The sequence below is a fragment of the Protopterus annectens genome, chromosome 10.part0 (assembly GCF_019279795.1).
Source record: "Protopterus annectens isolate FY-2018-M chromosome 10.part0, PAN1.0, whole genome shotgun sequence".
Classification (NCBI taxonomy): Eukaryota; Metazoa; Chordata; order Ceratodontiformes; family Protopteridae; genus Protopterus; species Protopterus annectens.
In genome coordinates, this window is record NC_056744.1 from 1,096,081,154 (window position 1) to 1,096,225,332 (window position 144,179).

At 38.6% G+C, this 144,179-nt stretch overlaps 1 pseudogene; it reads left to right on the top strand.

Moving 5' to 3' along the window:
- The first annotated feature begins 125,913 nt into the window (after window positions 1–125,913).
- LOC122814632 lies at window positions 125,914–126,038 on the top strand (annotated as a pseudogene).
- The last annotated feature ends 18,141 nt before the right edge of the window (window positions 126,039–144,179 follow it).

Genomic DNA, 144,179 nt, shown 5'->3' on the forward strand with positions numbered 1-144,179 from the left:
GCTGTAGATGTCTTCAAAAGTTGGTATTGTGTTTGTATTCCATCTTCTTGTTATACACTTCCTTGAAATTACAAGTATAGTCCATACTAGATACATGTTTGACCTATTCAAATGAGGACCTTCGTTCACATTTAATAATACAAGAGCTTTAGTTAAAATGATTCATTAAATAAAGCTTGTAGAAAGTTATTAATACCATTCCAACATGGCTTAATTTTAACACAATCAAAGAAAATGTGGTTCCAATCTGCATTGTGTACTTGCTCACATCTCCAACGTATTCCTTTTATGGAAGAACTAATTTTACTGATTCTATCTGGGTTTAAGAATGCTCTGTGCAAGCATTTCCAATTAAAAACTTTCAAGTATTGTGTAAAGGATTTATATTTTATTGATAATAAGATATTTGTTTTAATATCTTCAGTTAACTGTATTGAGTGTCCTTTTGTTATATATTTCCAATATGAGGTTTTGGGTGTTGTTTTATAGCTTATCAATATTTTGTAAAATTTTGAAATACTGCTTCCCATGTCAATGTCATTATATATGATTTCACATATGTACTTCGTAAATGTAGGTATTGTTTTAAATAAAGAATTGTTAATTATTCTACTTAAATCTTGCAAATATGACAGAATAATCTATAAAGTTAGCCAGTCCTGTTGTGGAATTTTGAATCTTGTTTTTATTACTTGCATATCTAAAACTTTTAGTTCTTTGATACATTGGAGCCAACAAACAAATCCTTTCTGTTCCCAGGAATTACTAATTTCTCTATATATTTTATGTGGAAAGTTCTTTGTGACTATAAATGGTGTTAAAAGATCAAACCAGATTTTTAAATCTATATTTGGATTAATAATTTTCCTAAATGAGTCAATGTAATAATTAATCATACGAGTTTTAGTAAGTTTAGTTATGTTATATTGGATACTAATACATAATATGCCATGGCAAATTGTTTTTATCTGTAATTTGAAATTAGTTTTGTAAATCAAATTCACTTATTCATATAACAGTAATTTTTTCCAGTTTGCAGAGTAATTTGGACTTATCCAATCTGGAATTGATTTAGATATTGATGCTTTTATACATGTTTCTATATCAGGAAAGTTTAATCCTCCCTATTTCCATGGGCTGATATGATGTATTAAAGCTATTCTGTTTCTTTAAGGAAACCATAAAAATTTTATTAGGCATGAATTTATTTCTTTAAGTATATTACTTTCTGGTAACAGTTGTATTGACAAGGCTCTTGGGCAGTAAAACCATTTTTATTAACTGTAGTCTATCTTCAAATGTTAATATTATTTTGTTCCATTTTCCCACAGAGACTTTAATTGTATTGATGATATTATTGCAGTTTTTTAGACTAATTCATTATTATCCATGCATAACTCAATTCCTAGATATTTTAAGGTGGATTCTTGTTTCCCTATGATGTGATCCCCCTTGGTCTGCAGTTCTTTTTTATTTAAAAATAAAAATTTTGATTTTGATTTATTGAAATGGAGTCCTGAAGTCATGTGAAATTTGTCAATTAATATAGCTAATTCTTTTAATGTCTCTTTTGAATTAGTTAATGTTAGCAATATGTCATCAGCAAATAGCATTACTTTAGAATTGTATTGTTCATAAACATCTATTCCTTTGATTTTTATATTGTTATGAATTGAATCTGCCAATATTTCAATAGCCAGAGAAAATAGAATCAGTGACATGGGACATCCTTGTTTAGTGCCTTTTGTTATATGTATAGATTCAGATGTAAAAGGACCTAACTTGACATATGCTAAATTATTTGTATGTATATATATATATATATATATATATATATATATATATATATATATATATATATATATGTGTGTGTGTGTGTGTGTGTGTGTGTGTGTGTGTTCTTTAGGAGATGAACAAAGGATGCAGGAAATTCAAATAGCATTAGGATTTTGAATAAATAGTCCCAATTTAGGGAATCAAAGGCTTTCTCTATATCTAAGCCAATTATGAGTATTTCTATTCTTTATTAACATAATCTATAATAGAAATTATCCTTTTAATATTGTCATGTGTGTCTATGATATATAAATCCAGTTTGATTATTATTTATTGTTTTGGATAGTGGTATTTTCATTCTGTTAATATTGTCAAATATCTTATAGTCATTATTTAATAATGATATAGGTCTATATGAAGTAAAGCGGGTTGAGGATTTGTTTTCCTTAGGATTGGTATGATTAAGGAATATCTCCAACAGGGTGGTATTAAAGCTTGTGACTGAATTTCTAATAGAGTTTTATGGAAGAGGGATAGTGTCTTTGAAGGAAAAAGTTTATATATTTCCATAATTAGGCCATCTATAACTGGAGTTTTATTATTTTTACCCTCTTTTATTGTATCTGTAATTTTTTTGTAGGATATGGGTGCTTGCAGATCTAGTTTTAAATTTTCTGGTATTTTTTATATTAGAACATTTTTTATCTACATTTAATTGATCAATATGTATATTTTTGGAAATGTTCTATATAGTGATTTCTATGGGCATCAAGAATGTCACCTATATCCGAGACATTTTTTCTTACTTTTCATGGAAGACACTTTTAATGTTATTAGCTTTTGATTGTATTTTGATTCTTGTGGATAAATTATGTAGATTTTTGGGAGAAGTGGCCAAGGTATTAATTTTTAGTTTTTCTAAAGCTAAACTAGTTTTATGCGTTAGAATTTCATTGTATTTATTGTTTAATACCTCTACTTTCTTTTTCATCTTCAAATGATTTTGATTTTTTTCAGCTTTTACTGACAAAAGTTTGGATTGTAGATCTAATAATTCAGAATCCCATTCTCTGATTTTTTTTATACCAGGTTAGGGTTTTACCATATATGTAAGCTTTTAATTGAGTCCCATATCATTATTTTATTTATCTCTGTGGTGTAATTAATATCTAAGAAGAACTGTAATTCAAATAATAACCGGAGTTTGAACTCTTTAATTATAGTTATATATGCTGGAATTCTGGAGTTAAAGATTAATGGTTTGTACCCATTTTGAAGTTTTAGTATCAATGAATTGTGGTCTGAAAAGGGGCAGGGAGTGGTTGAGAAATTACTGATTTTAGAGTGTAAGTCATGGGCAACAAATATTTTATCTATTCTAGTTTGGGTACCAAATCTGTGAACTTAATGGGAAAACAACAAAGATTCATCTTCTTTAAATTTGAAAGTATCTACAAGATGAAATGATTCTGCCCACTTGTTTAAAGCTTTTGATACAGCAGATGTACGCAGCAGTCTTTTATTTGTAGTTTCAAAAATATCAAATATACAGTTAAAATCTCCTCCTAATATTAAGTTGCCTTTATAATTATTGGAAATGAAATCCAAGTATTTTTTAACAGTTCTGGTTCCAATGCCTAGGAACCAGTATAGCTTGGCTAGGGTCCATATTCTGTTATTATATTTAACTATTACTAATGCAATAAGACTTTCTTTATCTTCATACTTTTAAATGATTTCTGGGTTAATCACAGTTATTTTCCATAAATGTTTTACCCCTTTTGCTTTTCTCTTATAAGTGGATTCTGCCAATATCATATATTCCTTAAGATTCCATTTGTAATTGGCATTTGTTTTGAAATTAGTTTCTTGAAGGAAGACAATTTGTGCTTTGTTCACTTTTAAATATTTCAGTAGATTTGATCTCTTGCTAGGATTGTTTAAGCCATTGGTATTTAAAGATAATAAAGTTAATCCATCTTAGGTTATTTAGACTATGTATGTTTTGTTTTATTGTGACTATTAAACATTTTCCTCTGATAACTATAAAGTGTATGTTTGAGCTTTTAAAGGAAATTATCAGTTTTATACTTTGAGTGTTTACCAATAAAGTAATGTTTTGGTCAGGCATGCTAAAAATGTTTTTGTGAAATAACAAATTTAAATTAATAAATGTTAACAAAACTAAGATCCGCCCTAGCCATGGAATGAAAATCATTCCTAATCTGATGGATAAACCTAAGTCCATCAGATTATCACTCATACCTTGACAATCCAGAACATGTGAGCTCCATAAATTGAATTATCATATGGAGAATATTTTGAACATATATAGTACTATTGTAGATTAGACAGAATTCTAATACAATATAAATGTGTACTTATTGTATAAGCAATTAATATTTACATGAAAGATAGATGACAATCAATTCAGTCATAGTAACGTCAGATGTAGCATATATAAAACCTCAATAAAAGATTATAGCACACAGTTATTTAACATATTTACCCTTATTGAAAAAGTCTTTCAAAACATATTACTTAATATAAATAGATGGTAATAATATTTATACCTAATGTTTATAATACAACATATTTTACTGGATATATCAGAAGTTATATTTCATTGTTTGCCAACATTTAAGTAATCACTTTCTTGCTAACTTACTTAAAAAGTCAAGTTTGTTTTATGTGAACATTGATGAATGTTAGTACATTTTAGTTATCAGTGCATCCCTCTTCTCCCCATTTCCTACACATAAGGATTTTCATATATGTTATTTCTTATTATAAAATGAGTGAAATTATAGGTTAAAAACAACAAATTCACTTATTGTGATTAATGATTACAAGTTCCCTTTCCATATTCATAAATTGCCATTTTATGGCATATACTGAAAATTTTAAATTTAAATGGCAACATCTAATTTTGTATAATCAACAAAGGTTAAACTGAGTGATTATTGTCAATTTAATACTATTTGTTCAGAATGTGATTGTTAATTTCTGTGACATTTCTAGTTCAGGCTTCTATTGTTTCCCTTGAGCAACTTTGTCAGCTTGATATCATGTATAAAACATTAGTTACCTTGGTAACAGCTTAAGTATTATGTATGATCAAGATAGGTTATGTAGCTCCCTCTGTATTTCATTATAGAAGCAATAGACTGTAGTTTTACATTACGCCATGAGGTGGAGCTGTTTTCAGGAATATAAAAGGCAATTTTGAAAGTGAAAGAGGAGACTGAGATGCTAGCTGAAAGAGGAAAGACTGAAACAGGGAGCTCAAGGGAAAAAGGGCCATGCAGCATGACTGGATTTCTTCTCTAATGATTTGGGACATGGAAGTGGAGTAGCATTGTTGTCTGTCTTTTGCTGAAATCCTTGATGATGGTATTTTGTGGAATCAGGAGAGAAGTCTGAAACCAGCAGTTCCATGCCTACATATAATTCAGCAAGAAAATGAGTTCCTTTGGGCCTAGTACAGAGAAGCCATAGCTGATTACCAGAGTTCTGGCATGTGATTTTTCTACTTTTCTCATCAGAGGAACCATGTTACCTGGTCAATAGGATATTCTCAATGGAGTGGTGAGAGGCTCTGGCTGTCATTTTATATTTTTATAACATTGTGGACCCCCCAAATGCTTTGTAGATTACAAATAACTTTGATCCATATGAGCTCCAACTTGAGTCCCATCATGCCGGCAGCAAGACTGTAAGTAGTCACTGGCCAGTGAACAGGGTATAATAGAGTGTTTTAGGGTTGGTCTATTTAAAATTGATCAAGGGGGTTGACGGTGTTAGTACTGTTCAATGACATTGCATTTTCTCATATTTGTACTGTTGCACTATAAATCTTCATTGTTCAATGACATTGCATTTTGCTCATGTTAGGACTGCTGCCTTCAAGAATTTTGCTGCTAAATGACAGTGTATTTTCTCATATATGCATTGTTGTATTATAATTCTTTTATTACCTAATGACATTGCATTTTTCCAGTGTGTGTGTATTGCTGCATTATAAAGCTTTACTGCTCATTGATATCGCCTTCTTTGTGTATGTTTGAATGCCAAGACCTTTTTCTGTTGAGTTCTGGGGAAGAGGGTGAATGTATGTTTTCATTGCATGCATATCTCACCTTGCCTTATTGCTAACTGGTACACTGTTGAAATAATTTGTTTGAGGTTGTGCTATTGCCTTTTAAACTAGATGTGTCACCTAGAATAAAATCTGCCATTCTTGCCACCTTGGTGTGTTAGGCCTATAGGGGTGTCACCAGAGTCATGTAGGAAGTAACTCATATCTACTTCAGCTACACCTGTGGATGCGCTACATTTGGGGGCTCGTCCGGGATTACCTGTACTGCCTTGGACTCCACCCTATTCCCCTGTATATGTGGAAAGCAAATTCAGCAGAAACATGAACCCAGAAGTAGCCGCTAATTGGTGCAAACAACACAATGCTCAGTCAGAACATTGCTTAGTTCTGGTGTTGCCAGGGGTCACATGGACTAATATGCAAATACATCAAGTCCCAGGATCCTTACCAGTTGTAGGGCATGGATTTTTATTAGACAGCACTATGGACCCTACCGAGCAGAGCACATTGGCCTTATTAGAATGGAAAAGTCATTTAGTGTATGAGCACATACCTTTGAGTGTACAAATTTCAGGTGAGAGTGAAGTCCGTGTGATAATCCCTGAGAAGTGCACTACCTCAACAACAGAGAAAATACCTGTAGAAGCTATCCAAGTAGGTCAGAACCCTACACCAGAACCTGCAGCTCCACTGCCCATAAATACTATAGGGCCTGAAGTTTTGAATGCTTTGGGAAGTATTGTAGAAAAATGCTTAAAGCCTACACAGCCATTCACTGGGTTTGGCTACCGCAAATTGCCTTTCTTTTCTGGCAAACAACCCACACCTCAGGGAGAGGAAGATTTTGAATCCTGGATGGATCAAGCTTCACAAGCCCTAGAGGAGTGGGATATCCCAGAATCTCAGAAGAAGCAGCAGATAGCTGAAAGTCTAAAGGGATTAGCTGCAGATACCATATGCAACCTAAGGATGGGTAAGCAAGATTGCACGGCCAAGGACTATTTAGGAGTATTGCAGGATGTGTTTGGAAGGACTGAGAGGGCTGCTGACCTACTAGTACTGCTGATCTACTGTATCACTTTGAACATACATACCAAGAAGTTGGTGAGAAACTATCTGATTATACCAAACGATTAGATAAAATGCTCCACCAGATCATCCTAAAGAAGGGGGTGGATCTGAAAGTGGCTGACCAAGTACGGATCAGACAAATTTTACAGGGTGCTCAAGCTATGGACCCCATTGTGTGGAAAAGGAGGATGAGAAATGAGGAAGAGACTCTAACTTATTCTCAGTTGGTTAAAGAGGTGAGGTAAGAGGAAGCCCTTTTGGAAGCTAAATCTCAGTGTTCAACAGAAACTAAAACAGTGAGTCAACACCAGCAGGAGCCTATAGCCATGCTCACTACTCAAACAAGAGTTGTGGCCCAGAGTGTCCGCAATGTAGAGGTGTCACAGTTGCAGATGCAGGTGTCTTCCCTGACCGACGCCATAGCTCAAGTCACCAAGACAGTTGCAGAATTGCAGAAAGCCATGGTTACTTTAGTTGAAGGGAGGAATACATCAGCTAGAACCTCCACAAAAGGACTCAGGGAAGAACTGAATCAGCCAGTGTTCAGAGTTCCTACTGGATTTTGTTTTTGCTGTGGGGATGCAGGGCATACAAAGCGACAGTGTCCTAATACAGAGAAGCTGAAAAAAGTAAACGATCTATTATTGGCTAGTGCAATGCAGGGAAACTTCAAAGGGCCTCAGTGAAGGACCCAGCTGAGTGCTCAGTTACAAAGAGCTCCATAAAATCTAACATCAAGAGACAGCATCCTGGATCTCCTTTCCACACAAACCCTTGTAATACGGGAGAGAAGCTACCTACTATGCACACTTCTAGCTCATCTGAGGTGAACAACCAAATTGGAAGGCCATCTCAGCCAAAATCTCAGCATCTGAGACCGCAAAGCATTACTAAGCAAGAGTCTTATCCATTAAAATGGCGAGGTCAACCAGTGGTACCTCAACCACATGCTGACTGCCATAAAGCTGAACAGCACTGTAAATAGAAACTACCAAATGGCCTACTGGGACTATCCCCTGTCGTGTCAGTAAAAATAGAAGGAGTGTATAGTAAAGCACTGTTGGATACAGGTGCACAAATCACCATTCTGTACAGAGACTTCTACCACAAATAATTAAAAGCATTTGCCACTTGAAAAGTTAGAAGATTGGGAGATCTGGGGGATAAGTGACAAGAAGTTCCCTTATGATGATTATGTCTCACTCAAGTTAGAATTTTCCACTTCAGTTGTTGGGTCAACAGACGTTTTTGAAACACTCGCTTTTGTGTGCCCCAGGCCAAAAGGAAAGGATTCAGCATCTATTTTAGTGGATACAAATACTGACCTCATCAGAAGAATGCTAATGCCTCAGTTGACCCAGGAACACCCAACACTACATCCTCTCTTGAGGCCAGTTTTCTGTGCCCTTCAAAGGGAGAATGATAGTAAGAAAGATGAAATTGGTCATGTGTGGACCCTGTCTGGGAAAGAGCACATAATTCATCCTGGTCAGGTCACCTGCTTGAGATCCAAAGTGAGGATGTGTGGACAAACAGTTTCCTCTCATCTCATGATGAAAATGAATCCAGAGAGTGACTTGCCACCGGGGCTGAAACTAGTCCCAGAAGTTTGGCCTGAGGACAGGTTAAAGCATCCTTATGACACTTTGCCTGTGGGGTTAAAGAATAAAGGGAGTACTCTCATTGTCCTGCATTCACAAGTGAGTTTGGGAAATGTTTATGCTGCCACTCCCTTACCTGCTTCTGTGTTGACAAGGAATGAGAGCAGGGCCAACAAGTTAAATCTACAAGATATTGATATAGGAGGTGGTCTCTTGCCCGCTGAGTGGCTAACCAGAGTTAAAGAGCTACAAATGAAAAAGCAAAATTGTTTTTCTACTAGTGAACTACAAGTGGGCTGTGCAAAAAGTGCAGAACACCGAATAAGAGAAAAAGAGGACCGGCCTTTCAGGGAATGTTCCAGAAGAGTAGCTCCAGGAGACCTGGAGGCCTTAAGAAAACATTTGGAAGAACTAAAAGCCACAGGGATAATTCAAGAGTCAAGAAGTACACATGCCTCTCCCATTGTTGTTGTCAGGGAAAAGAATGGGTTAATTTGCATGTGTGTTGACTATCGTACTCTGAATCTGCGAACCATTCCAGACCAGTACACAACTCCCGGATTGAAGATGCTCTAAATTGCCTGGTGGGCAGTGCATGGTTCAGTGTGCTAGACTTAAGGAGTGGATACTTTCAAATCCCTATGCACCCAGAAGATAAAGAGAAGACTGCCTTCATCACCCCTTTGGGATTTGTTTAGTTTGATCGCCTACCTCAAGGTTTATCAAATGCACCGGAAACTTTCTAGAGTATCATGGAAAGAGCAGTTGGGTACATGCATCCCCTGGAAGTCTTAGTCTACCTGGATGACATTATTGCCTTTGGAAGGACCCTAGAGGAGCACACAGAAAGACTGATGAAGGTATCGGACAGGACTGAGAAGGAAGGCCTGAAGTTGTCATTGGACAAATGCAAGTTCTTCCAACCTTCAGTGATCTATGTGGGACATGTAGTGTCTGCAAATGGAATATCCACAGATCCCAGCAAAGTTGAAGTGGTAACATCTTGGCCCAGACCCAAAACTATCACAGAGCTGCAATCTTTCCTGGGGTTCTGCAGTTACTATAGAAGGTTTGTGGTTGGATTTTCAAAGATTGCAAGACCCCTCAATCATTTGCTCCGAAATGATGAGAAAGCAGATGAAACAGATGAAGATATCCTTGAGAAAAAAAACCTAAGGGACCGAGAGGTTCTAAAGAACTCATCAAGAGTCGTTGGGCTCCTGAGTGTGAAGAGTCATTTGAACAGCTTAAGTATTGCTTCACACATGCCCCTGTGCTGGCATATCCTGACTCAACAAACCCATACACTTTACATATGGATGCTAGCAGGGATGGCTTAGGAGGAGTCTTTTACCAGGAGTATGACAAGAAGCTGAGTCTTGTGGCTTTTATCAGTCGGAGTTTATCCCCCACAGAAAGAAACTACCCTGCACACAAGTTGGAATTCCTTGCCTTAAAGTGGGTGGTAGTGGACAAGCTGCATGACTACCTCTATGGGGCTGAATTTGAAGTGCAGACTGACAACAATCCTCTGACATACATCCAGACCACTGCAAAGCTAGATGCTGCTGTCCACAGATGGATGGCAGCTCTATGTAACTATAATTTCAGTTTGAAATATCACCCAGGACACAAAAATGGAGATGCTGATGGTCTGTCCAGAAGACCTCAGGGAGATTTACACCCCAACAATGAATGGGTGGAAATTCCAGCACCAGTGGTGATAGCTATGTGTCAGATTGCAACCTGCTATCAACACACTGAATGTTGGGCCCAGAAGTTAGGTCTGTCTGTAGCAAGCATACCCCAAGGTTACTGTAATCTGGTCACTTTACAGGCTTCATTGCTACCAGCTTTGAGTAACAGTGACCTTAGGAGAGATCAAAGAGAAGACCCCTTAAGTCAGCAGGTGGTAGCTGCTTTAGAGAAGAAACAAGTTAATATGCTTCGCATGAATATTCATCCTCTGGCAAGACTTTTGGCTAAAGAATGGGACAGACTCCAGATATAGAATGGACTAATGTATAGGAGATCTCCAAGTGCACTCGGCAGTGAAAGATGGCAATTGTTGCTTCCTCAGAAGTATAGAGAAGTAGTACTCCAGTCATTGCATGATGAACATGGTCATCTTGGTTATGACAGAACTATGGGTCTGTACGAGACAGGTTCTACTGGCCATGCATGAAGCAAGATGTTGAGGATTATTGTCATACTTGTCTTTGTTGCATTCAGAGAAAGACTCTGCCGACCAGCGCTGCCTCATTGGGTCAAATGGAAAGTACTGGACCCATGGAACTGGTCTGTATAGATTTTCTGTTCATTGAACAGGATGTAGGCAGGATCAGTAATGTGCTGGTGGTAACAGACCACTATACCAGATATGCTCAAGCATTTCCCACTCGTGATCAGAAAGATATTACAGTGGCAAAACTACTAGTTGAGAAGTTCTTTGTACACTATGGCCTGCCAAAAAGGATACACTCTGATCAAGGACGTGATTTTGAGAGCAAGCTTTTCCATGAACTACTCACTCTGTTGGGAGTCCAAAAAAGCCACACCACTCCTTATCATCCTCAAGGGGATCCTCAGCCTGAGTGTTTCAACAGAACTTTCTGCGAAGGAGAAGAGTCAATGGAGTAGGCATGTAGCCACAGTGGTGTGTGCTTACAACAGTAATAAAAATGATGCTATAGGATTCTTGCCTTACTTCCTAATGTTTGGAAGAGAAGCTCGTCTTCCTGTTGACGTCACCTTTGGAGTCACAGCTGATGATACCCCAGTGCGATCTCATGGCAGTTATGTGGAGAGAATCAAAAAGAACCTCAGACAGGCTTATGAGCTTGCTGAAAAATCAGCAGGACAAAGATATCAGCAAAACAAGGCTCACTATGGCAAAAAAGTAAAGATGCATGATTTGCAGCCAGGGGATAGAGTTCTTTTGAGAAATTTGAGACTACAAGGAAAGCATAAACTAGTTGACCACTGGGGATCTGAGATTTACATAATTTGTTTTCAGCTACCTAATATCCCATTCTACCAAGTTTGCCCTGAGGGGAAAGAAGGACCCATTAAAACCTGGCACCGCAGCAACTTAATGCCTTTGGCAAAATCAGTGATACTCATGAATCTGGAACCCAGAATGGCTCAGCGGAAGCCTAACTCAAGATGATCCAGAAGGCTAAGGCAGAGAGGAACCATCCTCTCCAATGTTCAAGAGCCTATGCTTCCTCCTGCTGAAGGAAAGGAGGACAGTGATGATGACTGGGGTTTCAGTGGGTTTTTTTATGAGGATTTTCAAGACCCCATCGGCTATAATCTCAATGTAAATGCACCGGAATTAATTCCTTGTCATTTTGAGCAGCCCAGACCTAGCAATAGACTAAGTAATGTTTCTGTGCCTCTTACAGAACCTGATACTGATGGAGGCCCTGCTATGCAAACTTCAGAAAATAGAGCTGAGGACAGTCATACCGTTATGGAAAAAAAAGTGAAGTTATGTAAGAGGAGATCTTAGAAGTAGACAATATGCGTACTGAAGAACTGGACATTGAATGTGATGTGAGTGACATACCTTCCAAACAAAATTCCTCAGCTGTCTCTTCCGAACCAAAACTGCAGAGACTGATTCGCCCCCACAGAGACTTACATGTAACAGTTTGGGACACAGTACACAGGAACCTGTGACCACAGCTCATCGGAGAGTCTGCGCCCATAATCCCTATGCCTCCTATTCCAGTGGTGACACCCCTTCCCAAGTTACGCATAAGGCTGATTACCATTGGTGGAATGTATCTTTTGAATGCAAAAATATTGTTCAGTTGATGGTGTATTAGTGCGTGTAAATATTTTGCTGCTAATCTACCTTTGACTTGGGGGGACCCAAGATTTTCAAGTGGGGGGAGAGTGTAGCTCCCACTGTATTTCATTGTAGAAGTAATAGACTGTAGTTTTTCATTACACCACAAGGAGGAGCTGTTTTCAGGAATAGAAAAGGCAATTTCGAAAGTGAAAGAGGAGACTAAGATACTAGCTGAAGGAGGGAAGACTGAAACAGGTACCTGAAGGTAAAAAGGGCCTTGCAGCATGACTGGATTTTCTTTTATAATGATTTGGGTCAAGGAAGTGGAGTAGCAGATTGTTATCTGTCTTTTACTAAAATCCTGGATGATGGTATTTTGTGGAATCAGGAGAGAAGTCTGAAACCAGCAATTCCATGCCTGCATATGATTCAGCAAGAAAATGAGTTCCTTTAGGCCTAGTACAAAGAAGCCATAGATGATTACCAGAGTTCTGGCAGGTGATTTTTCTACTTTTCTCATCAGAGAAACCACGGTGCCTGGTCACTAAGATATTCTTGATGGAGTGGTGAGAGGCTCTGGCCGTCATTTTATATTTTTATAAGATTGTGGATCCCCCAAATGCTTTGTGGATTACAAACAACTGGGATCCATATGAGCTCCAACATGAGCCCCATCATGCCGGCAGCAAGACTGTAAGTAGTCACTGGCCAGTGAACAGGGTATACTAGAGTATTTCATAGTTGGTCTGTTTAGAATTGATCAAGGGGGTTGAGGGTGTTAGTACTGCTCAATGACATTGCATGGTCTCATATTTGTACTGTTGCACCATAAATCTTTATTGTTCAATGACATTGCATTTTGCTCGTGTTAGGACTGCTACCTTCAAGAATTTTGCTGATCAATGACAGTGCATTTTCTCATACCTGTATTGTTGTATTATAACTCTTTTATTACCTAATGACATTGCATTTTTTCCATGTGTGTATTGCTGCATTATAAAACTTTACTGCTCATTGATATTGCCTTCTTTGTGCATGTTTGAATGTCAAGACCTTTTTCTGTTGAGTTCTGCAGAAGAGGGTGACTGTATGTTTTCATTGCATGCATATCTCACCTTGCCTTATTGCTAACTGGTGCACTGTTGAAATAATTTGTTTGTGGTTGTGCTATTGCCTTTTAAACTAGATGTGTCACCTAGAATAAAATCTGTCATTCTTGATACCTTGGTGTGTTCGGCCTATAGGGTTGTCACTAGAGTCAGGTAGGAAGGAACCCATATCTACTTCAGCTACACCTGTGGGTGCGCTACAGTTAGAAAACCACAATTCAAGTTAAAGCAATTATATGACTTGTTTTGCACATTTACTTATATGAGAAAATCATCATGCTTCTCCTTGATGTTCAATATAGTATATGTCATTTATGACAAGTTAAAACGGTAGTGTTATTATACACAAGCCCATGTTAATAAACTGAGTGTCTATTGTCAATTTAATACTATTTGTTCAAAATGTGATTGTTACATTCTGTGACATTCCTAGTTCAGGCTTCTATTGTTTCCCTTGAACAACTTTGTCAGTTTGATGTCATGTATAAAACATTAGTTACCTTGGTAACTGCTTAAGTATTATACAAATAAAGTCCCGAGAATACAGGATAGTTAAATAAACTAAAAATAAAACGATCACAGCCTCAAAACACCAGCAACCACACCAAGCCTTGGAAGAAATCCGTTTATTCACCGACTAAGCGATTTCACCAATTCAATGGCTTCATCAGAGTCAGTGTTAAAAACAAACAGCACACATTTTATATTTTCAGTCAAAATGACCTCACCCAATCTTTCAATTGATTGATTAATTAAGTACAATTAAACTAAATACCATATTCACAGTTCTCATAAAATCCAACCCTTTTATACATCTCATTTTACACAAACCTAAAATTAAACTTAACTAAAATACATACGTGTATACAATATGTTTAATTTAGAACTGTTGAACTAAAAACTAAAAAATGTGCACATGTATAAATATAAATATAAATGTACATATAACAAATTGATGAATAAAAGATTTTTTCACTTCAGTGCATATCCAACAGCTTACTATATGATACTGGCCTTAAATTTCAAAACTGGTTTCAAAGAAATATAATCATTAATACCAGGGTACCTGGTGGCATTGAGTCTCAACTGCCACTTAGTTTCTAATAGGGCAACCCTGTTGCTAATGTCCCCTCCTTGCTCCAACAATACCCTATCTATAATGAAAAATAAAAATTTCTTGAAATCCTTGCAATTCATACTGTGAGTGTAAAGTGCATTGTGTGAGTCCTTGTTCTTAATTGCTCTCACATGTTCGACAATTCTTTCACGTAGTCTACGAGTGGTCATACCTATGTAGAAACCTTCGCAGGTTGAGCATAAGGCCACATAAACTAAGTTCTTGGTATTATAATTGCATTTCCCCGGGCATGGTAAAGTGTGCCCCCACCCCTTCACACACACATATGACCCTTCCGCTATATACCTGCAGTATCTACAATAACCACATTTAGACATCCTAGATACCCTGTTCTTAACCTCACACTCCATAATGTTTTTGAGGTTATCACCTTTGCTGTAAACAATCCTAGGGTAAATTCCCAGAGTCCCCATAGTGGTATCACTTAAACAGTATTCCCACATCCTACGTAACACTTTCACAATGTCTTCACTTCTCTCATTGAATTTCAAAACAAAACATGCTCCGAGTGTGTTTGTTCCTTTAGGCACCTCATGGTTCATTTCCAGTTCATTCAACCCTAACAAAATTGGTGAATACAGTGAACCTCTTTGTTTGAGTACTTCTCTTTTTAACTTTAGTAGCAATCTGAGTGGGTACCCCCTATCCATCAACATCCCAATCAACTTGAACATTTCTTGTTTAAATAAATGTTCATCACTCACCAATCTAGATAAACGCACCATCTGCCCTTTAGCTACCCCCTTCCTCTGGTGGTAAGGATGGCAACTTTTGAAGTGCAAAAGTGAGTTGGAATAACTTTCCTTTCTGTGTATAGAACTGGACAGACCTACCCCCTTCTTGGTAATAGCTATATCCAAAAAATTAATGCTATCCTTCTCCCAATGGAAGGTAAATTTGAAAAAACTAGTAGTATTATTCAAATACTCGATGAACTCCATTGCTTGGAGCTCATCACCTTTCCATATAATTAGAAGGTCGTCCAAAAATCTATTATACAAAATGATATTCCTCATGAACCTAGTTGGAAAAACATAAGTTCTTTCCCAAGTTAAAAGAACCATGTTCGCAAAGATGGGGGCACACCTAGCACCCATAGCTACACCTGCACGTTGTTGAAACGTTTCACCTTCAAACCTAATGAAATTGTTCAAAAGGACCAACTCCATTAAGTCACAAATTAAGTTGATCCTATCTTTGTCCACTTTACTACTCTTCACCAACCCCTCACGGAACATGTCCAAACCTTCCTTGTGTGGGATGGAAGAAAATAAGTTTACCACATCAATTGACAAAAAACTATATGTACTACTGTCTTCTTTGACATCTCTCAGTCTTTCAAGACAATGCCATGAATCTCTCAGTACATGAGGGACCTCGTCGAACACCGTCTTACACATACAATCCACAAAGGAGGCTAGGGGTTCAGTCTTAGAACCCCTTGCTGCTACAATAGGCCTAAACTCTAAGTTGACCACACCTTTGTGGACCTTGGGAATCCCAAAAATGTTTGGTAAGACAGGGTTCTTAACCATCAAGTAGTCGTACTCTACCTCAGAAATAGTACCTTGAAAAAGGTACTAGTAGTTTACTAGGTAGTTTATGTGGCCTTATGCTCAACCTGCGAAGCTTTCTACATAGGTATGACCACTCGTAGACTACGTGAAAGAATTGTCGAACATGTGAGAGCAATTAAGAACAAGGACTCACACAATGCACTTTACACTCACAGTATGAATTGCAAGGATTTCAAGAAATTTTTATTTTTCATTATAGATAGGGTATTGTTGGAGCAAGGAGGGGACATTAGCAACAGGGTTGCCCTATTAGAAACTAAGTGGCAGTTGAGACTCAATGCCACCAGGTACCCTGGTATTAATGATTATATTTCTTTGAAACCAGTTTTGAAATTTAAGGCCAGTATCATATAGTAAGCTGTTGGATATGCACTGAAGTGAAAAAATCTTTTATTCATCAATTTGTTATATGTACATTTATATTTATATTTATACATGTGCACATTTTTTAGTTTTTAGTTCAACAGTTCTAAATTAAACATATTGTATACACGTATGTATTTTAGTTAAGTTTAATTTTAGGTTTGTGTAAAATGAGATGTATAAAAGGGTTGGATTTTATGAGAACTGTGAATATGGTATTTAGTTTAATTGTACTTAATTAATCAATCAATTGAAAGATTGGGTGAGGTCATTTTGACTGAAAATATAAAATGTGTGCTGTTTGTTTTTAACACTGACTCTGATGAAGCCATTGAATTGGTGAAAGCGCTTAGTCGGTGAATAAACGGATTTCTTCCAAGGCTTGGTGTGGTTGCTGGTGTTTTGAGGCTGTGATCGTTTTATTTTTTGCTTAAGTATTATATATGGTCAAGATGGGTTACAAAAACTACAACTGAAGTTAAAGCAATTACATGACTTGCTATGCTTATTTACTTATATAAGAAAATCATCATGCTTCCCCTTGATGTTCAATGTAGTGTATGTCATTTATGACAAGTTAAGACAGTAGTGTTATTATACACAAGCCCATGTTATTAAATCTTGTCTTTAATGTCTAAATTCAGCAGACTGCTTCATCTTGTATGATGATTATATATTTTATGTCTCGATTTGCTAAAATCATACATTACATAACTACTGTGTGTGATTTTTTTTTTTTTGGCTGTTGCTTAGTTATTTGAGAGACCACAAGCAGCAATGCTTATTCTTATTATTAGCTCCTTCCAAGCATGTTTATATAGTCTATAGACTTTAAATTATGAGACCATTCTAGTTTTTTATTTGTTATAAGTGCATTTCCATCCTTACATACACACATATCAGTACTTCAAGCACAGGCAACAATGCCCGTCCAGTTTTGCCAGAATACCATTCAATAGTTCATGTGGTGTCTTTCCAGGCTGTTCTTAAAATATCCAAACCAATATTTGTCCTGTTCCATTTTACCAGCCTGTTCCATGTAGTGGCCATTATGCCAGTGAACCACTCAACATACCTTCCATTCCCACAGAAGGAGATTTGATGACTCTCTAGCACTTCCCGGCAACCCCAAACACCCCTAGAATCAGCTATCCCCATATGCCCAACACACCCAAGCAAGCTCGCCTCCCAGACCACTGCAAAGTGTACTGCACAAGACCAAGTGCTCTTAGTCTTTCACAATAACTCAGATTTCCACTCTTATGTAAGTTCTTAATGTGTTTGGACCAAAATACATTTTAAATATAAAATTGCGCTTGTTATTATTTTTTTATCAAGAATCACTTAATGAGCTAAACATAGTGTTGGGAATTCATCAATATGTGTACATATAGTTTAAAATTGCCCTTTTATTATATATTTTTTTAAAAACCAAAATCTTCATTGCCGAGAATCATCTTGAAGGCTCTTCAGAGCCGTTAAGCATTATCATCACTCTGTCTCCATTACCATAGCAACCTGGGAGCATCTGTTTCTGTTAGAGTGTCTGTGTACTGCATACCAGAGGCTCACGATGCTCCTGAAGCAAATCTTCACTTCACTGCAACTTCAAGCCTAAATTCCCTCCCTTTCAGTGAGGCAGCAGCCAGGAAAAGAACAGAGAGCAAACAGATAAAAAAAAAAAAAAAAAAAAAAAGACTCCCAACAAGCCGCTACAATAAGAGATAACACATTCTTCCAGCCTTCCCACCTCTCACTCCGCAGATGTATAAACAAACTGTTCTCTGCTAAAATATCCCAGATCACAGTTTTATCCACCCCTTCCCCTGGATCCAGGCTAAAACACCAAATCTCTCTTCCTAATACACAAGCATTAGTAAACCTCGATCACAAGCCACAACCCACAGCTTCCCGGAGACAAAAACGGCAACGTACAACAGCTGCCAGACACAGCTGCATCCACAGACACCAAACCAGACTTAATCAAACAGCACTCAGAGCTATGATACCTGCCATAATTGATATTAACTATGTTTAGACAGAATTATACTGACATTTGCACTAGCTGCCAGACACAGCTGCAGCCACGCACACCATATCAGGATTGATCAAACAACACTTGTAGCTATGATACCTGCCATAATTGATATTAACTATGTTTAGACAGAATAATGATGACATTTGTACTATTATTTAACCAGGATATACATGACATTTCTAAATCACAGTTTAACTGAAGAAGGCATTAGTCTCCATGACAACATTTATTTTTCAAAACACTCTACTGTTACTGCTATTATGTATGATGTTAATTTGTTACATTTGAGCCTGAACTCTGATGAATGGTATCTTGTTGAATTAGTTAATTAATTACTTAAATTATTTTAAGTAAAAACAATGTAAAATGAACAAGATAAATATTCCCTGAGTTCAAGTAGGGGAATAGAAACTTCTATGTTTGTATTATATGTTGCTTTGTTTGGCTTATATATAATGTAAATAGTAACCCATCTTAACCTACATTTGTGAAGACTTATTGGACTCTGAACATTCTGAATAAATCATTACTGTTTCTCAGTTGTTTAAGAAATCCTCCTTTTTTAAAATAAAAAACAGATGACAAGTGATGTACCATATCAGTTGATACTTTGAGAGATGTAGCTGCAAGAGTTATTTTTTTGGGACAGCTATCTTGGAATCAGTTTTTTGTTTCTTTTTTCTAGCAACAGTCTAAGGATTTGTTTCTTTTATTCTTTTAAGAGTAGGGGCCATCCATTCCATTTCTTCTGGGACAGATACTATGTTGTTGTTTTTGATGAATATAGTAGCTTCTTCTAAGTCATTAAAGGTTCTCATCTCATTGGCAAAAAGTATTTTTATCTTGGCTGGAAAGGCCAGCTTTGCTTTAATGTTGTTTTGTTTCAACAGTTTTATTATTGGCCAGACTTTTGTTCTTTGTTCTAGTATTCTGGAAGAATAATCATTGTCAAACCTTATCAGGCTTTGATTGTATTTTAAGGTTGATTTTCTCCAAGCAGATTTTAATATTAGTTTCTTGTCCAGAAATGAAAGAAATTTTATAACTATGGATATAGGTGGAGTATTTGTTGAGTTCGAACCAGGTTTCCTTAGTGCTGTATGCGCCCTTTCAATTCTAAATGAAAGTCCCTCTTTCATGTCTAAAAATTCAAGAATCCAGGGTAAGAATGAAATAATGTCTTCTTCTTCAGTGTTTTCAGGCAGACCAAAGATCCTTATGTTATTTCTCCTTTCCCTGTTTTCTAAGTCATCTGTTTTGTTAAGCAGCCATGTATTCTGTTTAAGCAGAAATTCTTTTTGGAATTCTTCCTCTTTGAGTCTCCCTTCAATGTTATGTAGAAAAGTCTCTATATTTGTTATTTTTGTATGGTGTTGCTGTAATAGCACCTTAAAAGTATCAGTCTGTTTTTGAGAATTTAATTTGAGGTTTTCTAAGTCATTTTAAAGCCATCCATCTTCAAAGATAGTTCCTGTAAGGTAGATGGCATCAATTGCAGTTCTTTTTTCAAAGCAGCATCTGGATGAGAATTCCTTGAGTTTTTCATATTCAGTGACTCAATATATCTCCAAGTTACTTGACAGATACATTTTTGTATATCTCCACCACAGCTGATATTTATGTAGTTTAGTAATTTATCTATAGATTTATGATGTTTTAAATTTGAAAATAATAAGATGTCCCTATATTATTATACTAGATTATGGAGCTCTCAAAATTCACTGCTCTCAGTTGGCCATCTAGGCTCTGCCCCCCCCATTCCTTTACAATTTGATAGCTTTTTTGTAATACCGAGAATGATGTGAGTTCCAGAGTATATTCCCCCAACTGATGAGCATCAGGCAGAAAACCTTTCCTAGATGGGCATTTGTTCATTGCAGGATTCACACACCCTCTTACTTGCATGTAGATGTTTGCATATAGTGTGAGTGAATCACCAATCCATCTACCTGAATGCTTTTTGGGATGTAAGATGATAATAGAACATTGACATAAACCCATGTGTAAACTAGGAAATAAAGGAAATTCAGAGGGTGTGAGTGAAGTCTGGTATCCCATTTGTGACCCAGAGGGTGACAGTACTAACAAGAAACAGAGTGCAAAGGATTATCCAGATAAAATCACTTTAGCTAGCAGATCTAGGAGTCTGTATGTCTGCTAATCTATCTGTGGAAGGAATAGAGACACCTTGATGAAGTTTTCAGTAGTTTATTTAGTCAAATAGGTCAGCATTTGTAATTTGGCAAAAGTTTTACACCTGATGCCCTTCCTTACATAACCCTCCCCATTTATCCAGGCTTGGGACTGGCATGAAGAAATGCACTGGCTTATGGATGACGTTATGATATGTAGTGAGAATAGGGAACACGTTGAGGAGACCTTGGAGAGGTGGAGATATGCTCTAGAGAGGAGAGGAATGAAGGTCAGCAGGACTAAGACAGAATATATGTGTGTGAATGAGAGGGAGGATAGAGGAATGGTGAGGATGCAGAGAGTAGAGATGGAAAAGGTGGATGAGTTTAAATACTTAGGATCAACAGTTCAGAGTAATGGTGTGTGTGAAAGAGAGGTGAAAAAGAGAGTACAGGTAGGGATTACTGGGTGGGGAAGAGTGTCTGGAGAGACTTGTTACAGATGGGTACCAACAAAAGTGAAAGGGAAGGTCTACAAGAGGAAAGTGAGGCCAGCTATGTGATATAATGGTTGGAGATGGTGGCATTGACAAAAAGGCAGGAGTCAGAGCTGGACGTGGCAGAGTTAAAGATGTTAAGATTTGCATTGAGTGTGACGAGGATGAAGAGGATTAGGAATTAGTATATTAGAGGGTCAGTTCAGGTTGGACGGTTTGGAGACAAAGCCAGAGAGGTGAGATTGCATTGGTTTGAACATGTGCTGACGAGGGATGCTAGGTATATTGGGAAAAGGATGCTAAGGATGGAGCTGCCAGGTAAGAGGAAAGAGGAAGGCCTAAGATAAGGTTTATGGATGTGGTGAGAGAGGACATGCAGGTGGTTGGTGTGACAGAGCAAGATGCAGAGGACAGGAAGAAATGGAAACAGATGATCCACTGTGGTGACTCCTAATGGAAACAGCCAAAAGAATAAGAAGATTGTCAAGTAGGTAGCTGGACCATTAGAAAAAGAACACTCATCTGTCTGTCTACTTAACTGAATAAACTATTAGAAACATCAACAAGGTGTCTTTGTTTATTCCTCCTAAAACTAAGTTATTGGGGAGACAGACTCCTAGATCTGTTAGCTACAGTGATTTTATCACATATACACTAGTAAAACATGCACACTCTGCACCAGAAACAACCTGAATGGAAAATAAACCAAAGAACTAAAATTTGTGGTGCAGTAATACTAACTGCTGCATGAGTGTGCCACCCAAATGATAGAGCTAACCTGTTATTCTGCAGTGCAGTTTAGCTGTTACATATGGTAGTTCAATAAAATCTGTCCCTGGTGCACATAATCACCTGCAAGGGACAGGGGTAGGGATTAATCTAAAGCAGGCTCTCCCAAAACAAGAGCTCCACAATCATCAGTAAATGTAATACAAAACTTACTGAATTTTATGCAAAGACTGATGAGGCAACCTCACTCTTTGCATAATGTCCAATGTGGATTAAATACCAGTTTTACAAAATCAGAATATTTGAGAAGGATAGATGTGCTGAAACATAATTGGGTGACTGGACAGTCACAACATTGAGAAACTATCTTAAAAGATACTACCATACTTTTAGCAATGCATTTAATTACTGAGAAAAGTGTGAATTAGTCATTATTTGAACAAGCAGTGTGCATCCTGAACTCAGCATTGTTACAAAAATGTTGACATCTCATCATTGTACCATTATTGTGTCCATCTAGAACTATTTGTTTTACAACCATGCAGATAATAAAATGTAACACCTGGAAAGACACTGAACTGCCTTCTTTGCATAGTGACTGTTGCTGAAATGGCATGTTTATATGAATGCACACACACTTATGCTTTGCACATGGGCATAAGGTCATGCAACATAAGTTAATTTAACATTACTTAAATGTATTACTTTGACTAATAAATGTCTGTTACTTATACCAAAGGGCGGCCACAGTGGTGCAGCGGTTAGCGTTGTCGCCTCACAGCAAGAGGTTCTCCGGTTCAATCCTCGGCTGGGGTGCCTTCTGTGTGGAGTCTGCATGTCCTCCCTGTGGTCACTTGGGTTTCCTCCGGGTGCTCCAGTTTCCTCCTACATCCCAAAGACATGCTGTAGGTGGATTGGACACTCTAAATTGGCCCTAGGTGTGAGTGTGTGCATGTGTGTGCCTTCCGTGGAAGGTTGGGCGCCAGGATGGCAACTCGACACTCTAAAAACTCCACTGCCAATCATGAGCGGACAGGTGATCTGCTGTGGTGACCCCTAACCGGGAAAAAGCCAAAAGAAGAAGAAGACTTATACCAACCTGTAACATGAGAATTTTCAACAGATCCTGAGTAGTGAAAGTTGCTGGTAACCTAACTGAACATAAAACTGTAACTAGAGGGGTACCACAGAAATATGTCCTGGGCAATCTCATGTGCTAATGCCCATTGCTTAGTGACACATTGTACATGTATGCAATATGTGTATATTTGTGTGTGTGTGTGTGTGTGTGTGTGTGTGTGTGTGTGTGCGTGCATGTATGTCTGTGTGTGTTTGATGGTGTAACAGTGAACAATGGCGCTGAGCTGGACTAGCACCTACCCTATTTAGGGATCATCATGTGTCAGTACAATGGACTTGCTGCAACAACTGTTAGGTACCATGACCTGACATCACCCACAGCTTGGGTACCCCACATCTGTTGCAGCATTTTTTGAAGAGAGGTGGGCAAAGCACCATTGTTCACCAGTGCATTGTGTGTCTGTGTGTAAGTGCTTAGAGTGGGTGGTGTAACAGAGAATGATGTAGTATAGCAGGGCTGAGACCAACCCCATTATATGGAATGAATGTGAGGTGCCCAGAGTTGACATCACCAGTAGCTGTGATCCACCAAAGGTGTTGATAAGTGTATTGTGGAGAGATGGGCAAAGCAACACGATTCAACTGTACATTGTGGGTGTTTGAGAGTTTAGCATGGGTGGTGTAACTCAGAATGATAGAGCCTAGCTGGGCTAATGGGAATCCTATTAGGGGAGCACCTGGAGTCAGTGCAGTGTGCTTGCTCCAACTGATACTGTATTGAGGAGGTTTTCCTGGCTTCGTTTTCAAAACTTTGTACAGGATGGATATAAAAATGAAGTTTGAAATTCACCTTTAGATAGAGATTGTGGTTCCACCCCTGGAAAAGTTATCAAAAATGTGATGAGAGGGTTAAGTTGATATAATGGGAATCTATCTGATTTGTCGAACCCTCCCTATCTAAATTTTCCAGTGGTTATTTTGCTCCCTTGTCCGACTGCGTCAAGAAACATAACAAAACAAAACAAACTGTCTCAGCAATATGCCGGTAAACAGACTTTTAAAAACAATGGTGGGGAGGTTCCCGAAAAGAAAGCAGGATCTCCCCTGCAGAACAAAGGACAGTCAAAAAGGTCAGAATAAGTATGTAATGGGCCTTATGCCACGTCCCTCCATGGCATTCTCTTATCGCTTCCATAAAGTCAGATTCTCCATTTCGGTAGCATTTTGTTTCAGACAAATGGGTTCAGAGACTGATTCCATGGGAAGAGATCCCTTCTTTACAAGGTATTCCAAATCCCTCTGTTCCCTCCTGTCCTACAGCACATGCTTTATTTGGAGTGGGTAATAGAAATATTTATTTTCTCACAGTGTGGAAGAGATTTTCATTTATGAATGTTTCTGATGTCAAAAAAAATGGCTGTAGATCAGTTATGGATCTTTGTCTTAAACCACTTTCTGACAGTGTCCAAGTTGAAGATCCTTTGACAACACACTTTCCTACCCCATTTGAGATTTATTTGTTTATTTTATTTATTTGACATTTGTTGACCTGGGTAGTCTGACTGAGCTAATGCTCTTTTCCAGCGGAGGCCCGAGGAGAAAAGCTCCACAGGTTTAAATAAACTGAAATAATACCAGTTTTCAACCAGAAACTACAGTAAGGTTGGTTCCAGTTCAGCTTAGATAGACAATCAAGTCGAACAACAAAAGATTGTCTGTGTGGTATACAGGTAAGGAACATGTGTGGAATATTCCATTTTGTGGAATATTAAAGTATAGTTTGGTACTGAGCATTTCCAGAATTTGTGGGTGTGCCTTTTCCCACTTAACACATGTCAGGAAACCAGTAATTTGACAGTCAGATGGAATAACATGGTACTATGGTAAACTGCAAGATCTTCTCATGTAACAAGATGCTAATAGTGCTGCACATCTCATTCTGCTGAATTGGCTAAGTTCTCTTGGCCAGTGGAATAGAAATTACACAAGTATGGACGTAAATTTGGCTTGAGCTACTTTCTGGTGACTCTTCCATGCTTAGCTGTAACTGTTTTGTGACACATTCACCACATGAATGTTAATGAGTATCTTCAGTTTAAAACTAGTTTGCTCTGTGATACCTTTACTACCTCTTCTGAAAATGCTAAGCCATTGTCTGTGACTTAGGGTTCCCATGCATATGCATCACACCTCACTCTTTATCTTCTGTTGCTGAACAATCAGTTGAAGTTGCACTTGAGGGGTCATGATGTATGCATAATGAATTCATCTCCTCAGCATGATACCCATTAGCTCAGCTTGCCCATTCCTGTACTGAAAGCCAGATTCATTGTTATTCATCAGGCTTCACAAGTTATGCACTTGTAGATGTTAAGATTCATGAAAGGTGTCTTATCTGCATAACAGATCTGTCTTTAACTTGAGAGAAACTCTTATAATCTTTGTCTCTATGCAGTGCTGTTGCCATAGTCTGTTTCTACATTTTTAGTCTCAGTTGTACTTTGTTGTTGCAGCTCATCTGATTAAAACCAAAGCTTTGCCCTTTGCACCCTTTTCTTTTATGCATCTATAGCTTACCCCTGTGGTACATATGAGTTGATGTTTGTGTATAATCCTACTAAGTGTTGTCATCACATTTGCTTTGTTGATGTTCCTTGCTGAATGACCTTTGTATTTGTGTGTGTGTGTGTGTGTGTGTATGTATATATATATATATATATATATATATATATATATATATATATATATGTGTTCATATGTTCATAGGTAGGTACTAGGCTATCGGCCCTGGGGCCTATACAAGCCCAGCCAAAAAGGTACCCTGGATTTTGCCACCCAAGAAAATTATTTTCCTGTGCCACTGTCGAGCAGAGCCACAGAGGTGATACCCGGGGTGAATTTCCTATTTCCCATCCAATCATCAAGATTTTTCCTGAAGAGTGCTAATGAGGAGGTTCGTTTGATATAGATAGGTAGTTTATTCCAGAGTATGGGAAGTCTCTGGGACAGGAATCTATCCCTCCGCATGTTCTGTTTATTGTGGTGACAAGTTTTAGGTCCCTAGAGCATGTAGCTTGGAGGGATTGGGATTTCTTTAAGTGGAGCATGTCCAACAGCTCTGGGTTTGACATAGCTTTGTATGTTAGGCAGAGATCACCTCTGAGTAGGCAATATGCGACGGAGTAAAGCTGGAGTTTTTTGAGACGGTCTGCGTAAGGCATCTGTTTGAGACCGGTAATCCTCTTTGTGAGGTATTTCTGCGGCCTTTCCAGTTGTTGTAGATGTCTTATGAGGTACATACCAAAAGGGGCGTTGTACTCTATAATGAGTCTAATCAGTGATGAGTAGAGGGGAACAATGACCTCTTTTTTTCTGGATGAGAAACCTTTTGTGATGAGGTGTGCCATGTAGAAGGATTTCCTAACTACTGTGGCGATGTGATTATCAAAGGAGAGACTACTGTCCACCTGTGTCCCAAGGTCTCTTATCACATTTTTGGCATTAAGTAGACTACCAGCTATGTGGTAATTCATTTTGGCATTAAGCTTCAGGCCATGGCTTTGACACCTTGTAGGATGTATACTATCGCCTATGTTGTAGTTCATGGGTACAGAGTTTTTACCAAAGGGGATGACAATGCACTTTTTGGCATTGAGATTGAGGCCATGGCTTTGACGCCAGGCATCTGTCTCAGTGAGGCCCTATTGTAGGATGTCCACATCGTTAGGAGTTTCGATTATGGCTCCTAGTTTGCAGTCATCTGTGAACTTCATTAGCCAAAGACCTTCTGTGTTAGCCTGTACTTCAGAGAAGTAGATATCAAACAGGAGAGGACCCAGGACTGAACCCTGTGGTACTCCACTTGTCACTGGTCTGAAGTCAGATTTGGAGTCTGCTACTTTCACAGTGTGGGTTCTGTCAGTGAGCCAGTTGGCAACCCATCTTGTGACATAGGGATTTATACCTAGTTTAGTGAGTTTATCTATAATTCCAGAGTGGGGAATGGTGTCAAAAAGCCTTGGCAAGATCTAGATAGGCTGTGTGAACCACCTTACCCTTGTCGACGGCTTTGGTGACTGCTTCAAAGAAGTCTATCAGGTTTAGGAGACATGATCTGCCTTTTACAAACCTGAACTGGGTGGGATCCAGAGTTTAGAGATTACCAATGTCTTTGTTTATAAGTTCCATGATGATACATTCCATGGCCTTGCAGACCAGGCTCGTCAGGCTAATGGGGCGGTAGTTCCCGGGGTCCGTGGTGGCTCCCCCCTTGTGTAGTGGGATAACCGTTGCTGTGCGCCATTCAGCAGGCACAAAGCCTGAGGTGAGGCTATAATTGAACATGGTACTTAGGTGGGGTGCCAGTTCGTTCTGTAGTTCGTGTAGAACGCAGCCTGGTATGTTGTCTGGTCTCATGGATGCTGTGCTCTTGGCTTTGGAGAGTGTGGTTTTTACCTGTGCAGCCATGACTACAGGAACTTTGCATTCTTCTGGTATAGAGATGGGCTCTTTAGGGGGTGAGAGGGGGGTAAAGTTAGCACTGAACCTATCTGCTAGGATGTTGGCAATATCAGTTGGGTCTGTATATTTAGTGCCATTGTGCTGTAACTCAGAGCAGATCTGAGTGTTGCCATTGAGATTCTTGACATAGCTATACAATGCTTTGTGGTTGTCTTTAGAATCAGTGGCATCTTTGTTTTCATAACTAGCTTTGGAGGATTTTATCAGGGATCACAGCTTCTTACTGAGGCTGACCAGGGAGCTCCTCCACTCGTGGGATTTTACTCTCTTTTGCAAGAGTTTCTTCCTTCTGTTGTACAGTTTGTTTATGGCAGGGGACCACCAGATTGCCTTGCTCTTTTTGGAGGTTAGTGTCTTGGTTCTGTTTGGGATAGCACGATCCATGCACTCATGTAAGTGCTTATAAAGTGCAATTGTGTAGGATTCAGTAGTTGTAACTGTATTGTCAATCTGCATGGGTGTCATGAAGCTCACCACTTCTGTCTTAAGAAGCATGAAGTTGGCTTTGGAGACATTTTTTACCATGGTTTCCTTAATGGGGGGTGGAGGCAGGAAGTGGATATCTAGGGTAATTAGCTTATGGTTGGATCGGACCAATGAGGCGTTGACTTCAGGTGTGCAACACCGGTCACTCATATTGATAATGACTAGATCTAGGATATTGTTGCCCCTGGTGGGGGTGTGGATAAGTTGATCCAGGGCATTGGAGTTTATGAATTCCAGAAAGCGTTGAGCGAAGGAGTTGGTACATGAGTAGTTTTCCCAGTTAATGGTGGAGTAGTTGAAATCGCCCATTATTAGGGTGTTTGGTTGAACCCTAATATTTTCTAGTACATCAGGAAAAGAGGAGTGGGAATCCTGGGGCATGGTGGGTGATCTGTAGCAAGTTACAATTTGGATTGCAGTTTTGCCTAGAGTTAGTTGCACTTGGATAACCTCAGCTGCATTATGCTGAGCAACTAGCCTGGAGGTGTGGATATCCTTAATGAATATGGGCACACCTCTGCCTTTGGTGTTCTGGTCCAGGTTACATGGCCGAAAAGTGTGGTATGAGTTATAGCCTGGTAGTGCAGGGGTGCTCTCTGGAGCCTTGAACCAGGTCTCAGTCACTGCACAGATATCAATGTTCTCCATTTTAAGGAGTGCCTCGAGTGAGTGCATTTTGAGATTTAGACTTCTTGCATTGAGTAACATCACCCTCAGTTTTTGCTTGCCTGTTCCTGTTACAGTGGTGAATTTGTCATTTGAACCTTGCCTAAAAAAGCCACTATAGGGGCGGCAAGAACCTTAGCCAGTATCCCAAATCCCAGGGGTGAAAGGTGCAGGCCATCTCTGGCAAAGCATTATATATATATATATATATATATATATATATATATATATATAAATGCATATATATGTGTATATATATATATATATATATATATATATATATATATATATATATATATATATATATATATATGCATATATTTGTATGTGCATGTTGTATGTGTATATATATATATATATATATATATATATATATCTAAAATCTTGTCGATCAAATGAGCTGTCGATATAAACTATATCTATATATATATATATATATATATATATATATATATATATATATATATATATATATATATATATATATATATATGTGTGTGTGTGTGTGTGTGTGTGTGTGTGTGTGTGTGTGTGTGTGTCTGTATATGTATGCAGGTATATTTTATGTGGGTGTGTGCCCCACTTGAATAGCCGATTTACAGATGGGACCCAGGGGAAGCTACAAAAACAGAATAGGCAGGTTGTAATACATTCCAAATGAAATGTTACTATTCAATTAATAATCAGTGTGAGACTATCAATGAAGGCATATGTATTCAGTTAGTCTAAGAAAGATACAAGTAATTCAAAAGATTTTCGATATAATTGTAAAACAAGCAAATTATTATTATCATTCAGGATTATAACTGATTTTTTGAGAATTTTTTTGTTAAAAGAATAGTTGATACAACAACAGAATGATAAACGGAGGAGTGAAAATACAAAGGAAATGTATTACTGTTTTGTGTTTCAACAACATATGCATTAGTTATTAAGAACTACTATTTCTTTATGCAAAAAAGTTCATATCAAGTATTAGGAAGTAATGATTAATAGGCACATGTATAAATGTATATACACACACACACACACACACACACACACACACACACACACACACACACACACACACACACACACATTTTTATGTGCAGCTTTTTTTACGGTCAGACTCATCTGTTCTTTGTGAAGAAAGCAGTGCTCATTTATAGAATGAAAACATTACTTTTATGTGGTAAGAGTTAGTAAAGAGGGAATACTGCACATGTCAAGACTGAGACAAATGTTAACACTTCCTCTACCTATCCACAATGTTGCTTTCCAGCGAATGGCTCAGTCAATGAAAATGTTAGCTGTTGCTTAAAAGAGCTATCAAAGGTAACCCAGGCTTGGCAACTACACATCGGCTGGCTAGTAGCTTATTAACCTTTGGCTGCTGTGCTTTATGGCAGACTCACAGCCAATAGGGAGCACATACACGCTTTGTGGAGTGCATTCAAACCTTACCATAGACTTAGAAGAGGTCAGTAAAGGTTAATCATCTGTGAACTGAGGGGGTGGAGCTAGGAACTAAACCTTCTGTTTAAGGGGGTAAAATAAAACATTTCAGAGCTTTATTGGAAAGGCTCACCCAGACTCTGCTGCAGTTTGCTGTGAGGGAAATGTTAGTTTGCTTTTTATTTGTTGTATTTTGTATTATTTTATTGCTTTTTTCTATTTTGTATACTGTGATTTGTTTTCTTTACACTGTGTTTTACTTGTATTCTGCTTTCAACTGCATATTAAAACTTGAAAAGAGACCACAGCTATGGCTCTTGTGAGTCAGACAGAAATGCTTCCCACTCTCCCACCTGGTTACTGTTGTGTTCTTGGATACCACTGCCTTTCTAGTCGCCTGTCCCTTATATTAATTTGACCATATATCTCATTTCCTCTCTGGTTTTACTGACTGGTGTGAGTAAGCACAAAATTATCATTTTGTGAAATCACTCCCCTTCTAACTATTTAAATTTATTAACCATTGTACTGTATTCCATAGTACTAGAATACAAAAGTGACCACCCCTTTCAATCTATCTTGCTGTTTTAAAAACAGTGACTCTCCATTAACGCTTAACGTTTTAGACAGGTAAAACTTAAGTTACCTACTTTCACATCTAACTCCTTTAGTACACACTGCAGTGTTTACGATAACCCATTTTTTTCATCTTAACTTTAAGCATCTATTGCAAAACCACCAGTTATTGTAGAGCCCACATTCTGCCTCTCAGCAGTCATCTTGGGATTAGTGCTTCTGTTTTCTCCTGGTGAGAGAATGAGTGCAGTTACATTATTTCCTGGAGACTGCTGATCACCAGAAAGCTTAATAACTGCTTTATAGGTGACAGCTTGGAATCTGCCCTTATATTCTGATCCTGGTGAGAGTAGGAGCAGAGTGCATTGATTCCTGACTCTTTCTGGTTGCAGAGGTGAGTGTCTATGCTTAACGTACCTGATTGGTTTGGTTGCTATTTGAGGCATCTACCAGAAAAAAACTACAAGCCTGCAGACCCTTGCATCTTCTGGGACAAGATTGTGGATCATCAAACAGGCCGTGGCCTGCTTCTCTTCTTGGGATTGGTGCTAACATTTTGCTTCTGGTGAGAGAAGAAGCAAAGGAGTATTGCATCCCAACAGAGTGAAGCTGTGCTGAGACCAGCATTAGTAGTAGCCAGGCAGTAGTCATTCATGGAACTCCCCTCTTGTCATCATTCTTGACAGGCTAATTCTTTATTTTTCAGTAAGTACTGCTTGATTTCTTTCTAACTTTAGAATATCTGCCTAAATACTTCATCCTTAAATTTTCAGGGTCTCTGTATTAGTTTCCCCTCAAGTGTTTGGCAGTGCCTCTGTACAGAATCAGCCACCTTGAGTGACATTTTTCCTGTAAAAGGAATATATAAGGAAACAGCTCCAGTACTTAGTAATAATGACTACCCCTCCTGGCATGTCTAAAGGTCAGTTCCCTGTGCTTTCTCCTATTAACCTGGTGAACTTGGGCATTCCGAGGCAGTGTAGCATCTGCCTCATGTACACAGACAACCTTCACCTCCCAACACTCAAACTTGTGAGAGATGCACTTATATATATCCAAATTGGAAGCCATGCACTCTCAAGCGAAGACCGGAATGGCTGGTGAAGAGAGAAGGTCAACACCTGCACCACACCACATACAACACATGGCCCTCCAGAACATCCACCATCACAGCTCTCACATAAAAACACAAACCACACACCCACCTTCGCAGAGGCTTTCAATAGAAATCTACCCAAACAGCAGAGACCTCCAAGGCAGAAACGCACTCAACCACCACAACACAGCACAAACCACAAGACACATAGCTCACCTACACAGTGTGTCTCTCAACCTAAGCCCCTAAGGCAAAACAGCTTGCTCAATACACTAATCATAGGTGACTCGATAGTGAGGCACACTGATGTCCCACTCACTAGGTTGAATAAGGAGAAGGTAACCATCAGCTATCTATCAGGTGCCAGAATCTGACACATAACACCTTAATATCCTTAATATCCTTAACTGGCTTTCTATTAATCTCCCACATGAAACTATAATCCTAGGAGACTTTAATATCGACTGGAAGTCCTGTAGTAATGTACACCCTACCACCCATATTAACCTATATGGCTTCTCACAAACTATTAACTTTCCTACCAGAATTAATAAACCCAATAACAAAGAAAGTACCTTAGACTGGATTCTTACTAATACTCCTCATCAAACATACAAAGTAGGAACCCTCCCAGATGACTTAAGTCACCACTCACTAACTTATATTATCAGACATAAAACCAACCTAACTTACCCAAACACTTTTAGGACAATATGCACCAAAAAGCAATTTAACCCTGAACTTTTCCAGACAGAACTCAATCAAATGTAATTGGTCACCACTAAAATCCCTCCAATTAAATAAAGCAGTGGAATACTTTAATTCCACATTCGTAGCCATCTTTGACCATCACGCCCCAACTCGCTCTGTTAGAAATAAAGCTAAATCTGCCCTTTGGCTCTCAAACGCTACTAGGCAAAAAATCCTTCTTAGAAACAAATCCTGGGCAAGATGGCGCACTACTAAGAATCCTACAGATCACCAAACCTTTAGACAACTTAGAAATAATACAAAAAAAGCCATCCTGTTAGACAAAAAAAACTTTTACTTCCAACTACAGCAAACTTACCAAAAGAAACCACAAAAGTTTTGGACTAGCATTAACAAACTACTATACCTAGGTCAATCTATCACACCTAACCCACAAGGCTCTAACCCTGAGAATCCCACACATACTGCTAATGCCTTCAATTCTTTCTTCACAGATGCCATCCAAACTCTTGCTAGTCAACTATCACCAGATACCTCAAATCTGCCTACATCTACTACAAGCCCACCACCATCATTTCAGTTACAACCAGTTTCTACTTCCTTTATTTGCTCCCTTCTCCAAGAACTAAAACCTACCACCCCCTCAGCTAACCAACTTCCAGCAGAATACCTGAAAAAAGGAGCTAAAGCCATAGCCTATCCCATCTCCATTCTTGTTAACCGAACCATAAGTGAAGGAACTATCCCATCAATCTGGAAAATTTCTCATATCATCCCACTACATAAAGGTGGGAACTCTAATGACTTTTCTAACTACTGTCCTATAGCTCTACTATCTTCTCTAGCAAAAATAATGGAGAAATGCATCCATAAGCAGCTACTTAACCACCTACTCCAAAATAACTTACTTGCCAACTGTCAACATGGATTTAGAACTTTCCACACCACTACCACTGCCCTGCTATCCTTCACAGACTGCATTAACAAAAAACATTACAAAAATATTCTTTCCTCTGCAGTCTTATTGGCTTATCTAAAGCTTTCAATATGGTTAATCACCAGCTCCTTTTAAATATACTGAAATCCCTTTCACTTGAACCTCTAGCCATAAATTGGTTCAAATCTTACTTAGACAATAGACAACAGGCTGTGCTTTGGGATAATAATCTATCTAACCACCTTCCCATTTCCTGTGGTGTTCCTCAGGGCTCCATATTAGGCCCGCTCCTATTTTCCATTTTTATTAATGACCTTCACTCAGCAATTCCACATGCCACCTGTATTCAATACGCATACGACTCTACAATAATTTGTTCAGCCACTTCTCCAACTGAACTACAGTCCCTTACGCAAAAAGCATTCAGTACAGTAGAACAATTTTTTTTAAACTGCTGCCTCCTTCTAAACCCCCAAAAAACTAAACTTTTACTTTTCACTCCAACCCGAAAGTCCACCCCAATAAATTTCACACTCATACCTAATAATGGCACTCTCATATCTCCCGACCCAACCACTAAACTCTTAGGAATAACAATAGATAACAACCTTAACTCCAATACTCATATAAACAGCACAATAAAAACAGTCAAAAAAAAATTGGGGTCCTTCTATAGAATCAAACCCTTTCTTATACCAGTAGTCAGGACCGCTATAGCCAGAACTCACTTAATCTCCACTCTACTCTATGCTTCACCTATATATACTAATCTTTCTAAAAACAACCTCAACAGACTGGGAATCTCCTATAATAATATTGCTAGATTTGCCACTGGCTCTCCTTTTAGAACTCATCACTGTCTTAATCTAAAGCAACTAGGATGGCTAGAGTTTCTAAACCAGCTTCAATTTCACCAGCTTGCTATAGTCCATAAGACCCTGTATCAACCCACCAACACTCCAATACTCACTAGCCTCATTACCCCTTACAACAGTCTTAAGAATTTACGTTCCTCAAACAAACTGCTGATCAAGACTTGCAGATCCAACAACTTGGCAGGAGACTCTCTGTTCTCTAATACTGTTGGAAAGCACTGGAATCTTCTACCCACAAATTCATATCTCTGTCTTCATTAACACTTTTTAAACAGAATCTAAAACTATTTCTCAATACACATTGGTTATGCCCCTGTACTAACCCTGACTAACTTTCTTCCTTTACACTAATGAATACTCCACACCTTTAGAGACTTATCCTTAAAGAACCAAATGATCATGTTATTGCAATTTAAATATATGTATATATGTATATAGTAACATCTCTTGTACATTACCTTTTACTGTTTGTGTTATGCCCATGATAAGTATTGTATTTTTTATTAACAACAGCTGTTTTAAGCTTGGACTGTTGCAACATTCTATATTGTATTTTGTATGTGTCTTGGAGCTTTTCTCCCCGGGCCTCTACTGAAAATGGACATGTATCCAGTTAGACTAGCCCGGTCAACAAATGTAAAATAAAATAAATAAATAAATAACACATGCACTCAGGTTACTCCACAACAAGTACAAGTATGATTCTGTCACATTCCATATGGGTGTGAATGACCTGAGACACACCTCCCTGGAGTACATGAAAAGAGACATGGAAGAACTCTCAGACTATGTAGCCCAGGCAGGTATGACCCTAGCCCTGAGCAGCATCCTACAGTCACCTAGAATGATACCGCAGTGCAAGCAGAAAATGATTGACTTCAACAATTGGCTAAGCTTCTGGTGTCATTCTAAGGGGAACCAGTATCCGTCTGCTTGGGATGACATGAATGACAGACCTCGATGTTTTGGCAGAGACGGCCTGCATCTGTCACCCCTGGGTTTCCGGATACTGGCTAAGGCTCTTGCCACCCCTATAGTGCCTTTTATAGGTGATGTTCCAAAGAACAAATTTACCACCATAACAGCTATAAATAAATGCAATCTGAGGGTCATGCTGCTCAATGCTAGAAGTCTAAATCTCAAGATGCACTTGCTCGAAGCACTCCTCAAAATGGAGAACATTAACATTTGTGCTATAACAGAGACCTGGTTCAAAGCAACAGAAAGCACCCCTGTGCTAGCAGGCTATAACTCATTCCACACCTTTCAGCACCAGAACATGGACTGAAGCTCCAAAGGTGGTAGTGTCTCCATAGTCATAAAGAATATGCACACCTCCAGACTAGTAGCCCAGAATAATGCATCTGAGATACTTCAGGTACAACTAACATTGGGTAAGATGGTGATTCTGGTTGTAGCCTCGTATAGGTCCCCATCCATGTCCCAAGACTCTCACTCCACATTCCTAAGCACCCTGGAAACTATTGGGGTCCAACCCAACACTCTTCTACTAGGTGACTTCAACTACCCCTCCATCAACTGGAAAAACTAATCATGCACCAATACAATGGCCCAACGCTTCCTGGAATTCATCAATTCCAATGCCCTGGACCATCTTATTCTTACCCCCACTAGAGGAAGCAACATCCTTGACCTGGTTATTACTAACATGGGCAACCGTTGCTTTAAACCAGTAGTAAATCCCTCCCTGGTTAGATCCAACCACAAATTAATCACCATGGAAATCCACATCTCACCCACATCCCCCACAAAGGTAACCACCATGAAAAACTTCTCCAAAGCTGACTTTAGGCTCCTAAAAACAGAGGTGGCTAACTTCATGGCACCCATGTCAATGGAAAATAGATGCATGACTGCCAAATCATACACCAATGCACTGTACGAACACGTACATAAATGCTTGGAACTAGCCATAACCAACAGAACCAAGACACTCTCCTCCAAAAAAAGGAAGCCAATCTGGTGGTCCCCTGCCATTAATAAACTCTACAACAGAAGGAAGAAATTGTTGCAGAAAAAGGTGAAGTCCCAAGACTGGAAAAACTCCCTTATTAGCCTCAACAAAAAGTTGAGATCCTTCATCAAAACCTCTAAAGCCAGCTATGAAGGCAGAATTGCAGCAGACACTAAAAACAACCACAAAGCCTTCAATAGTTATATCAAAAATCTCCACAGCAATACCCAGGTATGCTCTGAGTTACTGCACAATGGTACCTCCTATACTGAGCCAACAAATATTGCCAACATACTGGCCAACAGATTCAGTTCCAACTTTACCCCTCTCCCCTCCCCCAAAGGACCAATCACAATACTGGAGGAATGCCAGACACCCAGCATTACTGCAGCACAGGTTAAAGCTGCATTGTCCAAGGCCAAGAATACAGCTTCCATGGGACCCGACAATATCCCTGGATGTGTTCTACATGAACTACAAAGTGAACTGACACTACATCTGTGTGCCCTGTTCAATCACAGCCTCACTTCAGGCTTTGTACCTACTGAATGGTGCACTGCTACAATCATCCCTCTCCATAAAGGGGGAATGACTACAGACCCTGAGAATTATCACCCCATTAGCCTGATGAGTCTGATGTGTAAGGCTATGGAGCACATCATCATGGACCTAATTAACAAGGATATAGGGAATCTCCAAACTCTAGATCCCATGCAATTTGGTTTTGCGAAAGGTAGATCATGCCTGCTCAACCTGGTTGACTTTTTTGAGTCAGTGACCAGAGATGTGGATGAGGGCAAGGCAGTTCATACAGTCTACCTCGATCTGGCCAGGGCCTTTGATACCATTCCTCACTCAGGAATTATTGATAAACTCACCAAACTAGGCATCAACCCCTATATCACTAGGTGGGTTGCAAATTGGCTCACAGATAGAGCCCACAGTGTGAAAGTAGCGGACTCCAAGTCAGACTGCTGACCAGTCATGAGTGGAGTCCCACAGGGATCGATCCTGGGTCCTGTCCTGTTTGGCATATACTTCTCAGAAGTCCAGGCCAACACGGAGGGACTCTGGCTGACCAGGTTCACAAACGACTGCAAGCTGGGAACCATTATTAACTCCCCAAGTGATGTAGACATCCTACAGAAAGGCCTCACTGAGACCAATGCCTGTTGTTGAAACCATGGCTTTAAGCTTAATGCTAAAAAATGTGTCATCATCCCCTTTGAGAAAAACTCAGTTCCCACTAATTACCATATTGATGGGAGCCCACTGAACACTGAAGGCACCACTGAACACTGAAGGCATTATAATAGATCTGGGGACACAGGTTGATAACAACTTCTCTTTTGGCTACCACATTGCCACTGTGGTGTGAAAATCCTTTTATGTGGCACATCTCATTACCAAGGGTTTTGCATCCAGGAAGAAAGAGGTCATCATCTTTCACTCCTCTTCCCTCATTAGGCCAATCATTGAGTATAACGCCCCATTTGGTATGTACCTCACTAGACACATGCAATAGCTGGAAAGGCCACAAAAGTACCTCACAAAGAGGATCCCGGGCCTTAAACACATGTCCTACATGAACACTCTCAAAAATCTCCTGCTATTCTCTGTTTCATATCATCTACTAAGAGGCAATCTCTGCTTGACTTACAAAGCCATGTCTGACCCTGCTCTGTTAGAAATCCTACATCTAAAAAAATCCTAATCCCTCCACACCACACGCTCCAGAGACCTCAACCTCATTACCACAATCAACGGAGCATGCTGGAGGGACAGGTTCATAACCCAGAGGCTGGCCATGCTCTGGAATAGACTTCCCATACATGTCAAGCAGAGTACCTCACTGGGCCTCTTCAAGAGAAATCTTGATGAGTGGATGGGAAGTAGAAAGTTCACCCTGGGGATCTCTCCAGTGGAGCTACTTGATAGAGGCACTGGGAACTAATATCGGGTGGCACAATGCCAGGGCACTTCTTTGGGCTAGGCTTGTAAAGGCTCCAGGGCCATTAGCCTAGTATATACCTATGAACCTACAATCTATGTTTTTGGAGGTGGATGAAAAGCAATAGGAGTAAACAGCAGACATCCTGCTTAACACCTTCTTATCTTTGTTTCTACAAAAAAAAAAAAAAACAAGGAAGCATGGTATTGTCATAAAAGGAAGCAGTTTCTTGAAAATATATTCTGAGTGGAGAAGACATTGAAAATGTGCAGTGAGTACTAGACACATGAGCAAGGGCCATATAATTTATCCCTAACAGTACTTGACTAATTGTCAGTAGTGATTAGAGATCCTGATGCAAGGTTGTTACACATGAATTGATGGTCCTATAGTGGTATTGCAGAAGAAAGGGTTTCCCAGGGGTGCTTTGTAGATTGCTAGTTATACATTACAGTTATCAGTATGCCCCAATACACAGCAGTGGCTTCACTTATTCTAACATGTTGCAGATAAGTCATGTCTGTCTGTCTGTGCATTCATCTCCTGGAAGATGAATTTCTCACTAAGTGTGCAAACTCTGAGCTTTGGCCAGCTAAGACCTACATGAAATCAAATCAACTGGATGTATAAGTGAATTTAAGTAAATCTTTGCACTTTTTTCAAATAATACAGCATTTAAATTTATTTATTTATGTTGCATTGAATACTATCTAGCTGTAACTTGTGACTCTGTTTTTTCAGTTAATGCTTGTTAGAATTCTTGAATAGCAAGTGATAAGTGGGGGTATCTGCACTTTTTTTCAAATGATACAGCAATTAAATTGACTTATTTGTGTTGCATTGAATACTATCTAGCTGGAAGTTGTGGCTCTGTTTTTTCAGTTAATGCTTGTTAGAATTCTTGAATAGCCAGTGATAAGTGGGGGTATCTGCACTTTTTTTCAAATAATACAGCATTTAAATTGATTTATTTGTGTTGCATTGAATACTATCTAACTGGAAGTTGTGGCTCTGTTTTTTCAGTTAGTTCCCCACCCTCTCTGCTTTTGTTTTGGTGTTAATCTCAGTGGCTTTGAAACTACCTGCCCCTCTTGTAAATTTGCATTTGGATACTCCTGGGCCCATCTCATTTGCTCACTCAAAAAAAAATTGCACTTTTTTCATTTGCTTTTACTGTATTTGTGTTTCTTTCTACTTTATTTTGCTTTTGTGTCATCTTAAAAGTACTCAATTGTATTTATTACTGCTTGATGTAACTCATTCTAAGCCTTTTGGTTTAAGCACTTGGGCTTCAGACCAGTTGTTTTACATTAAGAAGGTTTGTGGTCTGCACTGTTGTGGCAGGACAGGTAGCTTACATCCTACTAAGTTGGGAACTGCTGATTGAAGGCTCACTGTCTGTTATTCTAAAAGTGTATAAGTTCTGGTTTAAGCACTTGGGCTTCAGGCCAGTTATTTTACATTAAGAAGGTTTGTGGTCTGCACTCTTGTGGGAGGAGAGGCTGGACTCTGCCCTTCTTAGCTGGGAATTTCTGGTTAAAGGCTTATAGTGCCTGCATATTTGAACTGTTTCTTACTGAATTTGGTCTGCATTGTTTGCTGTAGCATAGGCTAAATCCAGGCCTGCTAAATCTAGCTTTGTTTGCATAACTTGAGCACTAATCCAGGCCTTCTTAAAAGTATTCAGTTGTATTTATTACTGCTTGGTAGTAACCTGATTAAAGTGTAGCTATAATTCTAAACCTTTTGGTTTAAGCACGTGGGCTTCAGACCAGCTGTTTTACATTAAGAAGGTTTGTGGTTTGCACTGTTGTAGCAGGACAGGTAGCTTACATCCTTCTAAGTTGGGAACTGCTGACTGAAAGCTCAGTGTGTGTTATTCTAAAAGTGTATTAGTTCTGGTTTACGCACTTGGGCTTCAGGCCAGTTAATTTACATTAAGAAGGTTCGTGGTCTGCACTATTGTGGGAGGAGAGGCTGGACTCTGCCCTTCTGAGCTGAGAATTTCTGGTTAAAGGCTTATAGTGCCTGCATATTTGAACTGTTTCTTACTGAAATTGGTGCACCTTGTTTGCTGTAGCATAGACTAGATCCAGGCCTGCTGAATCTATCTTTGTTTGCATAACTTGAGCACTAATCCAGGCCTTCTTAAAAGTATTCAATTGTAGTTATTACTGCTTGATATTAACCTGATTAAAGTGTTGCTATCATTCTAAGCCTTTTGGTTTAAGCACTTGGGCTTCAGACCAGTTGTTTTACATTAAGAAGGTTTGTGGTCTGCACTGTTGTGGCAGGACAGGTAGCTTACATCCTTCTATGTTGGGAACTGCTGATTGAAGGCTCAGTGTCTTTTATTCTAAAAGTGTATTAGTTCTGGTTTAAGCACTTGGGCTTCAGGCCAGTTATTTTACATTAAGAAGGTTCATGGTCTGCCCTCTTGTGAGAGGAGAGGCTGGACTCTGCCCTTCTGAGCTGAGAATTTCTGGTTAAAGGCTTATAGTGCCTGCATATTTGAACTTTTTCTTACTGAAATTGGTGCACCTTGTTTGCTGTAGCATAGACTAGATCCAGGCCTGCTGAATCTAGCTTTGTTTGTATAACTTGAGCACTAATCCAGGCCTTCTTTTTTGGAGAAGGTTCCCCTGCACCCCAGTGGCAGGAGTGTGCAGTTAGAACTTGTCTGATTGAAGACTACAGGAACAGGGCTCAGTTTTGGGATTTTTTACTGGTTTATTGGGAAATTTGTTTAAAATCATTTTCTGATTGCTTGTAGTCATCTAAAGCTGTTTTAAGTGTATTTTTTACTGTTTGTAGTCATTTAAAGCTGTTTTAGGTGTATTTTTTTTATTGTTTTTGCCTTCTCTTGTCAAAAAAAAAATGTTTTCCTGGTTTCCCACCTTTCTAAGCTAGTATAGTCCAGTTTTCAGGCTAGTGCTGAATTCAGGGCTGTGTTACAATTTTCTGAGTTGCCCATACCTTACTTGGATAGGGGGAGGTTTCTCTGTTCACCTGTGAGAGAGGGAGGGAGCTTTGAGCAGCCATCTGTCCCTGGAGGAGTGGTTCCAGCCCAGAAGTTAGTAGTTTATAGGCCATTTTGGGCTAATTTCTATCTTTCATTTCCCTGCTGTAAAAACCACGTTTGCACGGTTTTGCATGTCCAGGCAGCGCCGGTTAGCTAGGGCTAAATTTATCCCAGCTCCACCAAGTCTCCTCTTCAGTTTTCCCTTGAAAGTAATCTAACTCTCAACCTAAGTATTTAAAAAGCATTCTAGAGTCCAGCACTTGCTCAGACCTAATAGCAAGCACTAATATACCCCGACACTTGATTGCTCAGCAGGGCAAGGCTCATTATTCACCCCTCACCAACCAAGCGACTAAGCAGCTCACCCTACTATTCAGGCATGACCACAGGGCAATTTCATGTATACTCTACAGTCCAGCTGGTGAACCTGGGTATCCTGAGGCAATGTTACAACTGCCTCATGTACAGAGACAACCCTCTCCTCCTACCACAAAACATTAACATATGTGAGAAATGCAATTATATAGCTAAATTGGAGGCTAAGCTCTCTCCACCCAAGACTGGAACAAGCAGTCATGAGGATTAACACTTGCACCACACCTCCAGCCTCACATAGACATACTAAACCAGCACTGGCAAAAAATACACATAAATACACAAAATCATACTTGGAGGCTCTAAATAAAAACCTGCAAAAGCATCACAGACCTCCAAAGCAGACACCTCAAAAACCTGCACCTCCCGTCACAAACCAGACAACACATAAAACACAAAATCAGTGTGCCGCACAATCACAGCCCTTAAGGTGAAATAACATACCTAACACACTAGTAATAGGCGACTCTATAGTCAGGCACACTGACATCCCACTCACTAGGCTGGACAAGGAGAAGGTTACTGTTAGCTGCCTGTTGGGAGCCAGAATCCGCCACTTAACGCAAGCACTCAGGTCACTCCAGAACAAGTACAAATATGACTCTGTCATTGTTCATGTTGGTGTGAATGACCTGAGACGTACCTCTCTGGATTACATGAAAAGAGACATAGAAGAGCTCTCTGATCATGTAGCCCAGGCAGTCTGCACTGGAAAACAGTACTGAGAGTGAAAGTGAGCAAGAACAGTATAAACACTGTTTGGAACAGTGATAGTAGACACAGCATAGCACGAAGTAAAGAAAATATTAAGTTGCATCAAAAACAGCACACCACCAATGAACATCTGCACAAAAAAGCAGTAGTACTTACAAATATAAGGAGACATCAGTAGCATGCCTAAGGGATAACAAGGTAGACGACTGCAATGCTATGTAACACAAATATGATTAATCTTTATGATTAGAGTATTAATTTGCAGACATAGCTAAATATGTCAGTGGCCAAAATGAATTGCAATCTGTGTATGTTACAAGCATGTTTAGAGGAATACTTGGGTACCTTTATATTAAGGATTGCTAAAAGCATTTTTGTAATATGATTTACTGTGAATGTGCTATTCAGATGATAGGAGTAAGGAGAAAGAAGAGGCAACACTTTTACTGGCACACCAGCCAGACTGCAAGCAAATCTGATTGATGTGTATTGTCATGCAAAGCTGACTATTTAGCTGAACCTTGCAGGGTGGGAAATGTGATACTCTTATTGCCTGAGGATTGGAGGAGTAACCTGAGAAGGAACTGAAGGAGATCAAAGTTGACTGTATAAAAAAAGTCTGTTATCTCGGCAATGAGCTGGCAGTTCTGGAAGCTTTTCTTACAGAATGTGTAAGACATCAGCAGGAAACATATTTGTAAGAAGCACTGTGTGAAGGTATTTTAAGTGAATAGAACTGTCATGTGACCGTCCAGCTATGGGCATTGTATTGCCAGAAACAGAGGACTCACAGTGTATTATGGGGAAGATTTTTCTTTATTAGAAAACAAACTGTGAGGATGTCTGCCCCCAGGAGGGGATTCAGGGTTAAAACAGAATAAAATTAGCAGTGACTACTTCTATCTGGTACATACAAGTTTGCAATGAGCTAAACTTAAGGAAAAGTTAAACATATATATATATTTTTAGTTTTTTCCCATAGTTGTCCTTTAAGTTAAGCTGGTAGTCAAATGCAATCCCATGATACCAACAAAACTAAAGAAAATGCTGGAAATCTACCATCCAATGAATACTATCTCATGGAATGTTGTTAAACCTGATATCAAACTCCATACATTAAACATGATCACCTTTTTTATATATTCTAATTGTTTTCTAACTTTTTATACAGTCAACTTTGATCTCCTCCTCTGTTTCTGACAATACAATGCCCATAGCTGGATGGTCACATGACAGTTCTATTCACTTAAAATACCTTCACACAGTGCTTCTTACAAATATGTTTCCTGCTGATGTCTTACACATTCTGTAAGAAAAGCTTCCAGAACTGCCAGCTCATTGCTGAGATAACAGACTTTTTTTATACAGTCAACTTTGATCTCCTGCAAAGCTATGGAGCGTATCATCATGGAACTCATAAACAAAGACATTGGGAACCTCCAAACACTGGATCCTATCCAATTCGGCTTTGTTAAGGGCAGATCTTGCCTCTTGAACCTGGTTAATTTCTTTGAAACAGTCACCAAGGCCATAGACGAAGGGAAGGTAGTCCACACAGCCTACCTTGACCTTGCAAAAGCCTTCGACACAATACCCCACTCAGGCATCATAAATAAGCTCACCAGCTTAAATATCAACCCCTGTGTCACAAGATGGGTTGTAAACTGGCTTAGGGATAGAATCCACATGGTCAGAATTGCAGGTGCCATGTCAGACTCTAAACCAGTTACAAGTGACGTCACACAAGGCTCAGTCCTGGGACCTCTCTTGTTCGGTATATATTTCCCTAAGGTACAGGCTAACACAGGAGGACTATGGCTGACAAAGTTTGCAGATGACTGCAAACTGGGGGCCATAACTGACTCGCCGGCTGACACAAGCATCCTCCAAAAAGGTCTCACAGAGACGGATAACTGGTGCCAGAGCCATGGCCTAAAGCTAAATGCCAAAAAGTGCATAGTCATCCCCTTTGGGAAAAACAAAGTGCCCACAAATTACCACATAGGTGGTAATCCATTAAGTACGGAAGAAGTAATTAAGGATTTGGGGACCCAAGTAGATTGGTAATTCTCCTTGACAATCACATTGCCAAAGTGGTTATAAAGACATTCTATATAGCCCACCTTATCACGAAGGGGTTCACATCTAGATCAAGAGAGGTCATTGTGCCCCTCTACTCATCACTCATCAGGCCCATAATTGAATACAATGCCCCATTTGGGATGTACCTTACCCAACACCTGCTACAACTAGAAAGACCCCAAAAGTACCTTACCAAGAGGATCAAGGGACTCAAACAGATGCCCTACGCAGTTAGGCTAAAGAAACTCCAGCTCTACTCAGTTGCTTACCGCCTACTCAGAGGTGATCTGTGCCTGACGTATAAAGCCATGTCCAACCCAGAATTAATGGACATGCTCCACCTTAAGAAATCCAAATCCATGAGAACTACATGCTCCAGTGACTTAAACCTCAGCACAGAAATAAATAGAACATGCTGGAGGAACAGATTCATATCCCAGAGGCTCCCCTCACTCTGGAACAAAATCCCAATCCATGTCAGACAGAGCCCCTCAATGACCCTCTTCAAGAAGAATCTTGACGTTTGGATCCTGGGACCTCTTCTGTGTCACTGCTAGACAGAGGCACGGTAAACTAACCTTTAATGGGCTATCTTCTGTGACCTACTATACAGAGGCACAGTCAACTAATCTAAGAAGGGTGGCGAAAGCCAAATACACTCTGGCTAGGCTTGTAAATGCCCTAGGGCAGATAGCCTAGTATCAACCTATGAACCTATGAACCTATGAACTTCTTGAGTAACCTTTTGTATGTTTGACTATGTGGAGCTTTTCTCCCCAGGCCTCCACTGGAAATGGACATGTATCCAGTCGGACTATCCCGGTAAACAAATGTAAAACAAATAAATAAATACATTGCATTAGTTTTTTGCATTTGTCCACTGTACTTTTTTCACCATTGCAAGGTTTTTTTTTTCACGTTTGTGTGACTGTGGCTTTGGTATACATTAGTAATGTTGGGTGTGAGGGAGTGAGGAGAGGGAGGAGTCCCCCCGTGTGAGATGTAGAAAATTGTTTTTTTTTCTTTTCATTTTCACCCCTAAAGTTCAAAAGGTGTGTAGTTTGTCATCCAGGTTCCCTGTCAATAGTTTTTGTCAACTTTGAGTAGAGTTGTTAAAAAGACTTTGACTCCAGCATTAACTATGAACTGACACCTGTTAAATCAGTTCTCAGCGACGGTACAAGGTATGTTTAATAGCTAGTAGATGTGGAGACACTGCTAACAGAAAAAGTTAAATAAGCACATAGAGGTAAAATTTAAAATCTTGTTTGTTTGATTTCTGTTTACTAGGAAAGTTCAACTGGGCCAGAAGGTGCCCATTTTCAGCGGAGGCCTGAGGAGAAAATCTCCACAATCACACTCTTTCAGAAATCAAGAACAGATATTTTAAATCACAAAGTAACATTGTTATACTACAAAACATGAAGCAGAGATATTTTAAATCACAAAGTATCATGTTACACTACAAAACATATGACTGAAAGAATGTAATGAGAAAAGCATAGAACATATGTTTTGTAGTAGTAGTGCAATGAAAAACAATAATAAAAATGAGTTAGAGAAAATATGTGAGGAAAAACTCAACAGTCATATTATTTGTTACATAGATTAGTATGTGATAAATGAGATCTGAGACAGTTCTAACAAGATATTTAAAGTGGTGATATATAACTTGGCAGCAGATGCACTCAGTAACTGTTCTCAAAATTCTGCATGGTAGACTGACAAGATTAGTTTGAATTATTGACAAAACACAAAAAAAAATCAGTATTAAATGATAAATCTAGATACAATAAAGAACAAAGTAGGCCAGTCCACAGTAAGCAGACAGTTAAACTTTGAAGAGATGGAAGCAATGATCAGAAGTATTCTTGATCCATATGAAGTACGCAAGACAGCCACAGACATGTGAACAATAACAGATGGGAGGTATCCAGATATGTCATAATGAATAGTCAGTAATCACCAGTAAATATTCAAGTCATGCTTGCTTTGAAGTGGAAAAAGAATGGTGAAAATACAGCACACCAAGCAGAAGCTATGACTATGACTAGGCAGTCAGCTGGTGCAACCTCACCCTTAATATTTTGTTAGATACTCTTCTTGTAGCTTGTTATCATGGGTATTCACAGTAGTTGTCTCTGGTTACCAATGGTGAAGGATTGCTTTTAAGCAATGAGTTAGTCTTTGAAGTTCCCTCAGAGACCAGATCCTTCCCAGGTAATGCTCATTGTAGCTGAAACCTTCTGGAAGCAGAATCACTGCATACCTTTTGTGCAGACTTCCCCTTAGTTATAGTCCCATGAAGTCTCTCACATTTTTTGATGATTTTTGTTTTATGTTTGTTCATGTTTTTGCCATTTTAAAGAGATGTGGACCCATTTGCATTCTTTGGGCAAGAATGACTGTGTTTGTTATACTTTGCTTTCAATGCTTGTACTACTTATGTTCATTATGAGAAAAGTATATGTACTGAACCCACTGATGTTTTGGTTAGTCCCTTTCTTTTGTTAGTGCTGTGTGTTTGCTGGCTGGCTGTTTATGTATGTGAAATTTATTTAGGCTTCTTTCACTTTTTGAGTAGTAATTCTCCTCAAAAAAGAGTCTGCTTGCTTCTTGGACATTTGGACATTGATTTTTTTTTCTTTTTGGGATTTAGCTTCTCAGGCCCCACCATTTTGACTTGGTACTCAGATTGCAGTGTGGCATTTTGTCCAGCAAAGGGACACCAATATATACCTGCTAAGAAGATGTATGTGAATGTGCTTGCAGTTGTCTAGAACCACTTCTCCCCTCTCTCAAGTGTCTGGAAATGCTCATCACAGGTATGCACTCCAGAAATACTTCTATCACCATAGAGCCCCCTCTCATCTTGCTCTGCTCATTGCACAGTTTAGAGCAGGAGGTCCATGTGCATTCTCTTCACTGATCCCATGTCATGCAAGAAGTCCATTGTAGTTTATTTTAGAATATAAAACTGTGCCAAGCAGTTACACTGCCTGAGTTATTTCAAGTGACATGTTCTTCGTTTTGTGAATCAATTTTATTAATATATTATTCACAGACACTTTCCTGAATATGAAACGCCGGTCTCTATATTTTTTATTTAGAATAAATAAAATGCAAATGCTGGTACAAAAAATAAACCAAATCCAACTGTGGATGGTGATGGAGGGGAGCAGGAAATGAAGTAGTCCAAAATTGGTAATAATTGTACAAATCTTTCTTATTGTAAATAAAATACAATAATACAATACAGTGTTGCAGTTGATAAGCGACCCAAGAATGAGTTTATCAATCAGATTCATCAGACGTCTGGGAGAGCATAAACTTATGCTAGCTACATTTAAATTTGACACCTTTTCTTATATGTTTTTATGCTCCATTCCTATCCTTGGAACCCCAATGAGTCTTTCCAGCTAAAAGCACAACATCAATGGGGCCAGATGGTGTCCCAGGCTGCGTCTTGCATGGACTACAGAACGAACTAACCCCCCACCTAAACACACTGTTCAACCTCAGCCTCTCTACAGGCTACGTGCCCATAGAATGGCGCATAGCAACGATTATTCCACTCCACAATGGAGGGGCCACAACTGACCCTGGTAACTATCACCCCATAAGCCTGACTAGCCTGGTCTGCAAGGCTATGGAGCGCATCATCATGGGACTCATTAACAAAGACATTGGAAACCTACAAACACTTGACCTGACCCAGTTCGGCTTTGTTAAGGGCAGATCATGCTTACTAAACCTGGTTGACTTCTTTGAGACAGTCACCAAGGCCATAGATGAAGAGAAGGTAGTTCACACAGCCTACCTTGACCTCACCAAGGCTTTTGACACCATTACCCACTCGGGAATTATAGAAAAACTCACCAGCCTGAACATAAACCCCTACGTCACAAGATGGGTTGCCAACTGGCTTACAGACAGAACTCACACGGTAAGAATAGTGGGCTCCAGGTCTGACTCTAAACAGTCACAAGTGGTATCCCACAAGACTCGGTCCTGGGACCCCTACTGTTCGGCATATACTTCTCAGAAGTACAGGCAAATGCAGGAGGACTATGGCTAACCAAGTTCGCCGATGACTGCAAACTGGGAGCCATAATTGACTCTCCGGCTGACATGGACATTCTCCAAAAGGGCCTTACTGAGATGGACACCTGGTGTCAAAGTCATGGTCTCAAGCTAAATGCCAAAAAATGCATAGTCATCCCATTTGGGAAAAACAAAACACCCATGAATTACCACATAGGTGGCAGCCCCCTTAATACAGAAGAGGTAATAAGAGATCTGGGGACCCAGGTAGATAGTAATCTCTCCTTTGACAATCATATTGCCAAAGATAGCGAAGCGGTTAAGGTGTTCGTCTCCCATGCACAAGGTACAAGGTTCGATCCTGACCTCTGGCCAATGCATTATTTCTGGCCTTTGCATTATTTACTTGTGCTTCTGTGGGGGTCTTTCCCCCAAATCATGCTGAATGTTACCATCTGAAACTCACCCATTAATGGAAGACAATTAAAAGGGGAGAATGAACAAGAAAGTACTCAGCACTCAAGCACCCCAAGACAAGTAGAGGAGGTAACAGACTTAGGTGAGGAAGAATGGTAGCACCTCCAAACAGCATGTGGGATGACTGCAAAACAGATATGTGGCCAAGCAAATGATAGAAATAAGGTTCTTAAAGAAAGGTTACTGAAGAAGAAATGGAAGTCATCAAAAGAAAGGAGGAGTGCAGGATAAAGTGAGACATGGAAAAGAAAGACTAGGCCAGGAGGAATCAGGAAGGAATACTGGATGGTTTAGAAGGAAGCTAAGAATAGACTTCTACCAGCTTCTAGAAAATGACCTCAGTACTTGGCAAAAAAAAAGAAAATAGGGTGGGAGGGTGGCCTAATGGTTAAAGTGTTTGCCTTATAAACACAAGGTACAGGGTTTGAATCTCACAGGGGATAATTGCCTAGGCTTAAAATGGCTTGCAAGGGCAGTTAGCCTAGTACTAATCTATGAATCTATGAATCTATGAAGTAGTTAGGAAATCCTTCTATGTAGCCCATCTAATTACTAAAGGGTTCGCATCTAGAAATAAAGAGGTTATAGTGCCGCTCTACTCGTCACTCATCAGACCCATCATAGAGTACAATGCCCCGTTTGGGATGTACCTTACAAGACATTTCCAACAGCTGGAAAGACCACAAAAGTACCTCACCAAGAGAATTACTGGTCTCAAACAAATGTCCTATGCAGCCTGACTGGAAAAACTCCAGCTGTACTCAGTGGCATATTGCTTACTCAGAGGTGATCTCTGCCTGACTTACAAAGCCATGTCCAACTCAGACTTGATGGACATGCTCCACCTAAAGAAATCGAAGTCACTGCGAGCCACTCGCTCTAGTGAGCTAAACTTCGCCACAACAATAAATAGAACATGCTGGAGGGATAGATTCCTGTCACAGAGACTCCCCATGCTTTGGAACAAAATTCCTAACTAGATTAGGCAGAATCCCTCACTAACACTCTTCAAGAGAAACCTTGACAAGTGGATGGGTAACAGAAAATACACCCCTGGGATCACTTCATTGGCTGTTCTTGACAGAGGCTCAGTTAATTAATCAATGGGGTGGCGAAAGCTGACACACTCTGGCTAGGCTTATAAATGCCTTCGGGCAGATAGCCTAGTATGAACCTATGAACCTGTCGGATTACATTGTGTTTTAAATTATACTTGGAAGCCAGAATGATACTAATGTGTGATCTGATGCAGGGAGTGGGTATATTTTGATGACTGTATTTTAGTATGTTTCACAGTTGTATATAAATGCCATGATATGGTGTTAACCAGAGACAGTGTCACCCATGATGCCTGCCTTCCTTTGGTGATGTGCCTTTTTTGATGTGACTTGGATAAGCAGTCAGAATGGTACACATATAAATAAACCAGTAATTGATAGATGTTACAGTGGAATAGTGATTTGGAGCTACTTCCTGGTGACCTGTCTATGCTTAGATGTCACTGTTTGGTGACACAAGCACCATGTGATTATTAACGTGTTCATTCAGTTTAAAAAATGGTTTCCTAAGTGATACTGCTAATACCTCATCTGATGCTATTGTGAATATTTCTGTGAATATGCTAAGTCATTGTCTGTGACTTAGGGTTCCCATGCATATGCATCACACCTCCTTTATCTTCTGTTGCTGAACAGTCAATTGAAGTTACACTGAGGAATCGTGATGTCTGCATAATTAATTAATCTCCTCAGCATTATACCTGTTAGCTCAGCTTGCCCCTTCCTGTACTGAAAGCCAGAGTCATTGTCATTCATCAGGCTTCACACGTTATGCACTTGCAGATGCTAATATACCAAGGTTTCTTATCTACATAATTGCTCTGGATCCTAACTTTAGAGAGAGAATCTCTTTATGCAGTGTTATTGCCATGGGCTGTTTGTACATTTGCTGGCTTGCCTGTACTTTGATGTTTCAGCTTAGCTGCTAAATTTGCCCTTTGCACCCTTTTGTTTTTCTGAAGCTATAGACCATCCCTGAGATAGATATGAGTTGATGTTTGTGTATAATCCTACTATGTGTTGTCACCTCATTTGCTTTGTTGATGTTCCTGTGCAAAATGGCCTTTCCTGCTGGATCCCTGCTATAAGAACTAAATGCATGTAACTGAAATGCAATTGTGGTATAAAACATATTGTTGGAGGTAGTCTCGTTTATCTAGCTTTTTGAGGATGTGTGAGATTTTGGATATCAGTGTATAGAAAAACTTGTTGTGGCAGCCTGCACTGGAAAACAGTACTGAGATTGAAAGTGAGCAAGAACAGTATAAACACTGTTTGGAACAGTGATAGTAGGCACAGCATAGCACGAAGTAAAGAAAGTATTAAGTTGCATCAAAAACAGCACACCACCAATGAACATCTGCACACAAAAGCAGTAGTACTTACAAATATAAGGAGACATCAGTAGCATGCCTGAGGGATAACAAGGTAGACGACTGCAATGCTATGTAACACAAATATGATTAATCTTTATGATTAGAGTATTAATTTGCAGACATAGCTAAATATGTCAGTGGCCAAAATGAATTGCAATCTGTGTATGTTACAAGCATGTTTAGAGGAATACTTGGGTACCTTTATATTAAGGATTGCTAAAAGCAGTTTTGTAATATGATTTACTGTGAATGTGCTATTCAGATGAAAGGAGTAAGGAGAAAGAAGAGGCAACACTTTTACTGGCACACCAGCCAGACTGCAAGCAAATCTGATTGATGTGTATTGTCATGCAAAGCTGACTATTTAGCTGAACCTTGCAGGGTGGGAAATGTGATACTCTTGCTGCCTGAGGATTTGAATATGGGAGGAGTAACCTGAGAAGGAACTGAAGGAGATCAAAGTTGACTGTATAAAAAAAGTCTGTTATCTCAGCAATGAGCTGGCAGTTGTGTAAGCTTTTCTTACAGAATGTGTAAGACATCAGCAGGAAACATATTTGTAAGAAGCACTGTGTGAATGTATTTTAAGTGAATAGAACTGTCATGTGACCGTCCAGCTATGGGCATTGTATTGCCAGAAACAGAGGACTCACAGTGTATTATGGGGCAGATTTTTCTTTAGTAGAAAACAAACTGAGGATGTCTGCCCTCAGGAGGGGATTCAGGGTTAAAACAGAATAAAATTAGCAGTGACTACTTCTATTTGGTACATACAAGTTTGCAATGAGCTAAACTTAAGGAAAAGTTAAAAATATATATATTTTTTTAGTTTTTTCCCGTAGTTGTCCTTTAAGTTAAGCTGGTAGTCAAATGCAATCCCATGATACCAACAAAACTAAAGAAAATGCTGGAAACCTACCATCCAATGAATTCTATCTCCTGGAATGTTGTTAAACCTGATATCAAACTCCATACATTAAACATGATCATTTTTTTTTATATATTCTAATTGTTTTCTAACTTCTTGTGTAACCTTTTCTATGTTTGACTATGTGGAGCTTTTCTCCCCGGGCCTCCACTGAAAATGGACATGTATCCAGTCGGACTATCCCGGTAAACAAATGTAAAATAAATAAGTAAATAAATTGCATTAGTTTTTTGCATTTGTCCACTGTACTTTTTTCACCATTGCAAGGTGTTTTTTTTTTCACATGTTTGTGCGACTGTGGCTTTGGTATACATTAGTAATGTTGGGTGTGAGGAAGTGAGGAGGTAGAAAGAGTCCCCCGTGTGAGATGTAGAAAATTGTTTTTTTTTTTCTTTTCATTTTCACCCCTAAAGTTCAAAAGGTGTGTAGTTTGTTATCCAGGTTCTCTGTCAATAGTTTGTGTCAACTTTGAGTAGAGTTGTTAAAAAGACTTTGACTGCAGCATTAACTATGATAGTATGAACTGACACCTGTTAAATCAGTTCTCAGCGACGGTACAAGGTATGTTTAATAGCTAGTAGGTGTGGAGACACTGCTAACAGAAAAAGTTAAATAAGCACATAGAGCTAAAATTTAAAATCTTGTTTGTTTGACTTCTGTTTACTGGGAAAGTTCAACTGGGCCAGAAGGTGCCCATTTTCAGCGGAGGCCTGAGGAAAAAATCTCCACAATCACACTCTTTCAAAAATCAAGAACAGATATTTTAAATCACAAATTAACATTGTTATACTACAAAACATGAAGCAGAGATATTTTAAATCACAAAGTATCATGTTACACTACAAAACATATGACTGAAAGACTGTAATGAGAAAAGCATAGAACATATGTTTTGTAGTAGTAGTGCAATGAAAAACAATAATAAAAACATGAGTTAGAGAAAATATGTGAGGAAAAACGCAACAGTCATATTATTTGTTACATAGATTAGTATGTGATAAATGAGATCTGAGACAGTTCTAACAAGATATTTAAAGTGGTGATATATAACTTGGCAGCAGATGCACTCAGTAACTGTTCTCAAAATTCTGCATGGTAGACTGACAAGATTAGTTTGAATTATTGACAAAACACAAAAAAAATCAGTATTAAATGATAAATCTAGATACAATAATGAACAGAGTAGGCCAGTCCACAGCAAGTAGACAGTTAAACTTTGAAGACATGGAAGCAACGATCAGAAGTATTCTTGATCCATATGAAGTACGCAAGACAGCCACAGACACGTGAACAATAACAGATGGGAGGTATCCAGATATGTCATAATGAATAGTTAAGAAAAGATGAGTTGTCGTTAGGTCAGTAATCACCAGTAAATATTCAAGTCATGCTTGCTTTGAAGTACAAAAGAATGGTGAAAATACAGCACACAAAGCAGAAGCTATGACTTTGACTAGGCAGTCAGCTGGTGCAACCTCACCCTTAATATTTTGTTAATACTCTTCTTGTAGCTTGTTATCATGGGTATTCACAGTAGTTCTGTCTGGTTACCAATGGTGAAGGAGTGCTTTTAAGCAATGAGTTAGTCTTTGAAGTTCCCTCAGAGACCAGATCCTTCCCAGGTATTGCTCATTGTAGCTGGAACCTTCTGGAAGCAGAATCACTGCATACCTTTTGTGCAGTAACCAGTCTCTAGTATCTCTACTTGGGAATTCCCTGTGGAGACTTCACCCCTTAGTTATAGTCCCATGAAGTCTCCACATTTTTGAAGATGCTGTTCTTGGTTCTTGTTCATGTTATTGCCATTTTAAAGAGATGTGCTCCCCTTGTCTGATTCTCCTCTGAAGAAGGCCTGGGAGGTCTTGGTCTGGTAACCTTGTTGTGGACACAGTTTAGACCCAGTTGCATTCTTTGGGCAAGAATGACTGTGTTTGTTATACTCTTGCTTTCAATGCTTGTACTACTTATGTTCTTTGGTAATCTTTTTGTGTATTACATGCCCAGGCTGAGTCTGAAATAAGTCCTTTGCTGACTGGTGTACTACTATGGTCAACAAATTTAATTTAATAAGAAAGCAGCTGCATTCTATATTGTGCACTTTAGGACATGGGTTTTATTGTGGATTATGAGAAAAAGTATACGTATTGGATTTGCTGCTTTTGGTCCATTTTGTGGGGCCTTGGACTGAAGAGCAGTTCCCACTGATTTTTTGGTTAGTCCCTTCTTTAATATTGGGCTGTGTCATAGTGTTTGATGGCTGTTTACATATGTAGAAATTTATTTAGGCTTCCTTTCACTTTGGGTAAGTGACTTCTCCTCAAAAAGAGTCTGCTTCTAATCATTTGGAGTCAAGGACATTTTTCTTTTGACTGTGGGATTTAGCTTCTTCCTGTGTCCCCCACCATTTTGACTTGGTACTCAGATTGCAGTGTGGCATTTTGTCCAGCAAAGGGACACCAATATATACCTGCTAAGAAGATGTGGATGCTCATCTGGCTGTGGTCTTAGGCTTCACTTTCATAGCAGTCCAAATTCCTGTGCATGTGAATGTGCTTGCAGTTGTCTAGAACCACTTCTCCAGTCTTCTCTTCTCATCTGTCCCTTCAGAAGCAGTGTCTGGAAATGCTCATCACAGGTATGACACTCCAGAAATGGGACTTCTATCACCATAGAGCCCCCCTCATCTTGCTCTGCTCATTGCAACAGTTTAGAGGATTGAGGGTGGTCATTTTCCTCCGCTTCTGTAGCTCAGGAGGTCCATGTGCATTCTCTTCACTGATTCCATGTCATGCAAGAAGTTAAATTATTTATAATGGCAAAGTGACCAGACTTACAATGTACTACTGTATCCATTGTAGTTTATTTTAGAATATAAAATACTGCCAAGCAGTTACACTGCCTGAGTTATTTCAAGTCAATTATAACATAGCTAGAAAAAAAGTCTTTGCTTCTCACGAACCGTGTCGTTCCTACGATCAATGCACACTTGACCAGGATGGGTCTAAAGAAGAGTAAGCAATGTTCAGCTTATATATATATCTTTTGATAGCAGCAGATGTTATTTTGTAGTGTCTTTGCGGTTTGCATGACTGATTCTTGTTCCATGTCATCTTTGCATCAGTTGGAGTATCTGCATTTTATTTCTTTCATTTCTGCATTTGAAGGCTCACAAAAAGTCCCTGTTAAAAATATCAAATGTCGCTCTGTATAAAAAAAACAAGAAAAAGCACCAGTGGAAGTCGCAAAATAAAATGTCGAAAACAAACAAATAGCGTATTCCAAATTTATTCTCCGCTTTCGTCAGACTTCTGAAGAAGTCTGTGACGAAAGCGGAGAATAAATTTGGAATACGCTATTTGTTTGTTTTCGACATTTTATTTTGCGACTTCCACTGGTGCTTTTTCTTGTTTTTTTGACGTTTGGTTGTGCACTTCTTTTGTCTCTCTGTATACTTTAGTCAGTCATAACAGGATGTCATTTTACTGTATCAGTTTAAGCCTAAGTCCACAACCACGTCTTCACAAACAAGCTAAACTAGACATGTTCTTTGTTTTGTGAATCAATTTTAAACCACATATATTCACAGCTAAGCTAAACTAAGCATGTTTCATATTTCCTCAGAAATTTCTCTAGCCGATGTCATGGCAAACATTTCTTATTTCATAATTGCTTTGGGGAAAAATATTTTACTTTATATAATATCTGTCACAAGAGGTCAAAAATATCAGTCTTTTTCTTTGTCTGAGCTGAATAGGGATTTGGGCTATCATTTCTTCAGCAGAACAGGAAGCTTCCCCAGTTTAGTTAGTAGTGTATTCCATGATTTGGTTGGGTTTCGCTGTCCATGTTTGAGTTTCACATGGAAAAGATTTCAGCTTGACAAGTACACTTTCCTGAATATGAAACGTCAGTCTCTATATTTTATTTGTGTACTTGGAATGATTCTTTTTTTTTTTGCTTTTATATTTTTCCTGACCCACCAGTTTGTTTGCAAGGAACACAGGGGGCTGCAAAATGGTGGGAAAACTTTTGTTTTGTCTTTTTAAGTGCAAAACAAAAGGGTACCTTGTGCCTCCTTAGTTGGTCACTTACATACAATGTCCTTCTGTATCACTGTTGCAGCATTCCTTACAGTTGGGATCTCTTGCCTAGGGTAGCCCAATGTCTGTCCAGTATGCCAAAGACTTAGGTTGTAATAGGGACATCTTATGTCACATGTATACTCCCCGTACATGATGTAGGGCATACAGGTGATGTACAGACGTACCATCCTCACTTTTTCTGCCTTCAGTCCAGATGCCATCTTCAGTCATTGGTCTGAATGCTCTTTTATCTGCTGATTGCCAAACCATTATCAGATAAGTGCCCCATTGGGTTTTTTTTTCTTATCTTGCTTTTTGCTGGTTGTTGGTTTACATGTCATTCAAAAATGGGAAATGGCAGTGTGGGAGGCAGATTCCCCATAAGGACTGTTACAAGCATTGTTTGTTTTGCTTCGGCACTTCTCATGACCACACGTCTTGTTCTGTTTGTCAGGTGTTTCTCCCAAAGACTTTCCTCTTTCGCTATTTACCTGGAGAACCAACATCTAAAATTGTTGGCTCAGGGTACTATGGCAGAATTGTCCTGACCTAAAGGTCAGCCCTCTGCGAAGAAGATGACCAAGAAAGTTTGGTTGGATTCTTCTGCTGTACTGCTTTCACTGGACATCTCTGTCTCCAATCTGGTGAAAGCCTGGAGGATCACTCAGTTTTTCAGTCAGATTTCTCTGCAATGACTGCTTTGGAAACCGGAATGTACCCAGCTTCTTGCATGTCCCCAGGGGCTCTGCAGACATCCATTTTGGGTGTACAGGGGGAACCACTGCTGATTATTTCTGAAGAGCTAGGGGTGTTTTGTATATCCTTGTTAGGAAGGAGATTCCCACTGTGCCTATTGAGTGTAGACAGAGGTCATAGCCACCTAAAATAGTTACAATCGTGCCCCTTTAAAAGGAAGCAAAAGACTTAAGCATATTTCCTCATGCTCCTAAGGATCCTCAGTTTGAATGACAATATTTTACACAGGGTTTGTTCAGTGCCTTTATGGGTTTGAAGCCTTCTCAAGGGATTTCTGTTCCTGCTTCCCCTTGGTCTTCTACTCCTCTCAAGAGGCCTAGGAGTAGGTTTTGTCTGATGAGGAACCAGATTCTGATGAGGATCCTTGGCCTATTCCTCCCAGATTCCCTCTCTCTTGGATTATGGTTCAGAGGGGGAGGATTATAATAGTACAAATTCCCCTTTTGAAGAGATTTCCTTTGGCGATACTACATCATGTATAATGGAATTTTTTAACTGGGATTTTGCATACATTTCTGATGTCCAAAGGAGATATTATGAACTCCTTCAAATGGAGTTTTCCAAGCCTTCTGCTGTCCCTCTTGTTCTTTCTGCCTTGTTGGTATATTTTCTGAAGCTTCTCAGGCTCCTGATTCTCAGCCCCCTGCTCCTGAAAAAACTGATAGGTTTTATAAGATGCCTGATGATTGCAAATTTCTTTACAAATGTCCCTCAGCTGACCCTTCTGTTATTTCTGTCTCTTCTGATAAGCCCTGTAAGCTTTTGCCTACTATTCAGCTGCTCCCCTCTGACAAGGACAGTGGGACTATGGAGAGGTTGGGTAAAAAAGTGTATACTGCTGCTACTCTGGCCTTCAGGGCTGTCAATTATCAGACCCATATGTCCAGGTCATACCTCTCAACCTTGAAACATCAAAAATCTGGACAAGGCCCATGAAAAATAGGTACAAATCTGTACGCTGTTTAACATAAAAGTTGCATACATAATTATGTAGCCCCGCCCACTCCTGTGGAATTGTGGGATACCAACTTTCGTGCAAATTGAAGTACAGGCAAACAAAATATGGCACCAGAGTCACCCTGCAGCCATTCCCAGTGTCCCTTTACCTGGCTATTTTGCCCCATTTACCATAAACACTAATGTGTGCATACTGCTTTACTACAATGATTATTTGGGTTTTAATTTTTACACTTTACAGCACAATGGACAAACACCAATAGACACCTGTTAAACTGTCTCACAATGAAAACAGATTTGGCATTAAAACTTCTCTACCCTTGAAACTCACATTCATTAAAATAGCATTGAAACATGCACCACATCCAAAGAAAATACATCTGGCCAGTGGTGGATAAAGATTACCTTTTGGGTTGTTTTCAAATCACTGGCCCCTTGCACACAAAACAAGAAACATACATGGCTTTAGTAAATTATATTCTTTGTATAATACAGCACACTTGTTAGAGCACATTTTAAATTTGTTTGAACATTTTTTCAGTAGGCAATGAAACAAAATGCATGAACCAGTAATAAAAAACTGCCCAATTCAGAACATTTCCATCATAAAAGTCTATTTACACACACACACACACACACACACACACACACACACACACACACACACACACACACACACACACACACACACACACACCTGTCAATCCCTGAGCTGCAGGGGCTATAAGACAAGTATAATGAGATACTAAATAGGAATTTGTGCGCTGTTATCTGCCTAGATTAATATAATGTCTGAGCTGCATCACACACTCTTCAGTCACAATCTTTGCTAAGACAGGAATCTCATAGTATAATGAGATACCACCAAATATAACCAGTCAGTCACAGAGGAATCTATGAGCTGTTAGCTGCCAGATTGAGTGCAGATCTCCATGAGTCACTTGTGTATTACTTACTGTAACTGCCTAATACACAAGCGAATCTAAGTCCAACCAAGCTGCACCTTCAATATTAATCACGCTGCAGCAGCCAGGATTAATGAAGTACTGTTGCCTGTAACCACTCACTCTGCCTAGATTAATACAAGGTGAGACACCACATGCAAGCAAGCTATTAAATTGTAATACACAAGTGAATCTAAGACCAACCAAGCTGCACTTTCAATATTAATCACATGGAGGAATCTGCTAAGACGAAATATAACTTAACCTAACCACTCACACTGCCTACTAGATTAATACAAAGTGGGACACACCACATGATGCAAGCAAGCTACCAAGCTCGTACGTGACTACAAATGCACATTCAAATATAATTATAACAGAGTGGCCAGAATTAACGAATCACACACATACACACACATATGACCAGGAAGTAGACAGTCAGGAAGTTTAATTCTTAGGAAGAGGTTCATCCTAAGTGCAAAGAGGATCTCTGAGATGGAGATCTGGAGGGGAGCAGAACAGATTATAGTTTAAATCCTTAAATCTTTTGAAACACATAGAATATGCATATCACTTTACAGACTCCTTTTATTAAAACAAAATGCCATTTTTTTCTGGAAGTCAGATGAATAAACTGGTAAGTAAACTGTACTCTAAGCAACTAAAATCTGTTCACATGATGACCTCTTACTTGCACACTAAGACTCAGGATATAGCTAAACTAACACATCCAATACTGTCCCCGAAAAAGGCACCAGAGCCAGAAGAACTGATTCTTTAAAAACTTAAATCCAATTACTTTCAGAAAGTAGTCACAGGTCTATTGTAATAAGGAAGTCCATCATACTCTGCATATTACAGAACTTTTAGTTACCTACATCCAAATAGTCTGAGCAGGAAACCTATAAACCTGCTTTTGTCATACCAATAAAACACATTGCATTCTTTTTTGATTATATGTTTATATGTCTCACTTAAGAAAATGAGCACAGATAATGCATTGCAAATCCCCAATGTGATCCACAGAAAGACTCAAAAATACATCACATTTCATAAAAAGGACTTGTTTCATAACTATTATAAGACATTCATGTGAAGTGGTTATAGCTGATAATGTCCCTTTTCAAGTGTGTCTTTGACATTTGGCTTTAATTTTGCGTTAGCAGCAGTGGACCCGTCATAGTCGTAGCAGATGTTTTGGCCTGATTTATATTTATCATTTAAGCCCATCAATGTTGCTGTTCCAGACACAGACAGTAATCTGGACAGACTACAGTGTATAAAATAAGAACCTCTAAATTAATTCTAGAATCGACATCTGGATTCCAACTTAAGTAGTGAAAATGCAGAGCCTCTGAGTAACGCAACACAAAAAGCTTCCACTTACCCTGAGTGAGTAGTGCCGGCTAAGCTCTCCACTCTTCATGCCGCCATTAATCCCAGCTGCTCCATGCTGCTTTCATCCATTTCAAGGCTGCCAGTGCCTTCATCCCAGCTCCACTCGCCACATCCATTTACCTGCATCCATCAGCTTTGCCGTCGCCATTAATCCCTGCCCTCTGTATCAGCTTTGTCTCCGACATTAATCCCGGCCCCTGTTCACCATACTGCTGCCATCCATAAGATCAATTTACGATTTACCTGTATCTGCTTTGCGGTTAAAAGTTAACTGCCAGAAAGCCGCAAATGATGATGCGAGCTCAATTCCGACTGGCTGGTAGCCTGACGGCGCTGACGTCATTGCTCACGTGATGACATCAGCTCCAACAGCGTGAAACTTTAAAAAATGAAAAGAAAAATCGGAAATGAAGGGGTGCCACTCGGGAATCATGGCACCCCTTCATTTGGACCCCAAAACTCGGTAAAAACCGAGTAATTCAGAACGGTTGGGAGGTCTGGTCCAGGTATATTCTGTCTCTTCTCTCTCAAGCATTTCAGGTTATTTCAGCTCTTCCTGATTCTGAAGGGAAGGCTTCAGCCCTATCTTTGTTAGGGTCCTCTTTTCAAGTAGCTCGCCATTCCATTAAATGTAGTTATGACACAGCTGATGCCTTGTCTAGAGCTGCTGCTTTTGGTACTGTATTGAGGAGGTACTCCTGGCCTCGCCTTCAGCCTCTGCCTGATGATATCAAAGCAAAGCTGATGGATGTTCCTCTTGATAATAAAGCTCTCTTGTTCTGTGGCTGCTGATCATTTTAAGTCTCTTCTGGAAAAGGGTAAAGCTATGCAGTAACTGAAACATATTTTTGTTTCCCTTGTTCCCAAATTTCAGAGGAATTACTCTACTAAGTCTGCCTTTGTCCATAGGTAGTTCTTGCACCCCCTTCCAGGGGTAAAAAGTGTGGGACTTCCAAGATGGCTGCACAATGAGTAACAGCTTGTTTTTAGCTCTCCCACTATGAAAACAGAAACTCAGCAGAGAAGGCAAGTAGATTTGTGTTTATGGGTACATTTCAGTAACTGGCTAGTAAGTGGAATGTCTGGATGCCAGGAATAAAGAAATACAGAAGACCTGGAAAATATCAGCTATACAAAGTGAGGAAGAAACACTGACTGGAGAAAGTTCTGCAGCTGTTCAGCAAAAAGCATTGCAACCTTCAGATATGACTTCCAATAACCAATAGGAAGATATAAGACAACTGCATACAGATCTGGTTAAACTAAACAAAAACACTGATGGAATATATCAACGCAAACAACAAAAGGCTGTAAAGAATGGAACAACTGTTATACAGATATTCAGATGAGATGATAAAGCTGCAAAAACCAGAGGTCAAAATTAAGAAAGGGCTGGCTGAATACAAGACTGCTCAGGAACAGATGTTTCAAAAAGTAATAGAATTAGAGGATATAGCATGTAGGGAAAACCTGAGATTTTCAGCTGTACCAGAGAAGCTGGAAGGAACACAATGCATTAATTTTATGAAAGCACAAATAAGCAACTGGACTGGTATTCCACAGCAGGAGTTGTTAGTTGAAAGAGCACATCATGTGTATGCTCCAAACCTAGCTATGAGAAAGCAACCTAAACCTTTAATAGTAAAGATGCAATCCTACCAGCAGAAGCAGTTGATTCTGACAAAACTGTGGCAGAAGGACAACATATTAAGTGGAGACAGAAAAGTGTTTGTGGAGAGTGATTACTCATTTTACACCTGGCAGAAGAGGAGTAAATTCATTCCACTATTCTGGGAATGTCGAGATGCAGGTATGAGAGTGTTTGTGGAGAATGATTACTCATTGTACACCAGGCAGAAGATGAGTAAATTCATTTTACTATTCAGGGAATGTCGAGATGCAGATATGAGATTCAAAGTGCTGTATCCAGCTTTCTTTAAAGTATTTTTTCCCTGGAGAGGCAAAATCATTTTTTGATGAAGTGCATGCTGAGAAGGAAATAAAAAAAGTTTGTCCAACAAAAAGTGAGTTGTGAAACAGAAGAAAATTCTGCTTATTTGTTCTTTTGGTAAAAAAGACTACAGAGAAACTACCTTTGAAACATTTTCCACTATTTCAATGTAAAATGTTGGAGCGAATGACAGGAGCAAGAGAGTTGACTAGAAGAATTGAGACTATGTTGGAAATGAAGGAGAGACAGGATATGGGCAATGGAGAAGAACAGTAATAAAACCAGTAACTCCTTGTGAGATTACGATGCAGTAATTATATTAGTTAAATATGGCAGAACAAGAAAATCTGGAAATAGTGGGCTTTTCAAAATTTCTTAGATTTGTGAGGGACTCTAAGGTATATGCCTTACTTCATATCATTAATGTTCAGAAAAATGTGTTGGGGAGGGGAAGAGAGGGGAGAGAAAACTTAACTGTAAGCAAGAGGGATGCCAAAAGTGATAGAAGAGGGGAAAAAAGATAATAATGGAAGATATATAGTAGTAAGGGGCTACTGGCAAGGGAGAAGGATTACACTGGCATGCATTTACATTCCACCTAAAACTGCTATAATGGAGCTTAAGAAAATTCTGGGAGAAATAATCGGCTTTCAGCAAGGAATATTATTTATAGGTGGATACTAGAATTTAATTTGCAGCAGTGAAGATATGTCTGGGGGCCTAGAAGGGAAAATATAACAAAGGAGGGTAGATTTTTGAAGAAATTTATGAAAATGTTTGCCATGGAAGATGTGAATTCAGTACTAGGAGTCTGGAGTGAATTTACATATTATTCTCCAATATACAAAAACTGAGCTAGGCTAGATAGAATTTATATCTCACAGGAAGATGTGCATTTAATTGAAGGTCTTGAAACGCACCCAATAACTATTTCAGATCATGCACCGATAATAATTAAAATAAAAATGCAAGGTAATGAAATAAAAATGAGACACTGGTGCTTTCCCACCTATCGGCTGAAAATATAGGAATTTAAGGAATGAGTTTTGCGCTACTAGAGAATATAGAAATTTCTTCTGAAAATTTAGCTAGGGAGTGGGATAAAATTAAAGTGGAACTCAAAACTAGGGTGGAAAATAAAGGAAAGGAGATGTGGCTAAGAAGTAACAAGAATTATTTAGAGGGATTGACAAATGTTATTGCAAAATAGGGGGATTCTCTCAGAATGTGAAAAGGAGCAACTGTAGAATGCTAAACAGAAAATAAGGGATTACCTCGATAATATGCAGATGTTTAGAAAGATTGCTGTTAAGCAACTGTTTTTTATAATAACTCTAGAGCAGAAAAACTGTTAGCACAACTCAGGCAACAGAAAGTGGAAAGGGCTATCACCAAGCTTAGGAGCCTATAACAAGGAAGATAACAAGAGATACTGTAGAAGTATTAGAAATATTTAGAACATGTTATGAAAGTTTGTATAAAGCAGAGAAATATGGAAATTAAGAAAAGGTACAAATGGAAATGTTTATGGAAGAATTAAATATGCCAAGGTTAGAGGTAGATGAGGCTCAATTACTAACAGGATATAAGAGATGAGATAAAATGGCTAAGATTATCCAATCTACAGGAAAGTCCCCAGGAATAGATGGTATTCCTGTGGACATTTGGAAACTAGGACAGAAAAAATGATAACGATCTGGAAGGTTTTGTTTAATGGTATTTTAAGAGGAGCATCCTGGCAGAAGGCAGTGGTAATGGTAACACCTAAAAAGGACAAAGATCCATCAGATTCAGCATCATACAGGCCCATTTCAGTACTAAACTGGAAAAAGGGAAAAGCCCTGCAAGTAGGATCCAAGTGCAAGGCAAAACAAACTATCAGTAACTGAAAAAATGCCAGCAAAATACTCAGTATATATCAGCAACAAAACTACAGCAACACTAAGGTAAAACTTAAGTGTTTTAATACATATCGAACAATTCAGTAATCCAGACCGGTTTCAGCCTAACATGGGTTTCCTCAGTGGAACAAGAAAAGTACAAACAGGAAATGATGCACAAATGCAGGTTTAAATAAGGTTCATAGACCAATGAGGTGCTTCCAAAGGATTTTAGGCATGCCCATAATACTGCCTGAAAGAAAAACTGGAAGGAAAAATACAAACTAGAAAATAAAAAGTAACAAGTAAAAAATAAATGATCCAAATAGCAAATATGGTAATAAGACATAAATATGATAATACACTCAATATTGGATATATTAATTTGTTATAAATGATCATTTAAACCAGGAGAAAATAGTGCCCCTAGCTTGATAATCCAGTATTTCTCTTTTTGGTTGAGAATGGAATGCCATCCCTGTTTGTTGGATCTGTCACCCAAAATTCTATCTACAATACAAAATTGAAATCTAGCAGTATGATGTTGAGTGTAGTGCCTGAACAGAGCGTTGGTTTCTCTTTTGGTTCGAATGTCACTATGATGTTCCGACATGCGTAATCTCAACGCCCGTGATGTCTGACCCACATAAAATGAACCACATGTGCAAGTCGCAAGATATACCACCCAATCACTATTACAGTTGCCAAAAAAATTCATATTAAAAATACTGTCAGTGTTTTTACTGGAAAATTGTTTAGATGTGAATATAAATGGACAAGATGAACAATGGCTGCATTGATAATTGCCCCAAAGTTGTCACCAGTCATCGTAAGTTGTTGATGTATAATACCACCTGAACCCATCCTCTTATAATGTGAAAAAAATGAACTTAGTGTTCTCCCTCTACAGTAACCAAACTGACAAGTGTTACCAACTAAGGAGGCAATATCCTCATTGGCAGTGAGGATGTTCCAATGTTTCATCATGGTATTTCTAATCAAATTGATGTTATGCCCATAGGTAGTAATAAACCATAATCCTCCATCCTGTGCATCCCTATTTCTGTCACAATATTTGAGAAGGGAAGTTCTGGTGGAACTGGTTGCAAAGTGACATGCCAACTGAATGTCAGGCTCCTTGTATCCCCTGGTTCTGAATCTGTTGGTTAGATCTTGTTGTGATTCTTCAAAGTCATTTTCTGTGGAACAAATCCTGCGTATCCTGAGGAACTGGGATTTGGGCATATTCCGGATGATGTGGCTAGGGTGCATACTAGTTGCATGTAATAAAGTATTGTATTGCGGGTATTTACGAAATGTTTTGCTTCGTAAAGTACCATCTGGGTTCCTGATGACTGTTACATCCAAAAAGTTGATTTGATTTTGGTGATAAGTTAAAGTAAATTCAATACCCCATTTGTTATGCTTGAGGTATGACACAAATTCAGCCAAATATTCTTCATCGGAATGCCAAACTAACCAACAATCATCAAGATAACGTCGCCAAATATCCAGCTCCTCAAGGTAGATGTTATGTGTTTGATCATAAATGAGTTGTTCCTCAATGTAGCCCATGAATAAGTCTGCATATATAGGAGCAAAAGAGGCTCCCATAGCAGTACCCTTCAACTGCCAATAGCATTCACCTTGAAAATAGAAAACATTTTTATTCAAAACATGTTCTGCCATACAAATCAAAAGCATATTGAAACCAACTGGATATAATTTGGCTCTATCTAACCAAAACTTGAGGCCCTCAAGTCCAGCCCAATGTGGTATATTGGTGTATAAAGCCTTGACATCTAATGTACAAAGTAACCACTCAGGTTCTAATTGGTTATCATCAATAATGGATAAGAATTGGGTGGTGTCTTGTATCCTTGCTCGAATCAAATTTAGTAGTGGTTTCAAGTATGAAGTCAAAAACTCAGACAGTGGTTCCGTCAATGACCCCATACCAGACACAATGGGTCTGCCAGGTGGTTTGTTCAGGCACTTGTGTATCTTAGGTAGTAAATAAAGAATCTGTTGTTGTGAGTCCTGTACCATTAATTGTGATTTAACTGTGTCTGATATAATGCTCTCCGAAACTGCTAACTCAAGAAAATTGTCAATTTCTCTTTTAAAGTTCGAGGTGGGGTCAATAGGCATTTTCATGTAGTGGGATGGGTTGGCTAATTGTCCATTTCCCTCCCCCAGATAATAATCTGTATCCATGATTACTATTGCCCCACCCTTGTCATCCTGAATAATAACAATGTTTTTGTTGTCCCTGAGCTGTTGTAAAGCCTGTAGTTCAGGGGTAGAGAGATTATGTTTCAGAGGTGAAAAGTGATTTAGTTTAAAATGTACGTCCTTGAGTACAGCTTGCTGAAAGATAGCCACATTCCATTCATAGGTGGAACAAAATTGGATTTATGGAATTTGATCTCTGTGGATCTTTGAGAATCAGACCTGGGTCCAAAAAACAATTTGAGGTTGATTCTGCGACAAAAATCATTAACATCTTTGACAATATGAAATTCATCCACAAAAAAAACTTTATTTAACACTTTCTTTTGATCTTCTGTCAAGACAATTTTGGAAATATTCAAAATATTGTCATCTATCCTGTCATGAATGTTTGGATAAGTGCTTCGATTGTATCTATCTTGGTGTTTCCTATGCTTTCTCCCACCCCTCCTCCTAGTGAGTTTAAAGAATGTGTTTGGCTTTTAGTCTTTTTGGGAGTCAGAGACTCACCAATACAAATACCCTCCATATCAGTTGTCAAAGAACCATCTCCTGAGGTGCTACTATATGTGTGAGACCCCTTGAGTATGGATCTAGGTCTTTTTTTGGGGTTGGTATATCTGCCAGACCTCTGGCCAGTTTCCATGAACCTAACATTTTTGGTGGCCTCAAAGGGTCGGCCCCTCTGATAGTCAGTAATATCTCTGTTGAATTTTTTAATCTTTTTTTTCTTCAGTCTGTTTTTCAAACAAAAGCAATTCTTTTGACAGTTTATTAAGGCATATAGAAAATTGTGGGTGACCATCATATGTTTTAGCTTGTCCACACTGAGCACCAACTTCTTTAATATTAATTTCAATAGTCTGTTCATAATACAAACTTAAAATCTGAATGAAATTCATAGATGCCTGTTGTTGTGCCAAATGCCATTCTTTGCTAAGGATGTCATCTATCTTGCTCACCAAAGGTTGAATTTTGATTCTTAAGCCCCTAGGCGTAATTTGTTTGTTCATATAGGCTTTGAAAAGCCTCAAATGCCAAATGTTAGATCTCAAATTCTTCATGCCTTTGCTGAGTTTATAAAAAGCATCATTACAGCCGTCAACTGGATCCATGGGTTGAGGAAGACCATCTCCTTCGGGTATACGAAAAACCCCAATATCATTTTTGTCGGCACAAAGGCCCTGAAGTATTTGTTCAAGATCCATGACAATAAACTGATCTATATGAAATCTATTCAGATCTCCAGATAAAATAAAAGCTGATATACAATAATATGCCAATAAACTGTCAAATGGTAGTAAGCCTAAAGTTAAGCAAAAATGTGTGACCAAAATTATTCCAATTATCAGGGGGGCAATCCCAGTGCCACCAAAAAATTATAGGTGAGATGATGTACATGTACCTATACACTTGTTCACCACCACAATCCTGCCCCCATACATATGCTAGTGTCAGTGTCTAAACACACCAACACATATACGAGTACATACGTAACTGCAGTTGTTATATCTGTGTTTGAAACTAGTATATTTTTAAGGCCAAAATAAAATGTTTTTAGTCTGTATATGTATAGCTAATGTGTGAACCTGAGGAATAATATCAAGCACCCAAATACACCATTTGGGATGTTCTTTAAATAAGCCAAACAAGAACCATATATAGGAAGAAAAAAGGGGGAGGGGGGGCGGGAGAAGAAAGGAACCCTTCTTGAACCTAAGCCAAAAGCATGAACTCAATAAAGTTCCGTTTGTATAAATGTAATTATTCAGTAACAAAAATAGTGTTGGCAACCAATAAACAAAGCCCTCTGAAAATGCAAGAAGGGACAGTTGACACACATGAAAACTTGCATCAGTTAGTCAATATTCAGGGAATGACATATGATGATCAAAAAAGTATATATATGTGACCATTAAGTAACTTCAATTCCCTATAATGTGAACACCTGTAAAGCATCTATTGTAACCTAAATCAAATAAATCTACTTGATTATTAATATTAAAGAGTATTAAAGAATAAAAGCATATCCTGAGGTCGATAGATTAAATCTTACTAGGCCAGACATATGGGCCATATGGGCCTAACTCAGTTATGCCTGTACAGTCTAACAAAAATTATATTGTCCTAACAGTGTAGTGTAATGCAAACAGAAAGAATGAATTAGAGATCTAGTCCCAACCCCTATTTCTAAATGTTGATGAAGTATACAATAGATGACCAAACATACCTAAAAATAAGCCAAATAAAAGCTACAAAGCTATTAACCCTTATCAAAAAATGTTAATATAGCAAAAAACAATAGTATCAGTAGTAGTTAGAGAAAACAAACCTAAATACCATACAAAAAATGTACAAATGAGTACTACGATAAATTACAAAAATTCAAAAACTTTATCCATTGCTTGAAATGCGTTATATTCCAACTTGACAACTGCTTGGAGAATAACTCATGTTGCCAAAAAGCAAAATGAGAACAAATATAATACACCAGTCAAGATAACAAATGTAGTTCGTTTTTTGGTAAACTGTTCAAGAATACCCCAATATGTATATGTCCAAATCCAAATCCAATTATCAGTTCTCGATGAAAAAACAGTATATAAATACAGTACCTGGTTAAAGAGGCACAGTATGAGTCTCAATAAAAGGGCTTATTTTTGTTACTGAATAATTATATTAATACAAATGGAACTTTATTGAGTTCATGCTTTTGGCTTAGGTTCAAGAAGGATTCCTTTTTCTCCCACCCCCGTCCCCCTCTTTTCTTCCTATATATGGTTCTTGTTTGGCTTATTTAAAGAACATCCCAAATGGTGTATTTGGGTGCTTGATATTATTCCTCAGGTTCACACATTAGCTATACATATACAGACTAAAAACATAGATTTCATATAGATCAGCTTATTGTCATGGATCTTGAACAAATACTTCAGGGCCTTTGTGCTGACAAAAATGATATCAGGGTTTTTCGTATACCCGAAGGAGATGGTCTTCCTCAAACCATGGATCCAGTTGATGGCTGTAATGATGCTTTTTATAAACTCAGCAAAGGCATGAAGAATTTGAGATCTAACATTTGGCATTTGAGGCTTTTCAAAGCCTATATGAACAAACAAATTACGCCTAGGGGCTTAAGAATCAAAATTCAACCTTTGGTGAGCAAGATAGATGACATCCTTAGCAAAGAATGACATTTGGCACAACAACAGGCATCTATGAATTTCATTCAGATTTTAAGTTCGTATTATGAACAGCCTATTGAAATTAATATTAAAGAAGTTGGTGATCAGTGTGGACAAGCTAAAACATATGATGGTCACCCACAATTTTCTATATGCCTTAATAAACTGTCAAAGGAATTGCTTTTGTTTGAATAACAGACTAAAGAAAAAAAGATTAAAAAATTCAACAGAGATATTACTGACTATCAGAGGGGCCGACCCTTTGAGGCCACCAAAATGTTAGGTTCATGGAAACTGGCCAGAGGTCTGGCAGATATACCAACCCCAAAAAAAGACCTAGATCCATACTCAAGGGGTCTCACATATATAGTAGCACCTCAGGAGATGATTCTTTGACAACTGATACGGACGGTATTTGTACTGGTGAGTCTCCGACTCCCAAAAAGACTAAAAGCCAAACACATTCTTTAAACTCACTAGGAGGAGGGGTGGGAGAAAGCATAGGAAACACCAAGATAGATACAATCGAAGCACTTATCCAAACATTCATGACAGGATAGATGACAATATCTTGAATATTTCCAAAATTATCTTGACAGAAGATCAAAAGAAAGTGTTAAATAAAGGTTTAAACTTTGTTCCAGGGTTTTTTGTGGATGAATTTCATATTGTCAAAGATGTTAATAATTTTTGTCGCAGAATTAACCTCAAATTGTTTTTTGGACCCAGGTCTGATTCTCAAAGATCCACAGAATTCAAATTCCATAAATCCAATTTTGTTCCACCTATGAATGGAATGTGGCTATCTTTCAGCAAGCTGTACTCAAGGACATACATTTTAAACTAGATCACTTTTCACCTCTGAAACATAATCTCTCTACCCCTGAACTACAGGCTTTACAACAGCTCAGGGACAACAAAAACATTTTTATTATTCAGGCTGACAAGGATGGGGCAATAGTAATCATGGATACAGATTATTATCTGGGGGAGGGAAATGGACAATTAGCCAACCCATCCCACTACATGAAAATGCCTATTGAACCCACCTCAAACTTTAAAAGAGAAATTGACAATTTTCTTGAGTTAGCAGTTTTGGAGGGCATTATATCAGACACAGTTAAATCACAATTAATGGTACGGGACCCACAACAACAGATTCTTTATTTACTACCTAAGATACACAAGTGCCTGAACAAGCCACCTGGTAGACCCATTGTGTCTGGTATGGGGTCATTGACGGAACCACTGTCTGAGTTTTTGACTTCATACTTGAAACCACTACTAAATTTGATTCGAGCAAGGATACAAGACACCACCCAATTCTTATCCATTATTGATGATAACCAATTAGAACCTGAGTGGTTACTTTGTAATTAGATGTCAAGGCTTTATACACCAATATACTACATTGGGCTGGACTTGAGGGCCTCAAGTTTTGGTTAGATAGAGCCAAATTATATCCAGTTGGTTTCAATACGCTTTTGATTTGTATGGCGGAATATGTTTTGAATAAAAATGTTTTCTATTTTCAAGGTGAATGCTATTGGCAGTTGAAGGGTACCGCTATGGGAGCCTCTTTTGCTCCTATATATGTGGACTTATTCATGGGCTACATTGAGGAGCAACTCATTTATGATAAACTCATAACATCTATCTTGAGGAGCTGGATATTTGGCGACATTATATTGATGATTGTTAGTTAGTTTGGCGTTCCGATGAAGAATATTTGGCTGAATTTGTGTCATACCTCAACCATAACAAATGGGGTATTGAATTTACTTTAACTTATCACCAAAATCAAATTAACTTTTTGGATGTAACAGTCATCAGGAACCCAGATGGTACTTTACGAAGCAAAACATTTCGTAAATACCCACAATACAATACTTTATTATATGCAACTAGTATGCACCCTAGCCACATCATCCGGAATATACCCAAATCCCATTTCCTCAGGATACGCAGGATTTGTTCTGCAGAAAATGACAATGAAGAATCACAACAAGATCTAACCAACAGATTCAGAACCAGGGGATACAAGGAGCCTGACATTCAGTTGGCACTTCACTTTGCAACCAATTCCACCAGAACTTCCCTTCTCAAATATTGTGACAGAAATAGGGATGCACAGGATGGAGGATTATGGTTTATTACTACCTATGGGCGTAACATCAATTTGATTAGAAATACCATGATGAAACATTGGAACATCCTCACTGCCAATGAGGATGTTGCCTCCTTAGTCGGTAACACTTGTCAGTATGGTTACCGTAGAGGGAGAACACTAAGTTCATTTTTTTCACATTATAAGAGGATGGGTTCAGGTGGTATTATACATAAACAACTTACGATGACTGGTGACAAACTTTGGGGCACTTATCAATGTGGCTATTGTTCATCATGTCCATTTATATTCACATCTAAACAATTTTCCAGTAAAAACACTGACAGGATTTTTAACATGAAATGTTTTGGCAACTGTAATAGTGATTGGGTGGTATGTCTTGCGACTTGCACATGTTCATTTTATGTGGGTCAGACATCACAGGCGTTGAGTTTACGCATGTCGGAACATCGTAGTGACATTCGAACCAAAAGAGAAACCAACGCTCTGTTCAGGCACTACACTCAACATCATACTGCTAGATTTCAATTTTGTATTGCAGATAGAATTTTGGGTGACAGATCCAACAAACAGGGTTGGCATTCCATTCTCAACCAAAAAGAGAAATACTGGATTATCAAGCTAGGGGCACTATTTTCTCCTGGTTTAAATGATCATTTATAACCAATAAATATATCCAATATTGAATGTATTATCATATTTATGTTTTATTACCATATTTGCTATTTGGATCATCTATTTTTTACTTGTTATTTTTTATTTTCTGGTTTGTATTTTTCCTTCCAGTTTTTCTTTCAGGCAGTATTATGGGCATGCCTAAAATCCTTTGGAAGCACCTCATTGGTCTATGGACCTTATTTAAACCTGCATTTGTGCATCATTTCCTGTTTGTACTTTTCTTGTTCCACTGAGGAAAACCATGTTAGACTGAAACCGGTCTGGATTATTGAATTGTTCGATATGTATTAAAACACTTAAATTTTACCTTAGTGTTGCTGTAGTTTTGTTGCTGATATATACTGAGTTTTGTGTTGCCATTTCAGTACTAAACCATGATTATAAAGTATTTATGTCTATTATGGCTAAAAGAAGGGCAAAAGTGATACCAAAATTGATAGATATGGATCAGTGTGGTTTTGTGGGAGAGGAGGCAAACATTTGACAATATTAACAGAACACTGATGATACAGAGGGAAGCAGAATGTAAAAATACCACTGTTATTGTTGTGTCTTGATGCAGAGAGAGCATTTGACAGAATAGAAAGGGACTTAATGAGCAGGGCAATGGAAACATTTGCTTTCAGTGATGCAATTATAAGGTTGATTAGGAATATATATGAGGGATTAGAGGTAATAATTAAAGTGGGCGGGGTCCTCTCTGATAACTTCCGCTTGAGTAGAAGAATTAGGCAGGGCTATCTGCTTTCCCCTTTATTGTTTGTATTATATTTAGAACCATTGGCAAAGAAAATAAGGGGCTCAGAAATTCAGGGATATAATTGGTATGGTAGTCAAGAAAAACTGGCTCTATTTGCAGATGATATTATTTTATACATGACAAAACCAGAAAGGGACATTACAGTGTTGTGGAACATTTTCAGATAGTTTCAAATCTTCTCAGAATACAAAATGAATGAAGCTAAAACAAAGAAAATAGCAGTAAATTATGTACCCACACAGAAATTGCTCGAACAATATCCATATTTATGGGGACACGATAAAAATGAAGTATTTCGGAGTATGGATTAGAAATGACTGTTGTGGCAGCTAAGGAAATATGGGAAGAGACTAAACAGAAGATAATACAAAAATTGAGACACTGGAAGCTTTGTTATATAGATATGGATACTAAGATACAAACAATTAAACTGTTTTTAGTACCTTTAGTCTTATACACAAGTCAAGCATATTTTTATCAACCAGAGGAGAAGCTGTGGATAGCAATTAAAAAAAGAGTTTAAGGATTTTATCTGGGAAGGGAAGACAATGGTGAAGTGGGATAAAATGATTCTTCCAATAGAACAAGGTGGACTAGGATTACCCAATTTGAGGAGGTATTTTATAGCAACACAGCTATGGCTGTTATACATAGCACAAGCAGAAAACTATAATTCAAAGTGGAAAGGAATGATGAGATGATACAGGGGGAAGCTCAAGAAATAAGGAGAGATTGAGATTTTGAATGCAGACTCTTAAGGAGAACAACAAAAATCATACAGAGTATTATATTCATAAAATAGCAGGGAATTAAACCGGCATGAGAATGGAGAAAAGAGATTCTGCCGACAACGATGATTGTGGTTAGAGATACAGATAATAGGCCAGAGGGGGCTGGAATTTATTGGAGAAAACTGGCAAATGAACCAAGGTATTGGAAGCAAATAACTAGAAAGGGAAAGGTAATAGAATGGGAAGAGGTCAAGAACTTATTTGGACTGCAGGTTAGAGATTGCCTTCCCTATCAAGGATTGATATCAGAGTATAGACAAAGAGAAAGAAATAGGGGGGTCCTAAAAAAGACCAGCACTGGTAGAGTTTTTAATAGAATCTAGAACAGAAGCTGCTATTAAAAAAGGAATAATTAGTAGAGCATATAAAATATATAAAATATTGCATGATAACTATAAGACTCAATCAGAGGAGCTTAGAAAGCAATTCACAAAGAGACAATGGGGGATATATGTACATCTCCCAAATATGCAACAAAGTCTAGAAGATTTAGGATAACATAGGTATTTTTATACCCAAAATAGACTGCAAAGAATATTTCCTCAGGTGGATAGCAAATATTGGAGGTGTGATGGGCAAGAAAGTGGTGGCTGGAACATATTTTTTGGGAGTGTAATGAGCTGGCAGACTTTAGGGACTCCCTGTGAAACACTCTGTTGGAGATTCTGTGTGAGCAGATTGGATTGACTGGGAGATGATTTTTTGAGCCACAATCAGGATTGCCTAGACATAGTAAAGCCTTGTTGAGCCAAAAAGCAATTACTAGAAAATGGAAATCAAAGTCTAGACCAACTTTACTAGAAGTAGTTGATATAGTAACAGAGATAAAACAGCTGGAACTGGGATCTTTAGAAAATGGATGAAGCAAACTACATAGAAAAAAATGGGAATTGTGGGAACAATTTGTAAAATCCACGAATTGAAATAACTACGTAAACAAATTTACTGCAAATACACCTATAAGTGCCCAATTTTATAACGTGGTGATCCAATGCTGTAGCCAAATGAAACAAACGACCAAAATAAAACAAATCACTTGTTTTTATTGTAAAAATATGAAAGAAAATAAACAAAAAATGAACAGAGTTAAGCGCTTTCACCCAACATCACAGGGTTTCCTCAGAACTCACAAAACAATTAAACTCAGACCCTTAAATGCCTTTTTTGGCGCCAACACATTTTCAAATATTTAAAGTGACACAACTGTGTTTCCACACTATACATGACGTTAATAATACAAATAACCATGAAGAAATAAAAAATATAAAGTGAAATATAGTAATAATACAAGTAGTCTAAAACCTACATCTCAACAGCTGCCACTGGTACAGTACATAATACTTTGTGTGTGAAATATTATACTAAAAATAAAAATGATGTAATATTGACAATGTGATCATATTACTTCCTATGAATACTTATGAATAAATACATCAAAATACTGTTCTAGGTCTATCTACTATTCTATAAAGACAAATTATATAAAGCTTAATTGACAATGATAACTACATTTGTGAACAAAAAAAGAAGAAGAATATGGAAAATGAAACAAAAATATTATTGTATCGATGCAGTACATGTATACATACACAATAGATGAATAAAAATATGAAATATTACATTTAAAAATATGTGAAGTATAATAATGCTAGTATTACAAAGTAGATTTTGTCACCATGTTAAAAAATGTTAAGAATCTTATTAAACAATGTATATAAAAGTCAATATAAAATCTATATAAAATCTATATAAAATCTGAATGAAATCTACACTTTATATGAGGGCTGTGATACTGAATAATTTGTATATTAAAGCTACAATTTATTATTGATTATAGGGTATAATAGGGGTTTAATCGATATATGGTCATTTAAACCTGGGGGGGGGGGGTGGTGGCAACTAAATAAATTTGCCATCATACCTCTCTGTAGCTTAACAGACTTTTAATATCTCCTCCCTTGGGGTTAGATTTTAGTATTTCTAAAATGATAAATTTAAAATAATGGCCCTCTCCTTCATAAAAAATGTGCTTATATAATGCATTATTCATGTCTTTTGTTTTAATACTATAGGTATGGTCGTACATTTTTTTTCTAAAATGCCTCTCAGTCTTACCAACGTAAAAACTGCAGCATTTTTGACATATGCTTAAATAAATTGTCAATTTACTATTACAATTTCCTAACTTACTGTAAACACAACTTTTTAATTCATTGTTTAAATTAATTATAAGTTCATCAGACATGTATTTACATTGGTTACATGTGCCACATTTTAAACTTCTATTTGTCACATTATTTCTATCCGTCTTTACTTCTTTCTTGTATTCCACCATTTTCTTGATATTGTTCCCCATTTTAAAAATAAAATTGGGTTTCGTACCTATTACTTTTGTAGTTTGAGCATCATTAAATACTAGGTGCCATGAGTCACATATAATTTGTTTAATGAAACTAGCTGCCATGTTGTACTGAATCACGCATGATTTTTGGTAACTATTAATGGAAATCAAATCTGTTTTCCCCTTAATTGAAGCTGTATCGGTTTCTTGTCCTCCAGAGTTGTTACCTAACAATGATTGATATCTAGTGCCACGGAATTCAAAAATGTATTTTATGGTAGAGTCCATCATGTTGTTAGGGTATCCTCTTTGTAAAAACAATTTTTTAATATACTCTAACTCTACCCTTAGATCTTCGTCATTTGAAGTCATGCGTGCTGAACGAATACATTGACCCTTAAAAATATTGTTTTTTAATTTCTCAGGATGGCAGCTAGTGTAATGTAAGTAACTGTTGGAAAATGTGTCCTTTCTGTAAATGGAAGAAGATACTTGTTGTGCTTCATATTTGATTAAAGTATCTAAATAAGGTACGCCAGTGTTGTTGTAAGAGTATGTGAATTTCAGATAACCACTACTTGAGTTTAAAAAATGGATAAATGTCTCTAATAATGTCTCATCTGCTCCCCATAAAATGTAAATATCGTCTAAAAACCTTGAATAATATTTGACGTGTTTATAAAATTCACTTGTAAATAGGATGTTGTCTTCCCAATAAAGCATTACCACATTAGCATAAATTGGGGCACATGCAGCACCCATAGCAACACCTCTAATCTGTTTGAAGAGTTCTCCTTCAAAATAGATGTAATTATTGTCAAGAACTATGGACATCATTTCCTGTAATAAACATATTTTGTTCCATTCAATACCAGTGTGTTTCCTTATACTATTACTAAAAGCTTCGAGTCCATCGTCCTTCGGGATACAGGAAAACAAATCTATCACGTCGATAGTTAAAAATATTACGTTATCTAAATTAATGTCTTTTGGAAAATTCATTAAAAATATCCATGAATCTTTGACCATATGAGGCACATTTTCATAAATAAATTTCAATTTTGAATCAATGTATCTTCCTATTGGGAAAGTTTTGGAATTACTGCCTGACACAATCAGTCTAAAAGGGGGATCAGAGATGTCTTTGTGTATCTTAGGGATACCTACAAATGTAGCCAATTGTGGAAATTCAACCCTCAAAAAATCGTATTCATCTCTAGTGATCCTTGCTTCAATATAATATTCTTCTATATATGAATCTATTCTATGATAAGCTATATTGAGCTCATTGATTGAAATGGAAATGTAATTACCTGAATGATGTAAGATGTCATACATTTTCATAATATAACGAAAATTGTCATATAAAACTATACCACCCCCCTTATCAGGCTTCATCACTCTGATATTCTTGTCATTCATAATTGTATTTAATAAATTAATATCTTCTGTAGTCAAGTTACTATGTTTGGTCATTTCCTTCAATTTCCTGTGTTCATGATACATTTTCCTTATAGTGATTTTTTCATATAATTCAACTTTCGGATGAAAAGGTGGAATGAATACACTCACTTTTTTTAAAACAGAAGCTTGATTGTCATCTTGTAATCCTGTTTTGTTCTCATTGGTCTGTGTATTGTTAAAAAACATGTCTAAATTGATTTTTCTAATATATTTTTTAAAATCTATAATAGTATGTACTAAGTTGAATCTAGGGTTAAGTATGTATTTCATTCCTTTACTGAATAAGTTGAAATGTTCCTTTTCGATATCACAGTCTGTGTAATTAAAAATGTTAAAATTATCAAATGTATGTACGTTACCTTTGACTTTTATATCTTTATTCTTGTTACTATAGTCCATACTTGACACCAAGTCCTGATTGATACTTAATTCCATTGATTTCTTGTGTCTCTTGCATAACCCTGATTGCCATTTCGATACGGTTGTATCGATTGTTTCCCTCCTCTCTGAAAATCCTTTTTATTTGTGTATCCTTTGTTATATTTATACACTATATTATTTCCCCCTTGCTCAAACTCTCTATTCTCATCCCTTAATTGTGTATTGTAATACATGTGTTTGTTGTCATTTCTTCTAACTTCATTGTGTGGCCATATGTAAGCTTTATTTAAATTATAATGTTCACTGTCCCTTTTCAATTTGTTAGTTTTACATTTATTGGTGTTACTAATATATTTATTTGCTTCATTAAATTGCTTATTATATAAATTTTCCCATTGGGGGAATAATAAGTCGTTTAATATATTATTGTTCAGTGTCTCTGCTTCCAAAATACATTTACTAAGTTTTTCATCATTATATTTCATTAATAACTGCATAAATTTAAAACTACAACCATCAAAAAACTTGTTAAATTCCGTCTTTAAATTTTCAGAATAGTCCAAACCTAAAGGTAACTTAAAAAATCTCAAACCTTTGGGGACCATTTTCATATCAATATTTTTAGACAGGTAAACATTGTCCATTCTCAAATCATTAATGTTTTTCAGTTTTTTTCCCAGCTTGTAAATCAATGTCCTTAGATGATCATTTTCATAATTTTCAAATAAAATATTATTGTCATTCTCTCTAAAATCATCCATTTTGTGATTAAACAGTAAAAAATTATTAAATCTATTTTCCTTGTCAAGTCCATTTCCTGGTTCAGTGAACAATTCTGACCAAGAAACAATTTTATCAGTACCTTTGTTGTGAATAGATTGTCCAGCAGCTGTAGAGTATGTTTTTATAGGTAAAGTTCTTTTTGGTTTCGTTCCTATCCTCGTAGCCTCATCATTTATATCGTATAAAGAAAAGTCAAAAGTGAAATTGGAGAGATTGATTTTACTACGATTCTGTGAATCATTAATGTCTAATGCATTGATACTTCTCCCCATTTGTCCATTAGGTATCTCTAAGCTGTCCGATGAAACGTTGACAGCCTGTTCATCCATTCTAGATATTCCATTAGAAATAACATTACCTTTGTTGGTTAAACATTTGGAAACTGGACTGTAATTCCCAATAGGGGAATTAAAAGTGTCCAAACTGTCCATGTTAACTCGCTGTGGTCGCGATGTAGTTGCCCTGTTAACAGCGGGTTTGTCGGATGTTTGTGCTACTACACCACTTTGTAGTAGCTGTTTCACTAAGAGTGTAAGGTGTTTTAATTCACCCTTGAGTCCAGAAAGCTCATCTTGTATTTTGGTCAAATCATCAATGTTCGTAGGCTGAGTTTGTACCATTAGCTCATCATTTGTAGACAGTGCACCGGTGTGTTCCATAGCAGTCAGGATAACAACTTGTAAAATCCACGAATTGAAATAACTACATAAACAAATTTACTGCGAATACACCTATAAGTGCCCAATTTTATAACGTGGTGATCCAATGCTGTAGCCAAACGAACAAACGACCAAAATAAAACAAATCACTTGTTTTTATTGTAAAAATACAAAAGAAAATAAACAAAAAATGAACAGAGTTAAGCGCTTTCACCCAACATCACAGGGTTTCCTCAGAACTCACAAAACAATTAAACTCAGACCCTTTAATGCCTTTTTTGGTGCCAACACATTTTCGAATATTTAAAGTGACACAACTGTGTTTCCGCACTATACATGACGTTAATAATACAAATAACCATGAAGAAATAAAAAATATAAAGTGAAATATAGTAATAATACAAGTAGTCTAAAACCTACATCTCCACAGCTGCCACTGGTACAGTACATAATACTTCGTGTGTGAAATATTATACTAACAATAAAACTGATGTAATATTGACAACGTGATCATATTACTTCCTATGAATACTTATGAATAAATACATCGAAATACTGTTCTAGGTCTATCTACTATTCTATAAAGGCAAAATATATAAAGCTTAATTGACAATGATAACTACATTTATGAACAAAAAAAGAAGAAGAATATGGAAAATGAAACAAAAATATTATTGCATCGATGCAGTACATGTATACATACACAATAGATGAATAAAAATATGAAATATTACATTTAAAAATATGTGAAGTATAATAATGCTAGTATTACAAAGTAGATTTTGTCACCATGTTAAAAAATGTTAAGAATCTTATTAAATAATGTATATAAAAGTCAATATAAAATCTATGTAAAATCTATATAAAATCTATATAAAATCTGAATGAAATCTACACTTTATATGAGGGCTGTGATACTGAATAATTTGTATATTAAAGCTACAATTTATTATTGATTATAGGGTATAATAGGGGTTTAATCGATATATGGTCATTTAAACCTGGGGGGGGTGGCATCTAAATAAATTTGCCACCATACCTCTCTGTAGCTTAACAGACTTTTAATATCTCCTCCCTTGGGGTTAGATTTTAGTATTTCTAAAATGATAAATTTAAAATAATGGTCCTCTCCTTCATACAAAATGTGCTTATATAATGCATTATTCATGTCTTTTGTTTTAATACTATAGGTATGGTCATAAATTCTTTTTCTAAAATGCCTCTCAGTCTTACCAACGTAAAAACTGGAGCATTTTTGACATATGTTTAAATAAATTACCAATTTACTATTACAATTTCCTAACTTACTGTAAACACAACTTTTTAATTCATTGTTTAAATTAATTATAAGTTCATCAGACATGTATTTACATTGGTTACATGTGCCACATTTTAAACTTCTCTTTTTCACATTATTTCTATCCGTCTTTACTTCTTTCTTGTATTCCACCATTTTCTTGATATTGTTCCCCATTTTAAAAAATAAAATTGGGTTTCGTACCTATTACTTTTGTAGTTTGAGCATCATTAAATACTAGGTGCCATGAGTGACATATAATTTGTTTAATGAAACTAGCTGCCATGTTGTACTGAATCACGCATGATTGTTGGTACCTATTAATGGAAATCAAATCTGTTTTCCCCTTAATTGAAGCTGTATCGGTTTCTTGTCCTCCAGAGTTGTTACCTAACAATGATTGATATCTAGTGCCACGGAATTCAAAAATGTATTTTATGGTAGAGTCCATCATGTTGTTAGGGTATCCTCTTTGTAAAAACAATTTTTAATATACTCTAACTCTACCTTTAGATCTTCATCATTTGAAGTCATGCGTGCTAAACGAATACATTGACCCTTAAAAATATTGTTTTTTAATTTCTCAGCATGGCAGCTAGTGTAATGTAAATAACTGTTGGAAAATGTGTCCTTTCTGTAAATGGAAGAAGATACTTGTTGTGCTTCATATTTGATTAAAGTATCTAAATAAGGTACGCCAGTGTTGTTGTAAGAGTATGTGAATTTCAGATAATCACTACTTGAGTTTAAAAAATGGATAAATGTCTCTAATAATGTCTCATCTGCTCCCCATAAAATGTAAATATCATCTAAAAACCTTGAATAATATTTGACTTGTTTATAAAATTCACTTGTAAATAGGATGTTGTCTTCCCAATAAAGCATTGCCAGATTAGCGTAAATTCACATACTTTTACAAAGTATTTAGATACTTTAATCAAATATGGAGCACAACAACTATCTTCTTCCATTTACAGAAAGGACACATTTTCCAACAGTTATTTACATTACACTAGCTGCCATCCTGAGAAATTAAAAAACAATATTTTTAAGGGTCAATGTATTCGTTCAGCATGCATGACTTCAAATTATGAAGATCTAAGGGTAGAGTTAGAGTATATTAAAAAATTGTTTTTACAAAGAGGATACCCTAACAACATGATGGACTCTACCATAAAATACATTTTTGAATTCCGTGGCACTAGATATCAATCATTGTTAGGTAACAACTCTGGAGGACAAGAAACCGATACAGCTTCAATTAAGGAGAAAACAGATTTGATTTCCATTAATAGGTACCAAAAATCATGCGTGATTCAGTACAACATGGCAGCTAGTTTCATTAAACAAATTATATGTCACTCATGGCACCTAGTATTTAATGATGCTCAAACTACAAAAGTAATAGGTACGAAACCCAATTTTATTTTTAAAATGGGGAACAATATCAAGAAAATGGTGGAATATAAGAAAGAAGTAAAGACGGATAGAAATAATGTGACAAATAGAAGTTTAAAATGTGGCATATGTAACCAATGTAAATACATGTCTGATGAACTTATAACTAATTTAAACAATGAATTAAAAAGTTGTGTTTACAGTAAGTTAGGAAATTGTAATAGTAAATTGGTAATTTATTTAAGCATATGTCAAAAATGCTCCAATTTTTACGTTGGTAAGACTGAGAGGGATTTTAGAAAAATAATTTACGACCATACCTATAGTATTAAAATAAAAGACATGAATAATGCATTATATAAGCACATTTTTTATGAAGGAGAGGACCATTATTTTAAATTTATCATTTTAGAAACACTAAAATCTAACCCCAAGGGAGGAGATATTAAAAGTCTGTTAAGCTACAGAGAGGTATGGCGGCAAATTTATTTAGATGCCACCACCCCCCCAGGTTTAAATGACCATATATCGATTAAACCCCTATTATATCCTATAATCAATAATAAATTGTAGCTTTAATATACAAATTATTCAGTATCACAGCCCTCATATAAAGTGTAGATTTCATTCAGATTTTATATAGATTTTATATAGATTTTACATAGATTTTATATTGACTTTTATATACATTATTTAATAAGATTCTTAACATTTTTTAACATGGTGACAAAATCTACTTTGTAATACCAGCATTATTATACTTCACATATTTTTAAATGTAATATTTCATATTTTTATTCATCTATTGTGTATGTATACATGTACTGCATCGATGCAATAATATTTTTGTTTCATTTTCCATATTCTTCTTCTTTTTTTGTTCACAAATGTAGTTATCGTTGTCAATTAAGCTTTATATATTTTGTCTTTATAGAATAGTAGAAAGACCTAGAACAGTATTTCGATGTATTTATTCATAAGTATTCATAGGAAGTAATATGATTACGTTGTCAATATTACATCATTTTTATTTTTAGTATAATATTTCACACACAAAGTATTATGTACTGTGCCAGTGGCAGATGTTGAGATGTAGGTTTTAGACTACTTGTATTATTACTATATTTCACTTTATATTTTTTATTTCTTCATGGTTATTTGTATTATTAACGTCATGTATAGTGTGGAAACAGTTGTGTCACTTTAAATATTCGAAAATGTGTTGGCGCCAAAAAAGGCATTTAAGGGTCTGAGTTTAATTGTTTTGTGAGTTCTGAGGAAACCCTCTGATGTTGGGTGAAAACGCTTAACTTTGTTCATTTTTTGTTTATTTTCTTTCGTATTTTTACAATAAAAACAAGTGATTTGTTTTATTTTGGTCGTTTGTTTGTTTGGCTACAGCATTGGATCACCACATTATAAAATTGGGCACTTATAGGTGTATTCGCAGTAAATTTGTTTATGTAGTTATTTCAATTCATGGATTTTACAAGTTGTTATCCTGGCTGCTAAGGAAAACACCGGTGCACTGTCTACAAATAATGAGCTAATGGTACAAACTCAGCCTACGAACATTGACGATTTGACCAAAATACAAGATGAGCTTTCTGGACTCAAGGGTGAATTAAAACACCTTACACTCTTAGTGAAACAGCCACTACAAAGTGGTGTAGTAGCACAAACATACGACAAACCCGCTGTTAACAGGGCAACTACATCGCAACCACAGCGAGTTAACATGGACAGTTTGGACACTTTTAATTCCCCTATTGGGAATTACAGTCCAGTTTACAAATGTTTAACCAACAAAGGTAATGTTATTTCTAATGGAATATCTAGAATGAATGGACAAATGGGGGGAAGTATCAATGCATTAGACATTAACGATTCACAGAATCGTAGTAAAATCAATCTCTCCAATTTCACTTTTGACTTTTCTTCATACGATATAAATGATGAGGCTACGAGGATAGGAACGAAACCAAAAAGAACTTTACCTATAAAAACATACTCTACAGCTGCTGGACAATCTATTCACAGCAAAGGTACTGATAAAATTGTTTCTGGGTCAGAATTGTTGACTGAACCAGGAAATGGACTTGGCAAGGAAAATAGATTTAATACTTTTTTACTGTTTAATCACAAAATGGATGATTTTAGAGAGAATGACAATGATATTTTATTTGAAAATTATGAAAATGATAATCTAAGGACATTGATTTACAAGCTGGGAAAAAAACTGAAAAACATTAATGATTTGAGAATGGACAATGTTTACCTGTCTAAAAATATTGATATGAAAATGGTCCCCAAAGGTTTGAGATTTTTTAAGTTACCTTTAGGTTTGGACTATTCTGAAAATTTAAAGACGGAATTTAACAATTTTTTTGATGGTTGTGGTTTTAAATTTATGCAGTTATTAATGAAATATAATGATGAAAAACTTAGTAAATGTATTTTGGAAGCAGAGACACTGAACAGCAATATATTAAATGACTTATTATTCCCCCAATGGGAAAATTTATATAATAAGCAATTTAATGAAGCAAATAAACATATTAGTAACACCAATAAGCGTAAAACTAACAAATTGAAAAGGGACAGTGAACATTATAATTTAAATAAAGCTTACATATGGCCAAACAATGCAGTTAGAAGAAATGACAACAAACACATGTATTACAATACACAATTAAGGGATGAGAATAGAGAGTTTGAGCAAGGGGGAAATAATATAGTGTATAAATATAACAAAGGATACACAAATAAAAAGGATTTTTAGAGAGGAGGGAAACAATCGATACAACCGTATCGAAATGGCAATCAGGGTTATGCAAGAGACACAAGAAATCAATGGAATTAAGTATCAGTCAGGACTTGGTGTCAAGTATGGACTATAGTAACAAGAATAAAGATATAAAAGTCAAAGGTAACGTACATACATTTGATAATTTTAAGGAATGAAATACATACCTAACCCTAGATTCAACTTAGTACATACTATTATAGATTTAAAAAAATATATTAGAAAAATCAATTTAGACATGTTTTTTAACAACACACAGACCAATGAGAACAAAACAAGATTACAAGATGACAATCAAGCTTCTGTTTTTAAAAAAGTGAGTGTATTCATTCCACCTTTTCATCCGAAAGTTGAATTATATGAAAAAATCACTATAAGGAAAATTTATCATGAACACAAGAAATTGAAGGAAATGACCAAACATAGTAACTTGACTACAGAAGATATTAATTTATTAAATACAATTATGAATGACAAGAATATCAGAGTGATGAAGCCTGATAAGGGGGGTGGTATAGTTTTATATGACAATTTTCGTTATATTATGAAAATGTATGACATCTTACATCATTCAGGTAATTCCATTTCCATTTCAATCAATGAGCTCAATATAGCTTATCATAGAATAGATTCATATATAGAAGAATATTATATTGAAGCAAGGATCACTAGAGATGAATACGATTTTTTGAGGGTTGAATTTCCACAATTGGCTACATTTGTAGGTATCCCTAAGATACACAAAGTCATCTCTGATCCCCCTTTTAGACCGATTGTGTCAGGCAGTAATTCCAAAACTTTCCCAATAGGGAGATACATTGATTCAAAATTGAAATTTATTTATGAAAATATGCCTCATATGGTCAAAGATTCATGGATATTTTTAATGAATTTTCCAAAAGACATTAATTTAGATAACGTAATATTTTTAACTATCGACGTGATAGATTTGTTTTCCTGTATCCCGAAGGACGATGGACTCGAAGCTTTTAGTAATAGTATAAGGAAACACACTGGTATTGAATGGAACAAAATATGTTTATTACAGGAAATGATTTCCATAGTTCTTGACAATACTTACATCTATTTTGAAGGAGAACTCTTCAAACAGATTAGAGATGTTGCTATGGGCGCTGCATGTGCCCCAATTTACACTAATGTGGTAATGCTTTATTGGGAAGACAACATTCTATTTACAAGTGAATTTTATAAACACGTCAAATATTATTCAAGGTTTTTAGATGATATTTACATTTTATGGGGAGCAGATGAGACATTATTAGAGACATTTATTCATTTTTTAAACTCAAGTAGTGATTATCTGAAATTCACATACTCTTACAACAACACTTATTTAGATACTTTAATCAAATATGAAGCACAACAAGTATCTTCTTCCATTTACAGAAAGGACACATTTTCCAACAGTTATTTACATTAGACTAGCTGCCATCCTGAGAAATTAAAAAACAATATTTTTAAGGGTCAATGTATTCGTTCAGCACGCATGACCTCAAATGACGAAGACCTAAGGGTAGAGTTAGAGTATATTAAAAAATTGTTTTTACAAAGAGGATATCCTTGTTTTCCATACTTTCCTAACTAGTGTTCCAGAGACCAGATTTTGCTGATCCCTGGGCTTTGTCTTGGTTCCTGTGTTTCTCCATTTTCCTTGTTTGGTCAGGGGGAAGTTTCTTTACTCACCAGTGAGAGTGGGGAGTACTGAGCTGCCTGTTTGTCCTTAGAGGAGTGGTTTAAGGCAGTAACTTGTAGTCTATTGGCCATTTTGGGTCATTTCCTGTCTTTTCCAGCCCCCTACTATAAAGCGCGTTTTAGCGCGATTTAGCGCGGAGTTGCCACTGTTGCACACTAGGGCAGCGCCGGTTAAGCAGGTTTAAACTATTCGGGCTACCTAAAGTCCACTCTTCAAATTTTCCCTTAAAACTACCTTCCTTGAACTATACTACTGATCTAATCAGCGTATCCTATAACTAAAATGATTATCTCTACTTGCTCCAAGTAGACTATTCTCTATCTGTTAAACCTAGCACTTGCTCCTACAGTACTTATTACCTTGATACGGCACTCTTGTCATAGATAGTACCCCAAAAAGGCAAACCCCCATTTCTCGGTCACCAACGTCCCCCGGAATCTTTTTTAAAGCTTTTTTGTCTATTCCTTCTAGCATGTCGAGGGATCAGTTGCTAGTGTCCTCTCCTGCTCAGCTGGTGAACCTGGGAATATTGAGGCAATGTTACAATTGCCTCATGTACACAGACAACCCTCTCCTCCTCCCACAAAACACAAATACATGCGAGAGATGCAACTATACGGCCAAACTGGAGGCTGAGCTCTCTCAACATAGGACTGGCAAGACCAGTCAGGAGGAGAAGGTTACCACACGCACTATAGACCCAGTCTCACATAGTACCATCACAACCTCAAATCATACACATAAACACACAAAGACATACTCGGAGGCTCTGATCAAAAATCTACCAAAACAGCAGAGGCCACCAAAGCAGACACCCAAACAACCACCAACTCAGAACACAACACCTGCAACACATAGACCTCACAGTCAGAGTGTCAAACAGTCACAGCCCTTAAGGCCAAACACAATGCCAGACACACTAGTCATTGGTGACTCCATAGTCAGACACACTGACGTCCCACTCACCAGACTGAGTAAGGAGAAGGTCACAGTAAGCTGCCTGTCGGGCGCTAGAATCCGCCACATAACGCAAGCACTCAGGTCTCTCAACAGCAGGTACAAATACGACTCAGACATTGTCCACGCTGGTGTAAATGACCTGAGACGTACCTCCTTGGACTACATGAAAAGAGACATTGAGGAGCTCTCTGATTATGTAGCCCAGGCAGGTATGACCCTGACCTTGAGCAGTATCCTACCTTCACCAAGAATGATGCCACAATACAGAGATAAGATGATCAGCTTTAACAATTGGCTTAAACACTGGTGTCATTCAAAGGGGATCCAGTGTCTGTCTGCCTGGGATGACATACTGGACAAGCCACGCTGCTTCGCAAGGGACGGCTTGCACCTGTCACCCCTGGGATTCCGGATATTGGCAAAGGCTCTTGCCACCCCATAGTGCCTTTTTAGGCAAGGCTCAAATTCTAAACCTACCACCCTAGAACACAAAAAGGAAAAAACTAAGGGTAATGCTGCTCAATGCCAGAAGTCTAAATCTCAAAATGCACGCACTCGAGGCCCTTCTCAGTATGGAGAACATCGATGTCTGTGCTGTGACAGAAACCTGGTTCAAGGCTCCTGAGAGCACCCCAGCACTATCAGGTTTTACCTCATATCATGCGTTCCGTCCCAAAATCCGGACAATACCAAGAAAGGAGGGGGGGGTATCCATATTCATCAAGGACACCCACACCTCAAGACTGGTGGCAACGCATGATGCATCGGAGACCATCCAGGTGCAATTAACCATAGGCAAGACTGCTCTGCAAATTGTAGCATGTTACAGGCCACCCTCACAAACTCAGGAACCTCACATGGCCTTCCTGAAAACACTAGAGGAGATAAATGTATCACCAAACACCATCATACTAGGTGACTTCAACTACCCTAATATAGACTGGGAACACTACTCAAGCCCAAACACCCTAGCCCAAAAGTTCCTGGAATTCATAAACTCAAATGCCATGGAACAACTAGTCACCATCCCCACAAGAGGAGATAACATACTTGATCTCATCATCACGAACATGGGAGCACAATGTTCAACACCGGAAGTATACCCCTCACTGGTGAGATCAGATCACAAACTAATCTCGCTGGAGGTCCTCATCCCACCCCACCTGAAATAAAAAGACCACAGTAAAGAACTTCTTGAAAGCCGACTTCACACTTCTAAAGACTAGTGTGGTCTCCTTTAAGGCCCCGAGCCGGCGGAAAACAGTACTCAAGCCGCTGAATCACTTACAAATGCCTTCTACCAGCACCTGCAGGACTGCATGGATAAGGCAATCCCAAGCAAAACAAAGACTCTTTGTACCAAAGGCAAGCGTCCAGTCTGGTGGACCCCAGCCATAAACAAACTCTACAACAAAAGGAGGAAGCTACTACAAGATAGAGCAAAATCCTTAAAAGGTAAGACACCCTTGATCACTATAAGTAAAAAACTAAGAGCTCTCATAAAATCATCCAAAGCAAATTTTGAGAGAAAGATAGCTAAAGACTCAAAAGACAATCATAAGGCCTTCTTTAGCTATGTTAGAAACCTGGGAGGAAACTCCCAGATATGCTCAGAACTAGTTCAAAATGATGTGAAGATTACTGATCCTACAGACATTGCCAACATACTGGCTGACAGGTTCAGTGCAAACTTCTCCCGCCCCCAAAAGGAGAGATATCTATACCAAACGATTGCAGCCCCCCAAACATCTCCAACACCCAAGTGAGAACTGCTCTCTCCAAAGCAAAAAACACAGCATCCATGGGACCCGATGGTGTCCCCGGCTGTGTGCTCCACAAACTCAATGAGGAATTCAACCCACAGCTAGGACAGCTGTTTAATCAAAGTCTTACCTCTGGATACGTACCCAGGGAGTGGTGCACTGCAACTGTGGTCCCACTTCACAAAGGCGGTGCCTCCACCGACCCTGGAAATTACCGGCCCATTAGCTTGACAAGCCTTATTTGCAAAGCCATGGAGAGGATCATAATGCACCTCATAAATAAAGACATAGGGAATTTGCAGACTTTGGATCCAACCCAGTTTGGCTTTGTAAAAGGCAGATCATGCCTTTTAAACTTGGTTGACTTTTTCGAAACAGTCACCAAAGCCATTGATGAGGGAAAGGCAGTCCATACAGCCTACCTCGATCTGGTGAAGGCCTTCGATACAATACCCCACTCGGGTATCATTGAAAAACTCATCAGCTTAAATGTTAACCCATACATCACAAGATGGGTTGCAAACTGGCTGAGTGACAGAACCCACAGGGTCAGAGTTGCTGGCGTCATGTCAGACTCAAAGCCTGTCACAAGTGGTGTCCCACAGGGCTCAGTCCTGGGCCCACTCTTGTTTGGCATCTACTTTTCCGAAGTACAAGCAAACACAGGAGGGTTATGGCTGACAAAGTTTGCAGATGACTGCAAACTGGGCCATAGTAGAAAACACATCTGACACAGATATCCTTCAGAAGGGTCTCACAGAAATGGATAACTGGTGCCAGAGCCATGGCCTAAAGTTAAATGCCAAAAAATGCATAGTCATACCCTTCGGGAAAAACAAGGTTACCCCTAGCTACCAAATAGGTGGCAATCCACTGAGCACAGAAGAAGTTATCAGGGACCTGGGGACCCAGGTTGATAGTAGTCTGTCATTCGACACCCATGTAGCTAAAGTAGTTAGGAAGACCTTCTACATTGCCCACCTTATCATGAAGGGATTCTCATCTAGATCAAGGGAGGTCATAGTCTCCCTTTACTCATCACTCATCAGACCAATGATTGAGTACAATGCCCCATTCGGAATGTATCTGACCCGACACTTGCTGCAGCTGGAGAGGCCACAAAAGTTCCTCACCAAAAGGATAAAGGGTCTCAAGAATCTGTCCTATGCTGCCCGACTGAAAGAACTCCAGCTCTATTCAGTCACTTACCGCTTGCTCAGAGGTGACCTTTGCCTAACATACAAGGCCATGTCAAACCCAGATTTGATGAATATGCTTCACCTCAAAAAATCTAGATCCATCAGAGCCACAAGGGCGGGAGACTTAAACCTCGACACGGCTATTAATAGGACGTGCTGGAGGATAGATTCATCACCCAAAGACTCCCTATGCTGTGGAACAAAATCCCGGTATATGTGAGGCAGAGCACCTCGCTGGCCTTGTTCAAGAGAAATCTTGACCAATGGATGGGAGATCGCAGATATACCCCAGGGATTACCTCAGTGTCACTGCTCGACAGAGGCACAGCAAAATAATGGGTATAGTTCCCCATACTAAAGGGGTGGCGTAAGCCACAAAACGATGGGCTAGGCTTGTAAATGCCCTCGGGCAGATAGCCTAGTATGAACCTATGAACCTATGAACCTATGAACATGATGGACTCTACCATAAAATACATTTTTGAATTCCATGGCACTAGATATCAATCATTGTTAGGTAACAACTCTGGAGGACAAGAAACCGATACAGCTTCAATTAAGGGGAAAACAGATTTGATTTCCATTAATAGGTACCAACAATCATGCGTGATTCAGTACAACATGGCAGCTAGTTTCATTAAACAAATTATATGTGAGTCATGGCACCTAGTATTTAATGATGCTCAAACTACAAAAGTAATCGGTACAAAACCCAATTTTATTTTTAAAATGGGGAACAATATCAAGAAAATGGTGGAATACAAGAAAGAAGTAAAGACGGATAGAAATAATGTGACAAATAGAAGTTTAAAATGTGGCACATGTAACCAATGTAAATACATGTCTGATGAACTTATAATTAATTTAAACAATGAATTAAAAAGTTGTGTTTGCAGTAAGTTAGGAAATTGCAATAGTAAATTGGTAATTTATTTAAGCATATGTCAAAAATGCTCCAGTTTTTACAGTGGTAAGACTGAGAGGCATTTTAGAAAAAGAATTTACGACCATACCTATAGTATTAAAACAAAAGACACGAATAATGCATTATATAAGCACATTTTTTATGAAGGAGAGGACCATTATTTTAAATTTATCATTTTAGAAATACTAAAATCTAACCCCAAGGGAGGAGATATTAAATGTCTGTTAAGCTACAGAGAGGTATGGTGGCAAATTTATTTAGATGCCACCACCCCCCCAGGTTTAAATGACCATATATCAATTAAACCCCTATTATACCCTATAATCAATAATAAATTGTAGCTTTAATATACAAATTATTCAGTATCACAGCCCTCATATAAAGTGTAGATTTCATTCAGATTTTATATAGATTTTATATAGATTTTATATTGAGTTTTATATACATTATTTAATAAGATTCTTAACATTTTTAACATGGTGACAAAATCTACTTTGTAATACTAGCATTATTATACTTCACATATTTTTAAATGTAATATTTCATATTTTTATTCATCTATTGTGTATGTATACATGTACTGCATCGATGCAATAATATTTCTGTTTCATTTTCCATATTCTTCTTCTTTTTTTGTTCACAAATGTAGTTATCATTGTCAATTAAGCTTTATATATTTTGTCTTTATAGAATAGTAGATAGACCTAGAACAGTATTTCGATGTATTTATTCATAAGTATTCATAGGAAGTAATATGATCACGTTGTCAATATTACATCATTTTTATTTTTAGTATAATATTTCACACACGAAGTATTATGTACTGTACCAGTGGCAGCTGTTGAGATGTAGGTTTTAGACTACTTGTATTATTACTATATTTCACTTTATATTTTTTATTTCTTCATGGTTATTTGTATTATTAACGTCATGTATAGTGTGGAAACACAGTTGTGTCACTTTAAATATTCGAAAATGTGTTGGTGCCAAAAAAGGCATTTAAGAGTCTGAGTTTAATTGTTTTGTGAGTTCTGAGGAAACCCTGTGATGTTGGGTGAAAGCGCTTAACTCTGTTAATTTTTTGTTTATTTTCTTTCGTATTTTTACAATAAAAACAAGTGATTTGTTTTATTTTGGTCGTTTGTTCATTTGGCTACAGAATTGGATCACCACGTTATAAAATTGGGCACTTATAGGTGTATTCGCAGTAAATTTGTTTACGGAATTGTGGGAACAATATATGCAGAGAAGGAACGAGGTTTAAGAGGCAAGATTTGAATGAGCCATATAATGCTTAAATGACAATGACTGGATGGATTATAAATGATGACAATGACTGGATAGATGATAAGTGATTATAAGTTGTTTCATTGGTGTCTGTGATGCATAATATGTGCAACTAAAGTGGTGTTGTTTGTTTTTCATTTATATAAATGTAAGATTGCCTATGATACAAGTGATAATTTAATAAAGATATTTATGGAAAAAAAAGGCTAAAAAAGATGCCAGAAAGGCTCCTACTGTTAAGTCTACTGAGACTCCTACAGCTCGGAAACATTTTTTTCCAGACAAGCCAAATTCTGTCTTCTTCCCTTTTTCCCTCCTCAAGTTTCTCTTTCTCTTTGTTTTTCCCCATCCCCTCCAAATTTATTACAGATCACTCAGGGCTAGTGGATTCTTTCCATCATTTGTCAGCTGTATTACATGGTTTGGAAATACCCTCCCCCCTTTTTGGGCATTCCTCAAACTCCTCAGGAACAACTGCCCTTTTTTCAGGATATTCTTTAGAGCCTTTTGTCTGAAGGAACCATCCAAGTGGTTTTGACTCCTCAAAAGGGGACAGGATTTTATTCCAGAATGTCTCTGGTTCCCAGGAAAGAAGGTACCTGGAGACCCATTTTGGATCTGTCCCAGATCAACACCTTTCTAAAGGTGCCTTCCTTTTGAATGTTATCCCTTTAAATCTTGTTTCATCTTCTTCTCCAGTCACCTGGATCTCAAGGATACCTAACTCCATATTCCTATTAATCTCCTTTTCAGGAAGTTTTTGCACTTCCCTGTTGCTTGCTTGCATTTTCAGTTCTCTGCTTTGCCCTTACTGCCCCAAGGGTCTTCACCAAATGCCTCGCTCCTGTGATTGCTTTCTGCGGGATGAGGGGAATTCAGGTCTTTCCTTATCTGGATGACCTGCTCACTCAGGCTTCCTCTCCAGACATTTTGCTTCAGCATCTTCAATATACTGTTTGTTTTCTGCAAAGCCTAGGGTTTACAGTGAACTTCCAAAAATCTTTCCACACTCCTGTTCAGGATCATGTTATTATCAGGTGCAGGCTCCAGACTATGCTAATGCTGGCATCCCTACTTCCTCCCAAGGGTTTGACTCTGATTGCATTCTTTTAATCCCTTCTTTTTCTGTCCTCCATTATAGCCAAGGAGTTTCTAAGGAGTCTGGGATACATGGCTTCCACCATTCCTAAGCTTCCTCTGGCCAGGATTCATATGAGAAAGCCTCACTGGTTCCTAAAGTCAGTCTGGCTTCAACATTTCATCCTTTAGACTTTCCAATTCCTCTTCTCTCATGTCTCAAGTCAGAGCTCCAGTGGTGGATTCGTCAACTGTCCTTCAACCCAGGGCTTTCTTTTCAGCCTCCTGTCCCCACTCAGATACTCTTTTTGGATGCCTCAGATATGGGGTGGGGAGCTTCCTTCAGCCCTCTGAAGGTTCAGACACTTTGGTCTCTTCATCAAAGGAAGGACCATATCAATATCAAAGAGATTAGAGCTCTTCGCCTGGTTCTTTAGGCCTTCCATTCTCTTTTCCTTCCAGGACAGATCAAAATCTTCACTGACAATACCGCAGTGATGTGATACATCAACAAGCAAGGGGGGGGGCACAGTTTTACCTCTTATACAGACTAGTTCAGATTTGGAATTTAGCTGTCCAAGTATCAGGTGACTCTGCAGGCTGTTTACATTCCTTAAGATCAAAATATTGTGACAGACTCTCTGATCAGGTCCATAACACAGACTCACGAGTGGATGCTTAACAGAGATGTGTTCCTGGACATTGTTCACCAGTGGTGTATTCCTCAGCTAGATCTTTTTGCCTCCCCTCTGAACAGACAACTTCTTTTTTGCACCAGAGTCCCATGTCCTCTGGGCTGGAAGGTGGACACCTTGTCTTTTTCCTAGAAGGGGATGCTTCTTTATGGCTTCGCTCCCCTTCGACTCACAGCACGATAGAACAAGACTCTCCCAAAATCTTGTTGGTGACTCCCTTTTGACCCAGACAGCATTGATTCCCTCTTCTTCTGCATTTAGCCAAGGGAAATCATCACATGGTGCCTCACAGTTAACCTAATAACACAGGCCAAGGAGTCTCTCATCTGTCCCCACTGTTCACTCTTCAACTGATGCTGACTATGATAGAGAGTTTTGATCCCTTTTAGACACTTTTTTCTGAGGATGCCCTTCAGGTTCTGCAGGAGGCCAGGTAACCCACTACCAGGAAATCTTATTTGCCCAAATGGAAGAGATTTTCTGTTTGGTGTCTTGCTCATAACCTGGATCAGCTTTATGTGGAAGGCCCTCTGGTTCTTTCATATTTGTGTGAGTTGCTCAGTGCTGAGTTGGCATGCTATTCTGTTAAAGCCCACCTGTCAGCCATTTCTGCTTGTCTGCCTTTGAGTCTTCCTTTGGCTTCTAGATTTGAGATCAAACAATTCCTTAAAGGTGTCCTTCATATTAGCCCCCCCCCCCCCAGAAAACCTATTCCTCCTTCTTGGGACCTTAATTTTGTCTTGGAAAAATTGACTCAGACTCCTTTTGTGCCTGCAGCTTCAGCTTCTTTTCAGCATGTTTCTTGGAAGACTGTTGTTCTTTTGGCTTTTACCTCAGACACATGTGTGTCTGAACTGCAGGCCCTTATGGCTGTTTTTCCTTTTTTAGTTTTTCATAAGGACAGAGTGTATGTTTCTACTAATCCTTTTTATGTCCAAGATAATGAGTTGTCTCTTAATCAGTCTATTCATTTGCCCACTTCTTCCCCTTCTCCACAGTCTGCTAGTCAGAAGTTCTTCACATTTTGGATTTACATAGACAGCTCTGATATTACTTGGATAAACCTTAAGCCATTCATAAATCTGAGCAATGTTTTGTTTCCTTTTATCCTATGTCTTTGGGTTTGGCTGTTTCTTTATGGATATTTAAGAGCATTTCCTTTTGTTAGTTTTTCATGGGAAAAAGCCTTTCTGCCTCTGTTAAGGCTCATTCTTCTGGGCTGTGGCTACTTCTGGCACCTTTTTCAAAGGATTGTATGTTAGCTCCATCCATGAGGCACCTACTTGGACCTGTGTGCATGCTTTACCAAGCATTATAAGTTGGATATGGTTTCCAGGGCTAGAGCTGGATTTGCCAAGGCTATATATACTCCATGGCTTTCTTGAAGGCTCTGCTAGACCTTCCTCCTCCAACCTTTCCTCTTGAGCTTTTGTACTCTCCCTGCTGTAGGAATATTGCAATGGTGATATGGAAGGACATAGTACAGTTGTGCAAAATCTTACCATAACAGTAGATGTCCGTCTCTTCACTGTTGCAGTATTCACCCCTCCCTCCTCCCCTTGTTTCTTTCTCTCTCTCTGGATGACTATGTATCTCCTTTTTTCCCTCGACTGTTGCTCTTCTTGGAGCTTTTCAGTACTGAGGATGGTATGTCCATATGTCACCTTTATGCCCTATGCCATGTGTGAGGAGCATACGAGTGACATATGACATCCCTATTACAACCTAAGGAGTTGGTATACTGTCTGGTTATTGGGCTGTCCTAGGCAAGGGATCCCAACTGTAAGGAATACTGCAACAGTGATGAGAGTGGCATCTACTGTTATGGTAAGATTCTACGCAACTGTACTTTCTTCAGATTTCAGATGCTTGTATGCATGGGTCTCTGTTTTTTAAGATTCATGGACAGTCTTTGTCCACCATTGCTGATAAAGGACAGGACTGATATTTAGCTTTGACTGGTTGAGCAGTTTCTTTTGGAGTCCTGCTTCTCTTCCCCCATTTAGGAACTTAACAAGTCCCCCTGCTGCTTCTCTTCCCCCATTTATGAACTTAACATGTCCACCTATTGGGGGACTTGAACTTCTTGTTCAAAGGGGTTACTTGTACAACATTTAGCCAGTGAGTTTGGAGGTCCTCTTCATCTTTGGGCTAAACTCACTTCCAAGTAGCTCCAACTCTGTGAGATAGATCTCCAAGCTTCAGTGTGGTGACTTCGTTTGACCCCTTTCTGGTATTGCATCCCCCTTGACCCCACTTCTTAGAAGGAGATTTTGAATTTGAGTTTGAAAACATCCATTGCTTTTTTCTGAGGACAAATGCCATGGAAGAGAGAGATAGAGAGAGAAAATAAAATAAACACTTTCTTTGAATTGAAATTTCTACTTGTACTTATCTACAGAGAAATGCACGCAGCATGTCTAAGCTTAACCTTTCTTTAGGCAACTTTATTGATCCACTGGTTCCCTCAGACCCTGCAGGTTGGCATCATGCCCTCAGCTTGCAATGACAGAGATCTAAACCTCTCCTTGGCCTTGTCAAATATAATGGCATCAGGTTTCATTCTACTACACATTTGTATGATCTGTTGAACACTGCAGATCACCAGAATGATCCCAGAGGACAGTGCTTGGAATTATGTAGTCATGGCTCAGTGGTGTAATGACCTTTGCACTACAGAGTGTCCTCCCTGGAACAGCACCCAGGCCTATTTGGTCCATTAGGACCTGGCCGAGGAGGGAGCATTAAGTCATCCTATGAGATGGCTCATGTCTAATGACCTTGATATCAAACAGATGATTGTCCATTGGCATCCTGACCTATGGACTTAGGGTAGTTCCATAAATAAATTTAGTTTGAGCCTAGTGTAGGCCTGTCCACACCACAGCATTTTCCACCTTGCCTTTTGATAAGGGTTTAGTGCTTTGATAGGTGTGTCAAGAAAGAGTACTCTTGCCAGTCAGGGGTATAGGATTGTCAATATCCCAGTTTCAATCACACCTAGATTGAAAACTCTGAATAATTTTTGAAGGATCTCTCTAAATTCATGCTTGAGGAAGATCTTCGTGAGGCTTCTATAGATTCTGCAGTGGGATACTATGTATGATTTTGAATTTTTCTATGCTACAGCTTAGACTACAGGCCTAGATGTGTCTGCCCAAGATGGCATGATTAAGGCCATCTTCTTTGAAGGAGATACTTGAGGAGAAGATCCTGAATGCCCAATTTTTGGGGAAAGTGGTTTTGTGCCAGCCTGCCCAGGAACTGGTTGATGACTTTCCAAGGAAGATGTGGATCCTTGCCTTTGCTGAGATTCTCAATGATTCCCCTCTTGCCATCTCTATCCCTTCCTCTTCTAGAACTTAAGCCAGCTCCAGGGGGAGGAGAGGGGTCAGATGCTAAGGAAGGCTCTCAAGCATTACAGTGTCCTGTCTTTTCTGGCTTCAGCTAAATTGCCCAAGATGGTCATTCCTTTGACCTTCCCATCACTCACCTGATTGTGGTCTGAGACTGCCCCTGGCAGGGGCAGTTCCCTGAGTTTGTCCCAGCTTGAGAGACCATTATAAAGACATGTTTGTTCCTAGATTTGGTCACCATTGGCTTTATTCTGGTGCTCTCCATTTGTCCCCCCCCAAACAGCTCCACTTTGATTTAGCAGAACTTTTAGGACAGGACCAAATTACATTCTGCAGAAGAGCCAACAAAGCTGTCCTAGCATCTAAGTGAGAGAGGTTTTATGCCTTTCTCTTCCTGGCCTTGAAAGGTATGGAAGACTTTCATTAATTACTATCCTTTACTGTAACCAGCATATATGATATATCCACTTTGGGATGGTAGCTCTGAAAGAGGTTGTGTTGCTGGTGGACGGCTTCAGTGGACATGATGAAGGCCTTTTTGGAACATGAACATTTGGGGTCCACAGAAAAGACTTCTTCAGCTTGCTTTAAGTGGATATTACCTCCAGCACAAAGTGTTGTCATTTGGGCTTTCTTCAGCAGCTAGAGTCTTCACCCAGGTGTTTGCTATTGTGGCCAAAGGCTTACAGAAGAGTATTTGGGTGTTCCATTATATGAACATGTGGCTTGAGGTAACCCTATTTGGGGACTTCCTTAAAGTATCCTTTGGGAACGCCTGTAGAAGCAGTTCTTGGGTGGGTGAACAAAATAGCTCAACAAAAGTAATTTCTGATTCCTGCTCAGGGGTACCTTTGGCAGGGTGGAGTTGGACACTCTTCAATGTTGGTTTCTTATGCTCTTGCAGAGTGCCCAGGAGTTCAGATAGTAACAGAGATAAAACAATTGGAAATGAGATCTTTAGAAAAAGGTAGGAGCAAACTACATAGGAAAAATGGGAATTGTGGAAACAATACATACAAGGGAGGAATGAGGTTTAAAAGAAGGCAGGACTTAAATGAGCTATATAATATTTGACTGAAAATGATTGGGTAGATTATAAGTGATGTGTAATGTTTGCAACTGGGAGTGTGTCAGTAGCATTTACTGTCTGTTTTTTTCCTTGTCTCTGTAATAAAACAAAAAAAAAATCTCTTGTTTTCCTGCCTTACTGAACTAGAGTAGTCCAGTTTCAGAGTTGCTGATCCCTGGGCTTTGTTTTTAGTTCCTGTTACTGATTCATTGCCTTATTAGGGAGGAGGGAAGTTTCTTTGCTTACCAGTGGGAGTGGGAAGCACTGAGCAGCCTTTCTGTCCGATTTGGTGAAGTTTCAGCCAGAAACTAGTAGTCCATTGGTTGTTTTGGGCCAATTCCTAGCTCCTTTCAGCCCCTGCTATAAAACACGCTAAACATTTCCAGCTTGTACCAACTCAGCACAGATCCTCGTGGTGGCCTGCAGGGTGATCCAAGCAGCAGAGAGCTAAAAGAGTGACTTTCTACCAGATATAAGTATTTTTGTGGCTTTCCCACTGTTATTTAAGCTAGCAACTGCATTTCGCCTGTTTTATTGCTACTTTAAGTGATTTCTGCATTTTACACTGTTTATTGCACTTTAAGTTACTAATTGTTGCAAATTGTTTCTGTAGGCTACACACTAAAGTCGCTAGCCGATTTACAGCAATTACTGTCTGTTTTTTCCTTGTCTCTGTAATAAAACAAAAAAATCTCTTGTTTTACTGAACTAGAGTAGTCCAGTTTCAGAGTTGCTGATCCCTGGGCTTTGTTTTTAGTTCCTGTTACTGATCCATTGCCTTATTAGGAAGGAGGGAAGTTTCTTTGCTTACCAGTGGGAGTGGGAAGCACTGTTTGTCTGATTTGGTGAAGTTTCAGCCAGAAACTAGTAGTCCATTGGTCGTTTTGGGCCAATTCCTAGCTCCCTTCAGCCCCTGCTATAAAACACACTGTTGCACACAAGAGCAGCGGCGGTTAAACAAGGTTAAACTATTTGGGCCATCTAAATTCCACTCTTCCAATTTTCCTTAAAACTACCTTCCTCGAGCTGTACTGCTGATCTAACCAGCATATCCTATAACTGAAAAGTTCATCTCTACTTGATTCCCAAGTAGACTATTCTCTATCTGTAAAGCCTAGCACTTACTCCTACAGTACTTGCACCTTGATAAAGCACTCTTATTATAGATAGTACCCCACCAGCCTAAAACCCACTTCCCCCCGAGTCCTTTGAAAGTCTCTTTATCTACTACTTCTAGTATGTCGAGGGATCAGTTGCTAGTGTCCTCTCCAGCTCAACTGGTGAACCTGGGAATATTGAGGCAATGTTACAACTGCCTCATGTACACAGACAATCCTCTCCTTCTCCCACAAAACACAAATACATGAGATGCAACTATACGGCCAAACTGGAGGCTGAGCTCTCTCAACATAGGACTGGCAAGACCAGACAGGAGGAGAAGGTAACCACACACAATACATACCCAGTCACACATGGTACCATCACAACTTCAAATCATACACATACTCACACAAAGACATACTCGGAGGCTCTGATCAAAATTTACCAAAACAGCAGAGGCCACCAAAGCAGACACCCAAACAACTACCACCTCACGACCCAACACATGCAACACATAGACCACACAGTCAGAGTGTCAAACAGTCACAGCCCTTAAGGCCAAACAAAATGCCAGACACACTTGTCATTGGTGATTCCATAGTCAGACACACTGACGTCCCGCTCACCAGACTGAGTAAAGAGAAGGTCACAGTAAGCTGCCTGTCAGGCGCTAGAATCCGCCACATAACGCAAGCACTCAGGTCTCTCAACAGCAGGTACAAGTATGACTCAGTCATTGTCCACGCTGGTGTCAACGACCTGAGACTACATGAAAAGGGACATCGAGGAGCTCTCTGATTATGTAGCCCAGGCAGGTATGACCCTGACCTTGAGCAGTATCCTACCTTCACCTAGAATGATGCCACAATACAGTGATAAGATGATCAGCTTTAATAATTGGCTTAAATTCTGGTGTCATTCAAAGGATCCAATGTCTGTCTGCCTGGGATGACATGCTGGACAAGGCTTGCACCTGTCACCCTGGGCTTCCGGATATTGGCAAAGGCTCTTGCCACCCCATAGTGCCTTTTTAGGCAAGGCTCAAATTCTAAACCTACCACCCTAGAACACCAAAAGGAAAAAACTAAGGGTAATGCTGCTCAATGCCAGAAGTCTCAATCTCAAGATGCGAGGCCCTTCTCAATATGGAGAACATCGATGTCTGTGCTGTGACAGAAACCTGGTTCAAGGCTCCTGAGAGCACCCCAGCACTAACAGGTTTCACCTCGCCCGCCCCAAAATCCGGACAACACCAAGAAAGGAGGGGTGTCCATATTCATAAAGGACACCCACACCTCAAGGTTGGTATGATGCATCGGAGACCATCCAGGTGCAATTAACCATAGGCAAGACTGCTCTGCAATTTGTAGCATGTTACAGGCCACCCTCTCAAACTCAGGAACCTCACATGGCCTTCCTGAAAACATTGGAGGGATAAATGTATCTCCAAATACCATCATACTAGGTGACTTTAACTACCCTAATATAGACTGGGAACACTACTCAAGCCCGAACACTCTAACCCAAAGATTCCTGGAGTTCATAAACTCAAATGCCATGGAACAACTAGTCACCATCCCCACAAGAGGAGAAAACATACTTGATCTCATCATCACGAACATGAGATCAAAATGTTCAACACCGGAAGTATACCCCTCACTGGTGAGATCAGATCATAAACTAATCTCGCTGGAGGTCCTCATAAACAAAAAGACCACAGTGAAAAACTTCTCAAAAGCCGATTTCACACTTCTAAAAACTAGTGTGGTCTCCTTTAAGGCCCCTGAGCCAGTGGTAAACATTACTCAAACCGCTGAATCACTTACAAATGCCTTCTACCAGCACCTACAGGACTGCATGGATCAGGCAATCCCAAACAAAACTAAGACTCTCTGTACCAAAGGCAAGCGTCCAGTCTGGTGGACCCCAGCCATAAACAAGCTCTACAACAAAAGGAGGAAGCTACTACAAGATAGAGCAAAATCCTTGAAAGGTAAGACACCTTTGATCATTATAAGTAAAAACTGGGACTCTAAAGAGAATCATAAGGCCTTCTTTAGCTATGTTAGAAACCTAGGAGGAAACTCCCAGATATGCTCAGAATTAGTTCAAAATGATGTGAAAATTACTGAACCTACACACATTGCCAACATACTGGCTGACAGGTTCAGTGCAAACTTCTCCCCTCCCCAAAAGGAGAGATATCTATTCCAGAGGATTGTAGCCCCCAAACATCTGAACTGCCCTCACTAAGGCAAAACACAGCATCCATGGGACGGATGGTGTTGTGCTTCATGAACTCAATGAGGAATTAAACCCACAGTTAGGACAGCTGTTTAATCTTAGCCTCACCTCAGGATACGTGCCAATGGCGACTGTGGTCCCACTTCATAAGGGCGGTGCCTCCACAGACCCTGGAAATTACCGCCCATTAGCTTGACAAGCCTTATCTGCAAAGCCATGGAGAGGATCATAATGGAACTCATAAATAAAGACATAGGGAACTTGCAGACTTTGGATCCAACTCAGTTTGGCTTTGTCAAAGGCAGATCCTGCCTCTTAAACTTGGTTGACGACAGTCACCAAGGCCATTGATGAGGAAAGGCAGTCCATACAGCCTACCTCGACCTGGCAAAGGCCTTGACACAATACCCCACTCAGGTATCATCGAAAAACTCATCAGCTTGAATGTAAACCCATACATCACAAGATGGGTTGCAAACTGGCTAAGTGACAGAACCCACAGGGTCAGAGTTGCTGGAGCCATGTCAGACTCAAAGCCTGTCACAAGTGGTGTCCCACAGGGCTCAGTCCTGGGTCCACTCTTGTTCGGCATCTACTTTTCTGAAGTACAAGCAAACACAGGAGGGTTATGGCTGACAAAGTTTGCAGATGACTGCAAACTAAACACATCTGACACAGATATCCTCCAGAAGGGCCTCACAGAAATGGATAACTGGTGCCAGAGCCATGGCCTGAAGTTAAAATGCATAGTCATACCCTTTGGGAAAAACAAGGCTACCCTAGCTACCATATAGGTGGCAATCCACTGAGCACAGAAAAAGTCATCAGAGATCTGGGGACCCAGGTTGACAGTAGCCTTTCGTTTGACACTCATGTTGCTAAAGTAGTTAGGAAAACCTTCTATATCACCCACCTGATCATGAAGGGATTCACATCTAGATCAAGGAGGTCATCGTCCCTGTACTCATCACTTATTAGACCTATGATTGAGTACAATGCCCGAATGTATCTGACCAGACACCTGCTGCAGCTTGAAAGGCCCCAAAGTTCCTCACCAAAAGGATAAAGGGTCTCAAAAATATGTCTTATGCTGCCCGACTGAAAGAACTCCAGCTCTATTCAGTCTCATACCGCTTGCTCAGAGGTGACCTGTGCCTGACATATAAGGCCATGTCAAACCCAGATTTGATGAATATGCTTCACCTCAAAAATCTAGATCCCTCAGAACCACAAGAGACTTAAACCTTGACACGGTTATAAATAGAACGTGCTGGAGGGACAGATTCATCACCCAGAGACTCCCTATGCTGTGGAACAAAATCCCGGTACATGTGAGGCAGAGCACCTCTCTGGTCTTGTTCAAGAGGAATCTTGACCAATGGATGGGAGATTGCAGATATAGGATTACTTCAGCGTCACTGCTTGACAGAGGCACAGCAAAATGATAGGCATAGTTTTTATTCAAACTAAATAACTATGGGCTAGGCTTATAAATGCCCTTGGGCAGATAGCCTAGTATGAACCTATGAACCTATGAACCTATGGTTTGTGACAGAAATGCTTGCAACTAGGATTGTATTGGTATGGTTTGTTTTCATTTATATAGATGTATGATTGCTAATGTCATATGTGATGGTTTAATAAAGATGTTTCTTGTTTAAAAAAGGGGTCAGGAATTGAATAATTTATGTAATGTTGCTTTAGGATATATGATATAAAGCAATATATGTGAAGCATAATGTTTGTTAATTTTAACTTGTTAATATAGTTTGATTACTTTTATATAAATGTAAATGCACCTGTGACAAGAGATAATTCAATAAAGGTGTTTAAAAAAAAGTGTCCAGGAGTTCATGGCTTTGGCATTCTCTGTAAAGATGTAGCACAGTGACCAGGCCAAGACTCTATTGTGTCTTCTGATCTGGAAGGATGGTCACTATCCCAGTAGTGATGTTTACCTGCCTGAAGATGTAAGTGTTGCAGTGGACTGCTATGTTTCAGTGGTTTAAAGCCACCACGTGTTCAACAGCTTTCTGTTGAATTCAGCACTTTGTCTCAAGACCCTGAAAACTGGCAGACAGTCACCATCAATATTCTTTTGAACTTCACTTTCTGCAGCCAAGCCCTTTTCAGCTTCTGGCTTGATGATTCACTTGCTGGTTGGAGAGCCCAGCTAATCCCCCACACAGTGCATGGAGCATGGTCCTCTGGTGGTGTAGGAAGGTTTACTCCAGCAGTTTGGAGCTCAGAGCAGTCTTCTTTGCCTAGATAGCCTTGGAGAGAGAGTTATTTCTGGGACATTTCCTCATCCATGTAGACAGCCAACCTGAAGTGTCATATCCAAATAAACAAGGCGGTTTCAAGGTTCATATCCCACTGTGTAGGGAGAAAATGCTTAGGAGATCAGATATAAGACCATCACACTTTTACCAACTCACATTTCCAGGGAGGTGAACAAGGTGGCAGATTTACTGAGCTTGAGCTCAAGTGCACTGCTTGAACTGTGGATTGAGGCTGTGACCTAGTCTGTGTCTTTTAGAAGAGGTATTTGAAGATAAACTTGTTGGGAAAATGCAATTCTCTTTCTGTTCTGCTAATTTCAGCAGAGCAAGGGGGAGTTAGTGGTGAATGCATTTTTCCTTTCTTGGCTCAAGAGGACACTATGTGCATTTCTGATGATTACACACCTCATGTTAAAGTTTGGAGAAGAGCTGTCAAAACATTCTTGACACCTTTTGGTGGCCTAATAGGTGTGTAGTTCAGGATTTAGACCTCTAAACAAACAGTAGATCATCATTGTTTAAGCTAAGTATGTCACCTACATCTGGGAAAGCAAATGTCTTCTTATATAGGCCATCTTAATCCACTGGATTTGTCATCCAGGTTCTTAGACACTGGCTGAAACTAGTAGGAAGCTCTCCAGTTTGGCAGGCATCTGCCTGTAAATGGAAACAGTTTTTAGTTTGGGTAGTGTGGTACCCCATAGCAGCACAGTCTTAACTTTTCATTGGTTTTGCTATATCTCCAGTATCTGCATGACTTGGGCCTCAGATATATGGTGAGGGTGTTTATGTCCCTTGTTTCCATACATTGTGACCTTGTTGAGAGCAAAACTGTGGCCTAGCACCAGCTGATCAAGCTGTTCTTTAAAGTAGTACTGCCTCTCTTGTATCCTTGAAGAACATCTCCCCTCTTGTCTGACACCAGTCCTGTATTTATGCCTGCTATTACACTTGAGTTAAAGATTTGGGTCCTAGATTATTTTTTCTTGCAGCTAATACCTCTGAACTTCAAGTTTTGGAACTTTGTGCTGTTATGTGGAGAAAAATCATATCTGATCTTTCACAAGGATAGGGTATTTCTCAGGATGAAACTGTTTTCCTTCAAAGGTGAGTTTTGAGTTTTCCCCTGGACAAAGTCCTTCTGTCTCCTGGTTTTATTTGCAATAGAAGAAGCCAAAGCAGAAGAACTGTTTATATCCTAGACAAACACCATCTTCTTGGGTGTTACTTGAACCAGGTGCAGAACTTTAGGAAAATTAACCATTTGTTAGCTTTGTTTGCTGTAAACGGGAGGGAGAGGGTTGTAAGAGTCCAACACATTCTGCTTCAGTTGGTGGTAGCTGAGGTAGATGTAAAAGATCCCACAGAACTCCTTAAAAAAAAGTAGGGAAGTTAAAGTACTGGTCCATTTTCTAGTTAGTATGAACACCATTTCTGGTGTTCCATGAAAAGATACTACTAGCTTATTGTATAAAACCCAGCCACAAAGTGTAGATAAAATAATTCCAAGTTGATTGACAGATTGCATAATATTTTGCTTTCAGGCAGCTAGCCACCTGCTACCAAGACATCTACAAAGAATAAGAAACATCCTCTGGCTGTTAAGAGCACTAAAATTTAAATGAGTAATGTTTTTGTCTTATACATCAAAAAAGTCCAATCGGATAGAAACTGGACAGAGGCCACCTAATGGAAGAGTACTGATACTTGATTCCTTTCCTCTAGAATGATTAGCAAATGTTTAAATCCTTCTGTGGTTATTTGGTGACAAAAGCGTGCTGCTTAATTTGAGAAGAGATGTTGTTAGACCTTGCCTCTTTAGAAGTTTTCTATGTTTCATTATCTGACATCTAGTCTCTGGGAGACTAAGTGGTATAAAATCTCTGAATCTAATACCCAGCTTGTGGTTACTGCTGGATTAGGAAGGTCCATCTAATTTTAATTTTGGAATTGGTTGTTTGGTCTGTGATTCTCAACTGTTCCTGATTTTCAGGGATGGTCCTGATTTTGACTCAAATTTTAGCTCTGTCCCTCTTAATCCTTCCTAACATTGGTGACCTTTGAAGAAAAGATGATGAATTATACTTAATAAATAATGACAATAATTAGAGTTGCAGACTTCTTTTAATTCAAAAAATATATATTAATTCACATTCTCCTGTTCTGTCAGTGTTTTAAGTTAATAGTATTAATATCTGAAAAGTGCCCCTGATTGTTCCTGATTATTTTTGGATTTATCCCTGATTCTGCTGAGATTTGTTCCTGGCTGGTTGAGAACTGTGGTTTGGTCACAATAACAGTACACAGATCGTGGTAGTCTGATTTTTATCAAAAATATAGTTGTGTAGCTTCAGGGAGGGGGCACTGTATCAATAAATCATAACATTTAGGCTGCTTCCACTTACCTTGTTTTATGTTCATTTTCAGTGGTGCTTCTTGCTCCCAGAAAGCATTGTGGTGGTCTTGCACCATTGTTCCATGGACCCTTGGCTGGTGCATGAGAAGTGTTAGGTGGCTTTGCTAGATTATCTTATTTTTTTTCACCACCTAGAGTTTCATACTCTGATTCATTTCCTTAGTTATTTTGTCTGCTCCATACTTTACTTCACTTTACCAGCACCACTTCAGAGAGAGCCACTCACTTCTGTAAAATGCTTTCTGCTTGAAATAGCTTTACAGATAGTTTGCTGATTTTATTTACCACGGTTAAGCTCTTCTGAACTGCACCTCTTGTGTTTCAGTTTTTGTGTTTTGTTTCCTTTTTGTGTTCAGAAATCACAAACACATTTTAACGTATAGATATATATATTTCTACAAGACATCTACAAATAATTTTTAGCTGTTATGTGCATTAACATTTAAATGAGTACCAGAGGAACATGAAGTCTTGTTTCTCCTCAAGTAATGAGAAATTCTCCTTGCTGAAATCAGTATTTTTTGCTAGTACCCACATTAGTACCTTTGAGGTCATCAGGAACTATGATATTTGCGATCTTTTTTTCAGGGGAGTAAGTCCCCTGCACCCCACACTAAACTTAAATATACATACTCTGAGAAAATGTAATTCTCTGCTACTTCCAAAAGTGCTTTTAGTAAAACATTGTCACTGAAATGGCAGTCGACTAAACTGCTGTTGACACACTGACATACTCCCAGTATGTCAAGAGTTCCTTAAGATGAGCAACACAAATAGGTTTCAGGGGTAGTTTGGCTTAAAGGAAGAGCCAGCCAAACCCAGGAATTCAGCTTAGGTGACCAAAATTATGTTTCCTAAGATCAGAGGGACCCGACCCAAAAGGGTTTTACTGCAGGATGGTTCTAGGTTCAGCCTAATTTCTGTACCACCATCATTTCATTTTGTTACTGCTTGTTATTTTTTTGCAATAAGATGTTTGCAGGATTTTTTCATCATAGTGCATTATAGCTGAGCTGCTCTTGCAAGGGACCTAAGTCAGTACTTTCATTGATTCATTGTTAGTATATGTAAGGAACCACTCTGTTTTTTTTTCCATTCTGTTTTGAATACTTCCACATATAAACTGCATGCCATTTCCAGTTACCCATAATTTTTTCATGGCAAAACCTATATGTATAGATTAGAAAATACCAGATATAATTCCATGTCACTAAATTCAAACTTCCATTGTCTTTCAATCTTAGTTAAGGATATCAGTGATATAGATGTACATCTAATACTCTGGAATCTAAAACATTAAACTATGTAGCTCAAGGTTTTATGCTATATTGCATAAAATTGGTGATAATACTATTGAATATGTGTACTGAAGCTCACCTTTATTAAAAAAGTGGTCACATTTTTGAACATCACTAGTAATTTTTACCTTTAGGAAAAGAAGGTGATATTGCTTTGCTTAATGTTTCATTGTCAAGGAATTGATTAAGGCCATGAACACAGTTGGATTGTTAAAATTTTATTAAGGATGAATAATTTATTGTTTTACAAGCCTTGAAATTAAACTGTTCTTATGTCAAATGGTTATATGCTGTTAGGCAGACCTTTTCCTTTCAGTTTTTGTCAATTATCAGTAAACATAATCTAATGCCTTTCTCATTGTATTGCTTTTGTTATGACAGCTACAATTTTATTTATTTTGAATTTGTTAACCTGGGGTATAGATTGATGCACTGATCATATTGGACCTATTTCAGTCTCAGGGTGGAGTTAAACGTAATCGATACATGGCATCACAGTGTGAATGACAAAATGCAGTATATTCATATATTATATACAAAGTTAATATCAGAGTTGGCTTAAGAGTATTAAGGCAATTAGATAAATGCCATTATATACAGAATGACTGAAAAAACACTATCAGCCAGAGTCAATAAAGCCTAAATGATTCGTTTCCACTGTGTGTTTGTTGCGCTGTGACTCACATATAGTAGGGCACTGTTTAGGATTCAGTAAGAGGCTCTACACGGTGTAACCAACAAAAAGCTTAGGAACCAGACCACCGGGAAGCGCAACAAAGCACAGCCGAGTTCAGCAAAGTTGCCAGTTGCAAGCTGAATAAATCCAGGCACAAATGTGACAGTTGTAATAAATTCAGGCACAGGAACCAGAAGAGCGATATTCAAATTTAATAAAACAGTAAAAACACAAATTAATTTAAGCAATTTAGTCCAAGACAATCAAGGACTTTATCAGAATAGTACAAACCTTAAAACATACTGCTTAAATACTAGTTTTTAAAAGCTCTGATCTTATCCAAGCTAGTTAAACAACTAAGTGAAGTTAAAGCCAAAGCACCTTATATGTACATCTAAACTTTAACATTTGACATTAAAAAAATGTGTAGCCTAAAGAATATTGAAAATATTATTTTACATCTATATAAAGTGTTGGAAAATCAAATGAATTAAAATTCCAGTTGTTTCAATTTTAAAATGCTGTCTATACAAACTGTGTCATTCAAGCCAGGTAGTTTGCCTGCAGTTGTTAAAGAGTTGCCCCTTTAATTCTAAAGCACTAAGTTTCAACTTCCATGGGCCACCTCTGGGGTCTAAAAAAACTGAATCTAACACTCAGAATTTGAAACACTTATCATGGTTGTCCCACACGTTTGCACAAAGCACTTTTTCCTTTTTGTCTGTCAATGTCATAACAGTGTTCATAAATTCTCTCAGTTTACTTTCTGTCTTCACAATATAGAAAGCTGAGCAAACCAGGCACTTAGCAACATACACAACTCTCCTAGAAGTACAGGTGTAGTAAATTTTCCTGTTGACCCATTCTTCACCATTAATTACAAGTTCATCCCCTTCCATGATATATTTACAATAAGAACACCTTCCACATTTAGTGATGCCTTTAGTAGCACCTTTGTTGTTAAAAGTATGTGTCTCACCGGGTTCTAACAGGTCCTCAAAGTTCCTGTCTCTTCTATAAACAACTCTTAGCATATGACCCACAACATTGAACAGTTCATTATCTACATTAAAAATATTCCAGTTAGTTTTTATAATATTCATAATCTGTGTACCATGTGCACTATATGTGGTAATGAATGCTCTCTGCTGCTATCATTTTTCTTGATGCAGTTCAATTATGTGTTTAAACTACCTAGCAAGGGTTTGTAAACTCCTTCTACACTTCTCTTTACTACTTCTGTATGAACTTCATTTATCAGCTTGGCAGGATAATGGCTGGCAAGAAACATGTTTGTTAATTGTTCTGTTTCTTCATAAAAAAAATCTATCTCTGAGGTCATTCGAGCGGCCCTTACCATTTGACCTTTTATAATTGCTTTCTTCTGATGGAAAGGGTGTCAGCTAGTAAAATGTAGTAAGGTGTTAGAATAAGTGGGCTTTCTAAAAGTCATAGAAGTAAAATTGTGGTTGACCTTTTCTTTCTCTAAAAGAACATCAAGAAAATTAATCTTGTCTTAAGAATAGGTGAAGGGAAATTTTAGAAATTCTGCTGTATTTCCAAGGAAGCACATAAATTCTTCTAACTCGTGTAATGTACCTTTCAAAAAAAATTATATATCATCTAGGTATCTGCAGTAAAAATTCCATTTGTTAAGGTACTCAGACTGCATGAGAAAGGTCTCTTCCCAATATGCCAATATGAGATTGGCATAAACAGGGGTGCAAGCAGCACCCATTGCTACACCAGATTTAAGATGAAATAAGGAACCTTCAAAATAATTTTGTGTATAGTAGAGCGGTCCCAGTTGGTATGTCTGCTAAGAAACACAGTCACCCACTGTATCCCCATATCATGGAGGATAACAGTGAAGAGGTATTTCACATCTACTGTAACAAAAGTCATGTTGTCTATATACAAGGATGGGGTAATTCAAGTCAAGAAGCATCCAGAAATCTTTTACAACCCATGTGTAATCTTGAAGAACATATTTCAACAGATGATAAATGTATTTGGCCCCAGAGTAAGTTTCTGAGTTGTTAGCATTAACAATTGGCCTAAGTGGTGGGTTGTGAAGGTCCTTGTGGATTTTAGGAATACCAAACATTCCTGGTATTTTGCTCTGGGTGTTACACAGTTAATCATGTACCTTGCAATCTATCACACCATCCATAACAAGTTCAAAATGTGAACTGTCAGTTTTTGCAAAACTGGTGTTCACTTCATTAAGGGAACTTTTGATAGGTGTCACTACCAAGTAAATTTTCCATTTTATCTTTGTAGTCAATGGCATTCCAAGCCACCAGTCCAGTCTCCCACCCTTGTCTGGTTTCATGACTCTGATGGTTTTGTTATTACACACATCTTGTAAAACCCGGGCTTCCTCTCTTTTTTAAGTTGTGTTTAATATTTACAGGAGAGTTTTTACTCAAAGTTTTCCTAATGTCCACTTAACATATTTTCTCAAATAGGGCGACTTCTGATTTTAAAGGAAGGTTAAAGAAAGGTACTTGACCTATGAAATTGGCTAGTGCTGGGGGGGGGGGGGTCTGAAGTTTTAAGCCACAAGCTCAAGTTAATCTTTCTTGTAAATAATTTCAAGTCTATTAGTACACCAGCAATGCTCCCTCTTCTTCTAGGTAGGAAGTTTAAACCTTTTTCCAATAAGTTTGCACGTTTAACATTTAACACCATATCACTATAATTGTATATGGAAAAGTATTTTTTGTCATTCAAAATGTAAAGCCACACACAGCTGCACAAATGAGGTAAATACTGTGACATGCAAATTACAGCATAAGCAGCTAAATTGTATGATAATCAACCAATTCAAGATGGAGGAGCTATTCAACACGCTATTCCCTGTGAATTCCAAAACCTATTGGAATACAGCCACGGAAAGGAGTCTACACAGAAACAATGTTAGGGGCTGCTGTTGCTTTAATTCATGTGTATGTGCAACAGGCTGACATCTATGCTGCTGCTAATAGATGAAGGCCAAGAAGGAGAAGAGGTTTCAGACCCCAGGTAACTTATCACAATCTACATGACATGGAAATTATAGAGTGCTACAGGGTGGATAGAGACACAGTACAGGAACTCTGCAACCTCTGTCTTCCTCAACTCAGACCCAGGGAAAACTGAGGGGAACCCATCCCAGTGGAGACAAAGATATGTGTAGCACTTTGAATCTTGGCTACAGGTATCTTTCAGAGACCAACAGGGTCATACTGGGGGTGTCGCAGGCATCAGCATCCAGGATCCCCCATCAATTCTTGAATACTATGCTCCAACATGTTAGTGACCACATATATTTTCCCCGTACTCCTGAGGATAGGGTCAGAAATATGCAGGAATTCTACCCTGAAGTATGGGTGCCATTAATTGCATACATGTAGAAATTAAGGCACCACCCGGGGAACAGGGAAGGGTCTGCATTAATAGAAAGGGCTTCCACACTATTAACTGTCAAATCATGTGTAATGCCAAGAGAATCATCTTGAATGTGTGTGCTGGCAACTCAGGCAGTTAACATGATTCACATATCTGGCACACCTTCCAACTGTATCAGATGTTCCCTAGGGGAGATGCAGGCTATGTACTGGAACCGTGGCTGATGGCACCCATCATTAATGCACACACACCTGCTGAAGAATGCCATAATGAGGCACACGCTCAAACTAGAAATATCATAGAGCACGTACTTTGGCTGCTGAAGTTGCAGTTCCAGTGCCTATATACATTTGGAGGAGCCTGCAGTACAATCCATGGACATGTACTAAAATATTCACAGTATGTGCCATGCTACACAACATCATCCTGAGAAAACAGCATCAACAGGATGAACAAGGGGAAGAAGCACACATCAAACCACCAATGGCAAGGTCACCACAGCCACACACAGGTGAGGTGTCAGAGGGGGAAGCAGCAGCTGCTGTGGGTGTAGGCAGATGTAGGCGTGCTGAATATGCTTTCGCATTGGCAAAGAGACAATGCATAGCACACTCACTCACCACCTAAGGGCCTAAAACCTTCTTCTTGCGCACATACATATAGTAACATTGATGCCAGGCAACTGTAACAACCTTTACCTCCCCATGTATTGGCCGTGTACTGTTTGCATCAGATAGAGTCAGCCCTGAACTAAAATTGTTGCAATGGCTGCATTTACAAGGTAAGTGCTGAACCTGGAGTGTATTGTGAATAATATGACTGACTGGCATATCCTTGCATAGTGTTACTTGGTAGTGTAAACAAGTAAAAGGTGGGCGATTTGTACAGAAGTGACCTTAACTCATTCACTCCAATGGAGCTTAGGAAGTTTGCACTGTAGCTGCCAATAGGCGGAGCCTAAGCCTTTTGGCAGAATCAAATTACATCTTCACATTTCAAACATATGTTCATATCTCTGAAACCATAGGAAATATGAAAAGTATAAATGGCAAACTCTTAAGCACAAACTATTTTTATAGTGGTACTATTCTTTAGGTTCTAGGTCTTAAACCAAATTTTATAAATCACAGTAAACACAGTAACTATTACGTTTGTAATATATTGTAAACAACTTACAATATCTCAGCAACCAATCAGGTTACACACATACTGTCAGCAGAATTTTGTTCATCTAACCAAGAGCTTTCATATGAAGTTAAGGAGTTCTGTCTGTGTTACTTAGTTGCTGAGATATTTAGGAATGTGAAAATTATATCAATAGGTGGTGCTAGCATTGTCGCCTCACAGCAAGACGTTGTCCCGTTCGATTCTCAGCTAAAGTGTCTTCTGTGTGGAGACATGCATGAATGGGTGTACCTTCGTTGAAGGTTGTACGTCAGGGCTGGCAACTCGGTACGTAAAAATGTGCTGCCAATCATCAGCGGACTGGAGTTCCGCTGTGGCGACCTCTAACCGGGAAAAGCTAAAAGATACAACTACAACAACAACATAATAAAAACAACAGTTAATATCTGTTTACCTGCACTAGAAAGAGGTCAAATATTAATGTATTTGAGTTTGTCACTGTGTCAGCTTTAAAATGAAATATTTTAAAACCTTGTACATAGCATGGTTTTGGAATTATTGATGCAAATATGAACAAGCAATATTTGATGCCTAGAGGCATCAGTAGGAGGTAACTGCAGATGCACCTGGAGGCATTACTCAGATGTAATGAGTTAACATGTGACATCAAAGATGTATTTGACTTTTATGGGTCCATTATTAAATAGTAGGCCTCAGGCTTCAAAAATTCACACAGTCATACCTCTCAAAAGTACTGATGGTCACTGCAAGCCCTCAGTTTAGCACCACACTTTGTACTGGAAAATCATTAAAGAGAGAAGTTAGAAAGCAATGAGGCACATTTCAGTTTTAGGCTTCATAACCCTCACAAGATAATTAACAATAAAGATGGAAAATTTTTGATGCTATCAACTGCCTACCTTGCTTAACACCAATATAAATCAATGGTACAATTACCAGTTCAACAGCACAAATGCAGATATACTAAGCACTAAGTCACTAAGTCAGCTATGCACCCTGAGCATCAGACACAAAGTTCATGTAGCCCTGAATCCAAAAGATACAAAACAGGGATATGGCACAGTTATCATCACTTCCACAGGGTGTTGTGGGGGGAGTGGGGTAGGAAGCCTAGGCTGACACAAAAGGTTGGTGAGTGTGTGTGAGTAAGAAAGAGAAGCAGGCAGACATTTGGATAAAGCAACCACCCCCACTCCCCAGTAAGGAAACCTCCTTAAAAAACTTCTCCAAAGCCAACTTCATGCTACTGAAGTCAGAAGTGACAAACTTCACAACATCCACGCAGACAGGATCTGGAAGTTTGACTGCAGAATCCTACACTAAGGCACTGTACGAGTACATCCACTCATGCAGGAATCGTGCCATCCCAAATAGAACCAAGATGCTCTTCTCCAAAAAAAGGAAGCCAATCTGGTGGTCCCCATGCTATAAAGAAACTATACAACAGAAGGAAGAAACTGTTGCAGAAAAGAGGAAAATCCCAGGATGCAAAAAACTCACTCATCAGCCTCAGTAAGTAGCTGAGATCCCTCATAAAATCTTCAAAAGTTAGTTACGAAAATAAAATTGCCAAAGATTCCAAAGACAACCACAAGGCATTCTATAGTTATGTCAAGAATCTAAATGGCAATGCTCAGATCTGCTCTGAGCTACAACAGAATGGCATTAAATATACTGATCCCAAGGATATTGCCAATATCCTGGCAGATCGATTTAGTGCCATCTTCACTCCCCTCTCACCCCCTAAAGGGCCCATCTCAATACCAAAAGATTGCCAAATTCCGATAATCACAGCCACACAGGTAGAAACAGCACTCTCCAAAACTAAGAATACAGCATCCATGGGACCAGATGACATCCCAGGTTGTGTACTACATGAACTACAAAATTAACTGGGACCCCACCTAAGTGTCATGTTTAATCATAGCCTCACCTCAGGCTTCATGCCCACTGAGTGGTGCACAACTACAGTTATCCCGCTCCACAAGGGAGGATCCACCTTGGATCCTGGGAACTACCGTCCCATCAGTCTGACAAGCCTGATCTGCAAGGGCATGGAATGCATTATCATGGAACTTATAAACAAAGACATTGGCAACCTCCAGACACTGGACCCCACCCAGTTTGGGTTTGTGAAGGGCTGATCTTGTCTCCTGAATCTGATTGACTTCTTCGAATCGGTCTCCAGAGCTGTGGACGAGGGTAAGGAGGTCCACACAGCCTATCTGGACCTCGCCAAGGCCTTGAACACCATCCCCCACTCTGGAATCATAGATAAACTTACTAAGCTGGGCATAATTCCCTACGTCACTCGATGGATTGCCAACTGGCTTACTGACAGAACCCAGACTGTAAAAGTAGCCGACTCCAAATCCAGCTCCAGACAAGTGACAAGTGGAGTACCTCAGGGTTCATTCCTGGGACCACTCTTGTTTGGCATCTACTTCTCTGAAGTACAGGCCAACACTAAGGGACTCTGGCTAACAAAGTTTGCAGATGACTTCAAACTGTGAGCCATTATTGAATCCCCAAATGATGTGAATATTCTACAAAAGAGCCTTACAGAAACAGATGCATAGTGCCAGAGCCATGGGCTCAAGCTTAATGCCAAGAAATGTATAGTCATCCCCTTTGGAAAAAAACATGTACCCATGAACTACTACACAGGTGGCAGGACACTAAACATTGAAAGTGTGATGAGAGACTTAGGGACACAAGTGGACAGTGGTCTCACTTTCGATAACCATATCACCACAACAGTCAGGAAATCCTTCTATGTGGCATACCTCATCACTAAGGGCTTTTCTTCCAGAAAAAAGGAGGTCATTGTTCCACTGTACTCATCCCTCATTAGACCCATTATAGAGTATAATGCCCCATTTGGTATGTATCTCACAAGACATCTGCAACAGCTGGAAAGGCCACAGAAATACCTCATTAAAAGAATCACAGGCCTAAAGCAGATGCCATATACTGACCGTCTAAAAAAACTCCAGCCATACTCTCTGGCATATCGTCTACTCAGAGGCAATCTCTGTTTAACATACAAGGCCATGTCAAACCCTGAGCTGTTGGACATGCTCCACTTAAAGAAATCCCAATCCCTCAGAGCCACATGCTCCAGGGATCTAAACCTTATCATCACAATGAACAAAACATGCTGGAGGGATAGGTTCCTGACCCAGAGACTCCCCATGCTCTGGAATAGACTGCCCATACATGTCAAGCAGAGCACCTCATTGGCCCTCTTCAAAAGGAACCTTGATGATTGGATGGGAGATAGGAAATTCACCCCGGGGATCATGTCAGTCGCCCTGCTAGACAGGGGCCCAGAGAAGTAAATATTGTGGGAAAAAAATTCCAGGGAATTGTTATGGCTAGGCTTGCATAGGCCTTAGGGCTGATAGCCTAGTACCAACCTATGAACCTATGAGCCATAAAGCAAAAATGACCCATTGTTCTCTTTGGCAATGAAGTGTCCCTGCTAATTATGATATACATAGCACCCCTTTAAGTTCAGACAGAGTGTTGTGAGACTTGGGAACACATGTAGATATTCTACACATCAATCACTATGTATTTATAGTGTTGAGACACACATTCTTCATTGTGCACTTCATAAATAAGGCCATCACATCGAAGACCAGAGGGGTCATAGCTCTGATGTACTCTACCCTTATCAGACCACTAACTGAGTACAATGTTCCCTTCTGCCTACACCTCACCAGATACCTGCAGCAACTGGAGAAAACATAGAGGTTTGTGACTGGGAAAATACAGTGCCTCCAAAACATGACATACATGGAAAGACTGAAAGACCTGTCACTGTACTCAGTATCATGCAGGCTGCTGAGAGGTGACCTATACCTGGCATACAGAGCAGTCTCAGACCCTGCCCTACTGGAAATGCTGGACATCTGCAAATCAAATGGGACAAGAATAACTTGCTCCAGGGATTTCAACCTAGCCTGTGACATAAAAAGAACATGCTGGGGAGACAGACATTTCTTCCAGTGATTGCCACTCCTCTGTAATATGCTAAAAACTGGATGCGAAGCAGTGCTCCTCAATGATCATATTCAAGCCCAACATCGACAACTGGATGGGTGATTGTAAATTCACCCATAGGGTGGCACCTATGTCCCTCATGAACAGGGACTGTCAGTGCTAATCACAAAATTGCTCTTCTAACAATAACCATCTAACTATGCTCAATAAGGGTACTTGTGTTTTTGCACAGCTAGGTTTGTAAATGCCCTAGGGTCATTAGGCTAGTAACCTCTTATGAACCTATGAAGCTATGAATCTATGCAGGCCTCCCAACATCTTCTCTCCAACATGCTCCACTGATGTCATCCACTATAAGTTGACCTGCAGTCTTGTAAAAGTCAGACATGTGCTGTGGCACATGCATAAAGTACCAAGTTCTGTAGTCTTTGTAATTAGATAGGTAGGGGTTCTGTTCTCACGGATGTCATCTGTGTGTGTGTGTGTGTGTGTGTGTGTGTGTGTGTGTGTGTGTGTGTGTGTGTGTGTGTGTCTAGCAAAAAGAGCAGAAGTGTGTTTCCTACAGTTACCTCTCCAGACTCATGGATTGACAGTATTTTGATACTTGCAGATGTCTACACATCTATTTCATGCAGGCCTCCCAACATCTTCTCTCCAACATGCCCTGCTGATATCATCCACTCTAAGTTGATAAGTTGACCTACAGTCTTGTAAAAATCTGACTTGTGCTATGGTGCTTGGGTAAGTACTGAGTTCCAGAAGTGTGTATCTACAGTTACCACTCCGATCCCATGAATTGACAGTATTTTGATGCTTGCACTTGCCTACACAATCATTTCATGCAGGTCTCCCAACATCTGTCCAACATGCCCTACTGATGTCATCCACTATAAGTTGACCTGCAATCTTGTAAAAGTCTAACTTGTGCCATGGTGCTTGCATAAAGTTCTGAGTTCTGTAGTCTGTGTACTTAGGTATGGGTTTTATTCTCACTGCAGTCAACTGGTGTGTGTGTGTGTGTGTGTGTGTGTGTGTGTGTGTGTGTGTGTGTGTGTGTGTGTGTGTGTGTGTGTGTGTGTGTGTGTGTGTGTGTGTGTGTGTGTGTGTGTGTGTGTGTGTGTGTGTGTGTGTGTGTGTGTGTGTATGTGTATGATTGTGTGTGTATTTACTTTAAATTACAGAGAGGCTTTTACACCAGCATGTGGGACACTGTTATTGCCATATTCACCTCAGTAGACACCGCTAATGTCATCAGCTATGAAGTTTTGCCTGAGACTCTCCAAGTCAGACTTGAGTTGCGGTGCTTGCCTTAACTATACAGTTCTTAGTCTGTGTGCTTATAATGGTAGGGGTTCTATTCTCACTGCATTCAGCTGGGGTGTTTGTGTGTGCACTTGCTTGATATCACAGAGAGTCTTTTATACCAGCAGGTGGGACACTGTTATTGCCATATTCTCCTCACCAGACACTGCTGATGTCATCAGCTATAAATTATTGTCTGAAACACTGCAAGTCAGACTTGAGCTGTGTTGCTTGCCTTAAATGCAGAGTTCTGTAGTCTGTATACTTAGATAGGGAGCGGTTCTATTCTCACTGCTGTCAACTGGGGTGTGTGTGTGTGTGTGTGTGTGTGTGTGTGTGTGTGTGTGTGTGTGTGTGTGTGTGTGTGTGTGTGTGTGTGTGTGCGTGCATGTGTGTGTGTGTGTATGTGAGTGTGTGCGTGCATGTGCACTTGCTTGATATAACAGAGAGCCTTTTACATCAGCATGTGGGACAATGTTATTGCCATATTCTCCTCACCAGACACTGCTGATGTCATAAGCTATATCTGATTTGTGGATGTGAACTATTCCTCCTAGGGAACTGTTAGAGACTGACCTGGAGACCAGGCAGAAGTCACCTCATCCTATATGATACAGATTACTGTGACATGGATTTCAATCTATCCACATACATCATAGCATGGCTTGTATGCACTGTGTTTTCTTGGTGAGTAACCCATGTGGTCTTTCCAGCTGTTGCATGTGTCTGGTGAGGTACATGAAAAAGAGAGCATTATACTCTATATTAGTGTTCTGATGAGGTCTGAGTACAGTGCTGTAACATAATCATGCAATCTGAATACAATTGTGTGACTTATGAGGTGCAAAACATAGGCTTTTAATACCAGCGTGGACACTTGGTTGTCAAAGTTTAGAGTGCTATGTACATGTGTTCCCAATTCTTGCATCACTGGATTTCAGCATAGTGGTACTGTTGTTGATGCTGTAATTAGCAGGGAATTCCACTTTGCAGAAGACCAAAATAAAGACACACTTTTGAATTTATTTGTAGACTGTGTGACTTTGTCACCAATCATTTGTCTCCTGTAGTATATTATCATCATAGGTGGACTCAATGATTGCACCCAGTATGCAAGAATCAGCAAATGGGGTAAGCCAAATGTTTTATACTTCAGCCTGAACTGGTGAGAAATAGATTCCAAACAGTAAAGGGCCAAGCGCAGATCATTGGGGTACAGCAGTGCTGACAGCTGTACTGATACAGGTTGATTCACCAACTTTCACAGTATGTGTTCTGTCAGTGAGCCAGTTGGTTACCCATTTAGTTACACGAGGTTTAATCCCCAGCTTGGAGAGTTTTTCAATGATACCTGCATTGCGGATTGCGTTCAAACCCTAGACCAGTTGAAAATAGCCAGTATGCACTGTCTTACCTTCATCCAGGCCTATCACACAGAATCAATGGGCAGTGATAACATCACAGATTGCCTATCACATGACTCATCACATACATCTTCCTGACACAGTTGAATACACTTCAACACACCTTCCTCACAGACTATGTTGCTGTAGGAGGGTGTTTTCAACATGCATCTGAGTGATTTAGGAGGGGGGGGGGTCAGCACCCAGTGCATGCATGTATAGACACATCCTAGCTCTCCTCATCTGTGAGGTAGATCACCATGTTCTCATGAACCTTTTCTAAATGGACACTAGTGATATCTCAGCTGTGTGCAACAGACCTGTGTGAGTTGTCAATGCTAAATCATGTCTGTTACATCTCTTAGATGTCCTCAAAGAGGTCATCAAGGGCATGCATGATGACAACACTATCATCCTTTTGAACAAGAAAAGCCCAAGGCATTTTACACAAACCCACACTGAGGTATTCACTTAGCATTGTCAGATGTGGCCATATACACCTATATTACCAAGTGGGTAGACCAGTGTATTACATACATGACATCTAAATATGGTGATGTGTGAAGTGACCTATATCTTAGGTCCAGCGATTAGGTCCATACATCAGAGCTGTCTGCTATTCTCTTTCCTGTCCATTATTTAAGTGATGGACATCACAGATGACATACACATCCTGTGTCCAAACAGTTGTCTGAAAGACTACAAATTGTAGGCAATCATTGACTCCAACTATGATATTAGTATAATACAGACACTATCAACCTACATCAAAGATTGCTGCCACAGCCATATCAGCACCTGCAATGATATGAAAATATGGGGGGATTTGTTATGTCAGGAAAACAAACACACAACCCAAGTATAATGTTAAGCATCACACCCTATAATCAGACCAATAGGTATGTAAAACTGCGTCCTGGGGTAGATGGCAACTGGAACATCCACCAGCATGTGATCACAGTGCTGACTACTCCCTTGTATGTAACACAACTACTGAGTATGTGAAGGACATCCACATCAGAAGCCATAATACCTCATAGTTTACAGCCTTCAGTACACCAATAACTGAGTGCAATGTACCCTTCTTCATGTACCTCGCTACACATCTTCCAGTGATGTGTAGCTGAAGTGTACTACCCTTGTCACAGTGAGCTGTTATACATCTTATTAGCCATACCTAGTGTAGAACAGAGGGTGTGTTGTGTCTTTAAGAGCGTTTCAAGAACTAAACATTCCTATATAAATAGCGAGCATGTGCTACACACAGTGCCATTTTGAGAGTGCAGCTGGAGGGCGAACATGTATGAATGTAATAGCTAGTTTGTTTATAACTTTACCTAAGTTAAAGTATTAAGCCTCAATCCTGATGTGTTTGCACATAATAAAGCTGCTTGAACAGAACCCACAAAGTCTCGTCTATTGTGTCCTGAGTAGACGAGCGACATGGAGTCAGAAGAGGGATGTCAGACACTGATATTCAGAGCCACGAGGTGCAGAGATAACAGTGAAGGTAAAGTAAAAGAAACAAGCATGAAAATGAGCCAGAAAAGCAACAAAGGTAGCAAAAAAATACACAAACAGTTTATTTTATAAATGAGATGAAACAGAGCATTACGAGGGCACAAACCACATTATTAAACAAGTGAAAGGCACAAAAAGTTTATTAACTAAGCAAAATGTTTAAGCTTAAGTTATTCAATAAAACAATTGTCTGAGAAGCTCAAAAGGAGTCAGAAAGTACCTCAGAGTTGCAAAATGACCATGTTTAAAGCAAAATGAATATGTTTAAAGCAAAACAGGCATGTTTAGAATAAAATGGGCACAAGAAAAGTACAATGGGCATGCAAAGAGAATAAACAAGCAAAATTGATATAATAAGGGCAAAAAGGACTCATTAAGTGTAAACGAAACAAGGCGACTGCATGTTTTGGGCAAAGTGTGTGTTTTGGCATAAAACTACTGTTTTGCATTAACTAAAGTCCTGAAGACTGTAACTAAAGTTATTCGAAGTATTTCAAAGTGTGTAAAAGTGCTTACAGTGTGTGCTTATTACTGTGCATTTCTTCTGAAGAGTCTGTTAGTAGGCAAAGTGCAGCTATTTTGTGAAGTACAGTCAAAGTACAGTTATTTTGAAAAGTTTCTTGTACTGGGTGTGTCTAGTCACAAAGTCTTGCACTGTAAAGACTTGCTTAGTGAACTACCACCATTTTAGGCAAGTTTCAGTGTGATGTGTACTATTTATTCACAAAATGTAATTACTTTGAAATGTTTCTTAATCCGAGCTTTTTCAGCACAGTTTGTTCGCACAGTAATGTTATTTGAAATGTTTCTTATACTGATAAGGGGTGATTTCTTATTGTACAGTGATTTCAAGAGTGTTGTAGTGCCCGAGAGCCTTATTTTGCAGAGTTCAGGTATCTAAAGGACTACAAAAGCACTACAAATATGCCCAATAGCATAATTTCAAAAAGCGCAAAAGCATAATTTCAGAAGCTCAAAAGTATAAGGGCATATTTACAAGTGCTGACATAAATTTCTGGCATATGTGCATGTGTGTGTTCGTGCATATTTGCAAAACCCTTCACTAGTATGTGTTACTATGGCAGATGAATTTTGAAAGCCCTTATCACTTGTATTTGATCAGAATATTGCAGAGAATTGGAGCATATTTGAGCAGGAGTATGATATTTTATACAAGCAGCTTATTCAGATAAAGATGCATCACTAGGGCATTCATTTTGCTAAACCTAGATGAGTCAGAGGTCATAGAAAGAGAGCTTTCATTTGTCTGTGCACCAGCAATGTATGAAGGAGAAGGTGAAAACCATCATATTGTTGTACAGGCTGAATCAAGGGAAGACCTTAAGTGTTTGAAGCGTAAATTCAGAGATGTTTAACCCCCTGACGAACATTACATTAGAGAGGTATTTGTTTTTCACAAGACATCAGAAACCAGGGGAAACATTTGCAGCATATATAACTGACCTAAGAAACAAAGCTAAAATGTGTCGGGTTTGTGATCTGAAGGATGAGTTGATAAAGGACAGGCTTGTGTGTGGTATTAATAGTGCTGTGGTGAGAAAGATTTTGCTTCGTGACAGTGATTTAACGTTAAGTAAAGCTATAGGGATTTCTCAAATCCATGAAGTTACAGAAAGCCATACAAGCATGCTTGCAAGTGATGAGTATGGAGTCAACAAGCTCTAGAGTAAATGTGGATAGCATGCAACATGTGGCTAACAGAAGCAGGCCTAAGTACATGAGAGCTACAGCCCCTGTGGATTCACCAGGGAAACCATATAGTGTTACAGTAAGTTCTAAGAAGGGTGCATGCTCAGTACAGTACAAGCATGAGTCAGCAAAGCCCAAGTCCAACCTTATTGTCAACTGTCATAATTGTAGAGCCGATCATGAGTCTAAAAGAGAAAAATGTTTAGCATTTGGTCAGCAACGCCACAAGTGTAAAAAAATGGAATAATTTTCAAAAGTTTTGCAAATCAAGTAAACCTTGCATAGTTATAAAGAAAGGTCACTCAAGAAAGCAAACTGATCAAGTAGAATTGCAACAATCCCCTTTTTATGTAGATGGTGTATCAGTAGTTGGTGAAAAGGTTGATGCAGTGAATTTGTTAACAAGAAATGAAATGTTTTGTACTGTTCGGTTCAATGGTAAACCCACCGAGCTCAAAGTAGATGCTGGTTTAAAGTGTAATGTTATGTCTGCAGATAATTTTGCTAAAGTGAGAGCTAATGAACAACTCAGTGCGATCAGTTGTGCAAAACTTGTTGCTTATGGAGGTGAAGAAATTCAAACTGAAGACTCAGTAGCACTTTCATGTTATTTGACCAAGAGCTGTTACAACTTGTTATTTTATGTAGTCCAAAGACTTGTACAGTCCTTACTGGGTCCCAAAGACAGTATGAAAATGAATCTACTTTCTTTTACCAAGTAAGTTCATCAGATAAGCAGATATCCTAGTTCAATTTCTCTGAAGCCATTTTCTCAGAGCATGTTGATGTTTTCGATGACAAGTTGGGCAAACTTCCAGTTGTGTATTCTATGAAGTTAGACCCAGAAGTCAGTCCAGTGGTTAGACCTGCAAGAAAAGTTCTGATAGTCATGCAGGATAGAGTCAAAGCTCAGTTGGATAAAATGGTGGAGCAAGGTTTAATTTGTTCAGTTACAGATCCAACTGAATGAGTTTCATCCATGGTGGCAACTCACAAAAAAGGCTCAGATGATATCAGAATATGTATTGACCCAAGACATTTGAACAAAGCATTGAAGAGACCACATCATCCGATGCACACAATCCAGGAGGTCACAGCCCTTATACTGAATGCCACTGTTTTTTCTGTCTTAGAGGCGGAGAGTTCATTTTGGCAAGTGATGCTTGATCGCAAATCTTCATTACTGACTACTTTCAGTACCCCTTTTGGCAGATATAAATTCCTGAGGATGCCATTTAGAATAAATTCTGCAAGTGAACTCTTTCAGCGTGCAATGGAGCAAATTTTTTCAGGGTACCCCTGTGCCATAATAGTAGATAATTTATTGGTAGGAGGCAATGGTGAAACAGAACATGACAGAAATTTTAAGAGTTTTAAACAGAGCACGTGAAGTGAACTTAAAGCTCAATCTACTGAAATGGAAATTCAGACTACCAGATCCATATGTTGGTCACTTATTTATTAGTACTGGCTTGCAACCAGACCCATCTAAACAGGCAGCCATTCTAGAGATGCCAGTGCCAGATAATGTTCAAGCTCTACAACGTTTTCTTGATATGGTCAACTATTTAGGCAAGTTTATACCAGACTTCAGCGAGTTGACAGCACCTTTGAGAGAGCTGATGGGAAAAAAATATTACATGGTCTTGGTTAAAACAGCACCAAAGAGCATTTGATGACCTTAAGCGGAAAATTGACACTCCACCTACATTGAGATACTATGATGTTAACAAACCAGTAATCCTTTCCTGTGATGCTTCAAAATTTGGTCTTGGTGCAGTTATTCTTCAGGAAGGTAGACTAGTGACTATGCATCAAGAACTCTTACTCAAACTGAGTTATTATTATAATTAAGGGTTGTTATATCTTTAATATTGTCAGACAAGATTATCCCTAAGTAAGTGATTTTACCATTGTTTCAAAATACATTTATGTAATTTCTTATCTATTTGATTAATATGATAATTAACAGGTAGCATTTAGTCTTATTATCATTAAAACTGAGTCCCAGTTTCTTCTGGAATATTTCTATTGCTTGAAATACTGCAATAAGAGAATAGCAATCAGTCAAAGTTAAAAGGATGTCATCTGCAAATAATTGTGTTCTGTGGATTAAATCATTATTTATTAGTAGGCCTTTGATGTTTTTAGTTGATCTTTTATAGTTTGTAAAAGGTTCAATAACTAGTGCAGTGGCAGTATCATAGCCAATGAGGTTTATCCGAGGCATGATTATTGCTAATTATTTGTATCATTCTGAAGGACATGAAGTTGGCATGCAGAAAAGCTGACAGTTTTTAACATAGCTTCATCCAGGTTGTCTTGTGCTAGCGCATTGTACTTGCATGATGCACTTTCCAGTCCCAGGATGGAATTTACAGTGAACTAAATAACTGTTTAATCAAAAAAGTATTATTAATATACGTATAAACCAAATTTTGGAGGTGTCTTATTACTTATCACAGATTTGCAGTTTACTAGAAATGGTCTTGCATGTCACATACCACAGCTAGCAGATTTGAAGTCTTTTCTTCCTGAATGTCATCTTTCATTTCTTTTGCTTCTTAGATACTAGTTAGTGTAAATAAGACTAATCCAATTTCATAGTTTCCTCTGAAGCAAAAATAATTATGGCATTGTTGGTTGATAAACCTAATTTCTTTCCAACTATGCCTATTATTTTACACATACAACAGTGTTTGGTTGCATGTCACATTCTGAAAATTCCAAGCACTTTACCCAAGCTCATTACATTTTTAAAACAGCCAATTTATTCTTAAAGTCCTTAAAAAAATCATAAAGCTGTAAGATTTAATGTTGCGGTTTATCTATAAAATAGCCAGCAGTTATGATATTTCACTACTTCTAGCTGTTTTCTTTTTCTTTTTTTTGTTACTTTTTTCTCCCGGAGTAGCATACTACGTGGAAATTGCTATATACTATAAACGTTTCTGTGGACTATGTTTATTCACAGGCAATAGGACTTCTCATGTTTGTTAGTATCCATTATGTTTTTCATACCAAAAAAGGTATGACAGTAATATAATAAGCCATTTAAACAATATATACATTCATTTACATAAACAGGTACTGTGTAGGCCTTACCTAGACCATCTGAAGTTAATATACACATTTCAGTTTCCTACTACATAAACAGCATGCTACAATAAGTACTCTCTAGGTATCTTAAGGCTAAGCTACCTATTTTTTGGAACAATTTTCTTTCAGTTCTTCCCAGACAAAATATAGTACTCCTTGTTATTCTACTCAAATGTTATGTTTTATCGCTACAGTGACACTCTCAAAAAAGGATAGCACCATTGTATAGCTAAGTATATGCAGCCTAAGAGCAGTTCTTTGAAGAGAGGTCATTGTAACAGTACAGCTACCAACCATTTCCCCCAGTTACGTGTCTGCAGTTTTATTATACTTTCTAGTACTGTTGCTCATTAGCATTTCAGTCTAAACTAATAATTTAAATCTCAAGTTTTTAATTTATATACTGCTACTCCTAATGAAGAACATAACATTACCCAAACATAGATTGGGAGCATTACTCTAGCTCCAACACCCTAGCCCAAAGGTTCCTAGAATTTATAAACTCAAATGCTATGGAACAACATGTTACCACTCAGATGCTCAGGTAAGAGCTGCCCTCTCCAAAGCAAAAACACAGCATCAATGGGACCAGACGGTGTCCCGGGCTGTGTCCTACATGAACTCCAAGAAGAACTAAACCCAAACATAAAACTACTGTTCAATCTCAGCCTTACTACAGGATATGTACCCAAAGAGTGGCATACAGCAACAGTGGTCCCTCTCCACAAAGGTGGTGCCTCAACAGATCCTGGAAACTATCAGATAGATATCTAAGCCTGACTAGCTTGGTCTGCAAAGCTATGGAAAGGATCATCATGGACCTCATAAATAAAGATATTGGGGACCTACAGACACTGGATCCTACCCAGTTCGGCTTTGTTAAGGGTAGATCCTGACTCTTAAACCTGGTTGATTTCTTTGAAACAGTCACCGAGGCCATTGACGAGGGGAAGGTTGTCCACACAGCCTACCTGGACCTCGCAAAAGCCTTCGATACAGTACCCCACTCGGGCATTATAGATAAGCTCACCAGCTTAAATATAAACCCCTATGTCACTAGATGGGTTGCAAACTGGCTCAAGGACAGAACCCACATGTTTAGAATTGCTGGAGCCATGTCAGACTCCAAACCAGTTACAAGTGGCGTCCCACAAGGCTCAGTCCTGGGACCTCTCTTGTTCGGTATATATTTCTCGGAGGTACAGGCCAACACGGAAGGACTGTGGCTGACCAAGTTCGCAGATGACTGCAAACTGGGCACCATAATCGACTCTCCAGATGACACAAGCATCCTCCAAAAGGGCCTCATAGAAACAGACAACTGGTGCCAGAGCCATGGCCTCAAGCTAAATGCCAAAAAGTGTATAGTCATCCCCTTTGGGAAAAACAAAGTGCCCACAAATTACCACATAGGTGGTAATCCATTAAGTACAGAAGAAGTAATTAGGGACCTGGGGACCCAAGTTGATAGCAATCTCTCATTTGACAACCATGTGGCCAAAGTGGTTAGAAAAACATTTTATATAGCCCACCTAATCATGAAGAAATTCACATCTAGATCAGGGGAGGTCACCGTGCCACTTTACTCATCCCGAATCAGGCCCATAATTGAATACAATGCCCCTTCTGGGATGTACCTTACCAGACACTTGCAGCAACTGGAAAGACCCCAAAAGTAACTCACCAAGAGGATCAAAGGGCTCAAACAGATGCCATATGCTGCCCGGTTAAAGAAACTCCAGCTCTACTCAGTGGCATACTGCCTGCTCAGAGGTGATCTGTGCCTGATGTATAAAGCCATGTCCAACCCAGAATTAATGGACATGCTGCACCTCAGAAAATCCAAATCCCATCGAGCTACGTGCTCGAGACTTGAACCTCAGCACTGAAATAAATAGGACATGCTGGAGGGACAGATTCATAACCCAGAGGTTCCCTTCACTCTGGAATAAAATCCCAGTCCAGGTTAGGCAGAGTCCCTCATTGACTCTCTTCAAGAGGAATCTTGATGAGTGGATGGGAGATCGTAGGTTTACCCCGGGTATCACTTCTGTGTCACTGTTAGACAGATGCACAGTATACTAACCTCGAAAAAGGGCATAGCAAAATTAATTTAAAATGGGTGGCGAAAGCCAAACACACTCTGGCTAGGCTTATAAATGCCCTAGGGCAGATAGCCTAGTATGAACCTATGAACCTATGAACAGGTTCTAAGAAAGGAAAATGTCTTAATGAAGACACCCGTATATCTTTGATTCATACACAGTACTAAGGACCCCTGGAACACTGTTACAAGACCAGAGGCAGACTCTTCATTTCATAAGGGTGCAAAGACTGCTAGTGACAGTGTTGGCCAGGATGAAGCAGTGTAAGTCTGAAGTAATGTAGACATTTTGATTTTCTATTACACTGACTCCTTCATGACACTCTTCTGTTATTGTAAGCATAGTAACCCACAAACAGACTTTGTTCTCTTCTCTTAAAGCTGCTTTTTATTCTATAAAATAGGCTCTACAGAGTAAGATGATGATCTGTAAAGAAGATAAGGTAGTGAAACCTTATAGATGACAGTCACTGAAATATGCAACAAAAGCCCCAAAAGAAATTAAATCTACCTCTTCATGACTTTTTTTTTCAAACACCTTTATTGAATTATCAATTGTTACATAGGCAAATTTACATTTGTGTAAAAGTAATCAAACTATATTAAAATAACAAACATTATACTTCACATGTATTGCTATATATCATATAACTTAAGCAATATTATATAAATTATTCTATTCCTGCTTTTTTAAAACAAGAAACATCTTCATCAAACCATGACTTACTACAAAGGCAATCATACATTTATATAAATGAAAACCAACCACACAAACATAATCCTAGTAACAAGCATTTTATATCACAAACCATACTGACACTCCCAGTTGCAAACATTATGCATCACTTATAATTTACCCACTCTTTCTCACACAAATATTATGTAGCTCATTTAAGTCCTGCTATCTTTTAGGCCTCCTTCTTCCCTTGTACGTACCGTTTCCACAATTCCCATTTTTTCTTACGTAGTGTGCTCGTATCCTTTTCTAAAGATCTCAATTCCAGTTGTTTTATCTCTGTCACTATATTCACTACTTCCAGTAGAGTTGGTTGAGCAGGATTTCTATGTAAGACAAATTCCTTCTTCTTCCTAGGATTCTGGTAAAAAAAATAGTTTTCCTCATCCTTGGGTTCTTCACTTTAAGGTCCTGTAGTTAAACAAAGTACACTGAAGACCTTTGGGCATCTTATACTCCAGCCCAAGCAAAACCACACACTTCATGGAAGTTGTTGTGAGGGGTCTGCTTCCTCTGCCTAATACAATTAACCTTACAAACAGATATCTATAACTATAAATAATGACAGAAACAGCAACAGAAAAAGAAGAGATCTTTTTCTTCCAGTGGAGTACTTACCTAAAGCACTCGAAAAAGGCAGAACTGACAGACTGATGAAGCAATGAAAGACTTAAGTTGTTCATTAAACTGTAGCAACAAAGATCAGAGGATGGTACAGGTCAGCATTGCTTTATACCACCTACATCCTGATGTCCATGTGGCAGGGTGTCTGTGGGGTAAGGGCAGATGATTGAAGAGCTGCAGACATCAGGCCAGCCATTAAGTTTCTGCAGTCAGGAGTCTTCAGTTTCATTACTGCAACAATAAATATATTCAAACATTTGCAATTATGGAAGTCCCTAACATAGTTGTACTTTCTTCTGGAATTTGATATTCACTATGGCAATGGCCTTAGACAGCCAATATAAATGAAAGAACAACTAAAATTATAGATTTGCTGTTCCTTGACACTTTATTACCCATCAAGTCCTCTAAATAAAACTGAACAATGTTTGGAAAGCTTAGACATCAAGGTGACCCAGTTAAGAGTGAAACCAAATACTATTCTAAATTAGAAACAGACCACAAAGCTCAAAGAGAAAAAAAAGCAATCGTTATACATAACAGAAACACTTGATTCATCATTTATGTAATAAGTCTGCCTTAAAAATAGAAAGTAACAATGCTAGGGTTCTCACTAGAAAAGAATCTCAACTCATTATAAAACAGAATTAATTCTAAGGGATCAAATATGTCAAGAGAGCTCTAGTAACATATTTCTAAGTTTTCAGATTTCTACAGATTGATGAGGTCCTTGTAGTAGCTTGATCACTTCAACTCAAGAGTTTGCTGGATGCCTAATCAGAGTGTTACGACATTATTCAAATGTCCTTTTCTCCAACTAAAGTAGTCCATTCTAATACTCTCTTTCATTTTATGAATATGAACTCTAAAACAGAATTTTGAGTTCTGCATCTGTTTCTTTGAAGTGACCAGATATTAAAGGGTGTGAGCAGGATGGTTAGTCATCTTGGAAATGTTTGATTCCAATGCTTCCTTGGTACTAACAGTGGATTAAGTATTACTATAACAACATCTGCATTTTATTGATACATGTAGCAAAAGGCAGAACTTCCTGTGAAGGAATAATCATGAGAAGAGGTGACATGGTATGAAATGCAACCTAAGTAATTATACTTCTTCTTTTGGCTTTTCCTGGTTAGGGGTCACCACAGCAGATCACCTGTCTGCTCATGATTGGCAGTGGAGTTTTACAGTGTCAAGTTATCAGCCTGGCACCCAACCTTCCACAGAAGGCACACACATGCACACACTCATGCCTAGGGCCAATTTAGAGTGTCTAATCCACCTACAGTGTTTCTTTGGGATGTGGAAGGAAACCGGAGCACCCGGAGGAAACTCACGCAACCACAGGGAGGACATGCAGACTCCACACAGAAGGCACCCCAGCCAAGGATCGAACCAGAGAGCCTCTTGCTGTGAGGCGGCAACGCTAACCGCTGAACCACCACTGCCGCCCAACCTAAGTAATTACACTATGCAGTATATTTTGTATTTTTATTGTTTTAACTCCTCTAAAGCATGTGTGGCTTGCTTCAAAATAATCATATATTGCTTTAAAATAATTATATATATATATATATATATATATATATATATATATACACACACACACACACACACACACACACACACACACACACACACACACACACACACACACACACACGCACACAGATATGGAAGCATGTCCCTATATTGAAAATTTAGCATAGTGAATGGCAAGTGATCGAACACAACTTATTGATCACCAGCTGATTGAAAAACATAATGAAAAATTTAAAGCAGATTTTTTTTTTTTTTTGCAGGGGCAAGCTCCCCTGTACACTCACACCCACCTACTAATTATATATACTGACTCCTGGATCACACTATAGTGCGAAAAGGGCAAATTCATACATCACCACTGTACCCCAATCTTGCACAGAAAAAAAAATCCAGTACATGTGATTGTCGAATGCTGTATCTGCTTTTTTCTGGTGAACAAGATGAGCATTCAACCACTTTGTCAGCAAATATATATATTTGTTTGGAGTGAATATGCTTACATACCTGTTGTTAAAAAAGCATGTAATTACCTTAGTTTGATTTATAAAATGCAGCATGTGTACTAAAAAAGAAACTTTTGCAATTTGGTGTTCAGTTATGAAACCTGGCAGACTGTAAAAGCATGGAGAAGGCATGCCAGCCACCTGCAAGCAAACTTAATGTCTGCTGTCTATCCTTTTCAAAAATATCATAAAAACAGAATTTGGAGATTCATCACTTCCATTAAACTCACCCAAGGAATGTATGAAAACAAGCTTATGTACTAAAACCTAAACTTGTAAGGACAGGTGATTGATAAACATTCTCTTTACAGTTGCCCAGTACTTAATTTCAAAGACCCCATTACGGGATGTGGCCTGTAGCTGATGAAATATGAATCAGCAGTTGTTTGAAATGATTTTTGTTAAAAATGATTGCATAAGAAATTATTGGAGCCATGTTATAGGAGCAACCTTCATAAGGCCTGGCTGAAGTGTCAAATTGCACGTGGCCTGAGTCGTTGACAACACAAAAAGCATGCTTGAGTGGTCCTAAGACTATTCATGCTCATGTGCACAACAAAACACCTCATCAATGTTATATGAACAACAGCAGACAAGCCATGGAGGATAACTGTGGAAGGTAGTGTGGAGTAGTTGGGGCATGGAGAGATGAAGAAGTTAGGGTTGAAGTGGCACAGAGACAGAGGGATGGTCTTGATAGTCTTCACAAACAAGGTGCAGACAACAGTGAATGGCAGCATACTGACAAAGGATGAATAATTTGAGATGTGTAGCAAGATGTGGAAAGTGACACACAAGTTAAGGTAACATAAATGGTGGATAGGGCAGGGTATGTAGCAGATGTCACACCAGCTGAGGGATCAGTCCAGACATCAGTCACCTTTGTGGCTGGCTAATGAGCAGGCCATGCCTGTGGTGGTGTAATGGTTAGGACTTGCTGGTTCCACAATTCCACCAGCCATGCCAGGAGTCACTCCATGGTTATGAGTTGGACACCAGCTCCTAGAACACCTCAGGTTACACTAGCCTGTGTAAGCAATTCCACATTAGCACGGGGGGGGGGGCACTATCAGAAGTGAAGCTTTCACTAATTTCCTGAATAGTGGACACACACACACACACACACACACACACACACACATGCCAAAAGTGAGCTTCAAGGTCAGCTTCAAGATGGTGATATCCACCACTCTCCTGAGAGGCATGCCTGGCACCCATTGTTAATCCAGTGGCAAAGACACTGATCAATGCAGTCTGAGATGACAACTGCTGCTCCTCTCCCTCCAGGGAAGAAACAAAAATCATTAGTGCTCACATATGTTATACATACTATTAAAGCTGTGTAGTGCACATGGCATATGCACCATGCTACTCTAAGAGGTGTTCTTTGTTCTTGCCTTCTGGGGCATCCTTCTGTGTTCTTCCTCCTCTCTTCTTCCACTGTAAGGCTAAAGTTGGAAGAACATAATACTGTGCTGGACCTGGAAAAGTAAAAGGGGAAAAAGATGCTAACAATAAAACTCTGTCTGCCTGCCCCTATTCTCTGCCTCCCACTGGCTAAGGAGTTTAGGGTGATACTACTGTATGCCACTAGAGTGATGCCTGTATGGGTCATCAGAGCAGGTGATGCCAGTGACATCACTCATTGTCCTGGCAAGCATGTGCCAGGCATCAATCTTGTATAAAATATTATCATATTGGTCCAGTAGGTGCTTCTGTAAGTCTCTATGCATGGAAAAAGACCAAGAAATCTTGCTCTCCCTCCAGCACCCTAATGGAGCCCTGTTGTTTCTAGTGCCTGAAGCAGCTTGGGTCACTCATGTGTACTTGAGGAACAAAATGGTAGCCCTGTGTGTACAGATGCACATATAGATGTGATGTGATACAAACTGTAGTGCAGCTACAAGGTGCTAAAAATATTTAGGTAGCACTGACATCATGCATGACCATACACTGAACAAACCTGGGAAGAGCAGGAACGAGCAGGTAGTGCCACCTATGACAGTGCAGTGGATTTCTAGAACTGAATCACAGACAGCCGACATAAGTTCCTTCATTAACATAACACTGCACTGTGAGGTCTGAATTAGTCTGATAAGAAGTGTTGTTACGATATTACAAGAGTCGGCACTAATATGTGCAGCTTTGGAAAATGAGTTATCTGCATTAAGAACACTGGACATTGGTATAGACAAAATAGGCTTAGTGAAGGAAGACAAGACACCTGTAATATAACATTGCACTGTACTGAACACCAGTGATGGATAGCAGCAACAGGGATGTAAAGGAGCTAATGTATGTTGGTGTGGGAACATCAGAGGCAACTCACTTACACAAAGCAGGACATGCTATATAGGGCATGATAGACCTGTACATTGGGAGAGGTATAACAGTGTGTACTGTTAGGAGACAGGGTGCATAGTGTATTACAGGGATCAAGCCCAATGCTGCAGGAAGAGGTGTTATGATAAAAAAAGATGTTGGCAGCAGGTGTAGGAAAGAGGAAAGTGCCACAGCAAAACATGGGATAGATAAATTGGCACCTTACAAGGTTCAGGGACAGAATATACTCATATGTAACATCTGCAGCCAGACATGTACACACAGACTAACTAATGTGTAGAAACCACAAGTATACACATCTTGTCTTGGGCCTACATGAGAGACAAGGATTGGAAAATTTCATCCAGGGCACTGAGGTATTATTGCAGGCCCTTTGCATGCAAGACACATACATCATGGCCAAATGTAATGCAGACAAGTATTTTCTGAAGCAAGTGTGGCAAGAATAGTATTCAGATGTTACCGCAAAAACATAAACTCTTATGCCCATGGCTGCAATATATATATAAGTTAAAGGCATATTGAGATGTGGAACGTTTAAGTATTTTTGATAAGTACAAGAGGATTCAGTATGATGCCTACACTATTTTCAAATAACCATAGGAGTTAAACAATTGTATACATGTTTATTTAAGGGTATAGCATACACTGTAATATGTAATGTCTGTGAGAGCTTTTTTGTTGGAAAAAAACTATTAAAAAAGCTCTTGCATAGTAAACGAGAACATGTATATGCTCTAAACAGTAAGAATAAAAATAATGCACTTTATAAACCCTACTGTGGGTATGAGTTATAATTTTTTGTTGCACCTGCAGTACATTTTAGAGAAGGGGATTTCAATACAGAATTGGAAATCAGGGAAATTAGATGGTTTATACTCATTAACAGCATCCATTCTAAGTTTTTCATTTTTAGTTTTTGTTTTATACACTTTTTGACAAGAAGCTGGTATTTCTGTATAATATTTGATATTTTGTCTTTAAGAAATAGTAAGTGATAAGATTATTTAAGACCCGAGTATTTTATGTGTTCTGCTGGTCTCTTATCAATTTATTAAAGGAAGACAAATTGTTAAGTTATAACTACCTCTTACTTAAATGTGTAAATTTACTTTAATCAATTGCACATTTGGGCGGAAGCTGTTAGAAATTGTTGAACAGGTTATTATTTTAGTTGGTAACGTAATGTGTGTCTTTTTTTTTGTTAACATGATTTTTGTATGCGTTTTTCTAGACTGAATATAATACATGCTGACATGACAATATAAATAAGATGTGGTAAAAGGAAGCCTGATTACAGAGCGCGAGCATATGACAAGAACCTTGAATGCTCTTTCATGGAAATGTGCCTGGTAAGGGCTAGTCATCAAATTTGTAAATAATTTTTAGGTCCACTTTGCCTACACTACATGCCAATCATTAGCCCTCTCCCAGCAAATCAACCCATTTGTTCTGTCATCACTGGGGCTGAGGAATGGATGGGCCATTATTTAATTGGCCGTCAGAGGTGTTTTGAGCTTTTTTGTTATTCCCTACCCCTGTGCACCTGCCTAGTGACAATCCCATGGGTGGCATATGCAATACGTGTCAGTGCTGAACCACCCCCTCACTATTGCAAGGGGCTGACATCAGTAGGACTGGCCTCTGACATACAGGAGGGATGGTGTGGCATCCTAGTCTGTACCTGGCAAATCAACTTTTGCGCTTATACCCTAGATTCTACATCCCATCATAGGATAGTTTTGGCTATCATCCTCATCTTTTCCATCAAACTACTGAGCTGCTACTCAAACTAAGATTCCCAGGGATGCTTTATCTATCTTTTCAGAGCAGACATTTCATCTGTAAATAGCTTGAATCATATTAGGCTGTGCTCAATTTGTATGCTTTATGTGTGTGCGTGTGTGTGTGTGTGTGTGTGTGTGTGTGTCTGTGTGTGTGTGTGTGTGTGTGTGTGTGTGTGTATGTATATATATATATATATATATATATATATATATATATATATATATATATATATACATATTTTACACACACACACACACACGACTGCCTGCACTGCACACACACACACACACACACACACACACACACACACACACACACACATTATTTTTTGCTTTAAATTGTGATTTTCACTGTCTCCTAGAACAGCTAAGTCATTTAAAGGTATCTAAAAGTATCTAGGACTCATAAGTATTTATTTCAGCTGCTACTTGCTCTTTCTCTAACGAGCTGCCTCATTTCTCTTTTGTGGCCCAGCAGGAATGGATCCTGCTGGGATGACTTCCTGCTGCTGAAACTGTTTTTAAACATATTGTGTAACATGGCACACACTAAGAAACTGGCTGCTGGTCTCAGATAAATGTTGCCATGCCCCACTGGATGCATCTAGGCAGAGAAAGCATTCCTAAGTTGCCCAAACACCCATTCCACCATGTTCTGTGTCTTTACATGTACAGTATTGCATGCCATCTTTGCCATAGTCTGGAGGTTGCATATGGTTCCAGTGTATCTAGCATTCCCTACAGCACACAGTAGCAACATCATTTTATGCGGCCTGTTACCTGATTGCATGATAACTATTATATCATGTGTTCTGTACCCACCTACTTGTGTACCTGCTAAGTAAGATGACTTTTTGGAAGGTCAGCCTACATGAAATGGTTCATATCAAAAATGTGCCAGATATGCAAATCATGGGAACAGCTATGTTGATGAGCAAACAAATTATAGGTTATACTCTGCACTGCATAACACCTGGCAATTAAGTGAGTAGAAAATACCACAGTGCTTTTTATTCATATCCAGCTGCCATTTCAAAATAATTTTAGACTGGGGGAGTTAAGAAATTTGTGTGGAATATGTGGAAATCATGCCTTACATGTAGTTGATGTAGATGTAGGACTTAATCCTAGCAGATGGATATGTCCCCAACCAATCAGAACAAATGACAGTCATATGCAAGTGAAGCAAAAAGGCAAATGTTGGCCACAGTCTTCAGAATAATTGATAACTTCATGTGGGTCTATATTATAAACACGAAAGCCCAAAATAGCAAATACATCTACACTGACCCATAAAGGTCGATGTACAAAAACAGCAAAATATGTAATCAGCGAAAATGAAAACTCCGAAAGTATTTGCTTTGCCATCATGGAGATTGTGGGGATGAGGAAATATATCCTTTTCCCCACTGCAGTGTGGTCTCGGAATTGGTATATTTAAGTAAAGGGGTGTGGGAGTGCAGGGGGGCTTGCCCCCCTGCAAAAGTGTACTAATTTAATTTTATTTAGTTAGCTTGAGCTGACCTGAATGGCGCTGTTTGTTGACGAAATACGTTTGGCCTTTTCATTTTTGCCGATGACGTATTTTGCTCTTTTGTACATCACCCTTTATGTGTCGATTTAGATGTATTCGCTGTTTACAGCTTTTGTGTTTATAATATAGACCCCTTCATGTAGTCTTTCCTCCTTTCTCAGTATCCCTAGGTGGCATGTTTCAGAGTCATCCCTCCCCCAAGCAACAGATAACTAGAAAAAATGTTTGTTGCAAATAATTAACAGGACATCACTGAGTTGTATAGAAACTGCAAAGACAGTTAATGCCACAGAGTCCAGCTTAATTAGCACTTCAGTGGATGGTGCATCGTCTTGTTAAGAATGCTGTTTAAACAGTTTCTACTTCCTACCAATCAAAAAGGACAAAGCTTTTATTCCACTACGCCTCACAAAACGCATCTCAAATGCCAGTTAAATTATTATCAATTTCTGTTTTCATTTCACAATTTGGTCCAGACACATTTCCCCAGAATATTTGCCAAATGTTTACATTCAGTATTTGCACATCTCAGAAAGCAAAACATAACAGTTTTACTTTTGGAGTGACTGTTCTACACTTGCAAGAATAAGGGAACAACTGACAAATCCATCAGTCAAATTACTGCATTTTTTTCCAGTGTCTAGGGATAAACATTAAATTACAGGAAAACGTCCCTGGCACCCACAGTGTCAATAACCTTCTAGGGTCAATCATTTATACAATATTAATGAATGTCTTTCTGCCAAAGAACAGTAAAACAAAGATCCAGAAAACCTGTTCCAATTCTGTCAGCAGCAAGGTGTGACATCAAAAAAGTTTTTGAAAGCATTGAGATAAGTGTCTTCCTGCCTTTTTCCAGTCCCTACACAAGATTAGAAATAAAGAAAGCAGTGCCATATTAGAAACATGTGGACTCATTACACACATCCTCTGGGTATGAATATTCCTGTAACAGATGATAAAAAGGGAATTACTATGGTAGCAAAATATTCAGAGTTTAGCCATAGGATTGATATTACTTCCATCATCCAAAATTCAAATTCTAGCCACAGACTCTTTGGATTTTGCTTTGGTAATCCACTTCAGCAACTTATCTTTCCAAGGCAGCTGGTTTCAACAGAAAAAAAATACACTGGCGTGTGGGAGATTAAGGTAGCGTATAGGGCCCTCCATACACTGACAGCCTTTAGGAAAACTTTCAATATACAGGAAAGGAGGAGCCAAATCTTTTCAACTTTGCAAATATGCAGGTCAGAGTTGGGAGTGTTCTGTGGAACATAATCTCCAGCTGATAGCACATTCAAAGCTTAAAAAAAGTAAATTAGCAGATTGTGTAGTAGACTTATTTTGGCTCAGATATGGAAATTATACTAAAGATTTACCATCAAATTACTCAAATGTGGGGTCATCCAAAAATGGATTTGTTTGCAACCCATTTCATAAATCAGCTGAAAACTTTGTCTTCATGAGTGAGTCTGGAAGACAGATGCTTTCCCCTTTCAGACGTGACAGATACTGATATATGCCTTTGATCTTTTTACCTTAGTCAAGACAGTTTTCTTCAAAACAAGACAGGACAAGATTAATCTGATTTTGATACTAACTGACACAGAAATCTTGGTTTTCATTGTTAATGAACACAATCGCCCTTCCATCACGATCATTACTTCTCTGCAGAATTCATTGCTGACCTACGAGCGGACAGAGTTTACTTCCCAGCCTGAACATTTTGAGCCATTTTGTATGAAATACAGACTTTTTATTCCTATCAGACATAGTGCAAAGCAGAGGAGGGAGATATCTGTTTTGTAGACTATGACACAGGGTTTACATCTACACTGTCCCATATCAAGATTTCTACACCATTTAAAATGTTTACTTATTTCAATATGTATTATTCATAGTTAAGCTTCATGTTTCAGCAGTCTCTATCCACCAACTATTCTCAGAGATAGTAATCCATCCTTTCAGTATGATATTTCTTAAGGGTGTTCTTCATTTAAGGCCTCCATTTGGGATTCAGTCTTTATGTTGGAAAAGATAGCTTTATCTACTTTTAAAAATGTAAATTGATCAGTTAAAATCTCTTTCTCAGAAAGCACTTTTTTGTTGCTGTTGCATCTGCCCAAAGATCCTTAGAGTTGCAAGCTTCCAGGTAAAGCTCCACACTTGGTATTCAACAGTGATTAGGTAAAAAGTCTTTCCTTTTTGCCTGAGGTAGCCTCTGCAATGGCTCTTCATCAAATTTTTCAGTCACCTGTACTCTTCACAAAATGTCAAAATGAGGGAGAGCAGCCAAGATACTATATAAAAAAAAGTGCAATGATTTTATAAAGACTCAGCAAACAGATCTTTCTTAATGGCTGACGCAGTGTATTTTTTTTTCTTTTTTGCAATGATGGATGCAATGAACATATTCATTATGCATTAAGCTCATTCTTCTGGGTCAGCCATATCATCGGTATATTTCAGGAATAAGTCCACAGAAGATGTGTTAGAAATTGGAATAAGGTTTGCTTTCTACACCTTTACAAAATACTATACAGTTGGATGCATGGTCAGTGATAGGACAGATTTTGGGTAGGATTCAGGGAATCCTGTAACTGTTCTACTTCCTTGGGTATGATATCACTGCTTATGATCTACAAAAAGTTGTGATTTGTTGTTACTCTGACCTTCCTCAAAGAAGCTAGAACAATTTTATGCAACTATGCTTACCATTACAGTAGATCGTCATGTAGCATTTTATGGAACTATATTTATCATAACAGTAGATCGTCAAGTAGCGGTCAATGCAGTAGTAAAGCCACCTTCTGTTCTTCCCCTTGAGAAAGGTGCATATTGTTTCCTTCTTTCTTGTAGTTCTTTTACATGATCACACTTTTATGTCTTAATTACATTATTTATTACATTTTTGATGAGTGTCCACTGTAACAGTAAAGCTCTGTCCCCCTGAGAAAAGTGTAATTTTCTTCTTTCTTTCTTTCTTTCTTTCTTTCTTTCTTTCTTTCTTTCTTTCTTTCTTTCTTATGGTAGTTTTACACAGTTGTTAACATTTTGTGCTATAATTACATTATTAAGGATTGACCTACTGCAATCATACGTTGGTATGAGGATTTAAGGGCTTGAAAAACTGAAGGAGTGTCCAGTTAGTGCTGACTTTTATGGGAGCCATGCAAACTTCCCAACTTTTGAAGGAACACAGGAATGAGAGTAGTATAGCTCGTGAAATTTCTGTCAAAAAAATGGAAACAGGAAAGGTACATAGACTCAGCTGTTATAATTTGTTATTGTATCACCATTCCTTGATGATTTGCTAGTGTGATAAGTGCAAATACAAGTCTAATTTCTCTCAGCTTTCATTTGCCTACTCTATAGAGAATAAAACAAATGCATTCCTCAGAAATGGTGTATATCTGAGAAAGCCCCTAACCTGAAAGGTTGTCCTTGCAGAGGTTCAGCATTAGTATCGCCTAGAACCCTACCAATTAACATGCACTTTTATGCAAACTGGTAGTCTAAATGCAAGCCAGGCTTTGTTAGGACTTTAATTTTTGCTTTACAACCTGGTATTATGCACCCACATTTGCTACTGTTTAGAACTTGTTCAGAACTAATAATTCTTCTATAAGAACTTATCATAAGCCCAAATCATTATCAGCTGCAATTAGAAGGGTCAGAAGCCCTCACACTGCCACCAGATAGAGTGTCTTTGACCTTACTCTGCTGTAGTCTGTCATTTTGATTTGTGAACTGAAGCGGTGGACCAGTTTCCGATTCTTGTATATTTCAAGAATATACTGTACCACCACAACATTCTCCCAGCACTAACACAGACTAATTTAAGCTCATTCCTCACATAAACATACTCACCCACTATCCACTATCTCTCTCTCTCTCTAATCATGATATATTCACCGGTACGCACTCTCTCCTTCCTTAAAATCTTCACCCATCTAACTTCTCACTCATGCACTCTGTCACACCTTTTGAGCCTCTTGTCCCTGTACCTCACTAACAAAACCAATAAACTCCCACCTGACCTCACCAGACATAGCTCCCATCTTTTTGCTTCTCAGTACTGTAGAGTTCCTCAAGTATAATATAAACCTTTACAACCCTATAACCAACAAAATGAGACTGAAGCCATAAAAAAATTAAAATGGCAGACAATGTCTCACTTCATTTCCCAAAACTTAAAATGTAGTTGTGACATACACCCTAACTATGGCGAAATCTTTACCTCTCACTCATCCCACCTTACCTCTATTGATCCCATCTCTCCCATACAATACACCACAAATGCTTCTTCTCTCTATATTGTCCACAGTAACATTAGAAGAATCTATGACATACAACCAGAATTCCTTGCATTCCCCTGATATTGTAGTAATAATAGAGACATGGCTGAAAAATGAAACAAAAAATAATGAGATACTCCCACCAGATTATAACATACTCATGGCAGACAGAAAACATAAGAGAGCTATAGAAGTTGCAGTACTCTATAAAGACAATCTACAGCTCATGCTATCACCTCTAATAACCCCTTCCAATCTGACAAAACTGAATCCTTAATATGTACTCAAACTAAATCAGCACAAATCATTGTACATATTAGAGCTTATATCCCACCTGGAAGAAATCATAGCACCATACCTGTCAACCTCTTAGTGAAGAAATCTGGTCAAAGCCTAAAATAATGAGGGGACAAAGGCCCAAAAATAGGGACAGATTTTAATTATTGCTCTGATAAACTTAGAAAGTTGCTAGAGTACTTGGATTTGTGTTATGATGCATTTTCTGAAGGATATGAAGTGTGAGACAAGTGTGAAATTCAAATGTGTGCCATTATTTGGTGATTTCAATCCTCTGTTATTTGCCAGAAAATTACAAATTTTATGAGAAACAGAGCAAAAATATGAGGCAAAACTCTGGGCATTCTGTGAAAATCTGGACAGTTGAGAGGTATGTGTAGCACAGCAGAGGACCGCTTCTTTTGGGTAGCATCCAACATCCCCCATAAAAAAAAAAAAAAACTATTATTAGGTGACTTCAGTATTGATTGTCTTTCTGTTTCTCTCTCTCCACTAACAACCCCACCCATACCATCAATCATTATGAACTAACACAACTAATCACTTCAACAACAAAAAAACAAGGGTGCCACAATAGATAGCATGCATACTTCTATGCCAGGTAAAAATCTTTAACTCTGGAACCCTCTAAGACTCTTTCGGTGACCATCTCATATTTGCCTTAAGAATGCAAACAAAAATCCAGAAACAGCACCACTTTAATGTCACTTATGACCTCTCAAATTTTAACAGAGACATTCACCTCATACCTAAAACAGTAAAACTGGACTAAGCTAAAGCACCTACCACGTGATAATGCTGTATCTCACTTCAATATTATATTCCTAAAACATCCTAAATTAATTGGCCCCACCTACAAAAAATGAGTTTCCTTAAATCCTGTCCCATGACTATCCAGAAGCACAAAACATCTTATGAAACTTAGAGATGCTTCCTGGAAAACCTGGGCCACAAACAAAACTTAGCCAGACTATTAGAAATTCAGACAGCTTAAAAACAGAGCCAAATACCATACCAAATTAGACAAAAAAAAAATTACCTTCAAAATAAAAATGATTAGAACCCCAGATTAGTCTGGTTTCCAATAAAGTAGCTTCTAAATCCTGGCTATTCAAGACAGCCTTCACCTACACTCAAATATTATAACTCAGCTGACATTGCTAATGAATTTAACTCTGTCTTTATTAATATTCGGTCTCTTTCTTACTCAACAGCTGTACACAAAACAACATACTTTGGCTTAATTCTAATTAACTGCTCAGTCAATGAATATTATGCACCTTTACTATGGAAAAAAAAATGTTAGATTCTTCTCATCCACAAAGGTGGTCATTTTGCTGATCTCACCAATTATAGACTCATGGCCATCCTCTCTCCTCCCTACCAAAAATATTTGAAAAGTACATTCAGACCCAACTCCTACACTACATCAGACAAAATGCACCCTTCTCCTTCATAACGTGTTTTCTGCCTCACCACAGTAATTCCACTGCCATTCTTAACTTCACTAATGCTGTTAACACAAAGAGATATGATGGTAAACTTGTATCTGCTTTCATTCTTGATCTATACAA